The sequence below is a fragment of the Engystomops pustulosus genome, chromosome 1, assembly GCF_040894005.1.
Source record: "Engystomops pustulosus chromosome 1, aEngPut4.maternal, whole genome shotgun sequence".
In the NCBI taxonomy this organism is placed as follows: Eukaryota; Metazoa; Chordata; class Amphibia; order Anura; family Leptodactylidae; genus Engystomops; species Engystomops pustulosus.
The window spans coordinates 158,780,497-158,910,017 of NC_092411.1; the positions used below are offsets into that span (position 1 = coordinate 158,780,497).

The 129,521-nt window shown below is 42.3% G+C and overlaps 3 protein-coding genes across 7 annotated transcripts; 1 reads left to right on the forward strand and 2 right to left on the reverse strand.

Moving 5' to 3' along the window:
* Positions 1-23,552: 23,552 nt before the first annotated feature.
* TPM4 (tropomyosin 4) lies at positions 23,553-73,571 on the reverse strand. Of its 5 annotated transcripts, none has more exons than XM_072112957.1 (9): positions 73,362-73,571; positions 68,030-68,155; positions 29,763-29,896; positions 28,450-28,567; positions 27,734-27,804; positions 26,693-26,768; positions 25,480-25,542; positions 25,256-25,325; positions 23,553-24,018 (listed from the first exon to the last, which is right to left on the reverse strand). In XM_072112957.1, exons 1-9 carry the CDS (start codon positions 73,473-73,475, stop codon positions 23,936-23,938), a joined length of 855 nt encoding a protein of 284 aa, XP_071969058.1. In that variant the 5' UTR covers positions 73,476-73,571; the 3' UTR covers positions 23,553-23,935. The 5 variants fall into 5 exon arrangements, with proteins under 5 accessions (XP_071969058.1, XP_071969073.1, XP_071969086.1 ...); XM_072112964.1 differs by lacking the exon at positions 23,553-24,018 and adding an exon at positions 24,276-24,472; XM_072112972.1 differs by lacking the exons at positions 68,030-68,155; positions 73,362-73,571 and adding an exon at positions 35,031-35,332.
* Positions 73,572-90,660: 17,089 nt separating this feature from the next.
* On the forward strand, positions 90,661-91,818 carry LOC140121191 (piggyBac transposable element-derived protein 4-like). Its single transcript, XM_072140539.1, has one exon. It carries the CDS (start codon positions 90,661-90,663, stop codon positions 91,816-91,818), a length of 1,158 nt encoding a protein of 385 aa, XP_071996640.1.
* A 4,242-nt stretch (positions 91,819-96,060) lies between these two features.
* On the reverse strand, positions 96,061-112,544 carry CACTIN (cactin, spliceosome C complex subunit). Its single transcript, XM_072112998.1, has 10 exons — positions 110,996-112,544; positions 107,392-107,818; positions 107,202-107,297; positions 104,670-104,815; positions 101,865-102,027; positions 101,670-101,784; positions 100,087-100,279; positions 99,107-99,229; positions 98,656-98,933; positions 96,061-96,742 (listed from the first exon to the last, which is right to left on the reverse strand). The coding sequence occupies exons 1-10, from the start codon at positions 112,333-112,335 to the stop codon at positions 96,252-96,254; spliced, it is 3,372 nt and encodes a 1,123-aa protein (XP_071969099.1). The 5' UTR covers positions 112,336-112,544; the 3' UTR covers positions 96,061-96,251.
* Between the last annotated feature and the right edge of the window lie 16,977 nt (positions 112,545-129,521).

The following is a 129,521-nucleotide window of genomic DNA, read 5'->3' on the forward strand; positions in this document are numbered from 1 at the left end:
AGGCCCCATCACGTATTGTACCAGGGCAGCACTTTCCAGGAGTAGTTCCCCAAACAGCCAGCAAGGGAAGGACACAAAAGAGGTGCAGGGTGTGCTCCAAAAATGGCATTCGGAAGGACACCATTCATCACTGTGAGACATGCCCAGAAAAACCAGGGTTATGTATGAAAGATTGCTTCCGAATTTATCATACATCCCTGGATTTTTAGAGTACCCTGTTGTTACCCTGACGCACAGCTTATACATCATGCCGCATGCCGCACCTTCCCTTCTAAGCCCTGCCATGTGCCCAGCCTGTAGATTACTGCCCTGTATGCTTTACCTGGGAAAACATGCCTCATGATTTTTAGGGTGTTTGTCTCCCATGGCAGCAGCTGGGCACAAAATTACATAATGGATATTTTTTACTATGCACTATCCATTATGCACTTTTTCAGGGGTCCACCTGTGGGGTTAAAATGCTAACTATACCCCTAGATTAATTCATGGAGGGGTGTAGTTTCCAAAATAAGGTCAGTTCTTAGGGGTTTCTACTGTACTAGCCCCTATTGGCATCTACAAATCTTTCATGATGCCAAAAAAAAAAAAAAAATGTACAATGTCTGTGCTCCAACAAGTTATTCCCTTTTGAGCCCTGCCGTGTCTCCATCCTAAAGATTATTGCCTCCCATGGGGTATTGCCCTAACCGGGGTAACCCGCAGAATGATTTTTGATGTGTTTTTCCCCAGTGGCATGAGTTGGGCAAAATACTTTTGTCACTTCAATGGCATATTTGATAAATTGCAATGCAATTGTTTCTTTGCACTACTCACTTTGTATTACATTTAAGCCAGCACCTTAGGGGTTAAAATGCTCAGACAAGCCTACATACATTCTTTGAGGGTTGACCTTTCCAAAATGGGTTCACTACTCGGGGGCTTCTATTGTACTGGTACCTCGGGGGTACCCCCCATTACCAATCTAGCGAAAACGAAGCTTGAAAACCTAAATTGTGCTTCTTTCTTCCTGACTCCTGCCGTGTGCCCAGCCTGTAAATTATTGGCACATGTGTGGTATTGCCGTACTCGGGACAACCCGCAGAATGATTTTTGGGGTGTTTGTCTAAAGTGGCATGGGTTGGGCACAGTACATGAGGCACTAAAATAACATTTTTGAGATAAAAACACAATTTTTACTCTGCACCCTTTACTTTGCATTCAATTTTGGCCAGCGTTTTGGGGTTAAAATGCTCATACAAGCCTACATACATTCTTTGAGGGGTGCCCTTTCCAAAATGGGTTCACTACTTGGGGGTTTCTATTGTACTGGTACCTCGGGGGTACCCCCCCCCCATTACCAATCTAGTGAAAACGAAGCTTGAAAACCTAAATTGTGCTTCTTTCTTCCTGACCCTTGCCGTGTGCCCAGCCTGTAAATTATTGGCACATGTGTGGTATTGCCGTACTCGGGAAAACCCGCAGAATGATTTTTGGGGTGTTTGTCTAAAGTGGCATGGGTTGGGCACAGTACACGAGGCACTAAAATAACATTTTTGAGATAAAAACACAATTTTTACTCTGCACCCTTTACTTTGCATTCAATTTTGGCCAGCGTGTTGGGGGTTAAAATGCTCATACAAGCCTACATACATTCTTTGAGGGGTGCCCTTTCCAAAATGGGTTCACTACTTGGGGGTTTCTATTGTACTGGTACCTTGGGGGTACCCCCCATTACCAATCGAGTGAAAACAAAGCTTGAAAACCTAAATTGTGCTTCTTTCTTCCTGACCCCTGCCGTGTGCCCAGCCTGTAAATTATTGGCACATGTGTGGTATTGCTGTACTCGGGACAACCCGCAGAATGATTTTTGGGGTGTTTGTCTAAAGTAGCATGGGTTGGGCACAGTATATGAGACACTAAAATGACATTTTTTAGATAAAAACGCAATTTTTACTCTGCACCATTTACTTTGCATTCAATTTTGACCAGCGTGTCGGGGGTTAAAATGCTCACCACAACCACCGATAAATTCTTTGAGGGGTCTAGTTTCCGTAATGGTATCATTTATTGGGGGTTTCTATTGCACTGGCACCTCACGGGCCCTGCCAACATGACATGGCACTCCAAATCCAAACATGTGAAAACGGAGCTGGAAAATCAAAATTTCACTCCTTCCGTTCTCATCCCTTCTGTGTGCCCAGTCTGTAAATTATTGGCACATGTGTGGTATTGCTGTACTCGGGACACCCCGCAGAATGATTTTTGGGGTGTTTGTCTAAAGTGGCATGGGTTGGGCACAGTATATGAGGCACTAAAATGACATTTTTGAGATAAAAACACAATTTTTACTCTGCACCATTGACTTTGCATTCAATTTTGACCAGCGTGTCGGGGGTTAAAATGCTCACCACAACCACTGATAAATTCTTTGAGGGGTCTAGTTTCCGTAATGGTATCATTTATTGGGGGTTTCTATTGCACTGGCACCTCACGGGCCCTGCCAACATGACATGGCACTCCTAATCCAAACGTGTGAAAACGGAGCTGGAAAATCAAAATTTCACTCCTTCCGTTCTCATCCCTTCTGTGTGCCCAGTCTGTAAATTATTGGCACATGTGTGGTATTGCTGTACTCGGAACAACATGCAGAATGATTTTTGGGGTGTTTGTCTAAAGTGGCATGGGTTGGGCACAGTATATGAGGCACTAAAATGACATTTTTGAGATAAAAACGCAATTTTTACTCTGCACCATTTACTTTGCATTCAATTTTGACCAGCGTGTTGGGGGTTAAAATGCTCACCACAACCACCGATAAATTCTTTGAGGGGTCTAGTTTCCGTAATGGTATCATTTATTGGGGATTTCTATTGCACTGGCACCTCACGGGCCCTGCCAACATGACATGGCACTCCAAATCCAAACGTGTGAAAACGGAGCTGGAAAATCAAAATTTCACTCCTTCCGTTCTCATCCCTTCTGTGTGCCCAGTCTGTAAATTATTGGCACATGTGTGGTATTGCTGTACTCGGAACAACACGCAGAATGATTTTTGGGGTGTTTGTCTAAAGTGGCATGGGTTGGGCACAGTATATGAGGCACTAAAATGACATTTTTGAGATAAAAACGCAATTTTTACTCTGCACCATTTACTTTGCATTCAATTTTGACCAGCGTGTTGGGGGTTAAAATGCTCACAACACCCACCGATAAATTCTTTGAGGGGTCTAGTTTCCGTAATGGTATCATTTATTGGGGGTTTCTATTGCACTGGCACCTCACGGGTCCTGCCAACATGACATGGCACTCCAAATCCAAACGTGTGAAAACGGAGCTGGAAAATCAAAATTTCACTCCTTCCGTTCTCATCCCTTCTGTGTGCCCAGTCTGTAAATTATTGGCACATGTGTGGTATTGCTGTACTCGGAACAACACGCAGAATGATTTTTGGGGTGTTTGTCTAAAGTGGCATGGGTTGGGCACAGTATATGTGGCACTAAAATTACATTTTTGAGATAAAAACACAATTTTTACTCTGCACCATTGACTTTGCATTCAATTTTGACCAGCGTGTTGGGGGTTAAAATGCTCACCACAACCACCGATAAATTCTTTGAGGGGTCTAGTTTCCGAAATGGTGACATTTTGGGGGGTTTTCTATTGTACTTTTACTTCAGGGGCTCTTCAATTACACTGTGGCACCACAAAATATTTGCAGCCAAATTGGCCTTCCAAATTCCCAGTAGCGCTAACTCTGTTCTGGACATCACTGTGCGGGGAAACAGCAGCTGACATCCACAAAATTTGTGGTATCACTTTTTGTCTAAAAAGTATAACATTTGAAACTTTGAAAATAGTCATTTTTTTCAAATTTTTCCTAAATTTTTGAATTTTTACCCCCCAAAAAAGGAACGGATCACCGAAATGACACTACTAACATAAACTACAATGTCTCACGAGAAAACAATCTCAAAATCACAGAGATATCTTAAAGCGTTGAAAAGTTATTACCACAGGAAGAGACACTGGCCAAATTTTAAAAAAAAGTAGCGAGCCTTAACCTGCAAACAGGCTGCGTCCTTAAGGGGTTAAAAGAGACAATACACGATAGTTGATACAAAATATATACATAATTTTAAAAACTCAATAGAGCTAAATACCTTATCTTTTATTATGGAGTTAACATTTCTGGCGTGGACGTTATCAACAGTGTGTCGGTGTATCTCGTTTCTGATCCGATGGCCGATGCAGAAAAACTACTAAAATGGATGCCGCGTTCTCGCAGAACTACATCTACGGAAGCCTAAAAAGGCCAAAATGCTGATGTGTGCTGCGGAGCGCTGGGTTTAATATTCGCTCCGATACCTATCGGCGATATATGGATTTTGTTTGGTTCCTGTGGATTGAAGATGCTGATTATATAGGTAAGTATAGACTTTACTATGGTGGGTATATGGAATTAGTATATGTTATTAGAATTTATATTAAGATCGTTTCGGTGACCTCATTTAAGCCTAGCGGCTTAAGTGTCTTAAGTTTGAACATCCAAAAAATTTCCTTGCGTTTAAGGACTTCGAATCTATTAGAAGTTGCTTTATTAACGTGGTCAATTGGAGTAATGTTATATTTAATGTCATTTTTATGTTTAATTTCCATATGTCTAGATAAACTGTGTTTATTGTTTTTGTGTTGGATGTTGAACCTGTGTTGATTAAGGCGACAACATACTGTAATCCACACTGGCACTGGCATTACATAATTTACCTAATCGAGTGCCAGTGTGGATTACAGTATGTTGGAAGAACCACGCAACCCCTTCACTGCCGCCTTAATCAACACAGGTTCAACATCCATCACAAAAACAATAAACACAGTTTATCTAGACATGGAAATTAAACATAAAAATGACATTAAATATAACATTACTCCAATTGACCACGTTAATAAAGAAACTTCTAATAGATTCGAAGTCCTTAAACGCAAGGAAATTTTTTGGATGTTCAAACTTAAGACACTTAAGCCGCTAGGCTTAAATGAGGTCACCGAAACGATCCTAATATAAATTCTAATAACATATACTAATTTCATATACCCACCATAGTAAAGTCTATACTTACCTATATAATCAGCATCTTCAATCCACAAGAACCAAACAAAATCCATATATCGCCGATAGGTATCGGAGCGAATATTAAACCCAGTGCTCCGCAGCACACATCAGCATTTTGGCCTTTTTAGGCTTCCGTAGATGTAGTTCTGCGAGAACGCGGCATCCATTTTAGTAGTTTTTCTGCATCGGCCATCGGATCAGAAACGAGATACACCGACACACTGTTGATAACGTCCACGCCAGAAATGTTAACTCCATAATAAAAGATAAGGTATTTAGCTCTATTGAGTTTTTAAAATTATGTATATATTTTGTATCAACCATCGTGTATTGTCTCTTTTAATCGTCTTTACTATTAGTCAGTTTGCGTAATCGATCAGATCTGTTATCTATTTATCACCCTGTATGACGCTTCCCGGTCTCGTTACCGGGAACGCGCCAAAAAGTTATATATATATAGAACAACCTAAACGATCACATTCAATGCAACTGAAGAAGGATCCAATCCGGATCCGAAACGCGTCTTGCTTTTTAAATATATTTTATGTTTTTTATACCTGATAAATAAAACCTCCTCGTTCTGGAACGAAGTGCGCCGTTTTTTTCCAAGACCAAATAGGAGTCTAAAGGGCCTCTAGCAATAGAGACCAATCTGCACCATTGTTTCTATCGGCACCTAGACCGAAGTGACTCCCAGAAGGCTGCATGCAGTTCCATTCTTCATCCAATATGTGATATATGAGTTGTGCCATTAGCGCAACATAAAAAGGTGAGTGCGCATTTAGCATATGCACCTACCTGCTAATTATTGAGAAATTCTACACATCGAGCGCCCCCGCTCTCTCTCCTCTCTCTTCCAACTGTCAAAATTGCAAATACCTAGAGATCAAGCTGGGGTGGCCTTACCTGATCTCTTCTTATATTACCTAGCAGGTCAGCTTAAGTTTCTAAGTTCATGGCTATCACACATACCACTCTTGTACCCTGAGAAAAGGCTTGCAGATTACTTAAGGCGGGTGAGTCTCTGGTCCCTTTTAACAGGAGCACCCTGGAGAAAAAATTGCTACCCATACATAGAGTGGCTAAATTTGTATGGAAGGAAGCCTCCCTAATATGCCCTCACACTAATATCCCCTCTGAAACTCCTCTTTGGCACAATGATAGTCTACCTCATTTATTACAACTCCAAGAGGGAGAATGGTGTAGATCTAAAGGTATATGCACCCTGGGTGTGGTTCATAAAGACAATGTTTTCCTATCTTTCGACCAAATGAAGGATCAATATCAACTCCATGTCACATTTCTACAGATATTTCCAATTGAGACATGCGATACAATCACAAATCCCTGTCTTGCCATTTCCTCATACCCCCTCATTGGAGTCATTAGATCACAGGGTCCAGGAGGTATTATTTCCACTATATATTCCTACCTTATAGACAGTAAGGTTAACAGAGTACCTCTCCCGATTGTCTCCAAATGGAAGAGGTTATTCCCGGAACTTGATGACTAGTTGGTCCAGGAGGTCTTAGAGTCTCACTTATATGTCTCACCTGCCATCAATAACAAACTCACGCAACTGTATATTATACATCAAAGCTATTTAACCCCACTACGGTTGTTTAAAATGGGCCGACTAACATGCTCGCATCTCCCAGCAGACTTCTGGCCAATGTACTGGGAATGCCCATGTATAGAGACCTTGTGGAACTCAGTGGTTAACTTGTTATCCCAAGTTATTTGACTTGCCTATTCGGTATTGTTGATGAGGAAGCCTGGACACACCACGAAAAAATCTTTCTGCGCGAAACACTATTCTTAGCCAGGAAAGCTATCGCCCTAAAATGCATGGGAGACTCTACCCCCATGGGAGACTCTACCCAATGGGTACAACTAGTGAATCAGATAGTGATAGTGAGAAGGTGATATACAAAAAGCGTGGTTGTGCAGCGAAATTTTATAAGGTATGGCGAAACTGGTGTGATTCCCCACACACTTCATACACGCCAGATGACTTGGTATCTAGCATGAACAGATAATGCATTCCAACAATGAGTAGATAAAATATTCCTTTATTGCTAATACATCACTGGAATCACAGATGGAAATAAACCCAATAGTTTTGGTTACTGTGTTATTGTCTATTGGGACTCATGTTAGAGTTCCTGATTGTCTTTTTTCTAATGATTAAACTTGATGCATGTATAGAAATATTACTTTACTAAGTCCCGTATAATTCTCCCTCGATTGCATGCAAAATATGTGCTGTCATGTTTCATGCATATTTTTCAATAAAACTGTTTATGAAATACACAGGTACAATGCAGATGGAAGGGAACAGCAGGGGTGGGTGACCATGTGTCTTTTTTAAAACCATGTATAGGATTTACTGTTGGGAAAATTCTTTTAGGGCCCGACCAAAATTATGGCTCTAGTACACATGTATTATAGCCACAGATCCGGCAATACTGAGCTAATGGCTAAGCTGACCATGTTCAGGACAGGATCTCTAACTGCTAGGTATGAGTATTGTATTTTTAAGGTGGAAAGGAACAGTAGCCAGAGACCTTCCCACCCTGATAATACCAGGCTGTGCTTATTGATGGTATATTTTCTGTTTGTCCATTCTCTCAGGTAAACTTTTGTTAGTGGCTGACACTTAGCTCCAGCCCTACAAAAGGACCATGTTCGACAGCTCTATTCCTAAGGTGGTAATAAAATGAAAAGAGGTGAAAAACTCCATCTTTCATACCCCTTAATCCTCTGCATGCAACCCCCTTGTTCCCCTTTACTACTTACAGACTACAGCTCATGAAAAGGCATGAAAAGTGAAAGAGAAGCTAAAACACACTCCAATACACACACTCTTTCTTGACAATACATACAGCAGTGACAGAACTGATGTATGACTTAGGTGAAATACAAGAGACTGCTTGAGTAGTAAACTGCCCTAAATATATCCCATTTTTATCACGGTAAAAAGTGACATGGAGAATACATTTAATAGGGAACCATTCAATAAATGGCTCTTTTTAGTGGGCTGAGCCAAATAATCCTGCACACAGAAAAGTGCCTGACTAAGTGACAGGCGGAGCACTAACAGGATGCCCTGCTTATATCTCAGTATATATATGATATGGCCGGTGCCATCTGCGTTTCCAGTGCGATTGGTAACGAGGTGTTTTGCATTGTTTACATGCAATACAGCGGGAGATTTGCATTCCACTAGAAACGCAAATGTGATAGGTCCAAACCCACTGCCGGGCGCTTGCATTCAATTTCTAAACTCATTGTGAGTGCCGCGTTTTACTGCCACCTGAACTTCTAACCAAACCCATTAGTCCATGTCTGGTGAAAAGTGAAGTGAATGAGTCCATAAACACATTAGTTTGTTATTAAGAGTGTTTCATATTATAATCAGTTTCGCTGAAGCAGAAAAGCACATTTCAATGTGAAATTGAAGTCCTTTTCACTGCACACTGAACTTTTTGTCCCTGCCTTTAATAGAGGTACCAATGAGCAGGGGTCGGGAACCTATGGCTCATGAGCCAGATGTGGATCTTTTGATAGCTGCATCTGGCCTGTGGGCCACAGAGCATGGGAGTCTGTATCTCCCTGATCTGCGCTTCCCGTCTCACAGGACACAGCAGGCCAGTGAGGCGGGAAGCTGCCAGCCTCCCCCTCACTTCGTGTTCAGGTGAAGCGAGCTCATCGTGTGCTAATATATCGTGTGATAATCTGGGAACTGCCTTCCCCCCTCTTACCCTTACTTCTTTGCTCTTCTTCTCTTTTCATATAAAATTAAACAAGTAAAAGCATAACCATGTTAGTTATCCCCATGTCCCTAAATATCTGATCTATCAAAAACAAAAACTACAGTGAACCTTGTAATGGAAAATGGCGCCCAAATGTCCAAATTGCCTCTTTTTGCCATATTTGTATCACATATCACATAACATAAAAAGTTATGAAAAGGTCACCATAATGATATCAATGAAAACGCCAGCTTGTCCCACAAAAAAAAATGACACAATGATGGGAACTGTCCTTTAACCTGACCATAAGATATACTATTCTACCTGCAGCAACTTTTTGTTAATATACAGGTCTAAAATTGAAACAATACTTACATGATTTCAGCTACTACTGAGGTTTTCCTGTGTGAAGAGGATGATATGTGTTTTTAGTTTAGCATGTCTCCAAATGTGGAAATTTTACTCTAGAACTTGTGATAACAGGAAACTGGCAATCTATGAAAGAACAGTTTTCCATTTCCATTTGCATTATGTTGGATTTGCAATTTTGTTGTATAAATGTTCTGTTGCCATGGTTTCCATAGCATAGCTTAAAGTCCAGGAAACAATAGGAGAGATTTGTTAAGCTGAATGTAAATGAAAAAAATGTCAGATATGCCTTGTACCTCTTTTATTTATTTCAACTAAATTGGCAAGAAGGCAGGGCTTAATATGTGGATGGGTGTGCCTTAATAATACAGTATGCAACTATATTTTCTAAGTGGCACAAGCTGAGACTAGACAAAATGCCCAGATTTGTCATCCTGCATCCAAACTGACATATTTTAAGACTGTCTTATTTAAGTTTGCACTTCTAATGGATCATCTAGATATTGGAGATATGGATGAGATGGTACTGGGGAGGCAGGGACTAGAAAGCTATATACTGGGGGCAATGGCTGTCTATAAACTGTAGGGGCTTGCAGGCTATATAGGAGGGCAGAAGCTGGCAGGCTATATACTGGGGGGGGGGGCTGGCTGGCTATATACTGCAGGGGCTGGCAGACTATATACTGGGGGCAGGGGCTGGCAGGTTATATACTAGGGGGGCAGGGGCTGGCAGGCTATATACTGGGGGCAGTGTCTTGCAGGCTATATACTGGGGGGCTGCTGGCTATTTACTGGGGGATATGGGCTGGTCATCTTTCTACTGGCTGGAGGCTATGACCAATGAATTTCCCACCATTGGCTTATACTCAAGTTAATAGGTTCTCCCAGTTTTTAGTGTTAAAATTAGGTACCTCGGCTTATACTCGGGTTGGCTTATACTCAAGTATATACGGTACATAAGGTATATGACACAGAGTATCTGTAACCACAGTCTTGTGTAAAAAAATTGTTTTTATTTCTCTTTTTAAAAAACAATGTTTTATTCTTTGTAAAATACCTCCATTTACAGTGAACTTTAGACATATTAAGGAGATATTATATGATAACTCAACGCAAAAAGTAAATCACTGATCATACGGTACATCATAGAACACACAACAACTATCGTCACATGCATGAGCCACAAAAATAACCCAATAAACACACAATAAATTGGGCAATAGAAATACGTGAGGTTAGTTTTAAAATTAAGACCAAGAGGGTACCTTTTCTTTTTAAAGGACACCTGTGATCAGGTCTGTGTCACTTTTCCTGTCACTACTACCTGTTGGAGCAGCTCACATGGATCCCATCACAGCCTTTATCTAGTCAATTCATACATTAATCATTATAAAATCATGTATTCTTTATTATGTAAATGAATATGCTAATGACTCAATGGACATTTCACAGGTCATTTGCATACAGCTTTAGGACCTCATTGCTTAGGTTTACAGGCATGTAGAGGGACAATGAAGGGATAGAGGCAATGCTCTCTAATAGAAGTTTATGAAAATATATTTAGTTTAGGGGGGTTATTTTGACGGGTTCTCTTTAATTTAATATCCAAAATGCTTCTCTTGTGCGTAATTTTTGTAATTTTCTATGGCAATATATTATATATATTATGGCAGTATATTGGATGTTTCTCCTGTGTATGTGTCCCTAAAATGTTTCAAACCACCTGTTACTGATCGTGGTGACTCAGTAGGTACTGCACCATTAATATGTTCTTTAATTCTGTTTTTTAACTTTTAATGTTTAATGTATTGCAACTAACATGCAGTGCATACAATTATTAAAAAAAAAAACAGAAAATGATGACTGTTACAGTTAAGGTGAGTTTCGATTTGATCGGAACATTTGGTGACAGTGCAGGTGTATTCTGTGGTTTTAACAATGTATCTAAATAATGTACATCTTGGTTGTCCACAATTAACATTTTCTTTAACCAGGATTGCGTCATTCATTTACTGCAACACAAATTTGGTGCTAACAAATTCCCCAAAGATACAGCAATTCTCTCTACAAGACGACAACCGTCCTGAAATATCTCCAATAACTTCATTAAATTCTCTAATGTATAATGTACGTAGTGCTAAAAGTAACTGGAGATTTATGGTTACAGTTGTTATTACTATTATTTATTCAGAGAATTTGTACAAATAGCATCACATATCAACAGGAATCTAAAAATATCAACACAAGATTATAACAAAGAGGCTATAAATATGTCACCAGAAGAAAAGCTGAACAATCTACATCAGCTAAAGCTAGACAGGAATTAATTTGACCCATAAAAAAGGGATACATCTAACAACTTTAAAGTTACTTTAGCTACTTTTGGCACTACATACAGTACAGATTATAATGAGGTTATTAAAGAAATACATGCTGTATACATGCTGAATTGCTATATCTTCGGGGAATTTGTTAGCACCGAATTTGTTTCAGTAATGTGGTAATTCTGCTTAAAGTACAAAGGAAATGTGAAATGTCGAAAACCAAGATGTACATAGATCCCCGATTAAAGCCACAGAGTACACCAGCATTTTCACCAATTGATCCAAACAAATTAAAAACTCACCTTAAAGGGGTTTTTCCGAGTTTTGAAAAAAAAATATATGTGGCCGGGAGCGGGCTGCCTAAAACAATAAAGCTGTACTTACCTTCCGGTGCCCTCCCGTATCCAGCGTTGCTGTCGCTCCGGTCCGGGCGCCATGTAAACAAACATGGCCGCCGGAGCAGCGCTGCATTCAGCTTCCCGCCGGACACGACAACCTTCCGACCCCCATACACAATGCTGTGTATAGGGACGGATAGGCGTACCCGGCCACGGCCGGCCGGAAGCTGAATGCAGCACTACTCCAGCGGCCATGTTTGTTTACATGGCGTCCGGACCACAGCGACAGCAGCGCTGGATACCGGAGGGCACCGGAAGGTAAGTACAGCTTTATTATTTTAGGCAGCCCGCTCCCGGCCACATATATATATATTTTTTTAAACTCGGACAACCCCTTTAACTGTAAAAGTCATCATTTTTTGTGTTTGATTGTGTGTACTTGTATAGTCGCCAAAGGAGTTTTTTTTCACTTGGACCACATTGCGACTGGGTTTGAGTTCAACATAGCAAAGAAAATTGCCCTAAAGGGACATATAAACCCATTTGTCACTTAAAATATAACTTTTATTAATATATTCTAAAAGATGGATATACTCCGTCCAGAATGTGTTTAAAAGTTTACAGAGTGCAGGTGCTAGAGTTTACACTTTAATTGGGTGAGCAAGGTTTGTCAAGCGGCATTTGACAACTGTGACTAGCAGGAGATGGGACTGACAGTGTAAACAGTCCTCGAGTAAAGAGGTATCAAGGCTACGACCTCAGTAGGGATCAGTATCCCTTTCTTGGGTCTGTTTCACATTGGGTTGTTTGTACCCACTTTTGTATTTTATTTCCCTCAGAGTGGCAGTGCCCCACGTTATATTCGTACTGGGGCTCCACGGTATTTTGCGGATCTTGCCAGTGACCTCTATAGACTAGTCTAGGTTATCCCTACTGCGACTAAATAATTTTATTTCTGATATGTAGTAATATATTGCTCTGGCACCCTGGGTATCTAGCTATCCACTGCCTCTGAATTAAAAACGACCTAATAGCCCCCCCGACATGTTTCGCCACATGCCGTGGCGTCCTCAGGGGGATCGGGGCTATAGTGCGGCACGCCAGATCGTTTTTGTCATTTATAGATTACTCTGTGACGTAATCACTGGGGGCCTGGTCCTGTCATCCAATGTCCGAGGAGTGACGCCGGTCTCTACCACCAATCAGGTAGGGGTAAGTCCATGGCTTAGCCAAACAGTACCTCCCTCCTGTCCCCTGATTGGTTTACGATCGGGGGTAAGGTGGTTCCCGGTCCAATTAGCGTCTGATCCTGAGGCTCCGGCTGGTTTGGTCTTTCTCCGCCTTCCCTTTTCCTTATCCGGTCCGGAGCAGTCCTGTGAGACTGTGAGAACGCACACTTAGCCCCGGCACCCCTGAGGACGCCACGGAGGTGGCGAAACATGTCGGGGGGGCTGTAGTGTCTAGTTAGGTTTTATTTAGCAGCATAGAGGGTGGAATTGAAGTTAGAAGACTAGCGGCAGCATTACAGAGTGTATGTTTATATAGTAGACAATTATGGATGTAGAGTGGCTGTATGGATGAGTGGATATTGGGGGCGAAATGATCTCCTATAGAGAAACAGTGGCATGATAGAGGGACTGTATCTATTTGATCACTAATAAAGAACATCAGTGTTTAGCAACATTGTTGCAACAATGCAATTTCAACGAACTATGGACTACTAGAGTGAGAGCCTGAGTGGGACATCTGGTGGTTGCAAACATAGTATTGAAATAATAAAAGCACGAACATCACACAGTCCACTCCACTTCTCTGGAGCTACATCGATCTAAAGCGACCCATCCACAGTACTTAGGAAAAGCCACCTCTACAAATAGAAAACTAAACAATACAGAAATCTATTGCCGCCATTTAGCCTACAACGATACTGAGAAACTATCAACCCCCTCTGACTGTAGATTTTTAAACCCACTATTGGTGTCAAGGTATACAATTTTAAATAATTGAAATAAAGATTTACGTTTTTAATGGGGAAAATACACTATCTCCCTATTTCTTGACCAATGGGTCTTTTGTGAGGCCATACAGGCCTTTTTTGTGAAAAAAAATATCTCATCTTACCCCTTATCTAACATGCAACTTGAATTGCTAAGTAGAGGACTGTCTTTTTGTCCCACGAATGAAGTTCATTGGCTGAAACTCGAAGGAGATTTAGCTCGATTTTTCAGGGCAATCAAACTCAAAATATGGTTTGCCCAACAGCAGACACCACCTGTATTGTCAGATACCTGTTATCCTGTACCAGAATTACGATTGACAGACCTAGGTTTATTTAACAAGAGTGATTTTGTGCCATTCGTAAACTCATGTGCAATGGAGACATTTATGTCTCTGGTCAAACAGGACATTTCTGTCCTACAATTACATTGGGGCTCCCTAGACTCATTAAAGGTACAAAATAACCTTCCTGAAGCTGCTAGAGTGGCACTCACTGAACTCATCCAGAATGACAAAATAATTGTGAAACCTGCTGATAAGGGAGGTGCAATTGTGGTCATGGATAGGGATAAGTATTTGGTTGAGATCCAACGACAACTTGGTGATAAAGAGGTCTATCACAGATTATCTGAGAACCCCTTACCTTGGATTTCTAAAAGATTAAGGTTACTGGTTGACAATGCGTACGCTAATGATATCATCGACAAGGCTATGCATAAGTACTTGATCCCTGCTAAACCAGTCACTCTGGTACTGTACTGTCTGCCCAAAATACATAAGAGTCTCATAGATCCCCCTGGTAGACCAATCGTGTCAGGGTCAGACTCATTACTATCACCTGTAGCGATATTTGTAGATAAAATGCTCTGTGAATTTGCCAGATCGGCAAAATCCTATATCCGTGACACATCAGATTTTCTGATTAAATTACAAGGTGTGATAGTTCCTCCAGATACCATACTGGCTACATTCGACATTTCTAGCCTTTATACCAGCATTAACCATGAGAGGGGCTTGTTAAGTGTCAAAAAAATATCGACGACTACCCCTTTATCCCCTGAATGTCAAACTTTTATTGCAGAGTTACTTGACATCATCTTGACATGCAACCACTTTATGTTTGGCGATGACTATTTTTTACAACTTCATGGGACGGCAATGGGGGCCAATATGGCCCCTACATATGCAAATATTTTTATGGCAGATCTTGAGGAGACATTGATATATATACGTCACCACTCTTTGCTCATGTGCTTAGGTGGTGGCGTTATATCGATGATATCTTCCTGATCTGGACGGACACATTGGACAATTTTCTCAATTTTCTTTGACTTTTTGAAAAACATGGACCTGGACATTAAATTTACTAAATCTTTTTCTACATCCTCCATTCAGTTTCTTGACACCAGCGTATATATTGAAGGAGAAAGATTATTGACCGATCTGTTCACTAAGTGCACTGACCGTAATAATTTACTTAGGTATGACAGCGCACACCCCAAAAGGACTGTGGATTCCCTTCCCTTTAGTCAGATGATCAGAGTCAGGCGGATTGTTGATTAACCAGACCAAGTAGAGTTAAGACTCAATGAGATGTCTGATAAATTCCTGGCTAGGGGTTACCCCAAGCAACTGATCAGTAGACATAGGAATAGGGTTAAGAATCTCAACAAAACCTCTTTACTCTACCCAAATAGTAGGGACCGGAGTAAATCAGAAAGGATACCGTTAGTCACGACATTTGGACCTCACAGCCAGTTTGTAGCCAAGTCAATGCGTAAACACTGGCCCGCACTGTCAGGATACCATAGTAACATTAGAGAGTTTAAAACACTTCCATTATTCTCCTACCAAGAAATCTGAGGGATAGTTTGGTCAAGAGTGACTTTGGTACCATTAAGAAGGGACCAAACCTTGCATCTCAATTAAAACCAGGTTCCTATCCATGCATGAGCTGCAAAAACTGCAGCTACATGCTTAAAGGTGATCATTTCACCAATCCATCTACGGGTATAAAGTACAATCTTAAACATCATTTGACGTGTAGGTCTGACCATGTAGTCTATGTCCTCATGTGCCCCTGTCCCAAAATCTACGTTGGGGAGACAACGACTGAGTGTAGAGTGAGACTACACAACCATCAGTAATCGATCAAAACATCTAAACTTGATTTACCAGTCCCTCGCCATTTTATTGAATATGGCCATAAGATTCAAGATTTGAAATTTTCTATCATAGACCACGTACCTCCACTTAGAAGAGGTGGGGACAGACAAAAGGTCCTTTTGAGACGTGAAACCGAATGGATTCATAGGTTGAATTCCCTTCACCCATATGGGTTGAATATGGACCTGAACTTGAACACTTTGAATTAGTGTTAGACCGATGCCCCTATCAGATATGCTGGATACATAAGAGTCGGAGTTAGGAAGTTTTTTATCTTATTTGATGATTTCATCTAAGTAATAATTTTTTCTTTCTTTCTGTTCACAGAACACACTGTTTGTAATGCCACTGGACAGTCAATCCCATAGGCTAATTGTCTGCCAATATGCCTACACCCGTCAACTAGGATGAAGAAATTCTTCCATATATTTTTTGCAATGTCCTCCTTTTGTGTTTATGGTTTTTTATACGCAACTGTGGCCTTAAGAAATTGCTCTAATTATGTTTATACTATATGGTATGTAGTGCGGTACACCATCAATATTGATACATTTGCCATCCCACAGTGGGTGCCCCGCACTCTTACCTTTAATACTTACCCGTGTACTGGCCTGATGTCCGTTCTCCCATATCCAAGATGGCCACTGACCGATGTGTGTGGATCTCGCGAGAGCATGATTCCTGGGAAAGTGTTGACGCGAAGTGACTGGGAGGTCTTGGCTGTGCTGGGAACGGTGCAGCAACGAGATTGCGATGTCACAGCGACACAAACCGGAGTCTTGCCCCCGCCACCCGTAGGTAAGGCCATGGATTATTTCGGGGGATTGATGCATCGGAGCCGTGATCGGGTATTATAATTGTGCTATTCCGGTCATTTTTGCCTGAACGAGTTGCGTCGGTGGTTGCTAAGCAACCACCGTGGACATGCGCTGTTTTATTGTATACAAACACAGGACGGCGTGATGGGATGAATGCCTAGTGGCAATATTTATTTATCCATTTATTGAGCATTGATTCATTATGATATGTATATTCACTATTGTTATCTGTACACCATAATTGGACTACAATGTCACATTATGAATTGTTTATCTATGTATGCTCACTGATGATGTCACATCAGGCGGGGGATATAAACCCGCCCTGTAACACTGATGCTATTACTTGAAAATGGCTACATTGAGATAGCTGAAACGTTGTAATCTCCACTGGTGAAATAAACACCTATTTGACACGGAGTGCTGCTTTCCTACTTTTTGCCTATTGGCTATGTGATACTGTGTATATATCTATGTGTCATGGGTTGGCTCTGTATATATTTATGTTTTACAGGGGGGAGGCTGTGTATAAATCTATGTGTTACTGAGGGAGAGGCTGTATATCTGTGTCATGGGGGTCTGTGTATATATCTATGTATTACTGGGGAGGGCTGTGTATTTATCTATGTGTTCCTGGGGACAGGCTGCATATCAGTGTTAGGGGGGGCGGCGCTGTGTATATAAATGTGACTGGGGGTGCCGCTCTCTCTTTCTCTCTCTCTATATATATAGTATATATCTCTAGCAACATTTACTTTAGTAAAAAAAAATGTAGGGAGGGCCCTCACCAGTTTGCACCCATGTTTAGACATGTTTAGATCTAAATGCCTGCAAAAACACAGCAAAACACATTACTACTTGCCGAACACAAGCATTTAGGTCTGAACCGTTCTGCGATCAGGGAGCAGTTACTCCAGATGGGATGAATTTTGAAACGCCATTCAGTTGCATCTTGTGAACATTTTTTTACCATCATTAAGACAGATATGATTTGTGATCTGTTTTTGCTGAATGCATTTGTAGTGCCTTTCAAAACGCAATGAAAATGCATGGTGTAAACACGGCCTAGGAATGTATGGTTAATATTATATTATGAATTTTAGCTCTCTTACACCTGTTATTTTTTCTTTAAGAAGCTCCTCGTATTCTGCACACATTACCAGTAATAATTGTACATGTTTGAACATGCTTTCTGTGTAAAAGACAACTGGCTACGACTGTCAATGCCCGACAAATATGATGGGGACCTTTATTACTCAGTGCTCCCTGCACATTTCAGTACGTCACAGAGTGATCCAAGGTGGCATTTATCATCAGTCTCCTCTCCGGGAAGGACCTGGCCTGGGCTACTCCTCTTTGGGACAGAGACAACCCGGTCACGGCTACTCATACGGCATTTCTGGCAGAATTCCACTTTGTGTTCGAAGAACCTGCTCGGTCCTCCTCTTCTGAGACTTTGCTGCTGAATCTTCGTCAGGGGTACTCTTCTGTGGGAGAGTATGCTGTCCAGTTCCGGACCCTGGCCTCGGAGCTCTCCTGGAATGATGCAGCCTTGTCCACAACCTTTCGGAATGGGCTCTCTCCTCAAGTCAAGGGCTCATTGGCTGCTCGTGACCTGCCGTCTACCCTGAGTGGTCTCATCACCTTGGCCACTCAAATTGACGTGCGGTTTAGGGAGTTACGTCACGAGTAACCCCAAGTCCATCCAAGACGTCTACCTCGCTTGGCTCCTGCTTTCCAAAGGCCGCTCCAGTCTCCGACTGTACCGTCTGCAGAGGAGCCTATGCACCTTGGCCACTCAAATTGACGTGCGGTTTAGGGAGTTACGTCACGAGTAACCCCAAGTCCGTCCAAGACGTCTACCTCGCTTGGCTCCTGCTTTCCAAAGGCCGCTCCAGTCTCCGACTGTACCATCTGCAGAGGAGCCTATGCAGGTGGACCGAGCTCGGTTGTCTCCCAGGAACAAAGCTTCTCCACGACTGAACATACCTGTCTTACTCAGCTCCAGACCTGTTTTCGGACTCTGCCTTCCTGGATTCCCACTTGGCAGGAAACTTCTAGATGTTGCTTTGGTCTCTCAATACCATCTTCCTGTGGTCCTTCTCGAGAAGCCACTGGTCATCTCGTCAGTCAGTGGGCAGATTCTCCAGGTTCCGATCCGGTACCGCACTGAACCCCTATGCCTACAAGTATGTGTTAACCTGGTGCACGTCTTCAGTCCTTCTGGGTCTTCCGTGGTTGCAGCGCCACGCACCGGTGCTCGTCTGCCAGATGGGTGAAGTTCTCCGCCGGGGACCTGAGTGTCACTCACATTGTCTGGTGTCACCTTGTCCCGTCTCAGCTGTTTCTCTTCCATACTCCAGGTATCTGCTGGGTCTCCCTGCTCCATATGCTGACTTTGCAGATGTTTTTTTCGGAAAAGCAAGCAGAGACTCTGCCGCTACACCGACCATATGACTGTCCTATAGACTTGGTGCTTGGTGGAGTGGGGTCGAGTGTGCCCCCTATCTGTTCCTGAAACCGCGGCCATGTCGGCCTACATAAAGGAGAACTTGCAGAAGGGCTTTATACGCAAGTAGACCGGAGCAGGATTCTTCTTTGTGTCCAAGAAGGATGGTTCTCTCCATCCGTGCATCGATTACCATGGCCTCAATAAAGTCACAATGAAAAAACGCTACCCACTTCCCCTGATCACTGAACTCTTTGATCGTCTTCGTGGTGCCAAGGTTTTAACCAAGTTGGACTTGCGAGGGGCATATAACTCATCCACATACGTAAGGTGATGAATGGAAGACCGCTTTCAATACTCAAGATGAGCACTTCGAATATCCCTATCATATCATTGCCCTTTGGCCTCTGCAATGCATTGGCGGTGTTCCTGGACTTTGTCAACCACATATTCAGAGACTTACTCTAACTTGTGTTGTGGTCTACCTAGACGACATACTGTTGTTCTCTGCGGACATTGAAACCCATCAGGCCCATGTATGGCAGGTTCTCAGGCGCCTAAGGGCCAATCGCCTATATGCCAAGCTCGAGAAGTGTCAATTCCATCAGAAGAGTCTCCTATTCCTTGGATACAGTTCATCCCACATTTTTCCTCCCTGGTATCCTCCATTGTGGTGCTGACCAAGAAGAAAGCCAACCCTAGGGACTGTCCTCCGGCGGCTAAAGACGCTTTCACAAAGCTAAAATCTGCTTTTTCATCTTCTCCCGTTCTCACCCGGCCTGACTCTGAGAAACTGTTCCTGCTAGGGGTTTGACACCTAAACCGTTGGTGAAACCGCTGTAGCCGTTTTCACACAGATGGGTCCCAAGTGCCGAACCCTCAAAACCTTCTCCAAGACCTTTTCAGCCGCAGAACGGAACTACTCTATTGGTGATCAGAAGCTTCTGGCTATTAAACTTGCTTTGGAAGAATGCCATTATCTTCTGGAGGGTGCTTGTTATCCAGTCAGTATCTAAACTGATCATAAAAACCTCCTGTACCTCCAGACTGCCCAGCTTCTCAATCCAAGACAGGCTTGTTGGTTTCTCTTCTTCTCCCGTTTCAACTTTCTGATACATTTCCGTCCTGCTGAGAAGAATGTGAGGGACGATGCTCTCTCTCATGCCTTGGATGTTGTTGGGGAGAATCCTGTTCCTACACAAATTGGGGTAGATTTATCTAGCTGTCTGAAAGTCAGAATATTTCTAGTTGCCCATGGCAACCAATCACAGCTCAGCTTTCATTACCAGTGCTCATGAATATTTTAAAGGGGAGCTGTGATTGGTTTCCATGGGCAAATAGAAATATTCTGACTTTCATACAGCTTGATAAATCTGCCCCAATGTTCCTTGTGAACGGCTGGTTCTTGCTGTTCCTGTGGACCTTCAGCAACTTCCTCCTGGCAAGATATATATCCGACCTGCCCGAGAAGGATACTTACTTGGGGACATTACTCTCGTGTGGCTGGGCACCCTGGGATGCAGCGCTCTCTTGCCTTCATTTCCCGACACTACTAGAGGCCAGATCTGGTCAACGATGTACAGGATTTTTTGGGTTCCTGCATTTCCTGAGCCCAAAAAAAGCCATCTCGTCTTAAACCTGCTGGTCTTCTGTTGCCGTTACCGATACCCAGCTGCCCTTGGACTCACGTGGCAATGGACTTTATCACCTTCCTCGGGTAATACTGTCATCTGGGTGGTAACCAACCGCTTCTCCAAGAGGTCCCAATTCTGCCGGGCCTGCCGTCGGCTCCAAGTCTTATCAGCCTGTTCTTCCAGCACATCTTATACAATTAATATTTATCTCCCATGCACTATTGTTACCATAACAATAACTACCAGGAGATATATTTGCTTATGTTGCTGCATGCTGATATCAGAGGCTTGAAACGTGTGCCACCACGAAATTTCCTGTTGCCATGCCACAGAAGGCGCTCTATTGCAATTTGTCAGCATAATAACTACATAGATACTTTGAAAACTAGGAAAATCTATAATTCATAGCCTGTCCTGTCATAATTCATAGATTTCAATTACTGGACTATAAACCGCTAAATATTTCGGAGTTCACAAGCCAACCAAGTGAGCTGGACAGCCGGGTTATTATTTCGTAAGGGTGTTTGGTATGTTTCAGAACTGGCTGGATATAACTTCTCCATAGGAGACTAGTGTGAGAAGATAAGACATATTTGGAAATTATGTCCACTATTGTTACAAATATGACCATGTGGAGGGATTAGGGAGATTCTGAAGACCCTTAAAGGGGTTTTCCCATGAAAGAAATTTCTCAAATCTCAATCCCCTAGTGATGTTTACACAATACAGATCATTTTAACCCCTTACTTTACAATTGTACTCAGTTGTATTGCGGTTTTAGCTCCTATCACTAAGTGATGGTCAATATCGACTCTTTAAGCAGACACATTATGCTCCCTGTAGTTCTTTGAGCCGAAAATGTGGTTAGATTATCAGGGTACAAGGTTTATATACACTTTAATTTACCTTCTGAACATTGTACTAGTATCTGACACATAGAAAAGATGCGACAGATCAGAGAGGAGATCCATGACATGCATATTAAACACAATGGGGCACATGTATCATAGTTTTTCGACAGCCCTTTTTAAAGTTACCTGAAGTTGGCCTACTTAATCATTTCAATGTATCTTTTTACCCTTTGTATACAGGCAACGCATTGCATGTATCAGTCACTTTTGGGACTTTTTGCGGCGTGTGACTTTTTTGTCCCAAATAGTAGTTTACCAAAAGTAAGTCTGGGTCAAGCATGTTTTGTTTAGCAACTTATTAGGCGCAAAATTGGGACAATTCAAAGCCCAAAAGTTTCACAAGTTGAACATCTGGGCTGCAAATATAAATATGGCAATACTGCATTAAATCCTTGAGGCAGCCAACTTTGGTACGCTGCTTGATTCTGCGCCTAAAAAGTTGCAAACTGCAAAAAGTCACACAATAAAGGAAAAAGGAAGCAATAGGAGTGATACATGTCCCCCAGTGACTCTCAGTACTTCTCTCACACTATGATATCTGATGCATCTCTCTTCCCTTCCCTTCGATAAAAAAAACTTGCTTGTCTGTAGCTTGCAGCTTTTCTCCCCTCTGGTGTGATGTGTTTGCAAGCAGGAAGTGAGTTTCTTTGAGCTTGTTGTGGAATGCAAGGGTGGGGGCTGTAGATGAGAACAAGATGGCTTCCCCAACCGCAAGTCAGAAGTTATAGGGTTGTGTCTAGGGGCAACTGAAATTGTGTACACCAGTACTGATAGAGACAGGTTTGAATTATATCTGTGCAATGCTGTATTTTTGTAAATGACAGGGAATTAGAGAATGTGTTATTTTGTTATTTAAGAAACTTGTTAAAGAATACCCCTTTAAAGGAAACCTACCACTTGTAGTGGCAAGTTTCCGATAGCAATATCGGGCACCAGCTCAGGGTGAGCTGGTGCCGGAGCTTATTTTAGTTAGTGCACGCGGCTACCGTGCACGCGGCTACATAGGAAGTGAATGAGAGCCGCGTGCACGGTAAGCGCCGAGCGCGTACCTGCCTGCGCCGGCTACAACGTTTAAAAAGTGTTTTAAACCGCGATACCTAAAATACTAAAATAAGCTCCGGCACCAGCTCACCCTGAGCTGGTGCCCGATATTGCCATCGGAAACCTGCCACTACAAGTGGTAGGTTACCTTTAACAAGAACATTCCAGAAATCACATGCTGTTAAACTAAGCAACCAGCCGAGCTGTCCACAATTTTGTTGGTTCTCTTCCATGGATCTTTAGTCAATCCGCCCGCCAGACAACTATAACCATTCAATGTGCCTAGCAAATGCAAACACTACCATATATCACTAATCTATTAGTACAGTACACCTAATGCAAAAACATGCATGAAAGGTGCAAATTAATTTTAGTGTAAAAGCGTTTATAACATGGTCGTTGTACAACATTTGAAGTGTTTCCTCGCAACTGCCATAATTGTGGTATATTGAGAGCATCTTAAATATAAATCACATGTCATCAATTTATGTATTTTTATGTTTACCGTTTCTCTCCAAAGCACCCATCTCCAATAGAATCTGAGCTTCATTCAGGAGCACAGAACATCCATTGCGTAGCAACTAGCATAGATACAAAGTGAAGCATTTTTTCCCTATTCAGAAAAGTAGTTTCCTTTTAAGAACCAAAACGATATTCAAATTAACACTTTGTCTAGTTCCATTTTATTGATGACACTTAACAACGCCTAGTAAACCTTTTGTATTTTTTTTATACCAACACATTTTGGTCATGTAACAGAATAACATAAGAAAGACAAACACTGAACATCTTGTGACTATTCTAACTTTAAATGTACATGGGTCCTTAGTATAAAAAGGATTCTTAAAAAAAAAAAAAAAAGAAGGTACAATGCACCAAAGTAACGTCAGGTTTTCAGCTGATCGTTGTGAACGGTTTCTTTGACAAATAAAATATTTGGTCGCAGTCATTGCAGTTTTCCCCTGGAATGTTAAGCATGAAAAGTGACAGACTGTAAGACTTTAAGGAAGGAATCAAGTGTGCACAACTGTCTTCACTTTTCATTATAAATTGTTGAGCTCTAGTAGTGTTTGGTCCATAACTTGATGCATTCCCAGATTTTCTTCTTTGGCATTTGCCAGTTTGTCTAAAAGAAAGACATGAAAATGAAGTCTCTGCATATTTACAACAGCTGAAGAGGATCAACAACTTAACTTAAACCAAGTGCGAGAGTCAACCGCATGCACAACATGCTATACAGCGTAAAATGAGATAGAATGTAGAATTGTCATTTATTTGTGAATATTGGGAGTATTCTGTAGGCTTAAGAGTATATGAGATGTATAGATCATGACTGAATGCCTTTTCATAAATGCATTACACACAGAATAGGAAAGAGAAAAATGAAAGTGCAGAAAGATTTTATTTTAAGAGAAACATCAGCACAGGAATTCAGATAAAAGAAAACTTGCTGACAGAAAATATGAGAGAAAACAGGAGACAGCACCAATAGACAGTCTACAACGAGGTCATGTCATTGAGAGCATGGTCAAGCTCTTCACTGATCGCCTTGTACTTGAGCTTCTGGGCATACAACTCATCTATCATAGAGAGGAAGCAGGAATCATTCAGAAGGACAGGAGGAGAGTCGAGTACAGTAGCAGAACAGTATGAAGGAAGCGTGGAAGAGAAAGAAATCTGGTTACTAAACAGTAGATTAAAAATGGATTGTTCTTTGAGCAATAATAAAACATTCTCAAATAATTAGTGGCAACATCTTTGACTAACATATTGGTGGTAGTGTAACCTTATTATTGATTAGCTAAATTAGATGTGTATTGAAACTAACTCAACAGCCCAGCTGTTTGAAGGGGCATCACGCTCATGCAGCCACATTTTCAATGCTTACACCACTATGACTACATTCATGCCATTTGCAGAGTATTGCAGCTTCATCCCATTCGCCTGACTAGGATAAAGCTGTGATATAGTGCCCTCCACCCTTTACCAGATGGCATTCTTGTAGACCAAGCATTGTAAAAACAAAGATTTGTTCAAGCTGTGCATGTAAACAGAGGAATTTATACTGAAGCTTTATTCATCGGATATTGATGGTTCAGTAACTTTACCATCAAGGATGTGTGTAAAGGATGTAAGTAAGCAGTTTTTTTTATAGACCACCACTTACATAAAGCTGAGAGCAATGTCCAGCACAGTTCTTCATCTGTAAATAGTTATTAGAATATGCTTTGTGGAAGAGCTATCCAACCAATTTTAGTTTCTATAAGTTATAAGTCTATTGGACCCTCTTGTCATGACAAGTCTTTAGATTCAGCATTTATAAATAGGAAATACGTACAAGAATCCTCATTTGCACAGCTTACCTTCAAGGTCATCAATAGTTTTTTCTAGTTTGGCAACTGTTCTTTCTGCAAACTCAGCCCGAGTTTCTGCCTGTTAGATAAAAAAAAAATGCAAATAGAAGAATAAATGTGCGCTGCAAGCTATATAGTGGCATATTACTCTTCTAGTCCTCTACACCCACACCAAGACAAAACACTACTTTGTAAATATTGTAGTGCTAGACTTGCTTTGTAATCCATATTACCTCTTTAAGTTTGTCTGTTAAGATCTTGATTTCTTCTTCATATTTATCTTCTTTTTCTGAATACTATAAAAAAAAATTTCAATGTTATGTTGATAACAAAAAACTTTTCTAGCGGTTTTTCAGCGTTACAGGAAAGCATTCCCCTTTAGCTTTGTGAAGAGTAATAAACCTTCAGTTCACAGTCTGGAAAATGCTTGTCCCCGAAATTCTATTGTATATCAGTTATATTTGTTTGGTCTGCAAATATGGGTTAGGGCCGTAGTCTGCAATTGTACCTTTACAACGTAGAAGCATTCTAATGAACAACATTTATGGCTTATCTGTAGCCAATTTCTTTTATTTTCATCAATGCCTTCTGCAAGATAAAGTATATATTTTTAATTTTCTCTCACTATAAGCTGTAAGGGGGCTTGTTTTTGTATTTTGTAGTTTTATTTTGTAAATTGTAGTTTGAATTAGCATAATTTTGAGTTTTAGTATCATTTTCTTGGTTGGTACAGGTATGGAAATACTAAAATATGTGTTTTTATATTATTTTTAAGGGGATGGGCCCCTTTGAAATCACTTTTATTGTTTTGATAACGTAGCAGCGCACCAAATGCAGCAGGGCTCAATGCATTGAAATCTTTTTTCTATGGTGGCGCATCAGATGTGTCCTCTCAATGGCCAGCCGTAAAAAACTGACTAGTACAGCAATTATTGAGGGGTAAACAGTAGGTTTCAAGGATTGTCATTTGTGTAGGACAAAATTTATGAGGGATTTGGGGTCTTTTATATAGTTGATCAGCTAAGTAAACATTCATGCCTAATCAATGCCCAGTGGAGCATGTCTGTTAGCAGCCAATCAAATTCTCATTTGTTGACTGATCATAGCCATGGCAAGATGCTAGGGGTGTCAATTTGCGAGATCGGCCATCAATCCGATAAGGTTTCCCGGTTGCATGGCCGAACCTGCACATCGGGTCCGCTCATCTCATGATGAAAAAGCACAAGTTAAACTCCCACATTTATTCAGACCACTTCCAATAACTGATGGTTACCAAGGGCTGCATGTGAAAGGCAATTCATCTGCCCGTGTTAAAAGAACTAAACTTAGTAGCTCCAGAGACATTTGTTTTCAACTAAATTCACAGATAAAATCATGGGATAACAAAGGATTTCTGCAGAAAATAAATTTATGACATTAACCACATTTTGGTTCCAGCCACCTTACCTTTTCAGATTGAGCCTCCAGAGATTTTAAATTGTTGGTCACATTTTTCAATTCCTCCTCAAGATCACTGCATTTACTGCAAGAAAGAAAAAAAGAAATGAATGAATAAGCAAAACTAAGGGAAAGGCAAGATACTCATTCCTATTACCCAAGTAAATTTATTTTATTAGCTTAAAGCATGAACCTAAGAAGTCTGCATTGTGAGCAAAAACCTTAGGAGAGACGCCACACCAGGTAAAGCAACTACCGTATATACTCGAGTATAAGCCGAGGCCTCTAATTTTACCACAAAAACTTATATTTTTACTCGAGTATAAGCCAAGTTTGGGTTTTCTGCACATTTTTTTGTGCTGAAAAACTAGGCTTATACTCGAGTATATATGGTATTTGATCGCATGAATGATATATCATCTGCAGTTGTTTTTTTTTATCTATATGGGAAACAAAAAGTCATTTTACTTTAAAACATTAACCAGATTAGTGGCTATTGTCCTTTAATAAATCTGTGTGCAGTGTTATTCTGCACTGCTGGCGGTTTTTGACAAAAGGTCGCATAAAATGTTGGAAAAGTCACATGGACTGACTGGAAAGCCATTTTTTTTAAAAAGTCACAGAACATAAATCTGGCTTTGCACTATCTGACAGATTAATAAATCTGTTGGTTATTGCTTCTATGTTTCGTTGGGGATAAGTGCCCCGTGCAACTTTTTGACATGAAATAGCAGAGATGCAACTTTAATTTTACGCCCAAAAGGCCAGCAAAACCAATGATAAACAATTCCACTGTTCTGACATGCAGAAGTGATACACCAGATGAATTATACCGGAGGCTGCATTCAAACCCTATAAACAGCAAGGCCCTTTTAATTCTTGTCATAAGCAAGCTTTCACCAACTGTTTGCAATGTCCAGAATATATAACCAAACATGGATGTGTTCAGGCAGCCTTTTCCATACACATCCATCATTCAGTATCTGAATATAAAATCAATCAAATGTCATTTTTTTCCCCTGCAGAATGGAAAGTGTCAATCATTCTTACAGTTCAGATACTTCTGCACGTTCCTCTGCTCTCTCCAACTCTCCCTCAAGAATAACCAATTTACGGGCAACCTAACAGGAAAAAAAAACAAAAAAACCTAGTGGTTATGCGTAATCATGATAGCATCCAGAAGAAATACTTATTTGTAACCACTATTTGGCATAAAAAAAGACAGATTTGTTCAAATTAAGCTTTTCACTGTAAAACTGTATTGTAGCATCAACACTTATTCACTTAGTAAAATACATTTACTCTAGATTTCCACTGTTTATTATCTGTGGCACCATTGTGCACATTATTCCTGTACTGTGTCAGGGGTGAAACACACACAATAAGTGAGCATTAAGCTCCTGGAATACAGAGTAGCCAAAAATTCACCATGGCCAACTCTCCAAAAACCACTTTAACTACGTATATGCGCCCCCGCAATAGGCCCATAGCAGTTTTGCAGCAAACTAACTCCATAAGCGTGCAGGATTTACTGGACCGAACACCCATGCAGAATTCATTTCAGAGATTCTAGGTTTGGGAAATCCTGCACAACTCACATGTGGGTAACAGGTTTAAAGCATTCCACTATAATGGAGAAAACTCCTATGTGCTTTAATCCACAAATCATTATGGCCTAATGCAGGAGAATGCTTTTAAGTACAAAAAATAAAAATGGCACATTTGAGTGGCACAGTAAAATATGTCAGATTGTGCAGATATTTTACCTCTTCATATTTACGATCTGCTTCTTCTGCAATGTGTTTAGCTTCCTTGAGCTGCATTTCCTGGATTTCCATTTTTTCTTCATCCTTCATGGCCCTGTTTTCTATTACCTTCATTCCTCTACAAACATTAAATTGAATTAATTCACTAGTAATCGTGGCCATTGTCAATAAAACTGTATCAAATACTCTGATGTCTCGGGATCCCTACTAAAATGATCACAATGGCAGTGTGTATGAGTTCTTTGAAAATGACTAACATTTTGCCTCTACAATTGTCTGCTTAAAGGGAACCTGTCAACACTTTGGGGCAAATTTACTTACCTGGTCCATTCGCGATCCAGCGGCACGTTCTCTGCGGTGGATTCGGGTCCGGCCGGGATTCACTAAGGCAGTTCCTCCGACGTCCTCCAGGTGGTTTTTCCGAATCCGTCGGGTTTTCGTTTGGCCACGCCCCCCGATTTCCGCCACATGCATGCCGGCGCCGATGCGCCACAATCCGATCGCGTGCGCCAAAAACCCGGGGCAATACAGGGACAATTGGCGCAAATCGGAAATATTCGGGTAACACGTCGGGAAAACGCGAAACGGGCCCTTAGTAAATGACCCCCTTTGTCTTATATTACCTGGAATCAGAGGGGGTGTCCTGCTCTACCGACCCCACCCATCTACTCCTCCCCATGCCTTCTTACTGGTTAAGGTTCATGTCATGTAACCAGAGTGACAATCTCAGGTCCTTTAGCCTCTTAACAATAGCAAACTGCACCCCATGCAAGTATCTGACCACATGAAGTCACAGCAGCCTCCATGGACTTCTACTCCTCTCCATCATCCATGGAGGCTGCTGTGATTTCATGTAATCACCTACATGGTGTACATTTTGCTATTCTTAGAAGCCTAAAGGACCTGCGATATCGTCACTGGTCACATGTCATGAATGTGACACAAGGTAAAATAATTGACAGAATATTTCCCACCTGTACATAGGGACTGTTTGCTAATATTCAACTACAGACATGTAAAGCTCTAAGTACAAGGAGGCAGGGCAGTGATTTGAAGAGACACAAAGCTGTCAGTCACATTAATGGGGTGTGGATACCACTGCCAGCCTGAGAGAGAGTCACAGATACCAGACATGAGTCACAAAAGCTAATTTGCACATCAGAAAAAAAATGTCTGTAATTAAGGTACAGTGCTTAGTAGAGACCGTATTCTAGTGCAACCTTGGTAAAACATATCCAAAATTAGAGTAAAATGATAATGGGGATGGTATACTGTAGCTATAAATCAAACACACAACATTCTAGATTTTGTACCTTTCGCTCTCATCAGCTGCCTTTTCTGCCTCTTCTAATTTCTGTAAAGCTGTAGCTAGACGCTCTTGAGCGCGATCCAACTCCTCTTCCACCAGCTGGATACGGCGGTTTAATGCAGCAACCTCTCCTTCAGCCTGAAATAAAATAACATTTTACAGCAAGGTAAGTAAAGGTTTCACCTGTAGAATGATGCAAGGATGCACAACAATATGCTTCTATAATATTGGTAAGAGAAAAGAGTTCTGCAAATCATTGAGCTTTTTATTGTACATTTCTAGTATTCTGTATTTCATATAGTAGACACATGATAATATAAAATAAGAAATGAAAGTCCTAGAGAAGTGAACAGCTATTATATGGAGCATCATCATAGAGTAAGCTGCAGTAGTAAGATAAAAGTGAAACGATTCATCATGGAAACTCCACCTTTCCCTTTTTAGAATGTGAGGATTCTCCTTATAAGGTAATAGCAGTATGGGAAGGCCGGCTGACAGGAAACCGCCCGCAGAGTTATGCTGGAAGGGCTGCAGGATGCTAGCTGTGGGAATAGCTACAAATGCTGATCCCTGGAAAGATTACTAATACATTACAGATTGCCCGCCGTCTACCACCCTTACATTTCCTACTGCACCTAGAAAATGGCTTCAAAAGAAATAAAATACTAACTGTGATACAACCATAACACAAAAATATCCTTGTCACATTTAATACATCTCCTAGAACTCCAAACAAACATATGTAATACAATGTACATGGTGCATCAAGCTTCACAATTTCCAGAAGCCACAGGCCTAAAATCATCTATACCATAAAATACTGTGGATGCTTCTGGGCAAAGTAAAACCGTACAGGGACATGTCCAAAACTTCTGCCTTCCGTATTTTTTTCCCCACACACATACTGCAGGAAGGAGAGACTTATTACTGTAAGCTTCTATTAGGAAACAATTTTTGGTGCTCAGCTCTAAACGCCTGGTCCTCTGGAGCAATACCTATACCAGTGATGGCAAACCTTTTAGACACAGTCCCCAAACTACAACCAAAACCCACGTATTTTTGGCAAAGTGCCAATGCGACCATTTAATCAGTAACTTATTACTCCCTGCTTTTTCAAAGGTTTAAATTGTATAGACACCCAAAGACACCAATACAGTAGAAAGAAGGAGAAGAAGTTTGGATTATCATTGTAGCTTCCTTCTGGGGTCCTGGGCTGCCTGTAACTGCAAGAGGCCTTGAGTCCTGTCTGGCAAGGGTGCCCATAGGTTACCCGTGCCATAGGTTCGCCACCACTGATCTATACTATACTCGTATGGATCTGCTTTTTGGAAAAGGCCAAAGAACTATACTGAACCACAACTGAGAGGAAACCCCCTCTGCAAATGACCTGCTATACAGTTACATCAGGAAAGGGTGTGCCAGCAGGATACTGTGTCCCTAGGCTACACTGCTTCTTACTACTCACAGAAGCACAAAGTCTGTCCCAGAAGATAAATGAATGATTTACCAAAACCATGGAAACAGTTGGATAGATCAGTTTAGGTCTTTTTAACCATTCTGTACAAATAAAAGCAGACCAAAAAATACCCCTGCTTAGCCCCAGGAGAAAATGAAGTCCTAAAGGGGAAAGGCTGTCAACTTGTGTAGATCTTGAGTGCCTTTAACAATGGAGCAGATGTTGTAGCCTCATATTCAATTCTCAGACATGCACCAGATCCATCACAATACTGATACATCTGTGTCTAGTCCGAGTTCACACCTCGTACATCTATTAGTTGGACTACTTTGCACCAGAATTTTAATAATCTAACTAATCTATTTGTTTCTTCACAAGGTTAAAAAAAAAAAAACAGAGCCATATGTATAAGGTCAGGTCAACAGAGCCTGGTAGACAGAACATGAAATGTACTGGAGATAGCTGTAGTAAGTGTTCTGCAATACAAAGATATAATATGGGAGTACAGTATATAAAAAGTAGGTTGTAGCTGACACCCAATATATGTAATAGGCCTGAGAGTGGGTGGCAAAAACACCTAAGCACAGGTTCAACAAAGTATTCCATTGTCTGACAGGTGTAGGGTGCACACAATGTTTGGGTGGAGTAAAGTTATAAACTCTGCTGTAGGTTTTGTGAACATTAACCAGGATCAATATACACAACATTTACTGAATACTTGGTAGAGTAGTAACCTGCCCAGAAATGCTAAAACATAGTAATCTACTGGGTCTAACACCCACTTACACCCTGCAAGTACGCAGTAATTTCGCTGTATTTTTTTTCTGAAATTAAGTATTTTCAGTGTTTTTGGTACGAGTAACTGCACCCAAATTGTAAATGCAACAAGTTAACAAAGAATCACCCGATTCCACAGGGTAGGCTGACACCATGTAGGTGCTGTGGTTAGCCTCAACCAGGCATTTAACAGGTGGCTGCTTTACAATAGAAATAATGAGCACTATACATACAACTATACCAAATATGTGACAGAATAGTAAAAAAGTACCGATTGCCTATTCCAGGACCAACAATAACAAAAATCTTGATTGAACCGTTTAGGCCAAAAAGACACAGGGCACAAACTGTGTGGAATTTTCGGTTAATGGCAAAAAGAGCTGTTTAAGGCAACACTTTCTGCTGGACAATTTCTGTGGCCTGAGGCAGTCTTTGGATTCCATAGGTGGAAATCTTCACACCAAATATACCAAGTGTGCACCGGTCTTTAAGGAAATCTGTCATCAAAATCCATTATGATAAACCAGGGGCAGTTACTTATAGATCCAGGCACTGTGACTGTGTTAATCTTCTTATAGTAGTTAGCCATGGACTCCTTCCTTCTAAACACAATTTTTATAATTATTTTAATGAGCCTGAAGGACTCTGGGGCAAGTTTCCTTAGGCCCTCACTGCTGTAGCTTCACAGGCTGTTACAATGAGCAGGGTAGTCTCCCCTCCACTTTATGCTTTTGCTATATTACACAGACAGAGGGAGAGTACAGGGTGAAGGAAAGGCGTGTTCTGCTCATTTTAACAGCCTTCAGGCTCATAATCTTAAAGGCTGATTTTAGAAGGAAAAAGTGTCTGTGGTTTATCACAGTGGATTCTGATTGTATATTTTATTTAAAGGAGTTATCCTGGTTTCCTGGAAACATAAAGGGGGGGGAGCAAAATTCAAAGCAAAATTTGAATTAGAAGAGTAGGGAAAGATTCTGCAAGATAATAAGATGTAACACTGAGAAATTGGAAGCATAGAGATGGGAGAAGAAGAACAAAGAAAAAAAGGGGCATTCTTAGTAAATTGTAGATTAAGATCAAGAACCGTCTTTTTGTTTTAAAAATCTAGGCTTTAAATTTTGGTCAAAATCCCCCCTCCCTATTTGCTACTATAAAAACTACCCTAAAGAATTGCCCAAGATGATGATCAAGAAGGGGGCTTACTCGTAACAGGAACAGTGTGTTGGGCAAGACAGTCCTGTCCTCAAGTGGCTCTCATGGAGTCAATAAATTACTTGTGCAGAATCAGGTCACATGCTCCACATTCTCACCTGGCCCAGGATGTTAAATCATGTCTGTTGGGAAATCAACAAGTGCTTGCACCACCTCTGGATGAGCTCATGTGGTGATTCATGGAGAGGAACGCACTACTCAGGTATGAGATCCTTTAGCTATCAGCATGGACAACAGGGGCAATGCTGGGACATGCCACACTGCTGATCTCATTTCTTCTTTATAACATTTCCTCCCATTTTCTCCAGCCTCACCATTAAACAACTAATATTTTACATCTTAGGACAACTCAACATAAAGCCAACCGCTTGTCATTGGAAACATCACATGGATAAAATTAAAGCTTTCTTCTGCTCTTAAAATCCAAGACCCCAACTGCATACTATTATTTAGAAATAAAGGGTAGAACATTTCCATCACGTGACAGATGATGTCCTTAGTATTGAAGCTGGCCATCTGGGGGGGGGGAGGATTTTCCAATCTAATACCAAGTTATGGAGCATCATTCCCATAGAATTATGATCAGTCAGGATACGATTCCAAGTGAAGGGACAGAGGAATCAGAAAAACTGCTCCTATATAGTGTCACTCTGGCAGATCTTATGTCATCACCGGCTACCATATTAAACACGAGCCACTGTGTCAAAAGCCGCAGCACAGATCCCCTCCGACGCCCTGGAGAAACAGCCCCATTCATTACAAGGATCATAGGGGTCTAAAGACATTGGGGCAACGTGGAAAAACAAGCTGAAGTTTTCTCATCCATCAGCAATTCTTTAGCAGAAGCTTACTCTTAAGCTGCATTTTCGCAATATTCAATGTCCAATGACCAGATATATGACATATAGGACATCATGCAATGGGGGACAAAACAGTGTTTATACAAATGTACAGCGTAAATTAGATTTCTATACACTTCATTCATGTCAACACATGTGGATGGCCCATTTCAGAGTCTGGGACAACAGAAGCATTATTGAAATTTATAGCTTAATACAATCTATACATACACATTTATATATAAAGATGGTACAAAGATCAGGTAACAGATAATGAAGACCTATGAAGAATGAATAAGGCTTGGTTCACATCTGCTTTGGATGTGCCAATAACAGTGTCACGGCATACCGCCAGTGAAGTAACAGTACTCCACTAGTTATTTGGGTCCATCATATTGTGGATCCGGCTCTGCGGTTACTTCCACCAGTATGAACCCATCCTTGTGTCTATAAACTTCTACTATACATATAACAACATGCAGGACATAGTCCCATATTCCCTGCCAGTTTATTTTCAGCCCTTGAAATACCACCACTGTGGCTCCGGTGAGAAAGGAATGCTTCATTGTGTGTGTGACACCACATCTGCTTGTCTTAAAGGGGCTGTCCATTTAGTATGAGCAGGCTCCAGAACAATCAGGTGACAACACTGCATCCTCTACTAAATGGACACCTCCGGACCCCTTATGTGTGGCTTCTCTCCTGACATCACTACCTGCACACCATGCAGTAGTTTCCCATTACCCACCTGGGCATGAGCAGTTTGCAGAGGGCAGTGGCATTACTAGCTGCCTGGCACTGTACCAGGGATGGGGTGTGGTTAGGTCTCTGACAATGAAGACAGCAGTGATGGAGAAAGAGTGTTACTGGGAGAGAAGGGATAGCCCGGAGCGTGGCCGGCAGGAGGAGCAGCGACAGAAGACAGGGAGCGGCAGGAGAGAGGAGACAGGAAGCAGAGGCCGTAGAGCTTCGAGTAGCTGCGCCTCACTTTCTCACGCATCTCCCGTTCAGTGTCCAGATCCTTCTGGAGATTCTGCGCTTTGTCTTCAGCATCGTCGGCCTGCAGCTGGAGCGCCTGGATCTTCCTCTTCACTGCTTCCAAGGAGTTGAGTCCGGCCATTCTGTAGTAGTGTTAGTGTAGGCTTCCGTAGAATTCCCTTGTTCTGGTTATGGCACTGGCTACACTACACCTCATAGACGGCTTGTGCTCTGCCCGGCCTCTATATACGCACTGCCAGCAGCCTGAGGGACTATGGGCAAGGGAAGGCAGAGAGGAGGCTGCGGCTGCTGCCTGCGGAATAAGTCTAGTCAATGAGTAGCAGCTTGGAATTCTTGGGTGAGGTCATGGCACGGGTGGGCTTGGTTACCTGTGGGCGGGGTCGAGTGGTGACGACAGCAGCCACAGGGCGGCACCCACGTTAAAAATATGTACGGTTTTTTCGACTTATTTGGGAAAGAAAATGTGGATTTTTTTCGCATCCCGCCCCTTTGCTGAATGACTAAGGCCTCTCATGGAAAGTTGAGGCAGCTCCCAGGGCGGCTCGGTGAGATGCTCTGTGAGGTGGTCATGGCTGACTTCTTCCTTTGTTCTCACCTACTGTACACTGAGCTGAGGCTCTATCTCACTTGTTACCCCTCTACGTGCAGTCTTGTAGGTACCAACCCTGCCACCACTGCTATGCAAATGGACAAGTTGTAGCCAACAGAAAAGGGTTCAGGAACCTGCCCAGCACGGTATCTCTTCAGTAGTAGTAAGTACACATGACAGTGGTTTTCACTCCATGTGTGGAGCCTGTAGGTCCTGTTGTGTTTGTGTCTTGACCATTCCCATTGAAAACTGTGGGAACGTAAAAAATATGATTGACACACAGGTGTTGACCGCGTGTGGACTGTTCTTGCGGACTACTTACTAGGTAACACAATCATATGACACATTCTGAGGGCGCGTTCAAACGTTGCATTGCATTTTTTGTTGCGTTTTAACACGGCTAAAGACCAGTTTGCAAATGCGTTTTATAATCCTAATCAGATGAAAGCAAGTGTCTCCTGCACCCTTTAAAAACACACAAAAGTTGGAACTTTGATTAAAAAATTAAGGGAAACTACTTCCCAGCAAATGTAAAAACGTATCACAAAACACGACGCAAAATAATTAGAAGTTTGTATCTTTTAAAAAAACGCAACACACAGGCAAAAATGTAACATAGAGACAAGAGGACTTCAAACATGCATTTAAATGGAACAGGAATGACATGATTTTATTTTATGCAATTTTTCGGACGACATACAGGTGACAAATGAAAAGCCTACAGTATGATTTTATGCTGCAGGTTATACGTATGTAAAATATATAACTAGATTTCTATGTAATCTTCAGCTGAATCTGCGCTCATATTTTCAATGATTCTGCATGTATTAACTTACCATCATAAGATTGTGTGCTTTTTTAGGCCCGCAAATGTTGAACCCAAAGGCCGTTGCCTGACTGTTATCGTGGGTGAGCACAAATGACAAAAAAAAAAACTGCTTAGGGAATGAACTCAGAAATTAATACAAACCTCTATTTTTTTGGAGCGCAGGCAGTTGGCTCATCCCCGTGGCCGTGAAAACAACGGCCATGAGGATAATACCTTTCACTATAATGTGGCCTAAGGGAACAATGGTCACATACAGGAAGACTTATATAGAGGATTTTAAATGCACATGAGGTGGAAGAGTAACAACAGTTTTCTCATTGTGGGACATCTATTACTGTCTTTACGCCAGTTTTTTTGAGGTCTTGGGTCCATAGCTGGTTTTTGGAATGCACGCACCAAATTTATGAATTGTCGGCACCACAAAAAGAAACGTTTTCCCAACTCTCATGCCTTCTTTTTTGGTCACACAGTTTGGGCACAGCTGTGGAATCCCAAAACTTTTCCTGCACTTCTAGTTTCCGAACAGTTTTTTTGGCATAAGTTTTGCCGCACAATTAGAGCAACTAAAAGCTGGTCTACCAAGTTCTATTTCATCTTCATGAATGTGGAGCTAGTTTAGACCATTATTGGTTTTGCGCCAATTTATTAATTCCTTGCACCTCAATCTACACAATTTGTGTGTCAAAAACACAAACACTGAAGCACTATTAATGCATGTCAACCAATGTGTCTACAAAAAAAATCAGATACTGTCCCCTTATTCTCCAATTATAACCTCTGAAAAAAGGGATGAAACAAGGATAGCACTAGGATGACATGTGTGTGCATTCATTTTATTGGAGTTACAGTACAAGTTGCTAGAAGAAACTAAGACACATATGAGGAAAACAAAAGTAGTGCTTGCAAATTTTTTGGGGAGAACAGGATATGTAAATGGATTAATTGTGGCGGAATTTATCATGGCTTGTACGCCAAGTTTTCTGACATGCAAGCCATGAAAAAGTTGAAATTCCCTGGTGCATGGAATTGCAACTTTCTTTCCCCTTACACCACCTTCAGGCCAAGTGGGCCACAATGGGGGTCCGACACATTAACTATAACCAGCACTAGCCGAGCCTCAACATGCGCTTGGGGGGGGATCAAGACTGCTCCCAGTCATGATAAAAACCCCCATTGACTATAGTGTATCTGTGTTCTATCCATAACTTTTACAGAACTAGGATAGAAAACTGTATAAATGAGCCCTTACGCCTCGTTCACACATCAGTGTTTCTATCAGCGATTAAGTCCGAAATCCACTGAAAAGGTCACTAAGCTGTGAACATGTACTTTTTAGAGTACAAATGGAGAGAAAAAATCCAGCTCGCCTGCTGTCCATATAGAGTGCCCGACAAGGCACGGATAACCCCTCTGTGAGGGCCGTAGCAAACTATGCAAGGAAAAAGGATTCCAAATCCAGCCGAGTTAACTTGAACCTTATTGTGGCATAATCTTAAAATCCATATGGTCAGCGTCCAACGCGTTTCAAACGGAAACACCATTCTTAGTCAAGACGCTCGGCTGGATTTGGAATCCTTTTTCCTTGCACACTTTTTAGAGTACCCATGCCAAACTAAGATGCATATAGTATCCATGTTTTTCATTAGCAATTTTACTTGGTTTATGTGAGTTTTGTCTGAAAATCAGACTAGAATAGGATATGCTTCAATTTTATCTCCACAGAACCAGAACAAACGTTGAGAGAGATTTATTAATGTGTAATCTTTAAACCAGTGCAGGGTAGAACAAGACAGTTCTCTGCTGCGCCAGTTTCCACAAGTTGGAAAATTGTCTAAAACTGCTCTAAAACCCTCAGTGATTTGGCACAGTACAGGGTTTCCAATGATCCCATAGAAATGAATATATCCATATTCTATCCATTAATTCAATAAATAATTTTGTTTGGGAAGTAACATTTTGTCTTTTAATTCAAACAAATTATGTGAACGCAGCCTCAGGATAATAATAATTCCTTTATATATATATATATATATAGCACACACAGATTCTGCAGTGCTACACAGAGCCTGCCAAATCAATCTGTGGCCTAAAGCTGATATTGGAAGATGCAGCAAGGCGAGAGGGTGTGCTCTGCTCTAGCTGCCAAGGCAACCATAAAAGACATAAAAATTTCCCAGTGGTAGCTATAATACAGGTGTATAGCATGCTGCAAGAAATACCTGACCTACACACTCTCTATGTTAATGTCACTGATCTGCAGCTGACAGCCTCTACTTGGGAATTTGTTTGATAATCTCATGCACTATCGACCTTAGTTTTTACTGTCGATGAGGGTGGATATTTTCCTCTATTTTTCAGTTGAATGAAACTGCACACCAGATTATATCAGTCTTCGTTCACTAGCTCTATACAAGTATACGTTCATGCAACATTCTATTGGTTTTATTGGTTTCATGGCTTCAGCGGTGAAGTCAAAGGAAGTTGGGAAAAAGGCTACAAATAACTTCTTCAGCCATTTGGGGGTCAGAATTACATTGCACGTTAAAACAGTTTGGTTAACCCCACAATATATAATATATATAACGAATGTGGTCAGGACCACTAAACTACAGCTAGATGCGGTACTCGCATAACAAACGGAGAAGGCCTGGAGGTGGGCTAAAGCAACTTACTATAAATAGGCAAATAAGTCGGATCGTTTGCTGGCCCAAATGCTGCGGGGTGAAATGATGGCCACAGAATTTTCTTGAGGCGGACATTACACTCATTCCCAATGTAAATAAGGAAGCGCTGCAGCCTTCCAATTGCCGTCCATTACTCTTATTATTTTGGACACAGAGTTGTTAACATTGATACCAGCAGCACGCCTAAACACCCTTCTCCCTGCCTTGGTATATAGGGACCAAGTGGGATTTATCGCCACACAACAGAATCCTGAATGAAATGCACTGGTCTGAAGTACATTTCTTTCCTATGATGCTGGTGGCTTTAGATATCGGGAAGGCCTTTGATAGACTGTCCTCAATGGGATGGGCATCATGGGGCGTTTTGTGGACTCTTTAAGAGTTCTGTATTCCATCCCACAGGCATATCTGAGGCATACCAGCAGGAGTTCCACCCCCCATTCATATCCAGAGAAGGACGAGGCAGGGATAATAATATTAATCTTTATTTATATATCGCGCTATCAAATTCTGTAGTGCTTTACAGATTCTGGGGAACATACAAATAAGACAGAGTAATAACAGTCATGTGAAACAATAGGGGTGAGGTCCCTGTTCACAAGAGCTTAGTCTAAGAGGATGAGGGGGTGACAAAAGAAGTGTTAGAGCTTGTATAATGGTCCAGCCATTTTTATAAGGGGATGGAATAACAATAATTTAATAAATAAAAAATGCTGCTGCTTGAACCAGCCATCAGCCGCCATCTTATATACAAAGTCCAAAGTCAGTGGGGCTGCAGAGAATCATTTTCCAGATGAAAGACAGGGGAAGTACCCAGAATTGGTTAATAAAGATTTAAAGTTGGATGCAGATAGCGAATGTGATAGGCCTGCCTAAATAGGTCAGTTTACATGAACTTTTGAAGCAATGGGGAGTTGGGTATTAATCTGATAGACCGGGGTACGGAATTCCAGAGAATTGTTGCAGCTCTGGAGAAGTCCTGGAGACGTGTATGGGAAGGTCTAATTAAGGAATAGAATAATCTAAGATCACTGGCAGATCGAAGAGCGCGGTGGTAACATCGTTGATGTGGGCTACTACCCATGTTATTGCCCTACTCCCCAAATCGACTTTATTTGAACTATACACACTACAACTATGGAGGGTGGTATGTTTCAACTACAAATCTGGCCCTATGTTTTCCTTTGAAATGGTGGTTCGACAACATGCTCTTGCAGGTTCATGACTTTTTGGTGGGAAAGAAGTTAATAACTATGAATAGTTTCCATACTAAGCTCCAACCTCCGCAGTCCAAGTTCTTCAGAATACAGCAGGTGTTTTCTTTTTTTAAAGTCACAGGTACAGAATCCTCATACACCACTGTCGAGTCAATAGCAATATACTCTTCCTCTAGACCGGCATCTCTTTCTCAACTATATGGACTGATAAATGAACCCCCAAAGGTTCGACGGGTTTGCTGTGATATATTAAGTAGGGGTAAGTGGCAAGTCTCCCTTACAGAGGGGCCTTTAATATTACATGCAGCCTATATGGTCCCCATTCTGGTTCATGCCATTAGGTCTCACCACAATGCTTCAGAGGAAGTGAGGAGGATGGCTCCACCTTTCATATTTGGTGGTCTTGTCCAATAGTAGCCTGCTTTTGGAACAGTATTGGGCAGATACAATTAACAGGGTTCACGGTCCCACACAACCCCATCTATTGCTAGCGATAAGCCTGAATCCCTTACACTAAGTTCAAATTGTGCCATTTTTTCCTTTTAGCAGCACACATCTACATTGCGTCCCAGTGAGAGTCTCTAGAGTCATTGAGAGAATTAACAATAGTAAGCTGTGAGGAAAACTTAATCAGATCTGATACCAGAAATAGATTCATGAAGGTTTAGCAGCCTTGGTTATCCTTCTCCCATTATTATGCAATATTATGTTTCCCTGTAGGGGGGGTATGTTGTGTTTCTGCTTATTCTATTTTTTTATCCTACTTTGCGGCCTGTTGTCCAATATGTTTGCCGTGACTTACTGGGCACCCTGAACTGAATGGAATATGGGGACTCCAGTGTGTGTGTGTGTGTGTGTGTGTGTGTGTGTGTGTGTGTGTGTGTGTGTGTGTGTGTGTATATATATATATATATATATATATATATATATATATATATATATATATATATATATATATATATATATATATATATATATATATATATATGACTGTGGATCAGTTTCCATTTTTAGGAATTGATCATTTCTAAGCATGTATTTGAACATCATCTCACTGTATATATGTGAATTGATATGTTTGAAACTAAAACAGTAAACAGTTTGGGTGACTGACATACATTGTGATATTTTCTATTGTCTTTAGGTTTTCCAATGCAGAACTACTCGTTTCTCAGATAAAATGCCTACAAGGCAATTGTTGAATGCAGCAATCATTTGTGTGAGGAGGGCATTTGCATTTCCAGACTTTTTGTTGCTAGGGTTCAGTATTGTCAAAGAGCATGACCTGCAACAAAGGGAAACAGCTAAACATGTCTTCAGTTTATGCTCCTGTCATAGTGACAAGTTAGAACAAAACACAAGCCTTTCTAAATGCTAGGTATATTCAGCCTGGCAAACTCTGTGCTTGAGTTGTTTTAATGCCAGGATTTGGAATTCTATTGATAATTTGTGTAGTTTCATGGTTCTTAATACCAAAATCACAGTTTGGACTTTTTTTTGTCTAGGCTAATTGTCTTTTGAGATGCGCTTTAATGTGTGGAGGCTGCATCATCTGTGTGCGGTATATAAATAAAAATGTATTATTATGCCCACTTATAACTGGTTCCATTGTAAAAAAAAAAAAAAAAAAAAAAACATTGTTAGGCCACCTGCCTAATGTTGTTCTAACTGTATTTCATAGGTTGTCCTGGATACAACTGTATCAAATTTATATATTTTTTTGTATCTACATTTTTTTTTAAATTAGATTTTACAAAATTGTGTTAATATGCTATAGAAAAAAAATGGCAAGGATTTATCATCACGTTGTCTGGTTTCTTTAACTACTTTTAACTACTGTAACAAACAGTCAATGTATTAAACAGATCCAAGTTACGCATGAAACTTGCCCATTGAAGTCAGTGAGTATGTGAAATAAAACGGACATCTCTTGAATTTTATTCTAGTCTGTTTTTTACACATGTTATATAAGGAGATGCAGAAACAATAGGTAGTATTTCAGAGCTGTTACAATTAGATGTGAAAATCTGACACACTCAGATGGCACTAGAATGACATAAAAAAGTCATATAGCAGTATGACCAAAATGGTATTAAAATCAGACAATTCTTCCCAACCATTTGACAAATCCGTAGCTACTGGGGGGCCAGGAGGAGCAGTGGCTCCGGGGCCCTAGACTGAGGGGCCCACTGAGGAGTTTTCAGCTCTGTCTGTGTCCTGAGGACACAGAGTTGTATGCAGGAACTAGCGCAGACCTGCTCTACTCTCTATGGTAATATATGTGCGCCAGCTCCCGACACACATGTATTACTATTTACATTGCAGGACCTGAGTATGAGTACAGAGATGTCTCCTGTAAGTCACTACATTGCATTATCCTGTGACTTTTTAAAGGGCACCTATCATCAGGTCACTGTAACTAATTCTGTCACCACAAGGATTCCATCCCAACCTTTATCTAGTTATTTCATACATTAATCATTCTAAAATCATCTTTTCTTTATTATGTATATGATGCTGGTCACATGGGGAGAGACAGTGATGTCACCCCAGCTACCCCTCCCCTTTCCTCTCCCTGCTTATGTCTTTGTGTAATGTGTAGTAAAGCATTGCTAGTGTCTGTGCTTTACCTGATGATGTGCTCTCTCTACCTATACACATGTGTGAGGCACAGACATCAGCTACACATGAATCTGACATGTTCTGCTATACACATGGTTCCATCCTGGAGCAGTTGTATCTCTCATACACACACAGGCTGCAGGGTGCGTGGCCGCCAACACCAGAAGGATTGACACATCATTATACAGGCTGTCAGTCAAGGACTGGGGGATGTGGCTGTGCCTGACACTAATGAATATGCCAAACTGCTGAATGTGATAATGACTCATTGGACCCATCTCAAGCTATAGCTTTAGAACTTGATAGTCTGAGTTTACATGAATGAAGAGAGAACATGTAGGGAAAGGGGCAATGCGCTCTAATGGCAGTTTATGAAAATATCTTTAGTTTTATGGGTTAGCGTATATACTCGAGTATAAGCCGAGACCCCTAATTTTACCACCAAAAACTAGAAAAACCTATTGACTCGAGTATAAGCCGAGGGTGGGAAATGCATCGATTACAGCCCCTCCCCATTATATAGCCAGCCTGCCCCCTGTAGTATATAGCCAGCCTGCCCCCTGTAGTATATAGCCAGCCTGCCCCCTGTAGTATACAGCCAGCCTGCCCCCTGTAGTATACAGCCAGCCTGCCCCCTGTAGTATACAGCCAGCCTTTTCACATGGCACATTTGACACTACTTCCACTTTGTGGGCTTAGCCACCTTTATGGCTACTAATGTCCAAACTGCAAAACTGTAAGTCTTATAAAGCAGAAAACACTGACTTTTAGTTAGAGTAGAGAAGAGTAGTGTTTATTCTTCAGAATTATTCTGACACACAATATAAAATGAACATGTTTGTGAGGCGGCCTCAAGCTAGCCACAAAGACTGCAGCAAGCTCATGGCCGCCATAGACGAGCATAATGCACGAACATTGTATCTCATCAAACTGTGTCCGAGCGGCAAAAGATAGAGCACATCCTACATTGCAAAATTCTACATAAAGTCCTATCATTTCCTATCACTTAGGCCGCATTCACACAACCATATGGAGGGATGTATGTATGGCTGCAAGCTTGCGGACGTATATACGTCCCCATAGAACGCAATGGGCGCACAGAGCGTTACGATGCCGCACGTACCGCACTGTACATAGGGAAAAGATAGGACATCTCCTATCTTTCCCTCTGTTATGGTGCCGTGCGCAATGGATCGCTATGGAGAGGGGTGGGTCACTCCTCCTCTCCATTGCGCTGGACGTATGCGCGCCTGGTGGGCATACGTTCGTGTGAAGGTAGCCTTAGGCTATATTCACACTGCCGTTGCCCGCCCGTACCGTACCGTAGCAGTGTGAATATAGCCTAAGGCTACCTTCACACGAACGTATGCCCACCAGGCGCGCATACGTCCAGCGCATGGCAGTGTACGGGGAGAGGAGGAGGAGGTGAGCGCAGCTGACCCCCGCCCCTCTCCATAGCAACCTATGGCGCACGGCGCCGTATTACGGGAAAAGATAGGACAGGTCCTATCTTTTTCCCGGGTACGGAACGGCGCCCATAGAAGTGTATGGGGGACGTATATCGGCCGTATATACGTCGGCCGTATATACGTCCCCCATACGTTAGTGTGAATGTAGCCTAACCCAGATAGAGTTAAACAGTAAACTATTTGCATGACAACAATTGTGCTATTGAAATACGCAAATACACAACTTTGTTGTGCTATTAAATGGTCATAAAATCCCATTAAGTGTCGGAAGTGAACCGGATTGCATGGAAGCATATATCCACTGAGAAGATTGTGTAGAACATTCAGAAGAGGAGAGTAGGGCTGGAGTCATGAGAAAAGCAGTATAACATGTTTATAGCATTGTCCACTGTGTCTTTTTTAGACTTGCCCAAGAAGAAACTTTTGCATAGTTTGTTTGCATGAGAACTTCTTGGCTCCGGCTGCATGCTTTTCCACTTACTAACTGTCCCCCCTATCTGTAATAGCATAGTTAGTGAAGTGCCGTCTCACGCTCCAGCCAACACTTCCTGTTTATACACAGTGTCATTTCATTTACAAAATGTAATAACTATTCGTAAAACTTTTCCTGCTGCAGACCTGCACACCAAACATGTTGATGCCAGAAACCATGATGAGGAAAAGACCACACTGCAAGAGAAAGGGAGACCTTTAGGTATTGGGGTTTCCAGTACAAGTGTTCTGCTATCCTCAGTATTAGTAGTTTGGTCTGGTGTCCAAAGTATTAGTAGTTTGGTCTGGGGTTTCCAGAGTTAGTAGTCAGGTCTGGGCTCTCCATTAAAATTGTTTGCTCTGGGGTCTGCAGTATTATTACTACCTGTTTGGGGGTATCCGGTTTATTATTATAATTGTCTGCCCAGGTAGTCTCCATTTATATTATTTGCTCAGAGGTATCCACTACTATTGTGTGCTCTTGGGAGCTCGCCATTATTACTAATGGTCTGCTCTAAAATGTCTATTTCTGGTATGGGGCTGCGTATGTATGAATATCCATTGCCTGGTCTACGGTCTGTTTACTATGTATTGCATGAATGCAGTTTTTGGTTTCTTGGTGTTTTGTGCTGAACTGTGGTTGTTGGTGCATTTAGGGGCCGATTACTAGTGCAGCCCTTTGAAGTTGAGTGTTAGGACAATGCAGCCCTTGGACCAATAAATGTTGTGAATCTCTGGTGGATATCTTGTATTCATAATGTAAGTTTTTTTGCTTGTACTCAAAATAATTGCATAGTTTATATGGTTGAAAAAAAGACACCTGTCTATGAAGCTCAATCAAGGAAGGGATTTAAGGGAAACATATCTATATAACATAACCATCAATGTTATTTAGATGTAAAAAGGCATCTAGACCCTTCTTGAAGGTCTCTGCTGTCCCTACTGTGACCAGCGCCTGAGGCAGGCTATTCCACAGATTGACAGTTCATGTCCATGTTGCCTCTGGTGATTAAACCTTGTTTTCTCCAGACGCAGACAGTGCCTGCGTCTGCGTCATTTGATTGAACAACTTTCCACCATATTTTTTGTATGGACCTAGTATGTAAAATGGCCAAATTTAACCCAAAGTGTCAAAATTTTATAGGGCCACTATTATTTTCAGCTCTCTCAAGTTCAGAGCTGGCTCTCGATAGAGCTTCACAGGTTTCCACAGGAATCATCTTCCATTCCTCCATGATAACGGCGCAGAGCTGATGGATGTTGTGCTCCTACATCTTTTGTTTGATTATTCCTCACAGGGTTTAGGTCTAGAGACCTTCTATACAGCAAGGTAGGGCTTGTCATGGAGTTGTGAGTGGGATCCTTATCATGTAGGATACAGCCCTGCATGCCATTTTCCAATGGAGAGGGATCATACTCTGGCTCAGTATGTCACAGTACATGTTAGCATTCATGAGTTAGGGTGGACACACATTTGCGGGCTTTTTTCCATCAATACTTATGGTCACATACAGATTTGTTTTTTTTTTCTTCCTGGCTTCAGTGAACCATTCTTTTCAATGGGCTTTTTTTACACTTCAGTTTTTTTCACTGATCAGGGGTCATTCTTTTTTTGTGTTCGCTGACAACATTGGATCAGTGGGAAAAAACAGAAATGTGAAAATGGTTCAGTAAGAAATCAGTGAAAACCACTGAAGCCAGGAAGAGAAACCCGAACTATATGTGTGCATAAATCAAAATGTGTTCAGTGAAAAATCACTGTGAAAAAAATGCAAATGTGAAACCGAACTCAGTTTGTCAATCTTGTGATAGCCTAGCCCTATGCCATCTTATTGCATATTAAATTTGCCTTTGCAGGTGACTGTGATACCAGCCATGGGTTTTTTTTGTACCATATGGTTAACATCTAGCAATAAAACATATTCCTTCTTCCCAATTAGCCCAGTTTTCTACTCTACTCCACATTCTGTAATTATATGTAATCGTTTTTTACACACTTAATGTACATTTTCAATTGTGGTGAATAATATGTGACATGGCTTAGAGAGTGAGCTCCAGTTTAAGTCATTGAATGCTACTGGGAAAGGTCTCGTCTTAATAGTTTCAAGATTGCTAGGCTTCTTATTTTGGACTGGAAGACAAAACCGCTTGTTTGCATAACTGGCATTCTTTACATTCTGCAGCTTCTACGAGGATGGAGCAGTTCATATGCATCCTGCTGTGCATATGGCTGCTGATCTTAAAGCTGGGAAGGCATATGTTAGCAATCAGGCACAGAGGGTCTGCCTCTGGCTGTATAAAATGGCTGAGAAAACACATGCAGAGGAGTAGAACTTATACAAAAATGCTTCAGGCTTCTCTTACGCAAGATGTACAGTATATGACCACAGATCAGGGAATCTCATTGATAGTTTACCACTAATATTATTAATATTATATGCTTTTCTATATATTTTTGCAGTTTTTCATATATGTGTATATAGCTGTATATCAGTAAATCAAAACTTTAAGTTTCAATAAACTTTACTTTTTTGCACCATTTTTAAAACACTCTCTACATTTTTTGTCATAAAAGGATTTTCTGGTGGTTTACCGTCCTAAATCACCCTTTAGCAAGTCCATCAGTGCCCACTATAAAAAAACAAAACCTTTACACTTCCCTAGAGATGGGTTCGATGAGCACATCGGACCCATCTCTAGTGCTCCCCAAATTTGCGCAGTAATGCATTTAAGTGATATGAGTTAAAATGATTTAACGATCACTGCATTTAAGTGACATAAGTTATTTTTATCAACTTTACTTTTATTGCTGTGCTGTCTTTTATTCTGTTTGTCCTGGATGATAATCTTGGGATTGGGTTTCTGTTACCCGTATTTGTGATCAATTGATGCTTGATTTGAAAATCTTCAAGCAAGGGGACAACACTTAAAGGCTCCTTGGCTCTCTTGTAAGCAACAAATCCTCCTTTATAGGTTACATGGGTACAGTTGCTTGTCAGCGAAATTACAATGGGTCAATGAAAACCAGAGATGCAGAGGTATGTGTCTTTATAGACATATATATCTTTATGACTTACAGAAGATATTGAAGTGACTCGAGGAGGTTGAAATTCTTTTGCATAAAGCTGCAATTACAATCTCGATTTTATGTGTTTAACTTGATGTATCTGTATGATTTTCTCTCATCCTCACCAGAGATGGAAAAAAAAAGAATAGTTTTTATTTTTGGACCATATTATTACTGCAGGATGTAAAAGCAAAGTATACTAGGATTTGCAATTCTACAGTCTTGACACATTTTCCAAATATGTGGTCAAAACAAGATATGATCATGGTCTACTTATAAACCTGTCACCAGGAGACCCATTTTTAGCACTCCCCCAGTCCTCATAGAGCATAGTACATACACTGCTAAAGTGTTTTTGTATTAAAAATTGGTTTTACAGAAAAAAAGATATGTTATATTGTACCTTTCAATACCATGTGCTGTGTGACTAGGCAGTTGCCTTTGGGGAGGAGCTGGAAAGGAGCAGTTTCCCCCCACCCTTGGGGAACAGCTTCTCCATGTGACCTTTTCAAATATATGAAAACACCCATCACTGGGCTTAGCGACGCCCCATGCTCCTCTACAGCCAATCCTTTCCAGCTCCTCCCAAAAGGCAACTGCCTGGTCACACAGCAGATGCTAATGAAAGGTACAATATAACATCTTTTTTTCTGTAAAACCAATTTTTTTATACAAAAACACTTTGGCAGTGTATGTACTATGCTCTGTGGGGACTGGGGGAGTACTAAAAATGGGTCTCCTGGTGACAGGTTCCCTTTAAGCATTTGTGGTTTTGTTATTTACCTAGCATTAAAGAGTATAGAGGAAAGGCTTATAAGAGCATGTATGTCGATATATTTTGCTCTGATGGTAATGTCCTTCCCTTTCTTCTCTTCACAGGCCCAGCAACATTAGGGAGGAAGCAGCAGCTTAAGACGTCATACCACCCTTCTATTCTTTCTGCTGTGGACCTTCTTCTTCTTTGTTCATTCCTGACATTACAGTAAAATATATTTTATGTTTTTCCAAATAAACAAACCTATTAAATAACTTCCTGTCTTCTAATTTGTACATTGGAGTTTACTCTGCAAATGTTGTTAAGAGGAAAAAAAGAAAATTGTTCATGGTCTGAAATAATGGTCAAATGATAATTATGTTATCATGCCATAAATATATAGAGATCAGGATGTAGACGGTTAGTATATATATATATATATATATAAGTCCATTAGAATGTACCAAGACATCCTAGACTTCTACAATCATCCAGGAAGCAGAAACAAGTTTGCCTTAAGGAAATATGCTGCCACGGACATCAAAGTGCAAGCTGTCTGATAAATCTGTCAGACAATGAAGCCCTGACCTAAGTGTCTAGTTTACACATCTTGTCAGAAAGATAAAGGATGTGTTTTCCTGCTACATTACAACCTCCTCGTAAAAAGATTTACAATTACAGGTGGTTCCCTACTTAAAGACACCCCACTTACAGACGACCACTAGTTACAGACGGACCCTTCTACCCACTGTGACCTCTGGTGAAGCTCTCTGGATGCTTTTTTTTAGCCCCAGACTGCAATGATCAGCTGTAAATTGTCTTTTATGAAACTTTATTGATAATCCTTGGTCCCATTACAGCAAAACATTTTGAAACTCCAATTGTCAAGGGGGCAAAAACATTTTTGCCTGGATCTACAATTATAAAACATACAGTATCAACTTACATAGAAATTCAACTTAAGAACAAATCTATGGAACCTATCTTGTATGTAGCCCAGGGACTGCCTGTAGTTGAAATATTTTTAGGCTATGTGCACTGGAATTGCTAATATTGGATTACCATCCGGCACATTGTAGCATTTATATAATAATAATAATCCTTTATTTATATAGCGTCTAATATATGCCTACCAGTATGTTTTGGAGTGTTGGAGGAAACCCATGCAAACATGGAGAGAACATACAAACTCTTTGCAGATGTTGACCTGGATGGAACTCCGGACCTTAGCACTGCAAGACTGTAGTGCTAACCACTGAGCCACAGGGTGTTTTTCCTTTTTAATGTTCAAAATGAATTACACAGGGTGAGCTGAATTGTTATGGCCATTTTCACGTGGTCGTATTCTGCATGAGTATTTGTTTTACAAAACATTGAGGTGGAACGCACCAAGAGGTAAAGTATACTCTATCATTTGAACCCTTCAATGTTTCACACCCACTCCTGACTTACAAATACAGATGCAAAATACTGATCAGAATACTGACATATGAAATGTTCGGGATGAAACTAAACTGCTCATGTTGATTTGCCTTTGCAGGTCACCTTCATAGGAGTCTCAAAGGCATGCACTACTGGGGATTCTAGGAAAGTTTTTCTTGGTGAGAAAAGGAAAACTATGCCATAGTGCTGTGTTCTAGAACTGCTAAGTGTGAGAGGGGGCATGGACCTCCATGAAAATTGCTGGATGATTGAGCGATGAATGTGAGGAAGGAACCACATATTGCTGGAGAAGGTCCTGATACACACTTGCATTCACTCTGCCATGTATCTTCATGAGGTCCAACTCCTGCTGCAGAAAACCTTTCCCAAACCACTTTCTCCACCACCTTTCACTGACTTCTTTACACATCTTGGCTTCAGTCTTTCCCCAGTTTGTCGATGAACATAAAGTTTCCCATCTGATCCAAATAAATTAAACTCGCTTTCACCACTAAAAGAACCGGACCACTTCTCTATCCACACAACATGCTCCTCATCAAAGGAGAGTCTAGCCTTTCAATTCTTTCTGCCAATGAGAGGTTTAGTCACATTCAAACACTATGACACTGTATGACAGTGCAGAACTAGTGAGGAATTCCAGCTGCAACATTGAAACTATTACCCATCAAGATTCTCTGCATTATCTTGTCTTGTCTTGCTTTTGTCTTTCGAGGGCGAGCAGCCTTCTTGGGGGACTTGAATGTGTTTGTGATGTTGTAAATATATTCTCGAAATGACAGACTTGGAACTATCAACATCTCTTACCCCTTTGGCCTTCATATGGACAACTTGTGGTCAGAGGGTTTCAGTCACTTTTCTAACAACATATAATTTTTGCAGTCCATGCAAATGGAACGATTAGGCTGCCAGTTAAATTTCTCTGATAATTAAGGAAATGGGCACCAGGTGCAAGAATAACACCAATAACTTGCAGGTATCTGAAAGTGTTCTCTAATTTTGATCAGTGTTTTTTTTTACAATTTCATTTATTTTTATTTTAGAAATATTAGTGCTTTAGAATATTTACAATTTGTGAAATAAGCTTAAAATACTGCTATTTTACATATGAGCTTGGCATTTAGAAAACTTTGGGGGTCATTTACTAAGGGCCCGATTCGCGTTTTCCCGACGTGTTACCCAAATATTTCCGATTTGCGCCGATTTTCCCTGAATTGCCCCCTGATTTTGGCGCACGCGATCGGTTTGTGGCGCATCGGCGCTGGCATGCACGCGACGGAAATCGGGGGGCGTGGCCGAACGGTAACCCAACGCATCCGGAAAAACCGCCGCATTTAAAAAAAAAAAAAAATGGTCGCACGGGCCATACTCACATGCACCTCGATGAAGACGATGAACTCCGGGGCAACTCGGCGGACTTCGGCGCAGCAGCGACACCTGGTGGACATCGGGCGCAGGACCTTCATGAATCGCCGGAAGACCCGAACGCTCGTCAGAGAAGCCGCCACTGGAACGCGAATGGACCGGGTAAGTAAATGTGCCCCTGTGTGTTCTCTAATTTTGATCTCCTATGTATATCCAACTTTCAAGAAGCCTAGTCACATCATGTGTGATATTAGTCAAACAAGCATTTTCAAAAAGGAATATGTAGGGTTCCGCTGAGGCATAGTTTTCCGTTTTCCACCCTGAAAAAACCTATTTAAAAATTTCTTTCCCATGTCCTAAGAGGCCTTTTATTCATTGTTACCCTAATTTCTCTCCCTTTTTCTGATCTTTCTTACAACAAAACATAAGAACCAGTAAAAGATTAATACTTTCCATTATATTTAATCTAGGCAAACTCTGTAAGAGGAAGCACCTAGTCGTTTAGCAGGAAACTTGTAGATTTTTTTCAATAGCATGTTAAAGTTGCGCCAAAACCTGAAGCAAATCCATCCTTTTAGACAAAGCAGCCAAGTGGTCTTTCTTGGCTCTAGGGCAGTGATGGCTAACCTATGGCACTGGTGCCAGAGGTGGCACTCGGAGCCCTTACTGTGGGCACTCAGGCCATCACCAGAGATAACTCCAGGTATCTTCCTGCAGTCCCAGACAGCCCAGTACTTGCTGTGCACAGAGCTATTTTATATATATTAAAGTGACAGCTGTACCTGGGACTATTTCCTGCTTTATTGGTGTCCTCAGGTGCTGGTATCAATGAAAACTATGACAGAGAAGGGAGTATAAATCACAAATTAAATTTCTGTGTTGGCACTTTGCGATAAATAAGCGGGTCTTTGTTGTAGTTTGGGCACTCGGCCTCTAAAAGGTTCGCCATCACTGCTCTAGGGCTTATTCCCAGATCACAGCTTGGTTATATATTTTACATCAGGGGCGTTGCTAGAGTGGTAAAACATCAGGGGCACGGGCCCCAACACATATGTATAACACTTTCAGTAATGCCCACTCCTGTACATAATCTATGCACAACACATACAGCTACATAAAACACAGGAGAAATCCCTACCTGTTACATCCAGTTCCAGGAGGTGCTTCCTAATATAACATGTTATAAAAGCCATAAAACCTATATTCAGCTGGTCCCGTACTTAAGAACACCCAATTACTGCCCCAACAACAGTATAAGACCCCATAATTTATATTACACCCCCTCAGTCTGCCACCCACCTAATAATTTTCCCTAATCTTGAAGTAACAAGTAAGAATGCAATTTACACTTAATAACTGTGGCCCCCCACTAATTAGCTCTCAATGTGACCCTAAACTAAATAATTCCCCGCCTAATCATGTCCACACAAAGAATCCCCTCACCTAATACCTACACTAAGTAATGTCTGCACAGCCCACAGTAATGTCCCTCACAGCCCCCAATAAGATGTTCCCCAGAGCCCCCTGTAATGTTCCCCATAGCCCTGACTAAGAAGTCCCCCATAGTGCCCTTTAATGTCCCCCTTGGCCCCCCAATGTAGTCACAACCCCTGATGTCCCCCACAAACCTCAGTAATGTCCCCTATGCCTCCCCCAATCTCATCACAGCCCCCTAGTAATGTTCACAAAGCCCTCTGTAATGTTCCCAACATCCCCCTAATGTCCTGACAGCCCCCAATGTCCCCCACAGCCCCACTAAGAAGCCCCCCACAGCCCCCAGTAATCTCTCCAATAGCCCCTTCAATGTCACATCCCCCCAATAATGTTCCCAAAGCCCTCTGTAATGTTACCCACAGCCCTCCCAATGTCTTCACAGCCCCCTGTAATGTCTCCAAAACCCCTAGTTATGTTCACCACAGCCCCCCTACAGCCCTCAGTAATGTCCCCTGTAATGTCTCCAAAACCCCTAGTTATGTTCACCACAGCCCCCCTACAGCCCTCAGTAATGTCCCCTGTAATGACCCCCACAGCTCCACTAAGAAGTCCCCCACAGCACCCAGTAATGTCTCCAACAGCCCCCCCCAATATCTTCACAGACCCCCAGTAATGTTCCCAGCACAGCCCCCTAATGTCCTGACAGCCCCCGAAGTCCCCCACAGCCCCCAGTAATCTATCCAATAGCCCCTTCAATGTCTTCACATCCCCCCAATAATGTTCCCAAAGCCCCTAGTTATGTTCCCCACAGCCCCCCTACAGCTCCCAGTAATGTCCCTAACAGCCCCCCTACCCCCAAAGTCTTCACAGCACCCAGTAATGTCCCCAAAGCCCCCTGTAATGTCCCCCCATTGTCTTTGCAGCTCCCTGTAATGTCTTCAAAGCCCCCTGTAATATCCCCCTAATGTCTTCACAGCCAACAATAATGTCTCCAAATCCCCCTGTTATGCCCCCCCCAAAGTCTTCACAGCCCCCAGTAATGTCACTAAGAGCCCCCCCAGCCACAAAGTCTTCAGAGCCCTTAGTAATATCTCCAAAGCTCCCTGTAATGTCCCCACATCCCCCCCAATGTCTTCACAGCCAGCAGTAATGTCTCCAAAGCCCCCTGTTATGTCCCCCCCCCCCAAAGTCTTCACAGCCCTTAGTAATGTCTCCAAAGCCCCCTGTAATGTCCTCCACAGCATGGGCCCCGGATCTTTTGACCTAGGGATGCCCCTGGTTTACATACAAAAATCATATAATTAAATTGTGAAAGTAACAAAGAAAAGTTAAAACATTGAGCAAATGGAACTTTTCCCAAAAGCTCACTGGCACTTTATAAATGTTTTGGTCTGGTACCATGTCCAATCTTTTTTGACCACTGTAATTTCTATGGAAAAATCTTCCTCTGTCCGCGTATAGCAGATTAGATAGCGTTCATTTTTGTTTGTGTTTGCTGTGTGTGAACTGTGGCCAAGGTTTCTGCTGGGTTTGGATTGATTAAGCCACACCCTGCTCTCTGCAGCTCAGCCCTGTCCAGCAAGTCTAGTCTGATGGGCAACTTATCCACACTACCGCTGGTGGTGTGTCCAGAAACTGCTTTATGTACCTCCTCATTTCCATTATACACTCCTGGTTATATTACTATTTCTCAGCTTTGTATCGTGCCTGTGATATTGTTATTCTTTTGTTATTCTGGTTTATTGATCTCGTCTATCGTATCTTAGACTTTCCCACTTGAACTCTCATTCTGTACTGTATACGCTATCTTCTGTGACCTCGCTATCTTTGATATTTGTTTGTAAGTCTTGATTTTTTTCTGCTCTGCGGCTTAGGGGGGGACTTACCTCATGGTTCTCCAGTATCGACTTAGGATACTGGAGGCAAGTAGGCCGTGATAGTTTTGGGGGGGCTCAATTTAGGGCTCACTGCCTTTTCTCTCTTCCCTGTGCCCACAGCCACCTCCTTACAATCACAGCAAGTTTTAAAGGCTGAACAAAAGTTTGTGCTACTCAGAGTGCCATATTAAATAAGCCACAAATCATTTTCCAAAACTTATGTTGTGTTTACTCCAATCCTCTGTTGGTGGATTTTCTGGGACTTTTCATGAATTTTGGGACTTTTTGAAATAAAAGTCCCAATTTGAGCATAAGAACATTAATTAAAGGGCCAAAGCCGCTTCAATGAATCTGATGGGCAAGATAGCTTAAAAAAACAGATGGTAGAATTGTCACATGGGGCCAGGTTTATGATAAATAATCCCCAATGATAGGATGATAGCATGATATATAGAAAGATAGATAACACAACATTGATGACACTAAACTGCCACACTAGTGCTGGACTAAATATATGGCCATACTGTATAGATGTTAAAGTTGTTAAATACAGTTTTATTTTATGGGACTGATCTGCTTTAAACAATCCAAAAATAAAGTAGAGAATATGTTGAAGAATATGTAGAGGAATAATAATTTCACTAGCCTATGGTTATTTGCCAAGGCTGACATGATAAGTAGCTGGCAGGGAATTTGCTAGGAGATTGCAGCCAGCATGAAGAAATCGGCGCTCCTCCCCCTCCTCCTGAGCATTCCATTCCTCTGACATTAGCCAGTACCTACATCACAGACAGGCATTATTGTTTGGCTCATTTGCAGAGAACGTCTGAAGTGATGATGTATTTTTAACTGCAGTTGCACCGTAGCCATAAAGAACAGGTATCTGTGAAGCATACGGGAATGTAGCAGCAGATACTTTTCTTGGCCCACCCAGTCTCGCCTTTTCCTTTAACTTACAATACAAATCAGGCATAGATTTGACCTCCAGGATGTTTGTTTTTCATAAATGTTCAGAGATAGACTGCACCCATAATCTAAACTAATATGCTTGCTACATAGTAAATATAAATGTCTGTATAATGGATCATCTAAACAGGTGCTGCCAGCTGCTATACAGGTCAACAACAATAGTAGAAATGTGGAGAAACCACTAAATCTGAATAAAATGAGGGAATGGAGAAGCCCTCACAAAAATGTATAAAATTATGTGAGCAAAAACCGGCAAAAAGATTTTACCACTGATCTGGGACTGGAAACTGGCTATGGGCTAACAAGTTATAGTTTAGGTCAGGCCAGAGAACTACATCTGGCCTGGCATCTGACATCTGGACTACCTGAAGCAACCAGGGGACTGTCTGCTCCAGTAAGAAGGGTAATAAAACAGAATAATAAACTATTACTAGGGGTTTGTTATAAGGCTCCAAATATAATGGAGGCAGCAGAGGAAATGCTAATAAGTCAAATAGATGCAGCTTTAAAGCATGGTGTAGTACTCATCATGGGGGACTTCAATCACCAAGATATTGACTGGGGGACAGAAACCTGCAGGTCCTTCAAAGATAGTAGGTTTTTGTTGACAACAAAAGACAATTACCTGTCGCAACTAGTGCTGGGGCCAACAAGAGGGGGGGGGGGGGCACTTCTGGACCTTATCCAACTAACAGACCTGACAGATTCCCTGAGGACTGGTTCCACAGGACTAGCACATAACAAATGTGGTACCAATATACAAAAAGGGATCAAAAAGCAATCCTGGAAACTACAGACTTGTGAGTGTAACTGGGTAAAATATTTGAGAGGTTTGTTAGAGATGCTATCCTGGAGTATCTCACTGTAAATAACCTTAGAACCCAGCATCAGCATTATGAGAGTTCGGTCCTAACAGACTAATCTGGCTTCTATGAGGAAGTATGTTCCAGACTGGATCTGGGGGACGCTGTGGATTTTATAGATCCGGATTTTTCAAAGGCATTTGACACGGTTCCACATAAAAGGTTGGTGCATAAAATGAGACTACTCATCCCGGTCCTGTATGCAGCATCTGAAACAATGGATACTGGAAGTCTTTGCTATCATTTCTTCTTTGGTGTTGCTATGAGTGTGTCAAGAGTTGGAGAAAAGGGTTGCATTGTGTCATAGGTGTTCCTGCGACCAATGTTCCCAGTCGCAGGCGCAACCCGTGTGCCTCCGGGTGCCCCTTCTCTCCAACAGCCTCACTTACCTAGCCACGCTACATCAACAGTCTCCTTGGGCGTGGCCACCTGACAACCTATAAATGCTCAACCTCTTCCTGTGACCCCTGCCGGATCTTTGTGCTTCTATGCCTAAGAGAAAGCTTTGTACCATGCCCTTTGCGATTATCCTGATTTCCTGTTGTGACCTTGATTCCATTCCTGACTCCAAACCCGTGCTGCCTATTCTGATCTACCGCTATGTCCCTGAGTCCTGTGCTGCCTGTCTCAACTTCCTGCCTGTCCCCGACCATGAGTTTGCCTGACGATTCTGTACTACGCCTTGGCTGCCACCTCGGACAAAGTCACGCCTATGACTCCGGTCCCAGGTGTCTGCTTACATCATCGTCCGCGGTGGTCCAGTGGGTCCACTACCCATGGTTCCTGACACATTGGCAATCCAACACAATAGCAGCACCTTGAACACATTTTAAAAGTGGTCATAATCTTGTAAATAACTCATTAGAGAATAAGTAAACGTTAAAACCAAGTACGCCATTGTTTTTCTTGTGAAATTCTTAATTAGTTTGATATGTTACATGACCCTCTTCAAAAGCTATATCCAACATGGCCAATTTCAAAATTGCCATGATGGTCAACCCCAATCTTGAAAAGTTTCCCCCCTCCAAAATACTAATGATATCATCAACCATTCCCTTTTTACTTAGATGTATCCATATAAATGGCCCACCCTGTACTGAATTTTACATCTAAAACCAAGTTATTAAAGAGAAATACAGAATTACTTAATATACCTGTACCAAATTAATACAAATTCAACTTAAAAACAAACCTATGGAACCTGTTTTGTATGTACTTTGTATTGACTGCCTATAGTTTGGAATGCGGGATGCCTATGGTCCACATTTACAGATTTAAATTTACTAATTTGCAGTTTGCTTCAATATCATTCAGAGTGCACCCTATTCATGAAGACCGGAGAATTGTCCTCATGAATCTGACTTCTGACATAAATGTGATGCACAGTACGAATGCACACCGGAACGCCCATTTATGTGCACAGTATTGTATCGCAGCCGTGACACAATACTGGCGGAAACACTTCAGAAATACATGTGCATGCAGTTTGCACATCTATTTATATGTAGTCTAAACCAGAATACTGGCACAGACTGCTTAATAAATGTGGACCAATGTCTCTAAAGGGAACCTACCACAGCATATCTACCTATAAAGGTAAATAGGGTGGTAGGTACATCTTTCTGATCTGAGGATAGCCCACAGGTTTCTCGGACGAGGGACGAAGATTTCTCGTAGGAGGAATAAAGAGGCTGCTGGTGTGTGGAGTAGCCGCGCCGTGTAGCCTCAGCTCCGGCTACTCCACGCCCCAGTAGCCGCTTTAGAAAATTTACATACTAGCCAAATAAAATTTATCAAAAGATTGTGGGGGTGTGATTATTAGCCCTTAAAAAAGCTATCCTCAGGTCCTATAGATGTACCTACCACCCAACCTACCTTTATAGGTAGATACATGGTGGTAGGATCCCTTTAACTATCAGTAACTCCTGCACTGAAGGTGATTAGGGAGTTTGTATATTAGGGAATGAAATTATTTTGTAAAGGGTTAGAATAAGTAGCATATAGTCTGCTTAGTTCTTTGGAGTCCATCATCACAATTTTAGTTTGCCTAAACAGTATGGTACAGTAGTGGCTTGTTATCCTCGTTTAGACAAGCAAACTACTTTTGACTGAGCATGATAGCTGATGAAGGTAGCCATTCCACATATGTTAATATAGAGAAATAGCTGTTTTAGGGAGGATAACAAAGCATATGGTAGTAACATAGTCTGGGCCTCCTTTTTCTTGGAGCCTTGGTGTTTACATAGTACAAGGAGTGTACTAGCAAACTCAATAGGCCATACACCTCTATTTTAACTGAGGACAGATGCGCCCTCTGGTGGACAGATTAAGAACTTTTAGAAGAAATTGTTTAAAATTCTGTATCACAAATAATGGGTACTCATCTACAGGTCCACATACCACAATATGTCTTCAAGTGAAGGTCAGGGCCAAACAAAAGTAGTTAAGCACTACTGGGGTAAATGCACCCAAGTCCCTGAGATACAAACAGACACAATGGGGGTCATTTACTAAGGGCCCAATTCGCGTTTTCCCGATGTGTTACCCGAATATTTCCGATTTGCACCGATTTTCCCTGTATTACCCCGGGTTTTTGGCGCACGCGATCAGATTGTGGCGCGTGACGGAAATCGGGGACGTGGCCGAACGTAAACCCGACGGATTCGGAAAAACTGCTGCATTTAAAAAAAATTAATTGTCCCTCGGCACGCGCTTACCTTGTACTCGGTGTACTCCAGTGCGTTCTGATGCTCTTCAGCGCAGCAGCGACATCTGGTGGACGGCGGAGGAACTACCTTAGTGAATCGCCGGAAGACCCGAATCCACCGCAGAGAACGTGCCGCTGGATCGCGAATGGGCAGATTTACTTACCAGCGGCGCGATCTCTGAGGTGGATTCGGGTCTTCCGGCGATTCACTAAGGTAGTTCCTCCAACGTCCACCAGATGTCGCTGCTGCGCTGAAGAGCATCGGAACGCACTGGAGTACACCGAGCCGGGCTGAGCGAAGGTAAGCGCGTGCCGAGCGACAATTTTTTTTTTTTTAAATGCGGCGGTTTTTCCTAATCCGTTGGGTTTTTTCGTTCGGCCACGCCCCCTGATTGCACCACAATCCGATCGCGTGCGCCAAAAACCTGGGGCAATACAGGGAAAATCGGTGCAAATATTTGGGTAACACGTAAGGAAAACGCGAATCGGGCCCTTGGTAAATGACCCCCAATGAGAATGGTCATCTCATATAGTTACTGTAGAAGACAGCCCTTGCCTGCAGTGACATTCCCGCTGAACTCTGTCTCTGTGACTTCCCCTCCCATTGTCTCTTCATTACTGCCTTCACTATCCCATACACCCTTCATCACTTCCACCTCCTCCCTCTACATCCCATCTATCTACTCCTCTAACATCTCCTCCATCACAGCCTCCTCCTCACCCTATATCCCTTCGGCCATTGCAGACTCCTGTCCGCATTATTCCTCTCCATCAAACATACCCTTTTCATCACTGCCTACTCTTCTCTCACCTACCCCAACAACACTTCCTCATCCTCCCGCACATACCACTCCATCACAGTCTCTACTCGCCCACCCCTCATATCCTTCCATCATTACCTCCTACTCTTGCCATCTTTATTTCAAAGCGGACTACACATGCTACCACAGAAGCAAAGGAGGAACTTTCTTTATCGCATTGGCGACAATTTCTAGTGTTGTTCAGCCTAGTCAGAGGAGTCTGAAAAACTGACAGCTGTGGTATGGACTCAAACCATGGTACCTGATGTGTTTCACAAATATATCTATTTTTCTCCAAATATTAGTTATTATTAAAGTATCAAAGTCTTGAATCAAACACTGCCATCTTGGCAAGATCTATAGCAGATATCAGTATAACCTGATCTTTCTTGTCAATGAACGTGATATCTGAAATACATTCCACTCACACACTTAAACAAGCAGCATTACGTTTGTATGCATGAGGCTTAAAGGACATCTACCGCCAGGATGAAGGGTTGTAAACCAAGCACACTGACATACTGGTGTGTGCCTCCCCTGGCAGGATCTGCTCTTCTTTTAGCTTCTTATGACCTTGTTTATAAGAAAAAAAGAACTTTAAAATATGCAAATGAGCCTGTGGGGCTCCAGGCTCCATTAACACCAATGGAGCTCAGAGCCCCTCAAACTCATAAGCATAATTTTAAAGTCCTTTTGTTAGGATTGGTACACAAAAGACAGGGGATAGTGTGCCCTGAGCTTGCCCCAACCTCTGTCCCTTCCTATAGCCCCCCCACGCTAAACCGTGGGGCGACTACTTGAAGACTCGAAATATTCTGGGTAAGTGTGGGAAGGGGAACACAAACAGACTGACAAACATAAAACATAAAAGAATCGTAAACAAGCCGGAGTCACAACTAGAGGGTACGTCAAAAGCAGAATCAGTAAGCAAGAGTCAAAGTCCAAAACTAGCCGAGTTAGCAACAATATAGATACAGATACAGAGCAATACAAACTAGCAGCAACCAGGTGGAGAAAGGGATTTTCAAACACTGGCACTGGTGACTAGTGAAGCTGCAATTTATGCAGCCAGAACTCCACCTCCAGAACCTGATAGGTGCTGGACAGCATCTGGGAATTAACCCCTCATGGTGCAGAAACAACCAAGCACCAAGCAGAGGTTCAAAGTCCCAGCCACTCCTAGACAGCGCGAGATCTTAGCAGCCGCTGCCCAGGACGAGAGGTGGAGTTTGCGCGGATACGCGCCGGGGTTCGGAGAACGCTGCTGGTACCACCAGAAGAACCAGAAGTCCCAGCAATCTCCCTAGCGAACCTGACAGTACCCCCCCACTGACGGGGGGCCTTCGGACCCCTAGATCTTAAAGATGGCTTCTGAGGGTAGGTCTGATGAAATAACCTGAGTAACCGTGGAGCATGAACATCTCTAGCCGGAACCCAAGACCTATCCTCAGGACCAAAACCTTTCCAATGGACCAGGTACTGCAGGGAGTTACCTACCCATCTGGAATTCACCACCTTTTCCACCTCAAATTCCAGATTCCCCTCCACAATAGATGGAGAAGGAGGGTCAGAAAGAGGCAAAACAGGCTCAACATAGCGCTTCAGAAGACTCTTATGGAAGGTGTTATGGACCCGCCACCCTGTTGGAAGTGTAATCTTGAAGGAAACCGGGTTAACAATATGAGTAACAACAAACGGACCCACAAACCTGGGCGCAAACTTCAAAGAGGGGACCTTCAATTTAAGGTTTTTTGTTGATAACCACACTTTATCCCCCACCACAAACGTATCAGATTTAGTGCGCCTTCTTTCAGTTTGTTGGACCATAGAATTTTGTGCCCTCTGAATATTCTCCCGAACTTGTGACCAGAGCGAGCGCAACTTGGATGTAATGGCTTCCGCTCGAGGAATATTAGAGACAGGCACAGATGAAAAAGAGAAACGTGGATGAAAACCATAATTGCAGAAAAACGGAGATACCTGTGTGGACGAACTACAGTGGTTATTAATAGCAAATTCTGCCAACGGAAGGAATTTCACCCACTGGTCCTGACTGTCCGAGACAAAGAGTCGCAGATATTGAATCATCTCCTGATTCATTCTCTCGGACTGACCATTAGACTCAGGATGAAACGCTGAGGAGAACGACAGATTAACTTCCAGTCTAGAACAAAATGCTCGCCAAAATTTGGAAACAAATTGTACGCCCCTATCAGACACAATATCATCTGGTATACCATGGAGGCGTACAATGTTCTGTATAAACAAATCAGCCAATTCTTCAGCTGAAGGTAACTTTTTTAATGGAACAAAGTGTCCCATCTTGGAGAAACGGTCCACTACCACCCAAATCACTGTATAGCCTTGAGATGCTGGCAGATCAGTGACAAAATCCATTGACACTTTAGACCATGGCCTGGTGGGAACTGGAAGCGGAAGAAGAGGCCCCTCAGGACGTCTCCTGGGAGTCTTTCCTCGCGCACAGACCTGACAGGCTTGGACAAATGCGTGCACATCATTAGTCATGTGAGGCCACCAGTAACTTCTCTTTAAGAGATCCAAGGTACTCCGCATTCCCGGATGACCTGCCAATACTGAGCAATGCGTCTCCTCCAACACTCTCAAACGACAAGAAAGAGGAACAAATAATTTGCCTTCCGGAAGGTCTTTGGGTGCAGATTTTTGTCCTGCTAAAATTTGAGAGGAGAGGTGGGAGGAGACAGCTGCCAACACAACACCTGGAGACAAAATATTACTGTCCGTAGTCGCTGGAAGCTCAGGAGTCCCGAAGCTACGGGACAAGGCATCAGCCTTCACATTTTTTGACCCAGGTCGGTAGGTGACCACAAAATTAAAGCGAGAGAAAAACAAGGCCCACCTAGCCTGACGTGAGTTCAAACGCTTAGCAGTATCCAAATATACTAAGTTCTTATGATCTGTGAGCACAGTTATCGGATGAAGAGCTCCTTCCAAAAAGTGTCGCCAGACTTCAAATGCCCACTTAATGGCAAGGAGCTCTCGATTACCAATATCATAATTCCTCTCACAAGAGGAAAACTTTCTAGAGAAATATGCACAGGGCCTAAGTCTGGTGAGAGTGGAGGACCCCTGAGACAACACTGCACCTACTCCTACCTCGGAGGCATCAACCTCCACAACAAACGGTAGAGAGAGGTCAGGTTGAACCAAAACTGGGGCTGACGAGAATGCCGCTTTTAAAGTTTCAAACGCTGAGCAAGCGGCAGGGGACCAGTTGTTTGGATCAGCACCCTTACGGGTTAGATCCGTGAGGGGTTTGGCGATCACAGAAAAGTTCTTTATAAAGTTCCGATAATAGTTAGCGAAACCTAAAAATCGTTGTAGGGCCTTAAGATTGGTAGGCCGAACCCAGTCCGTGAGCGCCTGAACCTTACTCGGATCCATCTGTACATCAGAGGGAGTCACAACATAACCTAAGAAGGAAACCTTCTGGACGCAAAAAACACACTTTTCCAGCTTAGCGAAGAGGTGGTTTTTGCGCAACCTGGTAAGTACTTGGCGGAGATGTTGCTGGTGAGAAACCATATCAGGAGAAAAAAATCAAAATATCGTCTAGATACACCACCATAAACACACCGATGTAATCATGAAAAATGGAGTTCATAAAGCCTTGAAAAACCGCTGGGGCATTACTCAAACCAAAGGGCATAACCAGGTATTCAAAGTGCCCCAAAGGTGTATTAAATGCGGTTTTCCACTCATCCCCTTCTCGGACCCGAATCAGGTTATAAGCCCCTCTGAGATCTAATTTAGAGAAAACTTGGGCCCCAGAAACCTGATTTAAGAGATCCGGGATCAAGGGGAGGGGACCTGAGTTTTTTACCGTTATCTTATTTAATTCTCGATAGTCAATACACGGCCGTAAACCACCATCTTTTTTCTCAACAAAAAAGAACCCGGCCCCAGTGGGCGACTCAGAGGGACGAATATGTCCGATTGCCAAACTCTCATCAATATAACTCTTCAGTGCCTCCCGTTCTGGTACCGACAAGTTATATATACGACCCTTTGGCAATCTAGCATCAGGAAGAAGGTCAATTTTACAATCAAACTCCCTGTGAGGAGGAAGGACTTGGGACAAGGGTTTTTGAAAACACATCTGAGTAGTCCGAGAGAAAACCTGGAAGACCCTGATCTTCTGTCACTACTGTACATAGTGAAACTCTGGTCAGGTGCTCCTTACAGAGAGGACCCCAATGAACCAGCTCCAGAGTTTCCCAATTAATTACCGGATTATGGATCCGGAGCCAGGGTAGACCAAGAATGACATTTTCAGACAGGTTTTCCATAACTAGAAAAGAACACCATTCTTCATGCATAGCTCCTACCATAAGCTTTATCTGCGGGGTTCGGAATTTGATCAACCCTGCCTGTAGAGGGGTCAAATCCGCACCCGACATCTGGATAGGAGTGGACAATGGAATCAATGACATGCAAAACTGAGAGACAAAATTATAATCGATTAAATTAGTCGCAGCACCTGAATCCAAAAAGGCGCGACCAGTGCAGGAAACAGACTGAAACTTAACCGTACAAGGTAAATACATTCTAGACACAATAGGGAGTACCTGAGCTCCTAAGCAGTCCCCCCGACTACTGCTTAGGAGCGGAAGTTTTCCTGCTGCTGCCTCTTGGAACAGGTGTTGATCTGATGATCAGGACTTCCACAGTAGAAACAAAGATGGCGTCTTATTCGATGTTGCTTCCGCTGTGCAGGAGAGATGCTATCCAGCTCCATGGATTCCAATTCTGGACTACCTGGAGACGGACTGGCCGCTGGCTGACAGTCCGAGGACACCCGAGGTGATCGCCTGGATCTTAGGCGACGATCAACTCGGATGACCAGAGTCATAGCATCATCTAATGTCTGAGGCTCGGCATAAGCTAAGACTAAGTCCTGTACTCTGTCTGACAGTCCGGACATAAATTGGTCTTTTAGGGCGCAGTCATTCCATTGAGAGTCAGTCACATACTGTCTGAACTGGGCACAATAATCTTCTGCTGTCCGTTTTCCCTGACACAGAGATCTAAGGTGGGAAACTGCAAGTGCTCGCCGGTCAGGTTCGTCATAAATCTGGCCTAAAGCAGAAAAAAAAGCGTCAAGAGAAGAACGGGATGGAGAGTCAGGTGGGAGAGAAAAAGCCCAATTTTGCGGATCCCCACGCAACAGGGAAATTACCACGCCCACCCTTTGAATCTCTGTGCCCGATGAACGAGGGCGTAAAGAAAAGTAAAGTTTACAGCCCTCCCGAAATGAAAAAAATTTCTTACGGTCACCAAAAAACACGTCAGGGAGAGGAACCTTAGGTTCAGGCGTGGGTGGCAGTGGATCCTGCGGTGATGTCTGCCGTGGAACCTGCATAGATTCCTGAATTTGGAGACGGGAAGCTAGATCCTGAACAAGCTGAGTTAGGGTCTGGACCTGAGCGACCACAGCTGACAAAGGCTCCATGGAAGGAGAGAATGTAGCAGGTCGGATACAGGATGCAGACCTATGTGTGGCCAGTGTTTCTGTTAGGATTGGTACACAAAAGACAGGGGATAGTGTGCCCTGAGCTTGCCCCAACCTCTGTCCCTTCCTATAGCCCCCCCACGCTAAACCGTGGGGCGACTACTTGAAGACTCGAAATATTCTGGGTAAGTGTGGGAAGGGGAACACAAACAGACTGACAAACATAAAACATAAAAGAATCGTAAACAAGCCGGAGTCACAACTAGAGGGTACGTCAAAAGCAGAATCAGTAAGCAAGAGTCAAAGTCCAAAACTAGCCGAGTTAGCAACAATATAGATACAGATACAGAGCAATACAAACTAGCAGCAACCAGGTGGAGAAAGGGATTTTCAAACACTGGCACTGGTGACTAGTGAAGCTGCAATTTATGCAGCCAGAACTCCACCTCCAGAACCTGATAGGTGCTGGACAGCATCTGGGAATTAACCCCTCATGGTGCAGAAACAACCAAGCACCAAGCAGAGGTTCAAAGTCCCAGCCACTCCTAGACAGCGCGAGATCTTAGCAGCCGCTGCCCAGGACGAGAGGTGGAGTTTGCGCGGATACGCGCCGGGGTTCGGAGAACGCTGCTGGTACCACCAGAAGAACCAGAAGTCCCAGCAATCTCCCTAGCGAACCTGACACCTTTTTTCTTATAAACAAGGGCATAAAAAGCTAAAAGAAGAACAGATTCTGCCAGACAGGGCACACATCAGTATGTCAGTGTGCTTGATGTACAATCCTTCATCCTGGTGGTAGATGTTCTTTAAGCTGAGTTTACACATGCTAAACAAAATACACTAGGAAACTGGCCTACGGATTCACAAACAAATCTGTATGTACAAGGCATTGCGAAAGTATTTGGCTCCCTTGAACTTTTCCTTTTGCCACATTTCAGGCTTTAAACATAAAGATATAAAATTGTATTTTATGGGAGAAAAAATCAAGCTGGACACATTTGTGAAGTGCAATGAAATTTATTAGATATTCTAAACTTTTGTAAAAATAATAAAATGAAAAGTTGGTTATTCAGCCGCTTTACTTTCAGTGCAGCAAACTCACTCCAGAAGTTCATTGAGGATCTCTGAATGATCCAATGTTGTCATAAATGACTGATGATAAATATAGTCCACCTTTGTGTAATATAGTCCCCGTATAAATACACCTGCTCTGTGATAGTCTCAGGGTTCTGTTTAAAGCACAGAGAGAAGACAAAGGAACACAGGCGACAGGTCCATGATACTGTTTTGGAGAAGTCTAAAGCTGGATTTGCATACAAAATGATTTCACAAACTTTAAACATCCCAAAGAACACTGTGCAAGGGTATTGAAATGGAAGGAGTATCAGACCACTTTAATTCTACTAAGCCCGTCCGTCCCTATAAACTTTCATCTCAAACAAGAAGAAGACTGATCAGAGATGCAACCAAGAGCCCTATGATCACTCTGGATGAACTGTAGAGATCTACAGCTGAGGTGGGAGAGTCTGTTCATAAGACAATAATTTGTTGTATGCTGCACAAATCTGCCCTTTATAGAAGAGTGTCAAGAAGAAAGCCATTTATCAAAGATATCTATAAAAAGTCTTGTTTAAAGTTTGCTATAATCCACCAGGCAGACACATAAAACATTTGGAAGAAGGTGCTCTGGTCAAATAAAACCAAAATCAAACTTTTTGGCCGCAAAAGCGCACTTTTATCAGACTGTACGCCGTTTTCGGGAATTACATGGCTTGGACAGGTATTTAGCAAGTGCACGCGATCGATTTTTGCCGCAGCTGCAATGGCAGTCATGCAGCACACATTGGGACGATCCGACTGATTTAGACTGAGTGCAGGATTTAACATTCAAATTGTGTCGCAAGGCTATCCACTTACATGCACCACGAAAAAGATGGTGAACTCTGAGTGGGGAAGCGACACATACAGGATATCGGACGCGCGATCTTAGTGAATCGCGGCACAGTGCATTATCGTTGGACAATGCACTCTAAGTGAACTCCGCAGCCAGGTAAGTAAATGAGCCCCAGGCTGACTATTTTGTGTGGCCCAGGCCTATGATGTTTCATGGTGTGCCTATGGCTTGAAAATATAGATCTTCTGGAACACCACTTAGAGCCATGTGCATAAACCACAAACAGTATGCTACATTTTGGTATTATATGAAGTACTTGTTTAATAAATTAGAATATTACATTTGTATATACTGATGTTTGAAGTGGAAAGAACATACACACATTTCTCATAAACAAGAGGTTTGTGACAGATGACCGAGGGAAATAAGTAAATTGTAAAACTTACATCAGTTGCTTTCTTCTCAGCTTGCTCCAGTTTCTCCTGAGCATCCTTCAAAGCTTCAGAATACTTATCCAGTTCATCTTCAGTTCCTTTCAGCTTCTTCTGCAGTGCAACCAGCTCATCCTCCACCTAGCAACATGGAAAAGAGACTTGTTACGGTGTGTCTGGTGCATCCCTTTTTCTGTAGAAACTCAGTTTTAATTAAAGGATATCCACCATTTGCATGGTAGCCATTTAAACTAAATATACTTAATTGTTGTCTTCTTCGAGATCCAGTCACATATCTTCATTAGTCTTGAAATGCTGGGATTCCTGAAAAAAAAAAGACTTTTAAAAAGATGTTACTTAGCCTTGGACAAGGGGTGTACATCACACAGGCGCTTTTGGCTCATAATTAGGCACTCCTCCAGCGCGATAGTCACCTCCTCTCCCCTGCTGGTGACGATACGTAAGAGGCGTGCATAATTATTAGCTGAGAGCATCTGTGTGATGTACACAGAGTGCCGAGGATAAGTCAAATCTTTTCAAAAGTTTTTTTTTTTTCAGGAATCCCGGCGTTTCATGACTAATGAAGATTTGTGCCAGGATCTGTAAGAAGACGCTGACAGGTAAGAATGGTTAGTTTAAATGGCTACCACAGAAGTGGTAGATTTACTTTAAGAAAAGGCAACAGGGGTTTATGGGTAACCATTAAGGGTAGTTTATTTGAAGGTGTTCTACCTTTGGAAGTCTGTTCCCGAATAGGAAATTAATAGGCTGTTCACTGAGAAAAAAAAGTGACATGTGCTTTATTCCAAACAGAATATGGGTAGATGCTGTTTGGAATATGGGATATGTGAGTCAACAGTGTATTTTGAACCAGTGTTTGGGTTTTTCTGGGCAGAAAAATCTTTGTCTAATACTACTGTATGAACATATCCTTTTACAGTATATACTGGTATATCCAATATTGTCAAATATCTCCCCCAATAGTCAAAATAATATTGTAATTATTTTAACATTTCTTTTGAGCAGGACTATAGGGTGCAGTACCCTATAATTTTCATACAGCATGAATCCTAGGAGTAACAGTGGGAGCTTACAATGTTAACACACAGTGTATGGGTGGTATATAGGGAAATATGCTAATATGTTTTCCAGGATGGGACAAATGTGGTAATCTTCTTATATTTGTTATCCATGGCATCCTTCCTTCTAAAATCTTCTAAGCTTTTAAAATTATGTAATGAGCCTGAGGGAAGTGATGAAGAAGGAGGGGGAGGGGAGACAGTGTAACAGCATGTAAAGCCAGATTATTTATAGATTTAATAGAAACCTACCATCAGGAATACACTAATTGAGGTATTTCTAATGGTAGCTTACTTTCTATTTACTAAGTCCAACAATACGTTTACATAATCTTTTCTGTCTAACTAACTAAAAACTTTATCTGTCTTTAATGCAACTTCAGAGGCCAATAGGGTGCGGAGTAGTCTGGACAATTGCCGATGGCTAAGGCTACTAAATGCACCTGTAGCCTCTGAAGTCTTACCTCCCAGTGTGTTCCCGCAGCGCTCTTTGACTATTCAGTCTATCCACATATGTCCAGTAACTTCTGGCTCTTCTCGAAGTGAGCCAGAAGTTACTGTGCATGTGTGGGTAGTTTCCTTTAACATCACACATGCCTTTTTCAGAAAGATAAACCATAAGGAACAGATTCCCAGCTGTAGACAGTAGTGTTTTAAAGTCTTTGCATCTCATCAGAACAGTGTAGGGAATTGTTTTAGCTGAGTAAGTGGCAAGTGACTAGGTCAGGGAAGTAAGAAGACTCATTAGGGAGATTTGGTATGGTTGGTGGTATATAAAGACTTTTAGTTAGAGTCCTGCCAAGATCCTTATATCATATCTTTCTTAGATAGGACAGCAGAAGTTGCATAAAAATTGATACCTTCATATGTCTCAAAAATGCAATGGTGATGACTTTTCAATGACCACAACGTAAAGTTGAGTAAATAAAAAGATATAAATACTATTTTCTGATTTGAGAAATTATATATTTCATATATACTGTATATATTTATATATATACACAATACGTAATTAATAAAGATTGGTTGCTTAATCAAATAAGTGGTCTAGGGTATCATCATCTTTAATCCTTGTTTTTGTAGTTTGAATATATTGTTACTGTAAAAATAGAATTTCAGCAACTGCTGAATCTAATTCACTTCATCCCTAACACTAAACCCTTATACAGTGGCTTTCGAAATGAGAAATGATCTCACTTTATATTGTCTCTAAATCTCTCCCAGGCAGCCACATAATACCATCTAAGTTCCGTACCAAGGTCAGTTAATTCCTGCTATTGTTCGTGGGAGTGTGTGTGTCAGAAATTAGCTAGGTGACTTATCTTGCTGGAGAATCTGGTACAGTGATACCCAATCCTAAGGGCAGCTGGTATGATCCCTAGCCATCATGAGTGGGATTCTTGTATTAGTGCAGAGTATTTGTACTGCCTACATGGGGAACATTCTGAATGTAGCACATCATTTTATAGTGCTCCATGCTTTTTAACTATTGTAATATGTTTGTGTAAACAATATTTTCACATTTTAGGAAATGGTAGTACAGTATATGTAGAAACAAAGTATGTGACTTATAAATATTATTTCTGTTGTTTTGGCCCAGAAGTGTTACAGGGCATATCCGAACATGACCTTTGTGCAGATGATGTGTTTCCATTTTTCACTCCCCACCTTCAAAAATATATAACTTTTTTACTTTTTCATTTAAAGAGCTGTGTGCGGTCTTGTTTTCTGTGTAGCAAATTGCAATTCATAGTGACAGTATTTAATATTCCATGCCATGTACTGGGAAGCAGGAAAAATATTCAAAATGCTGTGAAATTGGTGAAAAAAAGCATTGGATTGAACGACTTTCACTGTGCGCCCCAAATGACATGTCTACTTTATTCTTTGGGTCAGTACGATCATGGGGATAACAAATTTATATAGGTTTTATAATGTTTTCAAGCATTTATAAAAATTAAAACCTCCTGTACAAAAAAAAGAAATTCATTATTTTGCCATGTTCTGCTGCTAATAACTTTTTCATACTTCAGTGTACAAAGCTATTTTTAGTGTAATTTTTTTTTGCGAGATAAGATGACATTTTCAATGCTATCATTTTAAGGAATGTACGGCCTTTTTATCACTTTTTAAAAATTTTTTTATATTTTGCAAAATGGCAGAAAAGTGGCATTTTCGACTTTGCCCGCTATTTTCTGTTACAGAGTTAAACTCCTGAAATAACCGTTATTATATTTTGATAAATCAGACATTTTATGACACGGTAATAACATGTTAATGATTTTTGTAGTTTATTTATATTCATTTTAGTTCTATGGAAAGAGGGCGATTTGAATATATAGGGTTTTTTTAAAATAATTTAAACTATTTTTCAGACACCCTAGGGTACTTTAACTCTAACCCTAACATATACTGCCATACTGCAGTGCATGCGGATTTTGCACATCATCTATTACAATGTGTTAATCGCACATTCTTATAGATCGGCTAAAATCAGACAGCCTCGGGTCTTTGTATGACCCTAGGCTGTTATAGTAACAGATCACCGCTCCCAATGATCCAAAGGGTTAACATTCGTGATTGGTGCTAGTAGCAATATGCAGCAAACACCCACCTTATATGGAGAGTGTTAGACATGTATGAAAACAATTAAAAAATGTATATCTTGCTTAGGAAGAATTCATACTAATCCTCGATTTGCAGAGGACTATATTCTTCCAGGGAGAAAGCACAGTAAAATCAATATAACTTCACTCCCAATTATCTGGAGAAATCCCTTTTTACCACAACAGGGCATCTTGTTTATCTGTGTTAAAAGATTTTATTTGTGTTAAAAGATTCTGGGTTAAAAATCAGATGATAACGCAGTTATCTTGCCTGGTTCATAAAAAGATACATTTCTAAAATTCTAATAAATTAACTCCCACTTATTTTCACTAAATTCTTAGAATTGGTCGGATCACATTGCTGAGATTTAAACAGTTGGCTGAAAATCAACCTTAGCTTAGTTATGATTCCTTACCAAATAAGGTAGGGAATTTGCTATTCCACTGTCAAGTAGGTATAAACTAAGTACTGTGGCATGTAACTAAACAAAAGGATAGACACGCCACAGACAGTACTCAGGGAATAGAATTAATCCACTAGGGGCTAAAACACACACACACAGGGATAAGAATAATTTTTAAAGTAATTCTTTCTGGATTTTTTACTGTTGTTAATTGAGACAAAATTAATACAATGTTACAATTTTATAAATTAGTCTGACAATTCTGTAATTGCTCCACTTTCTATGCTATTAACCTGCTAGACTGGGTTTTTGACTTCCTCAGATAATCTGGATTACAGACAGCTAGAGAGGCTAACCATGCCCCCTTGTGCACAGTGAGTAGCATAAAACGGCAACGAATCTGGTGGTGGTCAACTCTACATGTGAAAAAAGACAGTGGACTAATTTTGCTTTTTCAAACATGTAATTTAGCATAAAAATAATTTTCCCTTTTTTCATTTTTGAGACATGCACCTCTGTTAGCACTGAATTCTATTTAAAAATATGGATTCCATTTATAGTTTTGGAAAGCTTTATGTATGGACATACTTTTTGGTACAAAAGTAAATGTCATGAAAATGTTACAATAGTTTTTTATGTCCTGTGAACTTCATGCAGTGCACTTATATGTAAATCAATCAATAGTTTTTGGGCTATAGGCATCAAGATGGGCACCAGTACAGCCATTGTCCTGCTCCCAAACAACTACAGTAAAGTTAGTCCTAATATGTACAGCAGATATTAGGCATATTTCAGACTAAGGCTGTCAAATTTTTTATCACGCAGATCTAAGATTCACACTCTGGACACATCTGTCTACTAAAAATCTCAAGTGGTTCCTGATGTCTTATAGTCACTTGATGTGCTATATTCTCCACTACTCATATTATAGCATATCCAATAGCTTTCAAATAATAAAATTAGTCACATATAGGGCTACAGATATATTTGAGCTCCCTGATGCAGTTAACATTTGTTTCTAATATCTAGTTTTGGGCAGTGGACACAGCTCTAGATCTTTTATATATTTCATGTGTGTGTGCGTGTTATGGACCAGGTACATACATATTTATGCTCAGAAAACTGCTGCTCATGTTTAAGTTATATCATATATATACAGGTTGTATTAGTAAACGTTTAGTAAGCATACAATGCGGGGATGCAAGTGGTTACATGATTTTGCGCTTGTTTGGATCAGAACTTTTACAGAAGTATGTACCTGTTTACACTTGTCCTCTGCTGCCTTCTTATCTGCTTCAGCTTGCTCTGCCCTGTCTATGGCATTCTCCTTATCCAGCTTCAGCATCTGCATCTTCTTCTTAATTGCCTCCATCCTGACTGGAGTTTGGAGCTTGGCTGCAGAGAGGAAAGCAGAGGACCTGGTGCAGGAGAAGACTGCTCAGAGCCCAACTGGAGGAGGATAATCTACAAGCAGCTCTAAACTCACAAAGAACATCATTGGATGGTTTACTCCCCTGAGAGACCACAAGACTTTCACTTGCATCCTTTCCAAGGAGAAACTTGGACTCATTTCAACTTGAAAATCCACAGCCCTAAACCAGTCACCTTATTTGGGATTGATTTTACAGTAAAGGAGAAAAGAAAAGATTTGGTTTCCATTTTTAACCCTCTGACAAAGCAAGCTGCCTGACAAATGAACACATGCCACAGATAAGGCTTATTAGCATATCTGGGTATATTTGTCCAGTGTGATCAGCTGTCCTCTCAGATAGAAGTGGTGCATGTCGTCAAGTCATATGGATAAAAAGCTAATATAGAAAAAAACACTGCCCTGGTAGTAATTCTTTCCTCATAACTGTTTTGTAATGGTTGGTGCACACTTGAAATTGTGATTGTAAAATAAAAATATCACAATATCTTGATTATATCAACTTAATCCAGTAATGGCTAACCTATGACATGTGGACATGACGTTTTTGCTGACATACAGCAAAGTGACAGCATCGGGAGGCAGGGAAACTCACCTACTGAGTCTCCGGTGCAGCCACTAAAACCTCACCCTACTGCCAGTGTACATATACTCACACATAAAGTTCTACACACATTAAAGGAAACCTACCATTTGATTTGATGCATTATGAAGCAAACACACCTTGAGAATGCTGTAGCTATACTGATGCAGGAGCATATCTTGGTTAATCCCTGAGTTGAGTGGTTTTGCTGAAAAAACAATTATAAAATTTAGGACCTTGGGAAAGCTGGGTGAGGCTGGCTGCCTACATAAACACATTACACACAGAGCTTCTCATTAAACATGGAGCATAGTCATGAGTAAGTCAAGACATGACTAATCAACCTGAGCTGGATGACTCATACACAGCAGCTGGGGGATGGTGCAGCAATTGATTATTCTGCCTTCAGGCACAACCCAGGTATTATGTCATCCTCTGGTTCAGTGAATAACTAATGTGCTAGGAGAAGCTCTGAGCCAGCCACAGAAGGGAGACAGTTTCATTATTATAATTGTATAATTGTTTTATCAGCAAAACTACTCAACACAGGGATTAACCAAGATATGATCCTGCATCAGTGTAGCTACAGCATTCTCAAGGTATGTTTGCTTCATAATGCATCAAATCAAATGGTAGGTTTCCCTTAATACACTCTTACCCATATGTATAAACTCATATGCGCACATTTATGTACATATATATATTTATACATTAATACACACATTTTTTACAGGCTGATAAAGTATTTACACAGGCTGTATGTACACATCTATAAATTTATACACATACAGTATATACACATCATATACACACATAGGGGGGAAGTTATCACATGCTGGCGCTCGAAAACTGGCGTAGAAGTTGTGATTCCTCCCATAGTATATACAAGTAATATACACACATTCTGTACAGTACATATACATTATAAGCACATAAGGGGGTATTTATCAGGGCATCTGCACCACCCCAGTGGCGTAGAGCCGCTGAAATAATAACAAATACTAGCTTATTGATAGCATTCACGATTTTTCCCCTTTTCCTTCACCTCCACTCCAAGGGGCGTGGAGGGGTGTGAAGGGGAGGGGCGAGGCCGGCTGAGTTTGGGCATGGTGTAGAAATAAATGTTGTGCACCAACCTGCTGGATACAGCTGCGCCGAATGCTAGGCGGGGTTATCATAATTGTATAATTGTTTTGGGGGCGTGGTCTCGGCATGCAGAGAGCGTAGACGCACGCAACTGGAGCTCCCGTTAATCGGACGACATAAAGAAACACAAACTAATATCAGGGTGCCCAAACCGTAAGGAGATGAGTAAAGGGAGGCACCAGAAGACCACCCCCAAGCCTGCGGCCATTCCCGCAAACACCCTCCCGCGTTACCTGCGCTCCAGGAGTGAGACAGCCGCTGAGCTTGGGAAAATGGCCGCCGCCTCCACGTGTGCCTCGGCAGCAGAGGTGGTGAGTGACTGCTGTCCGCGCCCGCTGCCTCCGACGTCAGCATCTGCTCTCAGCAAGCGGGCGGCCGGCTCTTCAACACCGGCACACACTGCCTCCCGGATGAAGACCGGCGTAACCCCCCCAGCTGGTCCGAGTAGAAGACAACCAACCGCTGCAGAATTGCACCACGGAACGGCCGCAGGCACCTCCATGCCAAAGGGCCCGGCCGCGGCTCCACAGGAGGACGTCGAGGGTGCCGCGGACCCGGACATGCCAGCTCAGGATATGCAGTCTCCCCATGAGGTACAGCTTCTCTCCATACAGGCTGCGGGCGGCCACTACCAAAGTCTCCATCTGCAGGCAGACGGACTGACACGGAGGGAGATACTTCACCAGGCACAGGTGCACGTTGCTTCCCCCGCTGGTCAGGAGAGGAAGGACAGTGCAGCCACAAATGGACAGACAGCACCCCTCTCTAACAACCCACAGGTGAGCACACCTGCCCAGGCTCTCACCATACCAGCGGGCTCAGATTGGGACACTCAATGGGGTGAAACACAGCCCCCTTTACAGGCTCATGTGAGAGGTGAGCCCTCATTCTTTATGGAGTGCATGCCCAGTACCCCAGAGCCTCCTCCGACCCCGTTTATGTCTCAGTCCCAGGCTAGTCCAGCTGGAAGAAGCACAGACCCAGACATCGGAGGTGCTTCGGCAGCTAAGCGCCATGGGGCGAGAGCAGGACCACAGACCTCACCACTATTGTCCTTCTACCCCTCCTTGTCCCCGGGCCGCCAGTCCCCGGTATCGCACATGGACCCACGATGCCCAGAATTTCCCCTGTCACAAACATGGGCCTCACCCTACGCTCAGGATCCTGGGTTGCTAGAGGAACCACCTTTGACCAGGGCGGACTTGCATGAGGCTTTGAGAAATTTACCTACTAGAAGCTTCTTTGACTCCATGATATCCAGGATGGAGAAGATGCAACGTCACTGTCTGGATGAGGTGCACCGCACCATGGAACAGATGGGCTCCAGGGTGGGCTCTCTAGAAAGACAAACCGCATCTCACGATACCAGATTAGAGCAGCTAGAACAGCGGGTCACGGCACAACAGCATATGATACGCTCCCTTACTCTGGAACATGATAACCTTGAGAATAGGGGTCGTCGCAACAATGAACGGGTGAGAGGCCTTCCTGAAGATAAAGAGGGCGGGGACCTTGGGTCCATCATCACCACAATCTTTAATGGAGTGCTGGGAGACCCACCGGATACACCAATTGAACTGGATAGGGTGCATAGAGCTCTAGGTCCGAAACCGACTCATCCTGATTCTCCACGTGACGTAGTATGCAGAATCCATCACTATCGAACTAAGGAGCGCCTGATGAGATGAGCCCGAGAAAAAGGTCGCCTGACATACGGCCAGGTCACTTTACAGATCCTGCCTGATCTCTCTGCCTGCACCCTATAGATGAGACGTGTGCTATGCCCATTGCTGGACAAAATCAGAGAATGCGATGCTTCATACTTCTGGGGGTTTCCTTTCCACCTGGTTGTATGGAAGGAGGGTCGTTCAATGCCTGTTCACGACCCCGGCGACCTGCGGCCTTATTCGGAATGCTGGGATGCCCCCCGTGTGAAGTTCCAGATTGGTTGCAGGCCGCAGTTATCCCAAATTCCCGGTGAAGACGCCGAGACCGACCTGGAAACCCTCGTCCTCCAAGGGCGTACCCAGCTAGGAGGGATCGCCCGAATGACCGTTGACCCCTGGATGGGCCACAATGACTGACTGTAGGCTCCTGAGCTGTTTTTATGCTGATTGTCAGTTATGTTTCAGGGCAGTTAGCGAAACACATAGAAAGCTAGGGGGCTGCTTAGGGGCTCCCTTAAGCCTACTTAGAAGCCATAATCACGAACACCTAGCCTACCCATACAGTCTTAAACACTTCTCCCCTCCTTTTACCCCCTCCCCACCCCCCGCAGTTGGGTGTCTTACTGGTGCTCCTAACTTGTTAACGTACGACCCGACTATATGTGGGTCTGGGTAATTAATGGTGCACTGTGATATTCTCAGAGGCGAGTGGCTCCATACTCTGCATTGCCTTACCAAACTCCCCACTAGGGACTCCCCAGATGCTGACTGCTTTGAGCAGCCGCCTTTTGGAAAGTTTTTTCCGCCTTTATTCCCCCTTTTAGTAGAAGTTTGTTTGGGACCCACGGTCCTCTCTCAGTTCCTTCTTTTTGTTCTTACTCTCTGTCTCCTCTTTCGCTCTCCTCTTGAGGGACTTTTCTTTCTTCACCCCTCCCTTCTTCTTTCCTTTCCTTACTCTTCTATCTTTCTCAGTGCCTCCCCTACCCCTAACGCTAGCCTCACGCTCTTCTTCCTTCCCTGTGCACAGGTGAAATGGATCCTAATGTAAAAATTGTCTCCTTCAATGTTAGGGGCCTGCGTACCCCCGAGAAGCGGCAGATGTTACAGAGAGACCTCTGGAGAATTCGGGCGCAGATTGTCTTCTTACAGGAGACGCATTTCCGCAAGGACAAGATTCAGAGACTCTCCACCCGTCGTTTCCCACATTGCTGCCATGGATGCTCGGAGGATTCTCGCTCTAAGGGCGTGAGTATAATGATTGCACAAAATACCCCTTGGGTCCTATTGGACTCCAGAGCCGACACAGAGGGCAGATATGTATTTGTCAAGGGAACCCTCTACTCTCAGACCGTCACACTCGCAAATCTCTACCTGCCCAATGTGGGGCAACCCACTAGTCTTGCAAATGGAGCTGAGCTCCTTTCAGGAGGGGATCCTGATCTTAGGAGGGGATCTAAACTTCACTATGTCCCCAGACATGGATGTCTCTAACGGCTCCACACACCTGTCACGGGCCCAGACACGTCGAATTAAAGACATGTTTCTTAAGGGGCAACTGATAGATGTGTGGCGGTCCCTATACCCGAGCTCACATGACTTCACATACTATTCAGCCACCCACGATATGTTCTCTAGGATTGACTACTTTGTCATAGACCATTTTCACCTAGATAGGGTAATGGAGGCAGACATACATACATCCCCTCTATCTGATCACTTGCCCATATCCATCATCCTGAACCTGGCCCCTCCTTCCCACTCACTGGGTAGGTGGATCCTTAATCACTTCCTTCTCCAAGATCCCTTACATGTGCAGGAGGTGGTGGGCGAACTCAGTCATTATTTCTCCACAAACCTTGACAATCCATTAATCTGCTGGGACTCCCATAAGTGCGTCTTCAGAGATGTATTTATGCGTATAGGCGGGAGGGTAAAACGGGAAAGATACGCTCAGGCCACCGCACTCCTGGCTCAAATCAAAGAGGTGGAGGATCATCATAAAGAGATACAGACCCCAGCCACCAGGGACCTACTTATCAAACTTCGGGAGCAGCTCAGTAACCTCTACCTGGCAAAGGCAAAAGAATCCCTGACTAAGTGTAGGAGGGTTTTTTATGAATGTGGCAATAAACCGGGCAAAATTCTAGCAAACGCCCCCCCGATCACAGAGAGCGGCCAACTATGTCCCGCACATAGTGGGTAAAGGGGGATCCAAAATAATATCTCCAGCAGGTATAGCCAAATCCTTTAGAGACTTTTACGCGTCATTATACCAACTGCAGCCCCAGAAGCCCCCTACTCAGCTGGAGATCAAAGCCTACCTTGACTCAGCTGATCTCCCCTCCCTACCTTCCAAAGATATTGAGACACTGGAAGCTCCAATTTCAGTGGAGGAATTCAAACTGGCCCTAGGCTCCATGCAAACGGGGAAATCACCTGGCCCGGACGGCTTTATGGTGCAACACTATAGGAAGTTCACTGACCAACTGGTACAACCCTTCCTTGAGGCTTTTAACGCTCTGTCCTTGGGAAGCGATATGCCTTAGAGCTTAGAGCGCATAGAGTAGTGATACCGAAAGAGGGTAAGGACCCTGCATCTTGCAGTAGCTACAGGCCCATATCCCTCCTTAATGTGGACCTTAAATTATTCTCCAAAATTTTAGCCAACCGCCTAGCCCCTCTGATGCCAAGCTTGGCTCACTTCGACCAAACTGGGTTTGTGCCCTCACGGGAAGCTAGGGATAACACCACAAAGGCACTGAATATGGTCCACCTAATTAAGACAACAGCCCTCCCTGCGGTCATACTATCCACCGATGCCGAAAAGGCTTTTGACAGGGTAGGTTGGCCTTTCCTGTTTGGAGTCATGCAACATCTGGGACTGGGCACACACATGCTTAGCTGGATTGGAGCATTATACTCCAATCCAACAGCATCAGTGAAGGTGAACGGCTTACACTCTGACACTTTCCCAATTAAAAATGGAACACGTCTGGGGTTCCCATTGTCCCCCCTCATCTTTGCTCTCACAATAGAACCCCTGCTCCGGCAGGTCAGAAATAATCAGGACATATCAGGAGTGACGGCAAACGGCAAATAAATCAAAGCAGCAGCTTTCGCTGATGATTTGATGTTCTTCCTCTCCTCTCCCCAAGTGTCCATCCCTAACCTCCTCAAAGAAATGGATATCTTTGGGAAATTATGTAATTTTAAAATCAACATACAGAAATCGGAAGCTCTATTGCTAAACATTCCCCCGGACCGCAGAGCCCTCCTTCAACAAGCCTTTAACTTTAAGTGGTCCTCTACCGCCATAAAATATTTAGGCGTTCACCTTCCAGCAGACCCGGACCAGACTTATCGTATTAACTTATTACAGGCCATTAAGATAGATTTGGAAAGGTGGTCAAAAGGTTTTTTCTCTTGGTTCGTGAGGATAGGGGTCCTTAAAATGAATGTTCTTTCACGCCTTCCATTCTCAACCTTTGCCTGGGCCGGTAAATCCCCAAGATTACAAAGAAAGATCCTATACCTGCGTAAAAGAGAGGGTGGGGTGGCGCTTCCAGATATCACGCAATACTACGTGGCGTCCCATTTGAATAGGGTTGTGGACTGGTGTAGACACGGGAGTACAAAGGCTTGGGTATCAATTGAGCAGCACTTTACTCGTGTTCCGCTTTCCTGTCTCCCCTGGGTAGAGCCAAAACAGTGGAAGGCACTGTCTTCCCACCCAACCATATATTCTACTTTAATGGCCTTCAAACACTGAAGATCAGGGGCCGAGATTTCCCTTACCGACTCCCCTCTAACACCGATCCTTGTCAATCCCAGGTTTCCACCCGGGATCACATCGCCGGTTTTTAAGCAATGGATAAGCGCTGGCCACTTCAGGGCTTGTCACTTCCTGGTGGATGGACAGTGGCAAGGAGGTACAGAGCTAGTCTCCCCTCCAAATCTCCCACGAGCGCCGATGTGGCAGGGTCTCCAACTAGCACATTACTTGAGATCTCTCACACCACCTCCCACCTTCAGCCGGTCTGTAACAGGCTTTGAGGGGGTATGCACACAAAAAGGTCAGACTTGGGGTACTCTCTCATTAATATATAACCTCCTGATATCCCCCCCACAGGCTTATGTTCCACTGTACATGACCAAATGGGAACGGGACCTGACATTGACTCTCTCTGCAGAACAAAGGGAAAAGATTTACGAACTGGCACACAAATCCTCAATTAGCACAGCCTTCCAGGAGACAAACTATAAGCTACTTACCAGGTGGTATAGGGTGCCCCATGTACTTCACAAGATGTTCCCAGATGTCCCCCGGACCTGTTGGCGCTGCGGTAAAGAGGAGGGCACACTCATATTTTTTGGAGTTGTCCCTCACTTGTTCCATTTTGGACGGCAGTGCTGGGGGTGATTTGCGAGGTGATGGGCAGAGAGCCCGGATGACCCCGTCTGGGTTTTGTTACACCACCACGAGATTTCCCTTGCCACGTACAGGAAGTCCCTGGTATGTCACCTCCTAAATGCAGCTAAGGCTTGTATCTCGGCCTGCTGGCGCTCTTCCGATCCTCCTTCCATGCATCAGTGGCTGAGTCGTGTCAACGACTTACAAAGGATGGAGAGTCTCCTGAACACTAATCCAAAGAGGGCCGCCCTCTCTCAGAAAACATGGTTCCACTGGGTCTCCTTTGTAGCATCTCCCCGCTACTTGGACTTGACAGCACGGGATGGTGAATCTACCGAGATCTGAGCTCTAGGTAGGGGGAGGCACAACGTTCTTTCTTTCGATTCCCCTACTCTCCTCTCCTTCCTTCTCTATTTCTCCTTATATCTGGCGATTCCTCGTCGCTATTTCTTCTTTCTTTTCTTTCATTTTTAAGAAATTTTATAGAATGCATCTAAGTTACAGTCAACCTGTTTCAGTAGATAACGGTACATTGAATTTTTGATGTTGTACATTTGACACTTTGTGTTAGAAATTGTCGCATTATCCAAATGTAACCCCCTTCCACAAATGGGTGCATGTTGGTGCCTGATTATTTGACTTTAAGTAAGTACTCCTATCCCTCCTCCATCCCTTTACGCACTGTTTTGTTTTGTTACAAAAAATTAATAAAAAATTAAATACGTAAAAAAAAAATTGTATAATTGTTTTATAAGCAAAACCACTCGGCACAGGGATTAACCAAGATATGATCCTGCATCAGTGTAGCTACACCATTCTCAAGGTATGTTTGCTTCAAGGTATGTTTGCCAGTGCATGAGCTTGTGATAAATGACCCCCAAATAGGATTATATACATCATATATTTAGACAAATAGAATATACACATCCATTTGCAGCCATATTATGGTCAGGAATGTCTGGCTGATGAGGTAAAAGACAGGAGGCTTCACTTTACATATCACGAAAAGAAGTGCAGAACATTTAATAGATGTACATTGGTAAATTACCTAATATCTTATCTCCCCACACATTACATAATAACATAAGGTAAAGTGGTCAACCCTTTAATTTGTAATGTTATCCTGAACCCAGAAAACTCTAATTTTTTGATGGGGGTGGGGGTGGGGTGGGTTAACTTTTACATTATTAAATTCTTGCATGTATTTTACTTTTATTTACTTTTTTGACTGTTTAATATACAGATCACATATAGCAGTGATCTAATGATAACATCTCATTTGAATACTGTTAGTCATGATCTGTATGCACAGACATCACATTATACCTGCGTGTCTCTCAGCCCCCTCTGCACTACACAGGGAAATAACTGTGATGTCATAAATGGCATCACAAGATCATCTGACATTTAGGGGCACTGTGCTCACTATGAATGCTATTTTTATGATTTTGATGATTGTATTGTTTTTTTAGATAGTACTACGTATAGGAGTACACAATACCATCATACACAACATGCATGAATGCTCTCATATTCTACATAATAGCCAGCCTACCCCCTCTGTAGTATATAGCCAGCCAGCCCCATGGTGTATAGCCAGCCTGTCCCCCCCTGTAGTACATAGACAGCCATCCCCCTGGAGTATAAAGCCAGCCTGCCCCACCAGAAGTACATAGCTATGCAAAAAAATAGTAGAATTATATTCACCTACCTGTGCTCCCTGGAACTACATTGTCCTGAGAGTTGACGTCCTAAAAGATACACATATCGCTGATCGCGCCCCAGGATGGTAAGAAAGGGTAGGACATCGTCTACCTTCACCTACTCCTTGTATCGGCACTGGGTCTTAGTCATGTCTTCTCAGGGTGGGAGATACAAGAAGAGGGGGAGGGTGCAGTATATTGAAGGGATTTCGCTGGGGCACTCCTAGTGTGCCTGTGGTAATAGATCCTCGGGCAGATGGTGAAGGGGAGGCCTGTGGTGTTAGCGGCAGCAGTTCATGGAACACACGTGGAGACAGAAATCTCTAACAAAAAGCTTACAGTCTCTTCAGTGGCACAGTTGAAAGAAACAGCAGGTAACAGGCTTTAAACTTGCCTCTCTACAGGCACCCACAAGGTGGTGGCATTGGTTGTCTGTGGATGCACAATTTAGATTGCGTGGGCAGCAATCTGGATACAGTCTCTGTGGCATTAGCTTACCTATGGCATAGCAGACCTATTTACATTTTTCACAGTTTGTTTTATTGTTGCCAATTTGTAAGATTAACTCCTGCCGGACCGCCCGCTGGCTTTAGACGTCAGCAGGCGCTGGTCCGGAGTCTGCAGCGATGTCTTTAGACGTCGCTGCAGTTTTCTTCTGCTCCAGCGCTGGCTGGACACCAGGAGACCCTAGGGAGAAGGGAGATGCAGCTCGTTACTGCTCCTCCCTTCTCCACTCCTCACAGCATTGCGCTGAAGGAGCGCAAAACACAGAGGAGCAGAGTCAGCACTGCCGCCATCTCTATAGGCTGGGGGTCACGTAACTACTAGGTCTAAAGGGGTTAACCAAAGCTGCTGGGTCCAATTAGACCCAGTACAGCTCTGATGAGCACCACCAGTAACAGGTGGTGGTTTCCTATGTAACTGGGGCTCTTATAGATGTCTCAGTTACAGGGGAAAACTTGTAAGGTAAAATTAGAAAAAAAAAGGGAAAATGTCCTCCAGGGATTGTTTGTGACCTCATGGGGGACATATAAAGTAAAAAGACACACACAAAAATATGAATAAATATGCATAAAAATACAATGACCTTTCCCCTTATAATAAAAAAAATCCCCTGCTTCAGAACAAAAAAACAGCACGATGGTATCCCTAGTATCCCTGGTATTGTCCTAGACCAGTGATGGCGAACCTTTTAGAAACAGAGTGCCCAAACTACAACCAAAATCCACTTATTTACAGTGAAGTGCCAACATGGCATTTTAAGCAGTAACTTACTGTATACCTGTTCTTCTACTTCTTTCAATTGTATTGGCCCCCTGAGGCCACCAATACAGTTGAAAGAAGGTGGGAAAATTCATGAAGTGTTGCTGTAAAATAGCGCTGAAAGCAGCATCTCTTAAATTGCCTTTGACTGCAGGAAGATGTGATGGATTTGGTCCTGCTTGGTGAACTCTGTCCTGGGGTGATGGCCGGGGTGCCCACAGAAAGGGCTCTGAGTGCCACCTCTGGCACCCATGCCATAGGTCCGCCACCACTGCCCTAGACTATACATATTATATATCAAAACGACTGTAAAAAAATAGGGAATTCATTAACAATGTTAATTTTGAGTTAAATTGAGAATTAAAAAAAAAAAGTACTATGAATTACAAAAAAAAATACTAAATAAGTATATAAATTAAAACATTTTTAAGGTAGCATGCATAAAAAAAAGTTATGGGCCTTAACCGGTTCGCGACCGCCCGCCGTGTATTCACGGCGGCGGTCGCTTTCCGATGCATGGAGAGGGCTCGCGGGCCGAGCCCTCTCCATAGCCGGTAAATCTCTGCTGCATATTGCAGCAAAGGCTTACCGGTAACACCCGCGATCGGTGCCGGCACGGATCGGATGTGTTTTTTTTGCTGATCGCCGCCGGCAAAGCTGGGCGCCGGCAAAGCTGGGCGCCGCCATCTTTCCGAGGATCGTCGCTCCCCGTGACGTCATTGGGGAGTGGCGATCCGTTGCCATGGTAGCTTCGGGTCTCACGAAGACCCGAAGCTACTTCGGGTTAACCCGTTCATTACAAGGTGCTATCAGCACATTGTAATGTATGAGGAGTAAAATCCCCATATACTGCCATACTGCAGTATGGCAGTATATGGTAGGATCGATCAGATAACCTAGGGTTAAAGTACCCTAGGGTGTCTGAAAAATAGTAAAAATAAAAATAAAAAAAAAAGTTAAAAAAAAAATTATAATAAAAAAACCTAAAAATTCAAATCACCCCCCTTTCCCTAGAACTGATATAGATATAAATAAACAGTAAAAATCATAAACACATTAGGTATCGCCGCGTCAAAATATAATAATGGTTTTTCGGAACGGAAAATCGCGTCCAAAGTCAAAACTGGCACTTTTTTGCCATTTAAAAAAAAATTACAAATTCTATAAAAAGTGATCAAAAGGTCGTACGGTCCTAAAAATAATATCATTGAAAACATCAAAAGTTGCAAAAGATGACACCACCCTCAACTCCATACAACAAAGTATGAAAAAGTTATAAGCACAAGAAGACGGCAAAATAAAAAAAAAATTTTTGTACATGAGGTTTTAATTTTTGTAAATGTATGAAAACATTATAAAACCTATACAAATTTGGTATCCCTGTAATCGTATTGACCCAAAGAATAAATTACAGGCAGTACCCGGGTTACATACAAGATAGGGTCTGTAGGTTTGTTCTTAAGTTGAATTTGTATGTAAGTCGGAACTGTATATTTTATCGTTGTAATCCCAGCCAGAACTTTTTTGGTCTCTGTGACAAATGGATTTTAAAAATGTTGGGTTGTCATAAGAATCAGTATTATCAATAAAGCTTCATTACAGACACCTGTGATAACTGTTACAGCTGATCATTGTAGCCTAGGACTAAAGCACAATAAATTACCAACATCCAGAGGTCCGTTTGTAACTAGGGGTCTATGTAAGTCAGGTGTTCTGTACATGCGTCATTTGTGGCGTGAAGTGAAAGCCGTAATATCCAATCCCACAAGAAATTGGCGCAAATGCATTTTTTCACCATTTTCACTGCATTTGGAATTTTTTTCCCGCTTCCCAGTACATCGCATGGAATATTCAATGCGATCACTATGAAGTGCAATTTGTTACGCAAAAAACAAGCCGTCACATAGCTTTTTACGTGTAAAAATAAAAAAGTTATAGATTTTTGAAGGTGGGGAGTGAAAAATGGAAATGAAAAAACGGGAAAGAGCCCGGTCCTTAACCGGTTAAACCACCTCTTACAAATGTTGTTCAGGCCTCGTATTTAAGGGGTTAAAAAAGTTTTTTTTTTTGCTAATTAATGTACACTTTGTACCCCATCTGGCCCGCTCCCCGAATTTCTGTAGCATGAAAGCTGGCGTCGATGCGCCAAAATCCGATCGCGTGCAACACAATCCCTGGCGCGTTCTCCGAAAAGTCAGAAAACCAGACGAAAGTGCACCCACGGGACCCTTAGTAAATATGTCCACCCCACTTTAAAGTCAGAAGAGTCAGGGTCGGGTCCAGGGGCAACCGAAATGTGTACACCAGGACTGCTAGAGACCTGTTGGAATTATATCTGTGAAATGCTGTATTTTTGTTAATAACATTGAATTAAAGAATGTTATTTTGTTACCCTGAGTATATTTAAGAATCTTGTCTTTGTGGGAACACCCCTTTAAGCTGGAGAATCTAGTGGATTTGGAAATGGAGATCTGGCTGACACCTTTAAGGCATCTATAGAAGCACCTTCCAAAAAAGCCGCCCCCTTTTTGAATTTCCCTATGGATTTTATTATACACATGTGACTCAAGCCAAAGGATCAGGGAGCAGGCGACACACGTGGCTGCTATATTTGTTTTAAAGGTTGTGGTATGTTTAATTGTACATGAAACGTAATAATCCACAAAAATCCCATAATTTTTTCTTTATTTTTGAGGTTGCCTTATTAACAATATTTCTTTTACACCTGGGTACCGTTCCGTTTGTCAGAAAGGCGAATGCTTAAAGATTATTAAAGATAAATATATCCTGTTGATCCCACCCAACATCCTAGAGCAATTTAGTTTGTGTTTTTCCCTGCCAGCCTGTCGCTTTACATCTTCTCTTCAGAGTACTCTACCTATCTTTTTATTTTATTATCTCCCCTTGGGGTTATGTAGTGCCTATCAATCTAGTTGAACAGAAATAAAAAAAATGTTAGCAATCTTTTTTTTTATTTTGCACAGAACAATTGTTGTGACATTTCCTTGAACAATGTCCACCAGCCAAGACTTTCTTGGTGATTACGTACGTATGTATCTATTCTGCTAATGGATTGACGTGGCATGTCTGTTGGTCTCAGCATGTCAGAAAGAGTTTGGCACCAGCTGGAAAAGTAAAGAATTGTATGAATAGCTTATAAATTGTGTTTTCTGCAAAGTACTTGGTAATTATTATTTCCAGAATAGGGTTATCATTGTCATTCTTCATATTTTGCTAATTGACGAAGAGTCGACTAATTGTTGGGTCATGTGAAGGACATGACTTTGGGCAGTGCTCCTTACTTACAAAAGTTTTTGTGTTACCATATCCCTTTACATTTTAATTTATGAGATTATTACTGATTTCCAATGTAAGCGCCTAGAGATGGCAGAGGTGGTGAAGAAAACTCTGGAGGAGATCTTATGTGAGATTCCCATAAGCGCAGTCGAGATAACTACCCACCCTCATGGAATTGTGGGTTGGAACTACACTGGGCCTTTAGTATAGTTGTATATTTAGTTATCTCCAATTGACTTAGGCTTCATACACACATTCATGTGAGCGGACATGGGCTATGAGCTGCAAACTTTACAGAGTAGCTACCTTTAATAAGTTATAAAAATTTTATATGACTCAGGGCTCTACGCTCACTTTTTAAGATTTCACCGTAATATTACCGATTTCATTTAGGAGCAGACCTGTGGATTGATCTGAAGAATCAAGATGCTCCAACCGAAAGGAAAGAAGGGACTGTAACACCTTTACTTTTACATTATAACTCAGAGTTTCCTTTCTTAGAGGGGCTAATCTGCATACATTTTGCATGGACCACTACATATGAGATTCTTAGGTTAGCTGTTACCCGATAGCTCAACAGTAAGAAAAATAACTCTAGTTTCCCAGTCTTCCTTTAAAGTAGTTTATCTCAAATTCACTGAAAGTTCCTGGTCAATGGAGCAAACCTGCAATGACTGCTGTTCCATTCACCTTCACAGAGTTATATGGGTTAACCATTCCCTTAAAACTGAATAGGGTGAAGGTTGCACATTCAGAAAAAAAAACTCATTATACACATCCATATAATACGGATAGGGGATAAATGAAACAATGTCATTCAAATATTCAAACTTCCAACACCAAAAAATTTTACAATATAAATAGGAAATATACATTAACCCCTTATTGACCGCCCTATCGGGATTCTACGGCGGTCATTAAGGGTACTTCTTCTGATGCGACGCCTTTCTACGGCGGCACATCAGAAGAAGTTTGCAGGACATCGGGTCCTGCTTCTGCCGGGGTTCAGCTGTGTTAACACAGCCAAGGCCCGGCGCTAACACCCGGGATCGGAAAAGTTCCGATCCCGGGTGTTTAACCCCTTGAACACCGCGGTCTTCCCCTCTGCTAGCTATCGACATCCTGCCGAATGAATCGGCACCCTGCCGAGTGAGTCAGAGGCACCCTGCATGGACTGCAGGGTGTCGATGTCTAACAGGGGGCTTCAGCCCCATTTTAACCCCTTAGACACTGCGGCCATACACAGACCGCGGTGTCTTAGTGGATGCAGAGGGAGCGCGCTCCCTCTGCTAACAATCGGCACCATGCCCACTGAATCGGAGGCACCCTGCATTGACTGCAGGGTGCCTATTAGCTTCTGGGGCATTGTAACCCCTTAGACACCGCGGTCACACACAGACCACGGTGTCTTAGTGTATGCAGAGGGAGCGCGCTACCCTCTGCCAACGATCGGCTGAATGCCGAATGAATAAGAGGCACCCTGCATAGATCACAGGGTGCCGATGTCTAACAGGGGGCTTCAGCCCCATTTTAACCCCTTAGACACCGTGGTCATACACAGACCGCGGTGTCTTAGTGGATGCAGAGGGAGCGCACTCCCTCTGCTAACGATCGGCACCCTGCATGGATCGCAGGGTGCTGATATACATTTTATTTTAGATGCTGAGGGAGAACAATCCCTCTGCTAACTACCAGCACCCTGCCATATGGATCGCAGGGTGCTGACATCACTGAATATTGTATTCAAATAAGGGAGACCAATGAAATTGGTCTCCGACCATGTGACCACTGTGACAGTGGTCACAGCAACCTTGTTGCTTTCCAGAGTTCTGTCTCTCCTCACAGTTGTTACTTTCTCTGAGGAGAGAGAGAAGCGGATACAGCGACAGAAGAAAGTCACCCCAAAACAGACACATATTCCCCCTTTTTTGTTAGCTAACTAGTGCTACAGTTAGGTTACAGTTAGGGTTAGGGTTACAAGTAGGGTTAGGGTTACAGGTAGGGTTACAGTTAGGGTTAGGGTTACAGTTAGGGTTAGGGTTACGCTTACAGTTAGCACTCCTAACTGTAACTTTAACCCTAACCTTAACTGTAACCTTTACCCTAACCGTAACCTTAACTGAAACCCTAACCCTTGCTGAAACCCTAATCCTTGCTGAAACCCTAATCCTTGTTGAAACCCTAACCCTAGCTGAAACCCTAACCCTAGCTGTAACCCAACCCTAGTTGTAACCCCAACCCCAGCTTTGTCCTTACTGTTGCATTTTGTTGGCTGTTTTTTGTGTAGTGTTACACTACTTGTTTTTTCTGTGTTTTTTACGTGTAATTTTTTGGTTTAAAAAATACAAAAAACTAAAAAAATAAAAACTAAAAAAAAAAACATATATAGTTAGGTAGTGTCAAAAGTGTCATTTTTTCCGTTCTTGTGACTGCAGTTTTTTTGTGTGTAGTTACATATCAGTTTTTTTTGTGACAAAAAGTTTTACTACACGTGTACTATGGCTCGTCAAAGGTACACGGTGGAGCAAGCATACGCCATGTTATGTTCAGACTCTGAGAGCGACACAGAAACGGCGTCTGAGGTGGAAATGCTTTTTAGCAGTGACAGTGATGACAGTGATACGCTCTCTCTAACTGCTAGCGCCACTGTAGCATCCACAAGCACAGGGCGTGTTGGAGGAGAGCCGCAAAACACAGATCGCTCTTCACAATATATGGAGTGGCTACCCACCGAGTCCTTTTCCCCTAATATCCCTGATTTTACATCCACACCAGGGATAAATATAAATGTAGAAAATTTTACCCCCCTAGAATTTTACAAAACGTTTATAACGGACGAAGTTTTGGAGCATATTGTCATCCAAACGAATCTTTATGCTCGGCAGTTCCTGACCGAAAATCCAGCTTCCTCCTATGCACAAATTGGACCCCCACAAGGATTGAAGAAATCAGAAAATTGTTGGGGCTAATACTGAATATGGGTTTGCTAAAAAAGCCCTCAATTCGATCTTACTGGGCAACAAACCCCACACATGCAACACCAATTTTTTCTGCGGTAATGCCCAGAAGTAGATTTGAGGTGCTTATGCGCTTTCTCCACTTCAACGATAACCATCAGGCCCCCCTTTCCAGTGATCCTGGCCGTGATCGCTTGTTTAAAATACGTCCCCTTTTAACTTTTCTGGAGGAGTCATTTAAGTCGGCGTACATCCCAGAAAAAAATGTGGCGGTAGACGAATCCCTTATGAGTTATAAGGGTAGGCTCTCATTTCGCCAGTTTATCCCATCCAAAAGGGCGAAATATGGAATAAAGGTGTACAAGTTATGTGAAAGCGGTACTGGGTACACCTTTGCCTTCCGTGTATATGAAGGCAAAGACCGCGATATAAACCCCCCAGGATGCCCCAGTGACATAGGTTGTAGCGGAAAAATCGTATGGGACTTGATGCGGCCTCTGTTAAATAAGGGGTATCATCTATACACTAATAATTTTTACACCAGTGTCCCCTTGTACAAGCACTTGCATTCTGCTGCTACAGGGGCTTGTGGAACTATCAGGAAAATTAGAAGGGGCTTGCCGCAAAAGCTTTTGAGAACGGGCCTAAGAAGAGGGGAATCAAACAGTCTTTGCAGTGAAAACATCCTTGCAATTAAATATAATGACCGCAAGGATGTCTTTCTCCTGTCCACCCTCCACCCAGACACAAAAGTGACAGTGAGAGAACGTGGTTCCACCTCTGATAAAGAAAAGCCGGTCTGCGTCACAGAATACAATAAACATATAGGGGCGGTCGATTTGGCTGATCAGGCGCTACAGCCATACCTGGTGCAAAGAAAATCACGCACCTGGTACAAAAAGGTTGCTATCTACTTGATGCAAGTGGCTGCATATAATTCTTTTGTGCTGTATAAAAAATCTAACGGTCAGGATTCTTTTTTTAAATTTCTAGAAAATGTGGTTGAGAACCTTTTATTTCAGTCTCCTGAGCCCACTGTCAGCCATGAGTCAGAAGACGTCCGACGTCTTGTGGAGCATCATTTTATGCACCCTGTGCCAACAACCCCGCATAAGAGATATCCACAAAAGCGTTGTAGAGTATGCAGCAAGAATGGCATACGAAGGGAGACGCGATTTTATTGCCCTTCCTGCCCCTCTAAGCCAGGTCTCTGCAACTATCCCTGCTTTGAGGTTTTCCACACTGTCCCACATTATTAAAAATGTTTAATCACCGTTTACTTTTAGGGATAGTTAAAGTTTTTTGGGTGCATTGGCAAATTTGAATTGTGGCAGAAATTTATCATTTTAAAAAAATTCCAAATATCCCTTATACCCCTTGATGAATACTATATGTGCAAGGCGTGCTGTGCACTGAAATTGTGCCATTACAGAAACATTTTTAATGTGCATAATTTCTTTCACATTGATTTTTGAAAAGCACATATTCAGTAAAATTAACTACACCTCTTGATAAAATTACACAAGGGTGTAGTTTTAATAACGTGGTCATTCAATGGGGAATTTTTTTAAAAAAATTTCGTCTCCCAGCCTTTGCAATAGCTTTTTTGGGGAAAAAAATGTTTCTTTCCTTTTTGTAGTCTAATTCTGCAAAAAATCAAAAGGTGAAAATGCTCAGTATACCCATTTATAAATTCATTTGGGGGTATAGTTTGCAAAATGGGGTCACTTGTTTGGGGGTTCCGCTGTCCTGGCATTCCAGGGGCTCTCCAAATGCCGCATAGCGCCTGATAACAATTCCAGTCAAATGTGCTTCTGAAACTCAAAGGGCGCTCTATTCATTTCAACCCCCGCCATGTGCCCCTACAGCTGTTTGGGATCACACATATAGTATTGATATATTCAAAAAAAATTGGGTAACAAACTTTGTTGTCCATGTTCTAATTTAACCTTTTGTGAGTTTGTAAATTTTGGGGGTAAATGAAAAGGTTGTTAAAAAATTTTGAAATTTCTAAATTTTATCACTATTGGGTTTTAACTTTTGTGAAATACTTAAAGGGTTAACAAACATTCTACATGTTTTTTTGAATAGTTTAAGATGTGCAGTTTTGAAAAACCTTAGATATTTGGGAAATTTCTAATATTTGGGCATTACAAATCACTTTCACAACTGCATTGTTCCCTATAAAAATGGCTTTTGAAATTTTATTAAGAATGTGGAAAATTTCTGTTCAACTTACATCCCACTAACATTCTAACAACCTCATAGGATAAATGGATAGTTGAAAAAGATAAGCCAACATAAAGCAGACATATGATAAATGTTAATAACTTAATTAGTTGGGGGGTATGAATATTTGTGTGAAAAGCAGAAAATTTCACACTTTGAAAATAGCATTTTTTTTCCAAATTTTCACCAAATTCACTCTGTTTTCATAAATAAATGTAAAATATAATGCTCATTTTTTTTTTTTATGAACAGAAAGTTAAATGCGTCATGAAAAAACAATATCAAAATCACCTTGGTAAATTAAAGTGTTCCGAAGTTATCATCTAAAGTGATGCATTTCAGATTTGTAAAATAGAGCCTGATCATTGAGCTGAAAACAAGGTGATAAGGGGTTAACAGTATACTTAACCCCTTAACGCTCTGCGCCGTAGCTCTACGGCGCAGAGGTATAAGGGATGTATGAAGAGGGCTCACGGGCTGAGTCCTCTTCATACAAAGGTGGGGGTTTTTGCATATTGCAGAAAACCCCCACCGCTAATAACCGCGGTCGGTGCTTGCACCGATCGCGGCTATTAACCCCTCCGTTGCGCGCGGGCGCCGCCATCTTTTTTACGTTCGCCGCGCCCCCGAATGTCATTGGGGGGCGGCGATCGGTTGCCATGGTAGCCTCGGGTCTTCGTTTGACCCGAGACTATCTGGCATCTGCAGATTCATTACAATGTTACATTGTAATGTATAGTGTGCAAAAATGCCATATATTGCAATACTGTAGTATTGCAGTATATGGTAGGAGCGATCTGACCATCTAGGGTTAATGTACCCTAGATGGTCTAAAAAATAGTGAAAAAAAAAAAAAAAAAAAAAAAGTTTAAAAAATAAATAAAATTAATAAAATATTAAAAGTTCAAATCACCCCCCTTTCCCTAGAACGGATATAAAACATAATAAACAGTAAAAATCACAAACATATTAGGTATCGCCGCGTCCCAAAATGCCTGATCTATCAAAATATAAAAACGGTTACGGGCGGCGGTGACCTCCGAGGCGGGAAATGGCGCCCAAATTTCCGAAATGCGACTTTTACACCTTTTTACATAACATAAAAAATTAAAAATGATCAAAATATCGCACAGACCTCAAAATGGTAGCAATGAAAACGTCGCCTCATTTTGCAAAAAATTACCCCTCACACATCTCCAGCGCCTAAGTATGAAAAAGTTATTAGCGTCAGAAGATGGCAAAATTTTTTTTTTCTTTTTTGTACACATTCGTTTAATTTTTGAAAATGTATTAAAACACAATAAAACCTATATAAATTTGGTATCACCGCGATCGCACCGAACCAAAGAATAAAGTAGGTGTGTTATTTGGAGCGAAGAGTGAAAGTCGTAAAAACTGAGCCCACAAGAATTTTTCCACATTTGGAATTTTTTTTCAGCTTCGCAGTACACGGCATGTTAAAATAAATAAAATTACGGGAAAGTAAAATTTGTTACGCACAAAATAAGCCCTCACACAGGTCTGTACACGTAAAAATGAAAAAGTTATGGATTTTTGAAGTTGGAGAGCGAGAAATGAGCCGAAAAACCCTTAAGGGGTTAATGTGATGTTTACAGTCGTTCTCGTTTAGATATGGTGCTTCCTGCTTTGTTGCCATTTTTTATCTTTTTTGGTGAAATTACTGTTGTAAGATGTATCCAAATGATGGATGTTCTTTTCTTTTTAAGTAAATGAAATGAGTTAAATATTTGGTTTAAAGATTACCACAGACTCCGAGATTTTCCTCAAAAACCTCTGAAGATTTATCCACAGGGTCTTTAACCCCTTAAGGACCAGGCCCTTTTTCGTTTTTATTTTTCACTCCCCACCTTCAAAAATCTATAACTTTTTTATTTTTCCATGTACAGAGCTATGTGATGGCTTATTTTCTGCGTAACAAATTGCACTTCGTAGTGATGGTATTAAATATTCCATGCCGTGTAATGGGAAGCGGGAAAAAAATTCTAAATGCAGTGAAAATGATGAAAAAACACATTTGCGCCATTTCTTGTGGGCTTGGTTTTTACAGCTTTCACTGTGCGCCCCAAATGACATGTCTATTTCATTCATTGGGTCAATACGATCACGGGGATACCAAATTTGTATAGGTTTTATAATGTTTTCATACATTTACAAAAATTAAAACCTCCTGTACAGAAAAAAAATTCTTCATTTTGCCGTGTTCTTGCGCTAATAACTTTTTCATACTTTGGTGTATGGAGCTGTGAGTGGTGTCATTTTTTGCGACTTCTGATGACATTTTCAATGCTTCTATTTTTAGGACTGTCCGACATTTTGATCACTTTTTATAGAATTTTTTCTATTTTTCAAAATGGCAAAAAAATGCCATTTGCGACTTCGGGCGCTATTTTCCGCTACGGGGTTAAACGCAGTGAAAATTTTTTGAATGATTTGAATTTTGAATAATTTGAATAAAAATGATTTGAATTTTTATGTTTTTTTAATATAATTTTTTTTTACTTTTTTTTATTTAGTTTTTTTACTATTTTTCAGACTCCCTAGGGTACTTTAACCCTAGGTTGTCTGATTGATCCTACCATATACTGCCATACTACAGTATGGCAGTATATGGGGATTTTGCTAAAAGAAGGGGGATTCATTCAATTAATAGAGCTCTATAGGAACCTGTCTCTGGCTGTATAAGTGCAAATGTGGTGACAGGTTCCCTAAGAAAGCTCCTAACTTAAAAGGATAAAGAAGCATACTTTGCCATCTTAAATCAGTTTTAGGGACACCTTACCAAGAGGTAGATTCGTCTTCCGCAAAAGGATACTTTCATTTTACAGCCCTTGGAACAAATATCTTATAGGGCTTCTTCTACTTATTTTTTAATCAGTTCAGATAGACGTGGGAAAAACTCTTTTTTGCTTAACTTTGAGCCCCTCAAACTTCAAGTCCTGACCAGATCTATACTCCTTTACCTCCTCAATGTCCATATTAGCATGGACTAACTACACAAGATGATCCATCTCCTCTGAGCCATCTTTCTCAGTCATAAGATATGGATCACCGACACTCGGATGTTTTCTCAGTCCCTACCTTTCATACAGGAAGGTACAAACTGACTGACGACTTGCCAAAGCAGGAAGTAGACCTAACATAAGTAAGGGTTAGGCCATATCAATGTGAGAGGAAAAGAATTGCATTTGAAATGGAAAAAGTAAGTAATTGATTCTGTCAGATAAATAAAAAGAAACAATGGAGGCACTGGGTATATGGTCCAAAGTTAGCACCAGGGATTTGCTGAGTGAGATTCTTTATTTGTAAAATGAAACAATAAAAAAAAACCCAAACCATCTTTGCTTTAGGGACATGAACATTTACAATGGTTATCTTATTAAAGAAGGTCCATTAGAAAATTAACATTTACAAATAGAAAAATATAATTGTCCTGTTGTATTTTTCATCTTCGGTAGCGATACCTCTTAAAGTGGAACCACAACTGAAAGATACCATTAGAAAACTGACAGCGAAAACCATGTCGGTGAGAATATTCCCACTCTCGATTTACAATTTTAAAAGCAATATCTTCATATGGTGGTCCTGCATGAAATCGAAGAATCGCAAAGTCCTTATTGTCCTGACAAGCTTCAAGAAAGTACTCAGGGGTCGATCGTTTGTCAATGAGGTCCGGATAAAAAATATTAAACTTGTAACCCTGCACAATTTTTGGAGGAGGATTGTCAAAATCATAGTGAGTCTGGTTATACTTATTCCATTCAAAGCCAGTATGGACACGGTTAAAGAAACGAGGTTTTCGAGGCCTGTATTTGTCAGCCCAAAGATAAGCTTTGCTTGTGACTGGAATCTCCACGCTAAATTGAGCTTCATCCCCATCCATGCCTTCTTTTGCCTTTCGAATAAAAATGTCTTCTGGGCTCTCACTGGCATCTCCTGGTGACAACAAAATGTGAAAGGTTCAGCCAAAGTAGCCAAGTAAAAATTAATACATTTCCAACAATCATCTGCCTATACCATTACTAAGAGCATAAATGCATCATACACATTTAGGAGCCCCTATGTGTTTGTGCATACTGTGGATAAAAAACAAAAAGGTCAAAAGCGGATTATAGTTTGTTTAAAGTTAGTCCCCAGGGTGAATGCAATTGATACCATCTGACCAATGGGGCTTAGAAATAATACACTAGAAACTTATTTTTAGGTTTCTCCCTCCATTAATAAAAAAATGAATTCAAAGTACTGTATACACTGGAATATAAGCCGAGTTTTTCAGCACAAAAAATGTACTGAAAAATGGCTATATATATATATTTTATTCATCTTTCAGGCGCCCTCCGGCAGGTCCTCTTCTTACTTAAGATCCTCTGACTCCGGCGCAGACACTATGTTGTCAAAAAGCGCTTGACGTCATGTGTCTGACAGTAGCACACAGGGACACAGTCAGGGGATCACAAGAAAGAAGAGGACTTGCAAGAGGGTGTCAGAAAGGTGAGTTCAGAGTTTGTTTTATAGGCTGGGCACAACTCGGGCATGGGCAGCTGGCTATGTACTAGAGGGGCATGGGCAGCTAGCTATGTACTAGAGGGGCATGGGCAGCTAGCTATGTACTAGAGGGGCATGGGCAGCTAGCTATGTACTAGAGGGGCATGGGCAGCTAGCTATGTACTAAAGGGGCATGGGCAGCTAGCTATGTACTAGAGGGGCATGGGCAGCTAGCTATGTACTAGAGGGGCATGGGCAGCTAGCTATGTACTAGAGGGGCATGGGCAGCTAGCTATGTACTAGAGGGGCATGGGCAGCTGGCTATGTACTAGGGGGCTGGCTAGCTATATATTGGGTGCAGGGGCATTGGCTGGTTGGCTATATACCGGGTGGCTAGTATGTGGTGGCTAGCTAGCTATATACTAGAGGGCATGGTCGGGCTGGCTAACTATATACTGAGTGGAGGTTAGGACCAATTTCCCACCCTAGGCTTATTATACTCAAGCCAATAGGTTTTCCAAACCATTTATGTTGAAATTATAAAATGAAGAGATGAGGCAGCACTCCAGATGAAGTTTGGTGTTTATTCACCCAATGTGCCACACTTGCCACATTGGCTGAATAAACACCAAACTTCATCTGGAGTGCTGCCTCATCTCTTCATTTTATGATTATCCTTTGCTCACCTTGAGCCCGGTCAGCAGAGGCTTGCATGTTGAATTTAGGTACCTTGGCTTATACTTGGGTCAGCTTATGCTCAAGTATATATGGTATTCTTTTTACACCAATGCTACCTAACTCTGTCTATATTATATAGAATGGAAAGAGTTTCATTGACAGAATCTGTCAGATATAGAGTTTCATATTCTGAATTTTGGCATATGGTCTGGATGTGCTTAGTAGCTTATATTTTTTGGCAGTCAGTAACAGAACACCTGTCCCATTGAATCCAGAGTTATGCCAACTAAGTGGCTGATGAGGAGTCTTGGCAGCACCACATGTGGGTATTCCTCAGGGCCACTGAACGGCGTTGGATGGCACCCAGACTCTCTCCACGTGACAGAAAATAATTCATTCTGTTTAATTGTCTACAAAGGCAGACTGCATCCTGACAAGTTTTAAAGGTTTGGGGCCTTTGGTGATTATAGTTTTTAACCCGTTATATAGTCAACGCATACAATAAAATTAACTCTTTCAGGAACTAATATGGGAGGTTGCGAGTTGTATAAAGCTTTCATTGGGGAAAGATCTGTAGGGTGACCATTACTGCTTGGTAGTGAATTCTGTTATCTCTTGTGTGTACTTCTTTTTTGTATACTTAAATGGATTTCAAAGTAAAAAACTAATGAGGTACTAGGTCTTACCTGTCACCTGCATCTGCTGCCTGCACAACACGAGTCTCTGTTGGTCCTCCTCAAAGTCAACTACGTGGGCATCAAATGGTAACTCCTGGTTGGTCAGCAGCTTGGGACTGTATCTGCCAGCATCGTAATCATTCAGACTCTGTTGTATAAGGTCTTCTTCCATGAGTACAGATTCACCTGCATCATCTTTTCCTTCTTCTTCAGCCGTTTCTTTAGATTCCTCGGGTGGTGCTGTAGCAGCAGTTGATGAGCTAGGTTGTTCTGACAATGATTCCTCCCTGTAACAATATTGACTTTCAATTTAATGAAAATTATACCTATATATACACACACAAACATATAAAATTTATTTTTTATAGAAGTGGCACTGGTATTTGGTTAATAGTAAAATATGCAATTCTGGAAAGAATTTAAAAATTAATCTAATTCTAGAAATAATGTATAGTTTTACCTCTCATCAGGGGAATTAGGTTCCTGTTTTACAATAGGGAACAGGGGTTCACTCTCTACTCCTTGCTCTTGCTTGAGCTTGAATAGTTTTTGCCGCAAAACATCCTGGTGGCGCTCTCTGAGCCTGTAAGAGATAGGCAAACAAATAGAATGGTGAGCTACATTTAGAACAAGACAATGTGGTAGAGAAAAAGGGCTAATAAAACGAGCAGTGCTAGAGAGGTGCTGAACAAGAAAGTTTTCTATAAAAGAAAGTGCAGTGTTGAGTACAGTGATAATAGATCTGGTATATAGCTGATGACAACTAACCTAATTGGATTCTCTTTGGGTCTTCTAGTAATCAAACCCATAGAAACTGTATATAGAAATTTCTATAATGATGACTAAACAGTCTTTGATTACGCTGCAGTAAAACATGGCAGCTTTGGTGTAGCATGGGCCATCCGTGCTGGGAACAGTTGCCAGACAGTGTTGTTGCAGTCAATTAACTGCTCTAATAATGCAAATCAGAGGAAAATCTATGCCTAATTAATCCACAGTTCAGGTGAGCTGTCCAATAGGAAGTGTAAAAAGAAAAGTTAAGAAAAAAAATGTTATGGGTTTAAAAAAAACCCAGAGAAGCCCTGATATTATAGGCATGTCATAAAATTTAAATGACCCCCTAACCCCCTTGCTCCCAGAGCCAGTTTTCATCTCCCTGACCAGGCCCTATTTTTAGAATAACTAAAAGCGTTAGAACTTTGGAACATCTTAACACACGTGAGTTTTCTCGTCACACATCATACTTCACGTTAGTTGAAAAATGCGGCAATATGGTTTGCTTTTGGTTATGAAAAGAATTAGATTTTAAGGCAGAAGATAGCAATGGATAACAAATATAAGAAGATTACCACGGTCACAGTGCCTAGATCTAGGAGTATGTGTCCCTCGTTTATCAAGCTTGGTTTTGATTGTAGATTTTCCATTAAGCTATTCACTTACCTAGCTCTCGCCATAAAAGCACGGAGCTGTTGAAGGAGGCTTTCCCAGTACCCGATATCCAGATTTGGCCCCCCTGCTTTTATTTTGCTCTCAATCCCTTGAGATATCACCTGAAGTTGACTATAAGTCTTTCCTTTAAACACAGCCTGTACATCTGTGCTAACAGAAGCATTGACCCCTTCGCGTCTCTCTCCTGTAGGGGGAAAGAGCAAAAGTTTCCTTCACCCATTTGTTGAAAGAGAAATTTCTGGCAGTTATCTATGTTAAGGAGGCAATTTTTCTTATTTTTTTTGCTGCTTTCAAACTTGATAGATTTCAATTACTAAAACATGCAGATATCTTTAAACTATTATAATATTATAGACAAAAACCTTTCCAGAGAACCTTTAGAAATTCATCGTACCAAAAAAGATCAATCTATAATAGTATTATAATTATGCTAAAAAGTTACTATACAGAGTAAAAGAAACTGTCACAGTTTACATGTAACATATAATACAGGTGGTACCCCTACTAACAGATGACAGACCCCACTGCCTACTGTGACCTTTTGTGAAGCTCTCTAAAAGCTTCATTATAGTCCCAAACTGCAATAGCCAGCTGTAAGGAGTCTGCAATGCAGCTTTATTGATAATCCTTGGTCCCACTACAGCAAAAAAATATGTGAATCTCCAATTGTCACAGTGGCAAAAAAAAAATTTTGTCTGGAACTACAATTATAAAATATAATGTTTCAACTTATATACAAATTCAACTTCAGAACAAACCTATGGAAAGTATCTTGTACGTAACTCGGAAATTGCCTGTACCAGGTTTTTTTGTTCACTAGGTTTAAGTTCTAGTGGAATTTGTACAAGGAAACTCATAACAAAACAAAGTGAATAGTAAATCCTGTGATTTCCAAAAGGAAGACAATGTACACAATTGGAAAAATCTACTGCGTGCAACTTAAAGTGGTGTTCCCATTTCGGCAAATTAATGCTAGTGTTTGTAGTATAAAAAGTTATACAATTTTCCAATATACTTTCTGTATAAATTCCTCACAGTTTTCTAGATCTCTGCTTCCTGTCATTCTATAGAAAGCTTCTATGTTTACTACTAGTGGACAGAAATCTGACTGTGGTCACACAGGTGCACGTTTTGTTATATCACAAAGCTCTGATTACTCTCTGTGATTCTAACGAGCCGTGCACCTGTGTGACCCGGGTCAGATTCTGTCTACAGTTAGTAAACAGAAGCTTTCTATAGACGGACAGCAATGCCACAATTCTTTTTCTATGTGTTATATGCACTGGGATCTTCTGCTGAGAACCTCATGCTATGTGGATTTGGATCTGTGTTTGCTGGTTGTCCGAAGAGATACCATTCACTATAGTGCAAGAACTTACCCTGGGACTTTATTCTATGTACTGCAGTGTTTGCTAGCTTTATCCGATAAAGCTAACCGTTTAACACTACTACATCTGGGGTAGGGTTAGGAGCTGTTTACTTTAGTAAGCAGCTCCTAGCAGGCTTATACAGTTTTTAAGTAAAAAAAAAACAAACAAACAAAACAATTAATTGCAAACATGGATGCAACTTACCTGGACCCTTGCCAGATGACTCCAGTTTACGCAGTTTAGAAATTTCATCCTCTGTGATAGTTGTCATGTCTCTCCAGAAATCCACATTCTTTCCTTGCTCCAACTCCATGTAGATCTGAAAAATAAATAAATAAATGAGTATACCTGGAGGAACAGAACATAGCACCGCCTTTCCTGAGGTAAAACACTACTCACCTGGATGTCTTCCAGCAGATCATCAAGGTCAGAGACAGTAAGTCCAGTCAGGAAAGTGTAAGGCTCGTGCATTTCCACAGCCAAGTCATCATCTTCAGCACTGATATACTTAGCAAGCAGATCGATTGGTTTAGCACGGCCGTCTCTTATGCGGATTTTTGATCTGTTTTTGAAGGAAAAATAAAAAATTCAATCTCAGGAAGATACATTTTTCCATCTATGATCTAGGACATTTTATCAGAGTTTTTTCACAAATCATCCAGTGTCGCAAAAAGAAAGACATTAGAATTAATCTTAGAGGCAGATTTATCAATCTTAACAGAATTATGGTGCAATTTCCACCAAAAACCTCTTTTAACACATTTAACAAGTAAGATAAAAAGAGTATGAAAAAGGCAGCTTGGATTTGTAGGGAAAAGTTGGTGCAACAAAATAATGCTAATCGGCCAGAATTTCTGCACAGATTTGAAGCCAACTAATAGGAGGCGTAAAATATGACTACACAGTCTTAGGCTACATGCACACTGCCGTTGCCCGCCGCATCGTAGCACGGCGGGCACATGGCAGCGCGCGGGGAGAGGAGGAGGAGGTGAGCGCTGCTCACCCCTGCCCCTCTCTATGGGAACATATGGGCCATGGCGTCGTAATACGGGAAAATATAGGACATGTCCTATCTTTTCCCGGGCTACGTAGTGGTACAGTGCCGCACCGTACGACTCCCGTACCATGCTGTGAGCCCATAGAAGTGTATGGGGGACGTATATCGGCCGTATATACGTCCCCCATACATGTGTGTGAATGCAGCCTTAAACAATGTAAAATACTAGAATTGAACAACTGGAAGGGGCACGCCCAATCTCAATTAACTAGTTCACGCTCAGCAATATATCGGACACAAGATCAGAACTGAGCCGGCATCGGGATACTGGGGGCGTCAGCTGTAACCAACAGCAGTGTGACATTGGGATTGAAACTGCCTTCTGGGGGTCTCTCTCTATCGGGGAAAGAAAGGGTCAATCGTTCCTGTGGCAGCCCTGATGTCCGATCAGGACCCCATGGCTACCTGCAGGCAGTGCCTGTAAGATGGCGCCTATAATGTCATCTTAAAGGCACAGTGTCAGCCTATGCATGTGTATAGGCTGACACAGCTAATACCCTGCAATACATCAGTATTGCAGTGTATTATCATGAACAACAAGCAAACAGATGACAGCTTGTTCATGTCCCATGGTGGAAGTAATTAAAAAAAAGTGTAAAAAAATGTTATTCAATAAAAAATAAAGTAATAAATCAATAAAAATGCCCATAAGCCCCGTAACAACGCGTCCGCAACAACCAGTAGAATAAGAGTAAATTATTGAACCCGCACGATGAACGCCATAAAAATAAAGTGGACAAAAAAAATCATATGTACTCCAGAATGATACTGTTACAAAGTACAACACATCTTGCAAAAAACAAGCCATCAATCAGCTCCGTAGCCAAAAAAGTAAAAATGTTATGCCACTTGGAAGACGCTGCTTTGCTGTGCACCCATAAAACGGCCACATATGTCTCTGTACTCGGGAGAAATTGAATAACAAATTTTAAGATATTCGATTTGTAAGCCGCGTGATATCAAAATAATTTATACAGACATTTCAAAAATTAATACAGACATTTCAAAAATTATGAAAATATAAAGTAGACATATGGGAAATGTTATTCAGCAACGTATTTTGGTGGTAAATCTATCTGCCTGAAAATGCGATGATTTCTAATTTTGAAAAAGGCAAATTTTTTTTAAAAATTCATCATTTCTTCTTTTTTTTGGTAAATAAATGCAAAACTTAGCCAAATTTTACCAATAGAATGAAGTACAGCATGAGAAGAAAAAACACTCAGAATCATTTTGATAAGTAACAGAGTTCAAAAGTTATAACCATATAAAGCGAAGCAACTCACAATACAAACGATGGGGCTGAGCCTTAAAGGGATATTCCCATTTGGGCTTTTACATTTAATTTAATTCATTTGCCATACGTAAACATTTCTTCAATTGGACTTTATTAAAAAAAATGTTCTTGTGTGAAGATAATTCCTCATAAAGGTAGCCATGTTGTCCCTTGGAAACAAGATGGCTTCCTTGGATACGACCACCTGACACTTTGAGAGCAGTGGCCAGACATGCGCTATTGAGCCCTGCCCGACCACCTGGATTCAGTGTTCATTACCACAGGACGGCTGTGGGACACTCAGCATCCCGGACATTTTCATATGTATATATATATAAAACCTATAGTAGCCTCCTTGATCCTCCTACCCAGATATAGGTTAACTAAGGTAAGGTTCCAGGATGATTAAATTAGAGATTAGGGCAGAGGTAGGCAGGAGGAATCTACCATCAGATCTACTAGTAGATTCCTAATGGTAGGTTTCCTTTAAATGTGCTCTTGGTCACTGCCATAAGATGTAGTTTGCGGCACTGCATCATTTATTTCCAGACTTGGAAACATTCATTAAAGGAAACTATAGTACCACCCAGTGCTGGTTATTTTTAGTCAAGTGGCACGGCAAACATACCATGACGTTTTGGCACAGACGACCTTTGTCAAACTGTAACAAGCCAAAATAGATAGTGTGATAATATGAAAATATATAAAAATATAGTAAATAGGTAGTAGCCTTAAACTATGCCAGATATCTCATTCAATATTGGACACAGTGATAAATCTGGTACAACATAAGACTGTCTAGTTTAACTTTGCACTGTGTCTTCGAGACATTTTTGATAAATGTGCCAGTTCCTGTTTTCTAAGCACCCACCGCAGCTTTGCTTGGTGAAGATGAAAGTTGTCTTCTTGTTCCTCCCAGGTCTTAAAGTGTTCTGCTTCCTTTTCACGCTGTAGCATCTCCAATTCCTGCTCTCGCATGGCCTTTTCTCTCTCCCTTTCCAAACGGAGCTGCTTGACCTTTATAGAAGATATATTTTTATTTCTAAACAGTACAAGAAAAGGGAACAGGCGTCCGAATAGGTGAGCCTCGCCTAATACTTCAAACTATGTATAATTTTGGCTTTTAGAACTCAATGTTAAAAAACTAAAAATATGTTGCTTTGTCATGTAGAGGTTGATCCCTAGAGTGGGAAGATGAGAGGAGAAAGGAATGTAGATGATAAAAGCCATAGTAAATACACAAGCACTTTGCTCTTAAAAGATATAAAATAAGCATCTTATAATTCTTCATAGTTTATACGGTTGAAAAAAGACACTTGTCCATCAAGTTCAACCGAGGAAGGGTAGGGATTGGATAAGGAAGGGATTTAGGGGGAACAATTCACTTGTAAAAAGTTGTTAAAAAGTGAGAGGCCATTTCATAAAACTAGTTGAAGTACCTAGCACTGCCCAGGATAGTGAATAACTGCTCTTAGCTATAACAACATAGAATGGGTTAACCAAAAATATTTTGCACATAAAAATCATAAACCAAAGACAGAAACGAGCTCTGCTCCTGAATCCACCAATGTTCACAATTGCCCTGGTCCAGTAGCTGGGCCGTTTCTCCTGGCAAGGGTGCAATAGCGATTGGGGTTATCAGAGGTGGGAGCAGAAGAGAACGGTGCACACATCTCCCTGGAAGGGGGTGCCAATGATAGTGTCTGACACCTATAGATGCTGATGGCTCCCCATCTCCCACTGCTCTGCCGTGTCACTCGTCACTGTAGATCTGGCATAGTATTTGTGAGTTATCAAGCTTGGAATGATACTCCAGCTGATTGATACTCCAGTCAAATGGAGAACAAAACCTAATATGATAGAACAATAGATAGATGATTGCAGCTTTGAATGTGATTGGATTATCAAAGATAGAATATATATAATAGAAGATATAAGACTGCAGCTCAAGATGTGACTGATACAATGATGATCTAAAGCCTGTACAATGCTGGCTAAGCATCGCAGTTAAACTCATTAAAGGGGTATACCAGGAATAAGCATAATTCATATACAAATGGGTCCTTAAAATATTAGCTAATATGTAATTAGTTGTTATTTAAAATTTTGCTCCCATTAGCAGAAAATTGCTTATGACATACACTGTAATGAAGAATTAAAATGCTACTGGCCCTTTAATCAGTCAGTTAATTTCCTCCACGTGGTTCGTTGCAGAGCATACACAGGAGAGAAGATGGCCGCCAGTCACATGTCCACATCACATGTCCTGCACCTGCCTGGGCAGGTCATGTGATCACCACTAAGTTTGGCTGTAGTCAGTTGGTTGCAGTGCATCCAGTATGGCCAGTGTTTTGGTGATGGCAGTTACGCATCATTACTATGGTAACAGAGCAAGAAAACCTGTTATATCATCAGTGGGAGCAGAGCATAAGAGGTAGGAGGAGTTACTGAGAACTAAAGAATTTTGGGACTTGTAGTTTCCAGTGGCAACATCTTGGTGATAACTTTTGAGAGGTCATAACATTTTGTGAATCATAAAATCAAACTATTTAAGCTCCATTTTGTTACTAATGACATTAAGTTTTGTTACATTCATTTATTGATAGCATTATGGGTTTTTGTATCAGACGTTCATATTCCCGGAATACCCCTTTAACTCACACATAAGCAACTTTATAAATAAGAATGTCCTTCTATACCCATAGCAACCAATCAGAGCTCAGGGCTCATATTAACAACCCGTTAATAAAATAGAAGCGGAGCTGTGAATGGTTGCTATCCAGGCTAACTTCCACAACAGCCAACGGCTCCTGTAGTTGCGTGGTTAGGCTACTCAGCATATTTTTGAAAGCTTAGGGTGAAACTTTCCACTCCAAACACAGTCCATGACGTTCCCCGAGTCAGAGAAGGCAGATGTGCAAAATTTTTTGATTGTAAATTTGATGGTGCAGATTCCTTTAGTGGGCATATACACTCATCATAACCATTAAATAGAAATGAAAACCGGCACTACCCCCTCTTGTATCAGACCATTAGGATGGTATATGCAAGGGGCATCAGTAATGTGCGTTAGTACCTCTGGGGTGCTCAGCGCGAGCGTAGATCCAGGTCACTATACAAGCAGTTGCAGAGAAGAAGGTACGGCACTCTCCAGTGTGGTACATCAATACTTTCTTTATTCGGTGCGGGTGCAGGTACAGGACGCCGACATGCGGCAAGGCAACGGGCCGTTTCGCGTTACAAAGCGCTTTCTCAAGCCTCTGACGTAAGAGGCGTGAGAAAGCGCTTTGTAGTGCGAAACGGCCCGTTGCCTTGCCGCATGTCGGCGTCCTGTACCTGCACCCGCACCGAATAAAGAAAGTATTGATGTACCACACTGGAGATATACACACTCATACCTTACCTTTTGTAATTCCAAGCGATTGTCTTCTTGAATTTGCTTGTTCCTGTCTTTCAAATCTTTCTCATTAAGATGACCAATTCCTTTTTTCTCCAGCGCCTACAGAAACATAAGCCAACAATTAGATAAGATCTTGTTTGGGAGGGCAGAAAGTCAGCAGTCTGTATTACACATAACACAGTTATGATCTCACCTTGCCCCAGATGAATGTGCCCAGTAGATTATTATCTCCAAATGGGTTGTCTGTGTTGGTGTATCCCATGTACTCCTCTCCCCAACCCATCTTCTCCCGTTTCTTGCGTTCCTTGGCCTCCTTCTTGGCCAAGCGCCTGGCTCTTTTTTCCTCTGGAGTTTCAATCGCCTTCATTATCTCAGTTTTCTTTTTTTTCTCCTCCTTTTGTTTCAGACGTTCTTGCAGAGTCAGGCCAGAATTAGATAAGTCACTCGGGCTCTGAGATCTAGCCGCAGATGAAGAGGAGACAGAAGACACTGAGCACCTTGACCTTGATTTTTGCCGTGTTTTTCGTGCTCTGCTGCTTTCTTCTTCGGATGAAGATTTGTTCCTCTTATTTTTATCTCTGCTTCTTCCTCTAACTTTTCTTCTTTCACCAGAAGAAGAGCTTAAACAGAGAAGACAAGATAAGTGTAATTATTCTGTAAAACAGTATAAATATTCAACAACTTTTCAAATAGAGATTTCTGATAGTGAACCAACTTTCTAAACATGGCATTCCCTTTTTTCATTTGATGTACTGCAAATGTAGACCCACAGAAAATAATGTGATAATGACAAAAATTGCCGTTTTTTCACCATTCAAGTTAAATTTTTTTAAAAAAGAGGAATTCCATAATAAGAAAAAAAAAAAGTCTCGACCATAAACCTGTGGAAGTTGTTACCACACCAGAAATCTACCACCAGAATCGAGGGTTGTAAACCAAGCACACTGCCATACTTGTGTGTTCCCCCACTAGTAGGATCCGCTCTTATATAAGCTTTATATGCCCTTATTTTTAAGAAAAAAATAGGCTTTTAAATCACCAAATTAGCCTGCGGTGATCCAGGCTCTATTAACACCTATGGAGCCCGGAGCCCGGAGCCCCTCAAGCTCATTTGCAAAATTTTAGAAGTCTTTTAATACAAAAAAAAAAACAAAAAAAACAAAAAAAAAAAAAACAGGGCATTAGAATCTAAAAGAAGAACAGTTACTGCCAGAGGGGGCACACACCATTATGTCAGTGTGCTTAGTTTGCAATCCTTCAACCTGGTGGTAGATGTCCTTTAAGTCTTCCGTTTAAGCCGCCAAGTCTTAAAAACCTCCCTGCCAGTGCTCCTGGACCCATACCTACTGAGAGGCACCAACCTCTTAGATTCGGGCACAATCTCTGCCAGGTCAGACTAAGACTGTTGTGATAAGGAATATGATGATGATATTGAATTGTAGTCAGTCCACTTTATACCACTCAACCAGGTAATAATCTAGAACAGACAACCTCTGTTCTTTCCCAGAGATGAAACCTCCTTTATTGGATTTCAGGCCCAGAGATGCCCAGACATTGACAATGGTGTTCATAACAATGGTGATAGCTCTGGCTTGAACATATAGGTGAATGTACTACGATACCCAGATATTATACCTCCATCTATATATCGTCCATTCAGCCCCACATATCAGTCAGCTTTCCTTGGATTCAGGCCTGCATCCCTTCATGCCCTTCTTTTCTAACCATACAGCCTTCTCTTCCTATACCATATTTTTTACATTGACTAACAATGATAAATGAAATTTCATTAGCTTTATTTGGTGATTAGAGGACGCGGTTATTATGGTGAAAACTTCTCTTTGAAATGCAGAGAGTTAGTTGTGTGCCAGGATATCCCCATTTAGACATTTGTCTCTACACAGACAATAGCCATAAACTAGATAGAATGGTTTCATTTATCACACTACTAGTTAGAATTTTTAATAGATACTTGAAATATCTTATCTTTCCTGCTCTCATTTACAAATCATATAGAACAACTCCATTGTAAGATCAATGTATACAGTGCATCTAGACAAGATTTAAAACAATATAAAAATATATGCCTACAAAGATCAGGTTTGACATGGTAGAGATTGTTGTTTTGGTCTGCACTGATTTTCTGGATCATAGTAAATGAGGCAGCTCAATTTTAGGGCAGAAAACAGCCTAAACTGGTGAGAAATGGGATATTTATGTACCTTCCCTGCCAGAAAAGTGGCAGCATAGTAAATCTCCCCCTATATTTTGTGACTGGACCCAACACAAATGTCTGGCAAGTCACCTAACAGCTAAATCTTTCAGCGGCAATATTCACAGACTTCCCAGACAAGCAACTGTCGGCATGAAATCAATCTGAAGTCTACAGTAGATTGGGGTAGTGGCCAGGGGTGAAGATTTGAGAAGGGGTGCCCTTTAGGTCCTAGCAATCATACACTGATGACCTATCCAGTGAAGATGTGTTTTTTGGGATAACCATTTTATAAGGACTTTACATATGGATGGATATTTAAAAGATTTATAGGTAGAAGTGACTGCTCTAGCACCAGTGCAAAATTGCAGCTTTCCAGGTCCATTTCTCAACACAGAGGAAATATCTGGAACTCCCTAATCACCCAATCATTAGCCAAGATGGTGACAATTCCCTATGTGTCAGGAATCAATAATACCAATGGAAGATTTTTTTTAGAGGCACTGTATATGGGCTGCTTTACTACCCACCAAATAATAATACATTACACGACACATTCAGTACCGTGTTGTGTTCCATCTTCCACCTTAAAGGAATTGTCAAGAGGTTGAAAAAAAAATACACCTTACTTTCACCCCCAAAGAGAAAGCTGGGTTTGGGTTTTTCTCTCCGAAAGTAGACTAATAAGGTAACAGTCAGACAAAGGAAATGTATATATTTCCTAATAGCATGGGCATAATCTGTAGTTTTGAGCCCCCACTAACAGGATAGAATCAGGGGATTGCCATAACTCTCTTGTGAATTTTGTGTCAGGTATAATTTTTTGGAGAAGTAGCAGAGACAAAACAAAACAGTGCTCATAGGGTGATATTGTCCAAATTCAGATGTATAGTGTAGTTGGTTAGTGCTCACTTGATGGAGTTGTGCTCAGCACAAGGCACAACTCTATTTGAGGCGTGTAGGGTAGTGGTCAGAGGTGCAGCCGATGTCTTTGTGTTCTCCAAACTCAGGGTGCTGGACCGCTTGGAGTCAGGCAATAGGTTCACGGGGGTCAAGGACGAGAGGTGCACAACAAGACCGGGGATTTTTCTAAAGGTTTTATTAGTTTTAAAAAAAGACCGTACAGAAAGTCACAGCACTTTTCGGGGATCAGGCATCCCCTATTTCAAGTGAAATTATAATTCCTGTTAATTAACAGGTTAACTGCCATAATTGGTGCCAGCACCAACCATGGCAGCGACCGGTGGGTGTCAGCTAAGTTATACAGCTGACACCTGCTGTGTATGAATAGAGCTCAGCCCATGAGGGGTTCAAAGAACTTAGGTTCCTAAAAGAATAATGCTACTGGCATTATTGCCAAGTTTTATAGCGATTATCTGCGTTTTGGATTTCTAAATTGTTGACGGATTTATCTAGAACGGCATATATTTGCCTTCTTATTATCAGTTAATAAGAATAGGTGATAGCAGCAAAGGCTAGTTGGAGTAGAATTTAGTCTAAAGATGCCATCAAGAGAACAGCACAGGCCTTATTGTTCCCTACAATACAGAGCTGCAGATCTAAGACAGCTATTCGTCATCCTTACCTGGATTTCTTATGTCCTTTCTTTTTACTTCCTGGATCATTTCGATTTCTGGAACGGTCTCTGGATTTTTTTCTCCCCCGCTTGTCTTTACCTCTAGAACAGGCAAGATGCAGCTCTTTCTCCTGACTGCTGGATAGGCCCTGAGGCTTTCTTTGCTTAGTCCTTTCTTGACTGCTTGATCGACCATGGTCCTTTCTTTGCCTGTTTTCGAGAAGGTTTGGGTAGGCATGATGCCTCCTGTTCCGAGAGCTCTCCTGACTGCTGGAACGTGCACGGTTGTTTTTTTGCTTAGAGGATTTTTTACTGCTGGAATGGCCATATTGCCTTTTATTGCCCTGACTTTCTGGACTACTAGATTGGGCGCGGTGCTGCCTTTTGCCCTGGTATTCTCGACTACTTGAATGGGCCCGATGCTTTCTTTTATCCCAGCTGTCCTTACTACTAGATCGGGCTTGATGCCGGCTTTTGCTCTGGCTTTCCCCACTATTGGATCGAGCATGATGCTTTCTTTTACCCGGGCTTTCCCGACTACTGGAACGAGCACGATGCCTTCTTTTACCCAGGCTTTCCCGACTACTGGAACGAGCACGATGCCTTCTTTTACCCGGGCTTTCCCGACTACTGGAACGAGCACGATGCCTTCTTTTACCCGGGCTTTCCCGACTACTGGAACGAGCACGATGCCTTCGTTTACCCGGGCTTTCCCGACTACTAGAACGAGCATGATGCCTTCGTTTACCCGGGCTTTCCCAACTACTAGATCGATCATGATCCCTTCTTATGCCCTCACTTTCCCGACTCCTGGACCTGGCATGATGCCGCCTTTTGTCCTGTCTTTCCTGATTCCGGGATCGAGCACCATGCCTCATTAGGCTGGTCTTATCCTCACTGCTGGAGCGGGCAGCATGCTTGCTGGGGCCGGTACTGTCCTCACTGCTGGAGCGGGCAGCTGGCTTCAAGGGGCCGGTCTTATCCCTGGGGCCGGTCCTCTCCTCACTGCTGGAGCGGGCAGCATGCTTCCTGGGGCCGGTCTTCTCCTCACTGCTGGAGCGGGCAGCGAGCTTGCTGGGGCCGTTCCTCTCCTCACTGCTGGATCCAACGTTATGCTTCCGACCTCCGTCTCCATCGTCAGCGATGGAGCCAGCTCTGGGTCTCGTCTTCGCGGCGTCATGGCTGCTGGAGCGGCCTCGGTACCGCGTCCTCTCATTGCTGCTGGAGCGTGTGCGGCTGCGGGGCTCATTGTCCTCAGAATCAGAGCTATCAGACCGCTCACAGTTTCGGCTTCGTCGCCACTTGTCAAATCGACGTCTCCGTACCGGAGACCGGGAACCCTGCGACATGCCTACAATGTGATAGGGTCCTTGTGGAGGGTGCCTTACCTATGCCGAATAAAATAATTTTCAAGAAGAAATAGTTTACCCTGCCTTATTTTGATGATAGTAGAAATGTGTTGAGATGTAACAATGGTATTAAAGGACTAACATTATTCTTTTTTTCAGCATTCCTCATTTTATCAGGCAGAACTAGGGACACTCATAAGGTCTTTCATGTAATAGAGCGGCCATGTTTGGACTCGTGCAAACGCCAAAGAGAGCGCCTCCTGGCGGCATGGAGGAGAAGCTAAAAATCCCGCCTGCAGATAGCGCCTCAAGAAGTCCATTTTTATTAGAGCATGATGGAAAGATAATACAATTGGTAACTGAAATATGACACATGTATTCTGGAAGCAAGGGAACCTAAAGATGTATTACTGCTCTAACCCATGTCAGTGTGGAAAGTTGTATACATTTCCCTCAGCCATCCCAAGACTTGTGCAGTCACATCCCACACTGTATTACTATAAACTGACCAGCCCACCCAAAGGGTAATGCCTATGCCTTACATTCCACATGTAGGAGAAAGGAGAAACTGTACAACAGTTTTTGATACAGCTGCAAGACCTATGGAAAAGACTATGTGAGAAAGACAAAGAGGGATGTACTGCAGTACCAGAGTCAGAACATATATTGCGTGACCATTTTGTAGGTGGTCTCCAGAACTACTATATGAAAGAGACTTTGAGGAACTATATTCATAGAATTAAATCTGCTTCCCTTATGGATGTTGTACGAGAAGCAATTGAAATACAAATGATAACGTACAAAATGTGTGTGAGACCATTGAAAGAGAGATCAATGTTGTGGACACATTGGGGCACATTTACTAAGGGTCCGCAGCCGCGAATCCGTCGGGTTTTTCCCCGAATATTTCACGGGATTGTCGCGACTTTCGCACGACAGAAATCGGGGGGCGTGGCCACCGGACAACCCGAAGGATTCGGAAAAACCGCAGAATTTAAAGAGCCATTTGTGTCGCAAGATCAAGCACTCATATACACCAGAAAAAAGCAGGTGAACTTCGGCGGACCTCGGGGCAGCAGCGACACCTGGTGAATATCGGCGCACGGACCTTAGTGATTCCCGGCAGAACCCGAATCAGCGTCGGAGAACCCGCCGCTGGATCGCGACTGGACCGGGTAAGTAAATGTGCCCCATTGGGTACTGTAACTGAAACAATGGGGCTCATTTACTAACCACACTTTCGTCGGACATACAGAGGATTTCCATTTTGCGCCGCTGGGGTTAAAAGGGGTTTTTGGCGAACGCGATCATATTTTGGTGCAGTCGCGACGGCTTTCATGAGACAAATCGGTGGGCGGGACGTCGGACGATCCAACGGATTCGGAAAACCGCAGAATTTAACTTCAAAATTGTGTCTCAAGCCAGGCACTTTTTTATTTACAAAAAAGGCATATAAGCCTCACTGAAACTCATTTGTCAAATTAAAAGTTCACTTTTATTAAACTCTTTTAAGAACAATATATATTTTCCTATACAATTTCCTATATTATATTAAAATTTACGTAGGCCGTTGTGGAAACTTTATTGTTGGTTTGGAGTGTTTTATCGACAGCTAGACTGAGGTGTCCTGAGATACTAGTGTGATACGTGATGTTAGCGATGAATACCTTTTCCTGACAGTAGATGTCAGTCTTGTACAACTGACTCAACTAATATGAGTTGCATGAGATTGTAACACTGTGGTAATTATAGTGTAAATAGATTCACAGTATCAATTTAACTAATTTGTCTCCAATCTCATGTATACCAGTACTGTTTGGTATCGCTAAAATAATTGATAAGCAACATAATATCTGCACACTCATTTGTTTAGATATTATTTCATATCTCTCTTATGCTTTATGATGTTACTATATGCTATTACTGGTCAAGCTTTTGACAGCGTTGAGTGGGAATACTTATGGGCTGTGCTTGAGCATATGGGTTTTGGCCCTGAGTTCATAAAATGGATAAAGTTGTTGTACTCTAGTCCCAAAGAGAATAAATGGGGAAATAACAGAGAGTTTTAGTTTGGGGAGGGGGACCAGGCAGGGGTGCCCCCTCTTACCCCTGTTGTTTGCGATAGCGGTGGAACCATTGGCATGTCTGATGCGTTCCTCTCCGCATGTAGTGGGATTCCCAGGAACATCTAGGGAAGAGCGTATATCTTTATATGCGGTTGATCTCCTATTATATGTTGGATGCTTGGAGAGATCTATTGACCCCCTTATGGCGTTAATACAGGATTTTGGAATGTACTCTGGGTTCCAGATAAACTGGAGCAAATCTGCAATTCTACCCCTTGGAGATATAAACCCTGAGATCCGAAGGGCAGCAGCCCAACTACAAGTAGTCAGCTCCTTTAAATATATTTAGGAGCCCAAGTAACAGCTAGGCCTATGGACTAATAATTTAGACCCAATCCTTGCCCGGATTAGGAGTAAGACTAATACATGTCCCCTATAGGCAGGGGAAACTTAGTAAAAATGATTTAGGCCTCAAGTCCTATACATTATACATAATACCCCAGTATGGATACCACAGAGATATTTTAAAAATATACTATCACTGTTTAGAGCCTTGGTATGGAAACAAAAATCTGCTCGCATACGTTTTGAGTACCTTCAAAGAACAAAATACTCGGGGGGACTGGCTTTACCAAACCCTTGGATCTATTTCATAAGCTCCCAGCTACAGCACTTTAAGGGGTGGGGGAAACAGGAGGGCTGTGGAGTAGCAGGCAAGCTGATATGTCAATGGTCGAACTATTCAATTTCGGTGATGGCATTGGAGTCAGGTTTTCCGAAAATACATAATACAACACTTCCCACATTATAATTAATGAACATAGTATGGAAGGTCTTTAAGGACCTCACTCAACTCATTGGTCTGACAAAACAAAGCCCTCTTTGGCGCAATCCTAATTTGCCAGAAATGTTCCGACTGGAGGGCTTCTCTCCATGGGAAAGGCAAGGCATAGTATTGCTATCACAAGTGCTGCAGGAGGGCAAACTTAAGTCTTTCGAACAAGACGGAATTGGAGTCGGATGTGGGGCCCATAGATGATGATGAATGGAGAAATGAATTAGAAGTGATACCCCTGCTGTCTCCCAGTGAGGGACAACGTATGTCGCAACTGTTTATGATCTACACAGTATACATAACTCCGGTTATGCTACATAAATATGGGATGAGATCTGACTCTAACTGTCCACGATGTCAACAACCTAATGCCCATTTACTGCATATGCTGTGGGAATATGGAGAACTGGAAGACTACTGGAAAGGGGTTTTAGGCTTGTTACAACAGGTGTTTCAAACTCAGATAGCCGCAGCTCCTAAAGTGTACCTTTTAGTCATACCGACAGTACAGATGCAGGACACCTCTGCATCAATAGGGATTCAGAGGGCACTATACCAAGCACGTAAGGAGATATTGTTCCATTGCATTAGGCATACACCTCCCACCATATTCTTATGGGAATATAAGAATAGAATGCATAATATTATACGCTTGGAGTATGGAGTTTATTTGAAACAAAAGGCAATAAAAAAATTTGAGAGAATATGGGGTCTATGGTTAGACCAGCCAGGCCTTCCGTCTGGAGCATTATTATCTATCAGACAGGGATTATTGTATCTACTAGCTAGTGCAGACACCAGGAACCCATAAGAAAATTGTTATTGGGTTGGAATCTAGTGTTTACTAACAATAGGTTTGAAACCAGAATGATTCGATAATGGCTTTAAGGGGAAAGTAGGGAGGACACCGGACTGGGGGGGGGGGAGAAGGGGAGATGGCTGGCTGCGACCGGCTGGGAGGGGGGGGGTTGATATGTTATGTGGTGTCTGTCTGGCCAGATGTTTAGCTGGCCTGTTGGTCTATGTCATTATGTACCTATAAATGTATGTGCTGTTTACATGTAACCTTATTGTTTTTGAAAAAAACAGAAAACTATCAATAAAAATGTTTTGATTGTGTAATTGGGGATCCCTTTGAGTGATCCGTGTAGGAGTGTTTCCGTGACCTGTAGGGGGCATGAGGCAGGAATTAAGGTAGCAATCCCTCCCCGATGCCTTTCTCCCATGGCCAAATATGCTGTGGGATATGTGCCTCTCGCAAATGCACAGGAGCCTGATGCATCAAAGTGGGTTTCCTGCAGCAACACCACTTCTGCTCCTTGTGCTCGCATCTTCAGTAGAGCCATCAGTCTTATAGTGTTTGAGTTTAGTCCCTTTACATTAAATGTCAGTAGTTTAAAAAGGACCTGTCACCCATAATTTCGGGTTACTAAAGTAAACAGCTCCTAGTGCTTGAACAAACGCCACAGTGTTACAAGGATAGCGTTACCGGAAACCTCCGGTATCGCTATCTAACACTGTGGCAGGGTACAAAGTAATCGCCCCGCAAGCGGGGCAAAATGTAATCATCGGAACGCTCGCCGCTGTCACCGCCCCTAACGGTTTGGGGCTTGGTTAGGGGCGATGACTGCCACGCGTCATGCCGCAGTCACTGCCTATGGAGCGAGCCGGGCGGTCCGGGGAAGAGGCAGCGCCTCGGACCACCCCCTCATGAATACATCGGACCGCTTTGCAAGCGTTCTGACGATTACATTGTACCCCGCCACAGTGTTAGCTAGCGTTATCGGAGGTTTCCGGTTACGCTATTCTTCTAACACTGTGGCATTTGTTCAAGCATCCTAGTGCCGAAATTATGGGTGACAGGTCCTCTTTAACCATTGGGCTGGAGATGGGTTTAGGAGGAAGCAAACAACACCTCTCATCTTGTTAGGATGGATGTCATCACAAACTGAGATTCCCATCATGTTGGGGGACAATCTGCCTAGTCTCCACCTCCTGTCTGGCAGCGGGTATTGATATCTGGGGAAAAACACAAGAGGAAGTGTGGGGAAGCAGATGTAACAAAGAAAAAACAACACGTTAAGTATCAACAATAACAAAGCAGTGTCTATGTAGACTGGTGTTGGTGAGGACATCCTTATTGGTAGTCGGTGAGCGCTGTAAGAGGGCCACGTTCTCCACCAGACCAACCAGGGACGCCCTGTGGTTTCTTGTAGGTGTGATAGTCCTAGTCTTAACGTAGTAAACTTGTATTTGTGAAGAAGGTTTTCATCTACAAGGCCCTCCAGTCACCTTAGCTTCGAGGGAAGTCTGAAAACCTTCTGGACAGATGCTAAGGGGAAAATTCTCCATGTGATGAATCTCAATTGTTTGAGTCCCTAGGTGAGCAATGAGATGATGGGTGAAATGATTTTTCTTTGCACCTGAGACCATTCAGTGGGCGGGCAGGTGGGGGTGGTGAAACATCTCAGTCCTGGATATCTGGAACCTCCAGGTCTAGTGCACAACAGAAGGTATCTAAGTGGGCATAGGTGTGCAGTAGTGCTGTTTGGCCATTTCTATTAGCCAACAGGGCGAAGGGAAAACCCCATCGGTATGGAATTCTGTTCTCACGTAGCTCGATCAACAATGGCTTTAATTGGCGTTGTTTGTGCAGTGTTATCCAAGAGAGATCAGCAAAAACTTGGACCTGGACTCCGTCAAAGGTTAAGGGGTTGAGTTTTCTGGATTTCATCATTATTTGTTATTTGAGCTCATATTCCGTTACGTAGGCCTGGGGCTCTATGGGCCCTATTGAATTTAATCTTGTGAAAGGGGGGTCAGTCAAGGATTTGATATAAATGAAGCCTCCAGGAGCCCTTTAACATTCTCAATTCCTCTCGGCTCTGGCAATACCCGGATTCTAATATTGTTACGGGCCCCCGGTTTTCTAAATCCTCAATGTGTCGGTTCATGTCACGTATGATGATTGCTTGAGTGGCCACATTTTCCTTGACATGAAAGTGTCCTTGACTTCCTCAATTAACCCCTTAAAGTCTGATTTAGCTGGCAGGCTTTGGAACAGGGTTTGTAACTCTGGTGGCAGAGTGAAAGAGAGTTTTGCAGGAGGGTTGTCTAGAGAAGCAGGACTGTGTGGGGGCAGCCACTGATTTAGCATAGTGGCCCAGTAAGCGATGGGGTAGTACTGATATCTTCCTCTGGTGGGTCAACCCAATCTGTTGCCGTGCTGGGACTTTTCATGCTGGTTGAAGAGATGTTTTGCCCCCTTTGAGGTGAGTGTTGCAGTGCACTCTCTGGTGATGAACGGGTTCAAAGGGGCGGAGAGCCGACCTCAGGGCCTTTTGGGGTCCTGGATTCTCTGTATTGCTCAGCGGGGTTCTTTGGGGGGGGTTCCCCAGCCTTTATCAGGTGGTCCCCCACAGGCAGCTCTCAACCCTCCTGATGACTTCGTAATGGGGAGGCTGCGGTGGGGTGCTCTGGTGAGTGTAAAGTGTGTGGCCTGTGGGGGAGAGGGGGAAACTCTGACAAATTGGGGTTTCCGGCATCTATTGCTTTTGTGTGATCTCCACCCTCCTGATGTATGTGTAAGGCCGGTTCCCGAAGTGGCGACTGGCTTGGGGGAGCTTGGCTGTCACTATCCGGCAGGAGCGATATAGGCGGTGAGACGCAGGCCACTGCTGATCTGTTCGCGCCAGTCCGTGTGAGCAGATGGAGAGCACGTGATGCGGTTGCTTGTCGTGTGCTGGGACCCGAGGTGCTGGTAAGAAAGTGATCCACCATTGTCCAGGAAGTTGCTGAGGGTCAGGGAATGATCTGACCCCCTTTGGGACCTTTTCTGATTTGTCCTGCTAGGGTGAAAATGCTTATGGAGCACACAAAGTGTGACCGGGTGCGGGAGCTGCAGACTACACGTCCTTCTCCATGCAGTGCTAGGACACGCCCCCACTCTCAATAACTTTGAATATATTGGCAATGCCTCCAGCACACATAAAAGGAAAAATATAAATAGAAACAAAAATAGAAACATACAGAAAAACAAAATAATAAGAATAATGGTAAAAATAGATTTTTTTTTCCATCCCCAGCAATAATTAATGGAGGGGCTGTAGGGAAAGGGAGAATTACCCAAAAGAAATTTGCCCCCTGTCACGGTTGGTCCTGCGACCCACAGGCGCAACTCACAGGTCCCTGCTCCTGCTGCGTCCTCTCCAGCCGTGAGCTCGCGATCCCGACTCCTAGGGCGCGCGAGAACCGGCATCAGGATATTTAAAGGGCCAGCGCGCCTCTATTTGGCCCTGGCCCTTTTTAGGTAATCTATGTAACCCAGCCTCTTCCTGCAAACCCTGCTGGATCTTTGTGCCTCACAGCTCCCCAGCAATATTTCTGCGTTCCTGTGTTCCAGTGTGTTCCTGCTCCTGGGTCCTGTGTTTCTGTGTTCCTGTGTTGCCGTATTCCTGTTTTACCAGAGTCCCTCTGTGTTCCTGTGTTACCAGAGTTCCTCATTGTTGATGTGTTCCTGCGTTGCTGTGTTCCTATGTCCCGAGTGCCTGTGTTCCCGCTACCATCTGACTGGACCTCCCGTTTCTAACCCCAGATTGGACTTGACCGTGCATCTCTGCCGCCTGCCCTGACCCTGTGCCTGGACCCAACCACGAGACTGTATTCCATTAAGGTACCTCGACCTCGGCAGCAACTACGGGCTAGCCGCACTTGTGGAATGACCTGGTGGTACCCTACCACAGCAAGTCCATCCCGCTTTGCAGCGGGCGCTGGTGAAGACCAGGTGCCACTTAGACTCCGGTCCCAGGTGTTGGCTAGTACCACTTCCCACAGTGGTCCAGAGGATCCACTGATCCTGACAGTAAGATCCAGCCATGTATCCCGCCGAGGTTCCGCTTCCCGCTCTGCCCGATCTTGCCACCATCGTGGTCCAACAATCCCGGCAGATAGCCGCACAGCGCGAACAGCTGGAGCAAGTCACCGACATGCTGCAACAGCTGCTAGCTACCCAGCAACAGGTTCCTGAGGCTGATCCTGCAACTCCTGCTACCCCGGCTTGCCTTCCTGCCGCTGAACCCAGGCTACATCTCTCAATGGCCATCAAGTATGATGGAGATTCCAAGATGTGCAGGGGCTTTATAACCCAGTGCTCCCTGCACATAGAATTCATGCCTACTCAATTTGTCACAGAGCAATCCAAAGTGGCACAAGATATTTTGAACAAAAAAGAATCACCATATATTAATAATCAGACCCCGAGACTTTATTACTTACCCAAAATCCATAAGTCATGTAGAGCTCCACTAGGTAGACCTATTATCTAAGGGATAGGGTGTTTAACAGCTAATCTTTCTGAATATCTCGATCATCAATTTCAAAAATATGTACAGACATTACCCACTTAAATGAAGGATATGCAGACTCATACTACAATACCCCTACTCCCTTCGAAGCGCTGTGCTCGGGTGGGACATGGCCTCTCTATTACCTACAACATCACACAATGTCCGGAAAACCAACCCCCTCCTCGCTTCATCTCACAGTGGGAACTAGACCTCCAAGTGACATTCACACCGGAGCAAAGGGAGCGAATTTTCACTCTCTCCCACAACTCTGTACAGTCCACGATTAGGCAGATTGTTGACTACTCCCTTCCTCTCGACGCAGCTCTGTTCCTCCTTCAGCACAGTGAGATCTCTTTCCAGGTATATAAGTGCTCACTACTTCGCTTCTTTGTTATAGCAGCACCGTCCTGCTTCCCGCTCTTGTGGCGTCAAACAGATGCCCCCTCTGTGTCCCTCACAGGCAATCAGCAGCATACAGATCTCTCCTGGCCACTGGCGAATAGCCTGCCTACCAGCATAGGTACCCTCTTGCTCGATGGTCGGTGGGGCTGACTGATGACCCCCCCCCTTTTTTTTTCTTTTCCTTTCTTCTTCTACCTCTCTCCTCTCTCCCCCCTCTCCTTTTCCCTGAATCTCCCCTCTTCCTTATTCACCCCCCCTCTTCTTTCACAGAAAAACCCTTGCTCCCTCTTTTTTCTTATATTAGGCATTTCTGGGCATTCTCTTGCCCATTTGGCCGCCTAGTACATTTAATGTTAATCCTAAAGCAGACCACCGCTTAGTGGTCCCATCATCCACTTGCTTTCTTTTTGTATATATTGTATATATTTGTTTGCTATGTACTTTCTCTTGAAAATGGTTATATAAATAAAGAATTTAAAAAATAAAAAAAAATGAAGGTTATGCAACACCCCTGCCAATACATACGCCCTCTCCAGATTAGGAGCTCCTGTGCACCCTGCCAGATCTTTGTGCTACCTAGCCATTGTGAAAATCTCCCAGCGTTTCTCCTGTGTTCCTGTATTCCCGTTCTCCTGTGTATTCCTGCGTTCCTGTTCCCATGCTCCTGTGTGTTTCAGTCCGTTCCTGTGTTCCCATTCCCATCTGCCTGGACCTCTCGTTGCTGACCCCGGATTGGACTTGACTTTGCATCTCTGCCACCTGCCCTGACCTTGTGCCGGAACTGTACCACGAGACTGTCTCCTGCAAAGGTACCTCGACCTCGGCTGCCACCGCGGGCTAGTCGCGCCTGTGGAACGACCTGGTGGTACCCCGCCGGAGCTTGACCATCCTGCTTAGCGGCGGGCTCTGGTGAAGGCCAGTGCCACTTAGATTCCACTCCCTGGTGTCAGCTAGTACTACCTCCCGCGGCTGTCTACTGAGAAAGGAGCCCCAAAAAGGATTGGTCCCAAGGTAGAGCATTAGTGTTTTTTTCCCTCACTTCCAGTAACCAGTATAAGGATATTGTTCATAGGATGGTGTCCAAAGCATTGGGGGATAGAGTAAATTTTATTTCCAGCTGAGCTCCGATGTTAAACTCAATTCTCTCCCCGAGTTAGTTTTTTTTGGGGGGGGGGGGAGAAAACAAATTTTTGTTTATGCTGTAATTATATAAATTCTGCAAAATCATTTCTTTTCTGCAGTACGGGTGTACAGCACAACATTGGCAGTTTTATTAATTGTAACACTAAAAATGTTATTGATGTCATCTTGTGCAAAACTTGTACGTTCAGTATGTAGGGTATACAGAAGGACTTGCATCAGAAAACATCAGCTTGATGCGAGAAATCCAAACACAATTAATGCTTCAATGGCACCACTTCCAGGTGGTGCATCATGTGGATTGTAGTTAATTTGCATTCACTGGTATTGAAAACGTTTGGAGTCCTGTTCAGGGTGGAGATCACAGGCGGAAGTTTCTAAATCGCGAAACCTTCTGGATCTTCACCCTTGATACTAGGATTCCTAAGTGCTTGAATAAAAGGTTAGATATGATCGACCATTATTAAGCACCTATGCATAATTAAACATCATCATGTTATACCGCAAAATTTTTAAACTTTGTTCTCATTGGTTTGTGTTCAATCACGTGACATTGTCTAATCAGTATATTATGCCGGAGGTATATGCTAAAGTCAGGCATCAAGACGGATAGCTAATATCCGAAACGCATAGACTGTTTATACTGTCTGTATCCCTGGGCATGGATTTGTTTTAACAAAATGGAATAAAGCCTTGAATTTTATTATATTCCTGTTGCATCCTACACTCATTGTAAGCTGGATCCGTATTTTCTTTTTTATCTGCTTTATGTTGGATGGTTTTTTAAGATTCCACATATTTTACTAGAATGTTATGAGGCTCAGAATATCTCACATTGTTTGAAAACCATCAAAACCTTTATTTAGATGGACCTGCTCAACTTTCAAATGACTGTGAGAGGTCTAAATAATAGCTAGACTAGTAAAGTACCAAATTATTGAAGCCACACACGTTAACTTATGAAAAAAACTATTTTAAGAAGTTTGTAAAACCTTTAGGCGTTTTATAGGGGTTAAAACAAAATGGAGGTGCGGCCTACAAATTGTAATATTTTTTGACAATGCATTCATTTTGGGTGGAAAATTAAACATTTGCAATGGATTAAATGAAAAAAGGCTCCACAAAGCTTGATACCCAATACACCATATGTGGTGATAAACTGATGTATGGGCGCACTGCTGGGCATAGAATGAAAGGAGGCGCCATCCACAGCAGATTTGCATTGTCACATTGTACAAGCCCTATAGGGGCTTATTTTTTTGCAACATGAGATGCACTTTTCTGGTACATAATTTTGGGGCAACTATAGCTAATTGGTGACATTAACTCTGTGTTGATGGAGGAAATGAAAATCATCAATTTTACAACACCGTAAAAATAGTATATTATTTTTAATCTATGGGTCTCTACAATAACGAAAATACTTTATTTCTATAGATTTTAAAAATTTTTCCCAATTTTACTGAATAAAAAGTAATTTCGGAAAAATTTGTTTTAGCATTACCGTATTTTCATATGCATAACTTTTTTATTTTTCGTCTGACAAATCTGGTTAAGGGCTTATTTTTTGTGAGAAGTGTTGTTCTTTTTAGTGGCCTTATTTTGGAACACATAACTTTTTAAAATCACTTTTTAAAGCATTTTTAAAGGGTATTACCGGTAGTTAACCCCTTAAAGATGCAGGTTTTTTTCGCTCATTTCTCGCTCTCCACCTTCAAAAATCCATAACTTTTTTATTTTTCCGTGTACAGAGCTGTGTGAGGGCTTATTTTGTGCGTAACAAATTCTACTTTCCTGTGATGTTATTTATTATTCCCTGCCTTGTACTGGGAAACAGGAAAAAAATTCCAAATGTTTTTAAAAACGCATGTGCGTCATGTTCTTGTGGGCTCAGCTTTTACCACTTTCACTCTTCGCTCCAAATAACACCTCTACTTTATTCTTCGGTGCGATCGCGCTGATACCAAATTTATATAGGTTTTATTGCGTTTTAATACATTTTCAAAAATTAAAGTAATGTGTATGAAAAAGGAAAAAAAAAATGCCATCTTCTGACGCTAATAACTTTTTCATACTTCGGTGCACGAAGCTGTGTGATGTATCATTTTTTTTCACTATTTCAGGGGAGCGACGATCGAAGGTAACATGGCAGCACCCATGCGGCGCCATGCTTTCAGTGCCGCCGGCGACTTTGCCGATGGCAAAGAAGAGGTTAACACACGCGATCAGTGCAAGCACTGACCCCTGGTGTTAGCGATGGGTCTTTACTGCGATATGCAGCAAAGCCCATCTATGTATGAAGAGGGCTCAACCCATGAGCCTTCTTCATCCACCTTCATAGCTCTGTGGCGGATACATCCGTCACAGAGCATGAAGGGGTTAAATGCAAACTGCTTGCACGTGTATTTATAAAGTGTCTGCGACACATTTGCTTTGCGGCTGCACTGAAACCAACGCAACACAAAATGATGCACTAAAAGGGGCATTCTAGTGTGAAGTTGGACTGTGCGCAACATTTATCATGCAGATTCTGCAGAAGTGTGTTTCTCGCCCTATGTTAAAGGTGCACCAAAAAAAGTTGTGCCAAGGGTGCTAGATTCATGAAGACTGTGCACCAGTTTTGATAAATCTGGCCACCCTGCACACTCCACAGGTGAACTGCACCTAGTGCAGTTTGTACTGTTTTTGATAAATTAAAAACAGATAAATAAATTCACCTTATTGTCCCAAAGGGAAATGTTGTTGTTATACAGTAAAAGATAAGTTCTGGGAATAATTCTGATATAATTTTCTTTGTATTGAGAGGCCTCAATAACAGCACAATCCATAAGTAAAAAGACCATAGGGAAGGACTGTGGTTTTTGTAGTCCCCATATATTGAGGTTCACCAAGGGAGAGGCCAGGATGTCACCACAAGTATTGGACAGGGCTTTTCTATCAAGGTAAATTAACCCAACCTTCAGGATGCGGTCACTTGTGTTGCTAGCATTGGATTTCCTAAAGCAGTGCTAGTGCAACACCCCTGCCTATGCAAAGGGGTAATAAGTGTTGTGAAATTAGTCCCTCTCCATGTCAGGAGCTGCCTGCTGAGCCTCACTAGGGCATCTTCAACATGGGAACTTGGTAAATGCAGCTGTAAGTCTTTAATGTATTATCTAATTAAATGCTCTGTACTTGCTGTAAGGAAGGAGTGAGCTGGTTGGACAAATGCTTGCTACCTCACAGGTGGAGTTCATAAAACCCCTTGTGGGTGGGAGTACATGGTCAGTCTGCTGAGAGAGGAGAGAAAAAAATAAGTCTGTCCTAGTCCAGAAAGCAGAGGTGTCACAGGCAAGCTGCCTGGCACCTTGGTAGATCAGGAGACTAGGACCAGAACAGAGGTCCACATCAGGACTCTGTTCCATCCCTACCAGCCCAGCCTGAAGCTACTTACCAGGCATGCACACCTTCATGAGAACTCCAACCAGCTACCTCCATACAGCTGAAGTTTTGCTGCTGTTAAGGCCGTTGCCTGTTCCAATAAAGAACTGTAAGTTATACTTCATCAACGTGCCTCTGAGTGATCCCTGGATCCGGCTGTACACCATCTCAGGCACCCCATCCTTCACCCCCAGGGATCCCTATCTACACAACTGGGTTGCCCCAGGGAGACACCCACTCTGTCAACCTCTCCCTCCATTTTCTTGCACACACCACCTGCTGGAGACCTGCCAGGCTGTGGACGAGGACTCCACTCCTGATACCAAGTGCGCTGGGCTGGACTAGCCAGCCACTCTGGTATTCAGGCCCCTGGATTCCTCCCGCCATCAAAAAATGTCAGGCCCCAGTGGGGGATGTTGCACTAGCACCTGGGGGCCGGCCTCTGCATGATTGCATATGTGCGTGAATGCAATCGGTAACCAGCACCTGGTGTCTTGCATTGTTTAAATACAAGACACTGAGTGCTGGTTACCTATCACATGTGTTACTATGGAAACGCATATGCTCCATCCACTGTCCACCTGATGTTGTATACTGCTGACATGTGGCTGATGTCCACCTTGCTGCACTCCATGGGTGTGGGTCCGTGGGTAGATTGTCCTGACATAATCCTTCCTTTCTACATGCACCCCTAATATACTATGTAATTTGTTACTTGTTTGCATTTAGATGAGATTTCTTTGGGGGGGATTTTGCATTCTAATAGCTAGGGTTAGGTTTATTGGCTCGCTCATATACTTGGATGAACTTACTATTGGACTACACAACTGGGGAGACAGTGGAGTTTATTGAACTATGGTTTGTGGTTGAGTGACCATATTGGGTTTACACAACCTTGTTTTTTTGTATATGTACCTTCAAATGTTCTTTTTTAACTCTGTGTCTTATCTATATATATATATTTATTTATTTTTTTTGTGATGTGGATTATTTGTAAATAAAGCTATACATTTTTTATGTAGCCTAAATGTGACACATAACTGTTCTTTTTGCTTTTGGTATGATTTTTTTGTGCAAGTGCACAGTTCTGCCCCCGGTAGTCACAAGGCTACCCCTCCATGTCACTGGAAAATACATACCGTATATACTCGTGTGTAAGCCGAGTTTTTCAGCACATTTTTTGAAGAAGAGGAGCCACGGAGAAGAAAGAAGACGGAACACGCTGACATCGGAGGGTGAGTATATAAGTTTATTTTTTAAGGGCTGTGGGGGCAGGCTGTATACTACATGGGGGCTGGCAGGCTATACACTACTAGGGGCTGCTGTATACTACATGGGGGCTGGCGGGCTGTATACTACTAGGTGCTGCTGTATACTACATGGGGGCTGGCAGGCTGTATACTACTAGGGGCTGCTGTATACTACATGGTGGCTGGCAGGCTGTATACTACTGGGGGGGGGGGTTTGACCAATGCATTTCCCACAATCGGCTTATACTCGAGTCAGTAGTTTTTTCCAGTTTTGGGTGGTAAAATTAGGGGTCTTGGCTCATACTCGGGTCGGCTTATACTCGAGTATATACAGTAACAAACATGAAAACATGTTCCCGTCTGCAAATGGGATTGAGAAAAGATCTTGATGATGAATATGATACCGAAGGGATAACCTATTGGAACTGAAACAAAGAAAACCAGACTTTCAAATCTGTTTCATTACTGGCTTTAATAGTAGATTCACCTCTACAAAGTCTCTAAAGCCCTCCTGAAACTGTATAGGAACCTACTAGATGTTAAACTAGACACCGACCTACGCGCTCTCTGATAAGTCACCTGTTGGCGGTGGCAAGGACTGTGATCCCAAGAAGGTAAAAAACGGTAGTTGCACATGGGCCTTCTACCATGAATGTTGGTCCCCTTGAATTGCTTTTTAACAATCTTCTAAATTCTTTGTCCTTTCTCTCCTTACCCAGCCTTCCTACCCCTCTCCCCTCTATTTGTTCCCCTTCTCTCCTATATTCAAAGATTGGTTTAGTCAAACATGTTGCTGAACTCCAAGATACTTTGTATATATAGATAACGTTATCTGTATATTTTAGCTTTTTGATGCCTACTGATGTTCTTGGTAACATGTCTTTTTGTAATCTATTGCATGATTCCCTGGTTACATTATTCTATGGTCATTACAATGCCTGTGTGTATCTACATGCATTGAATGATCAATAAAGCTTTCAAATAAAAAAAAAAAAACAGGAGGCTTTGCTACTACAAAAAGAATCGCCAGCATTTCCTAATCTAGGCTTATACTCCAGTTACTACGTTTTCCCAGGGGGTTTTTTTGTGGTAAAATTAGATGTCTTGAACTATACTCAGTTATCTACGGTATATACACTGAAGAGCCGCACTGACCATTGGGCGGGTGGGGGGGTTGGGGGGCTGGCTGCCAGAAGGTGTATATGTAAGTTTATTTTTTTTATTGGTTTGTGTATAAGCCGGGTGAGGTTTTTCAGAACATTTTTTTGTGCTCAAAAACAAAATGCTACCAGAATCTTTGAGCTCTAATCCGACCCTGTCCACACCTTTTCACTCTTTGGACAGGACAAAGCAGCACAAGATTGGTCACTTTAAAATAACAGGGCGCTACTTTGAGTGCCTGAGACTGCAGGAAGGTGCCATTTCAAGCAAACTCTGTGCCTGGGAGACAGCCCGTGTGCCCACAGAGAGGCCTCCGAATGCCATCTCTGGCACCAGTGCCATAGGTTCGCCACCACTGTTATATGTGATGTCTGTATGAGGTGGTACAAAGGTGAAAATAAGTTGTCTGAAGCCAGGGGCGATGCCCCCCTCCCTTTGCATGGCCCAAGACCGGGCCGTGGAACAGCCGGTCCCGGGCCGTGGTCAAAGAAAGTAAAGAAACCAATGGTAAGTATAGACTTTTTTTTTTTTAAGGGGGAGCTATGATCTCAACCTTTAAATTGAAGAGGGGCTCTGCAGTGGGCATTTTATTAAAAGTGGGCACTGGACTGGACATTTTATTAAAGGGGGACTCTACAGTGGGCATTTCATTAACTGGCCTATCCCGCTGCTGTACGCCATGGGCATAAAGTCTGTGGGTTGCAATTAGGCAACATTCGACCATTGAGCAGGTGTATATCGGCCCTCATCACTACAAGTGATATGGCTGATGATGTGTTGCTCTATCTCACCAAGACGCTGCAATCGATACCGCCTCTCATACAGACCCTTGAGAAATACGGACTACAAAATACGGAAAAACTACAAAACTAAGATTTCCAAGAGTGTGATGATGGGGGTTGGCTCGCGTCCCTCTGAGGTTGAATTCATCAAGACACAATTTTCTTTCACCTGGGTGGTAGGATCGTTTAAGTACTTAGGGGTGCGTATTCCAGCTCAATTAACAGACCTTTGTCCTGAATTACGCCCTGCTGATGCGATCTATTAAAGCTGACCTATCTAAATGGGAATAAGACCAGATTTCATGGCTAGGGCGTATCTACAGTATAAAAATGAATGCCCACCATGACGCCACATTTACGCCGTTCGCACTGCAGTTCTGGTTCCCCCCGGGTCTTAGCTGACCTAATGTGTGAAGTTCGTCTTGTCTAGTCTGTTATATTGGTTACTCATTACTTGAAGTGGGTATTGTAGCATTAATCCAACTGAGGAACTACTGGAGATCCATAGCATAATATGACAGCTTTATTTAGTTAACTAAAAAGAGATGCAGATTCGCAGTACATTGCATTGTAATGATGTCCTTCACTTCGAATTCTTGATTTGACTTAGCTGTTGTTTAACATTTTGTATACCACAAATGTAGACTAATGTACGAATCAACAATAATGCAAGCATTATTTGCTGTACTATATAGTGTGTGGAAACATTTCTAATAAAAATTTAGTTAAAAAAAAAAAAGGAATGTCCTCCCCTGACTGCTTTACCTGTTCCAGACCATTCTGCT

Coding starts and splice junctions, on each gene's coding strand:
- TPM4 (XM_072112957.1), bottom strand. CDS start 73,475: ATGGAGGCAATTAAGAAGAAGATGCAGATGCTGAAGCTGGATAAGGAG. Junction 27,805..28,449: donor CAGATCGTAAATATGAAGAG/GTAAAATATCTG, acceptor TTTTCCTGTTAG/GTTGCCCGTAAATTGGTTAT. Junction 25,326..25,479: donor TAACAGACAAACTTAAAGAG/GTAATATGGATT, acceptor TTTATCTAACAG/GCAGAAACTCGGGCTGAGTT.
- LOC140121191 (XM_072140539.1), top strand. CDS start 90,661: ATGCCCAGAAGTAGATTTGAGGTGCTTATGCGCTTTCTCCACTTCAAC.
- CACTIN (XM_072112998.1), bottom strand. CDS start 112,335: ATGTCGCAGGGTTCCCGGTCTCCGGTACGGAGACGTCGATTTGACAAG. Junction 102,028..104,669: donor CTTCACCAAGCAAAGCTGCG/GTGGGTGCTTAG, acceptor CTTCAAAAACAG/ATCAAAAATCCGCATAAGAG. Junction 98,934..99,106: donor CCTAATTCCCCTGATGAGAG/GTAAAACTATAC, acceptor ATATTGTTACAG/GGAGGAATCATTGTCAGAAC.